Source organism: Triplophysa dalaica, chromosome 19 (assembly GCF_015846415.1).
Source record: "Triplophysa dalaica isolate WHDGS20190420 chromosome 19, ASM1584641v1, whole genome shotgun sequence".
Lineage (NCBI taxonomy): Eukaryota > Metazoa > Chordata > Actinopteri > Cypriniformes > Nemacheilidae > Triplophysa > Triplophysa dalaica.
In genome coordinates this window covers 19,951,067-20,063,266 of record NC_079560.1, presented here as the reverse complement: position 1 = coordinate 20,063,266, position 112,200 = coordinate 19,951,067, and the positions used below count along the sequence as shown (strand labels likewise).

The following is a 112,200-nucleotide window of genomic DNA, read 5'->3' as shown; positions in this document are numbered from 1 at the left end:
CTGTGGATACCGTGGAGTCATTCAGGTTCCTGGGCTCCACCATCTCTCAGGACCTGAAGTGGGAGTCCCACAAAGACTCCATTGTCATGAAGTTCAACCTACCACAGAAGCTACTGACCCAGTTCTACTGAGTGGTCATTGAATCTGTTCTGTGCACTTCAATAATTGTTGGGTATGGCTCGGCCACCAAATCAGACCTACGAAGACCACAACGCACGGTTCGTAGTGCTGAGAAGTTTATTGGTGCTCCTCTGGCCACACCTCAGGACCTGTACGATTCCAAAGTGATAAACAGGGCAAGAAAAATCATCATTGACTCCACACACCCAGCACACAAACTTTTTGAACTGTTTCCCTCGGGCTGGCGCTTTAGAGCACCAAACACCAGGATTTCCAGACACAGAAGCAGCTTCTTCCCCCAGACAATCTCCCTTCTTAACATATAACTGCTTCTTAAGAGCAATATTCCACTTCTCCTATAGTGTGCACTATAGTGCCGTATTATTTGTACATTTTATTTATACATGTATACAACACTACCTCTACTTACTACATTATCCATTTACACAAGTGTACATACAATCTGTTAATATTTATATTCTACTATATACCACCCTGTACAATGTCTCTTATATGTTATTAGCCCCCATTTTCTGTACAATAGTCTTTATTTTATATACAGTATGCATATTTTAGAATCTTTTAGAATGTAAATCTTATAACATTTGTATTGTCATTGTGTTGAATGTCTGAACTTGAAGCTTCCAACACCAAAGAAAATTCCTTGTGTGTGCAAGCACACTTGGCAATAAAGCTCTTCTGATTCTGATTAGCATCTGTTTATAATGGCCGCTATATAGGGCATGCATTGACGTCACTTTCCCACGTTTCCCACGTGTTTTAATCATGGATGAAATCGATGCAATTGAATTGCCACTGCTTTTACATGAAGTTGGTTATGATGACAATATATTTCACATAGGTCTGTTTCTCCACATATAAATCATTAAAACTACTTCAGTTACTTAAGAAAAAAGCTGACATTCTCGCCCAATGATCATTTAAGCTGTGTCGTCACAGCAAGTCGTTTCGCATCGTGCATTAATCAACGCAGTCGGGGTGAAGCAACTGCGCTCGCCTGCGGATTCGGCCAGGCCGCCTCGCCGTCGCGAGAGTTTTTTGTCACACGTCAGCATGACATCAGAGCAAGGCGGACGTAACTCGGACACATTTCTAACCGGCATGCATCTCGCGCCCATCACCGGTGATCGATTCTGAGCAGAGTTTGCCCATCTCGAACAAGCCCAATACTTCAGTCTTTCCTTCGTCATAGTGGGTTGTGTGAACATGCTGGCTCTAACGTAATGAGCTCGGTGAGAATCTGTGATGGACGTGTAACTCAGAATAGTGTGAAGCAGCATTTACTGTAAATCGATCCCCAAACCTGTGTAGCACATTTGTCATGTTGTTCAGTTAATTTTGTTGCATCTTTAATGCATTATGAATACATTGAGATGAAATGTGATTAGCCCATTATTTCAGTTTGCTGAAGTGGATTTTTGTTCGGGGGAATCTAATTTCTAGCCACGATGAATGAATTCAACATATGCATTTCTTAAATAGAGCTTTTTAATATAAAACAAAAAAATAAATGACAAGTAAACTAAACCTGTTGTTTTCATAATTGACTCATGAATAGTAGCGGTGTGGTGTCTTTTGCCGCATATTGTCTGCTTTCAGTGTGCAAAATTAAAAACATTAACGGCGCAATATAAAACAGCATCTGTTCGTGTTGAAACGCCATTAGCAGAATTTGTCAAATTAACGACCGTTACCGATCAGAGAAGCGCATTCAAGGACCAGACAACGAATTCTGTAGATTTGTGCTGCCATCTTGTGGTATTTTATTTCCATGAATTGCAGTTTTCTATGTTGGTTTGGTGCATTTCTCAAATCATCTTTGAAATGTGAAGAATAGTACGTTTCTCAATTTTTTTTACATCAATGAACATATCATTGCCCTCCAAATTGCCAAGTCCATGTGTCATAGTCCATGAACAAGTCAAAATGTTGTCAATATAACAAGAGTTAACTTGTAAGTATCAGTATTTTATGGATTACCTCAGGGATCGGTTAAGTAAATTATGGATTACCTCAGGGATCGGTTTTAGGACCCTTGCTATTCTCCATATACATGCTGCCCCTCGGCAACATTATTAGAAAACATGGAATTAGCTTCCACTGTTATGCAGATGATACTCAGCTATATATCTCATCAAGACCAGATGATTCCTTTAAGCTATCCAAACTGGCAGAGTGCATCGAGGACATAAAACATTGGATGACTAGTAATTTCCTCCTTTTAAACTCAAGCAAAACAGAAATATTACTTACAGCACCAAAATCAAGTAAACAGAATATCTCAGATTACAGCCTGCAAATTGAAAGCTGCACTGTTACTCCAACAAATACAGTTAAAGACCTAGGCGTTATATTAGACGGCAACCTGTCATTTAAAAATCACATCTCAAATATCACAAAAACAGCCTTCTTCCATCTTAGAAATGTTGCCAAATTACGAAATAGTTTATGTGTTGCAGACGCAGAAAAGCTTATTCATGCATTTGTGACCTCACGGCTTGACTATTGTAATGCTCTACTTAGTGGTTGTCCTGTATCATCGATAAACAAACTACAGTTAGTTCAGTTAGTGCAGCTGCCAGAGTTCTTACTAGGTCAAGAAAATACGATCACATAACCCCAGTTTTATCATCGCTTCACTGGCTACCCATTAAGTATCGTATTGATTTTAAAATTATTTTAATTACTTACAAAGCCCTGAACGGTTTAGCACCTACTTACTTAACCGAGCTTTTATCACGTTACAACCCATCACGCTCTCTAAGATCTCAAAATTTAGGACTTTTGACAACACCTAGAATAACAAAATCCACCAAAGGGGGACGAGCTTTCTCATACGTAGCACCTAAACTCTGGAATAGCCTTCCTGATACTATTCGAGGGTCAGACACACTCTCCCAATTTAAATCTAGATTAAAGACACATCTTTTCAGCCAAGCTTTTACTTAATGCATAGTTAATGAAAAGCAGCTACGCTAATTATTCTCTTTATTCTCTTTCCGCCTCTGCCTCGGGATGCCCATCCAGAGGTAGAAAGAAGTTCCACCATGTCCAGACGACTGACAGATGCCCATCCCCAATTTGAGATTACGCCAGCTACAGCAGCAGACTGACTGACCATCCCAGCTCCATCTAAGGCAATTCCACCACCAGCCAAGAGAAATATGACCATCGGACCATCCAAGCTCAGACCACTACATCCCCAACCAAGAGCAAAGACGGACTATTTGTCTTATTAATGCTGAAGATACAATATTTGGTATTAAATGCTAAACTAAAATCACATGTCACCAGTTTGAGTGCAGCTATGACACGTCAGAGGGGATCTGGCCCTCCCGGTTGAGCCTGGTTTCTCCCGAGGCTTTTTTTCTCCATTAATCAATCATTGGAGTTTGGGTTCCTAGCCGGGAGGACTGCATTTATTTATTTATTTATTTATTTATTTAATTAATTAGAAATTAGATATTATTTATTATAATGATCTTGCTCGTTGTATAAATACCATGCACTGTGCTGTGTTTTAACTTTTCTGTTTTTCCTGTTTGCCCCTGTAAAGCTGCTTTGAAACAATACACATTGTGAAAAGCGCTATATAAAAAAACTTGAATTGAATTGAATTGAAGAATTTTTTTTACAGCTCTTTTTGTTAGTTGAAATATTGTGATTTTGACTAATCAAAAGTTGTTTTGGGGAACGATCACCAACATAATTGTTGGTCGAGAGCTAACGAAGGCTAGACACACAATAAGAGAAGGTGATCTTTAGGGACTTACGAGTTGTCAGCTTTGGATTTGTGAGTGCCAAATAATAGGAAAAATCACCCACAGTCACAATACGATACACGTACAAATTGTTTTTGAATTGTGAAAAGATCGATGAATAATAATTAATCAAGCTTATTAATAAAACTAAAAACTCATTGAGTGGAATATGGGCGGTTCAATATCAAGACTGCTACCTGGTGAAACGGCAGTTGATTTTGCCAAGGATCAAGGGTTCGTATGTTAGAAATCTTACAGGTCACTCGGAACAAATGACATCGCAGATTGATACACCCTATCCGCTACAAGGCTCACTTACTGATGAGGGTATGGATTTGGCTAAGAGTATGGTGAAGGATAGAATTATGATTATATGAATAAAGCTTAATGCATATGGAAAGAAATAAAAAGGTCTGGGATCAGGGGCCTAAAAAGAAACAAATTGTTGCTTGTGGCTAACAAGAAGCAAAACTCAACCTGAAGACCTCCTCCATACTCTACACCTGTCCCTTGCCCACCACCGTCAATGAAGCCTTAATAACTTACAGAACCTAGTATGTATGTGAAAAAAGTTGAACAAATGCCTGGTCCTAAAAGTGACGCACAGAGCTCCTAACAAATCAAGCGAAATATGCAAAAGTTTGCCTTCACAGAATCAGAAAAATATGTGTCGAGGATCAGGGTACATGTCAGCATGCAACAAGATCCTTTAGACAGCATAAAGAAAAAGGTGGAATGACCAAATTAAATATAGCTTGCGAAGTGTCTAGTGTTACGAGTCATGATACCTTCTCACGCTGCCGTGTAAACCGTCTGTGCTTTTATTGTCATTCCTCTGGCCACAGAGCATCTGATTGCCCAGTTGGGACTTCTCAGAAACCCCAAGTTCAGCAGAAAAGCCCAGACGCTGGTCAGCAGGGAAACTAATTGGCCCACACAAGGAGGGGACTAGTGGTGGGCCATGTGTATTATCCCCTGGTAGTGAGGTCATTGATGTGGCATCTATTTATTCAGATTTTTGCAACAGCGTAGATGATGAGACAAAAGTGATTTTTCAAATTTCTTGAGGGCAAACTTCTGATCTCATTCTGGGAAGTAATGTCATTAAACATCTGATTCATGACGTTAAATTGTCAGGTGACTTCTGGGAGAAAGTGTCTGACATGGAGAGTAAAGATGCTAACCAAAAGGCACTACTTCAATTTTTGTGCAATGTGGAATCATAGAATGGAAAGGATCTACCTGAAAAAGTAGGATCTGTGAAACTGAAACATGCTGTCACTTTAGAGCCCATGACAGAACGTATAGTGTGGGGTAGACTTGTTAGTGACAAAACGCTACCTGTTGGCAGTACATTTCTTGCGGAGCCCACCACAGTGCGCACAGCTCCGAGAAATGTATTGGTAGGTAGGGTAGTTGTGTCATTATGGGGCGATGGCTGTACGGCAGTAAAAGTGATCAACCCCTCGAACAAACCTGTCTGTTTGAAACGCAACTGTAAGCTGGCAGATGTATATACGTGCATGGCTCTTGAGGATTTTGACATTGACTGCGTTAATATGTCAGTTGCTGAAAAAAATGTGTAATGGAGTTGTCACTGGAAGCCAGACGGACGACATTGATCAGTTCAACTTCGACAAGCAACTCTCCAAGGAACTTGATCTGACGAGCTCAACACTGTCTGGTCTAGGACTTCAGGATATTGTTGTTTTTTTCTAACTCGCTGGAGGCAGAAATTGGTTGAACTGTTGTTCAAGTTTGAGTCAATATTCTCGCGTCACGGACTAGATTGTGGTAGGGCGGAAGGCTTCGTTCATAGAATCTCCTTAAGTGACAAAAAGCCATTCAGACTTCCGTACAGAAGATTGGCACCGTCACATTTTGAGAATCTGCGTGAGGCCTTGAATGAGATGGAGGAGCGTGAAATAATCAGGAAAATCAATGACCGACTATGCATCACCCCTGGTGTTAGTCTGGAAAAGAAATGGTGATTTGAGGCTGTGCACAGACTTCCGCTGGCTGAACGCACGCACCGTCAAGGATGCACATCCCCTTCCACATCAAGCCGATGCTCTTTCCGCGCTGGGTGGTAAACGCATTCTTTTCCACATTGGATCTGACATCAGGCTATTATAACGTGGAGGTACACAAGGATGACAAGAGATTCACAGCTTTTACGACGCCCTTCGGTCTTTACGAATATAATCGCCTTCCTCAGGGGCTATGCAATAGCCCAGCAACATTCATGAGGATGATGATGAGCATATTTGGTGATCAAAACTTCATGAGTATGCTGTGCTATCTTGACGAGATCCTTGTTTTTGCTCCCGATGAGCAGCTGGCTTTGGAACGTCTTGAGATGGTTTTCCAGAGGCTTCAGACTCACAACCTCAAGTTGTCACCAAAGAAATGTCATTTCATGAAGCCCTCTGTTAAATTTCTTGGTCATATTGTGAGTAGTAAAGGCATAGCTACGGACCCAGACAAGGTACAAGCTATTGTAGATATCTCAGAAAAGGATCTGATGGAAGATGGCTCTGATGTACCTTCGCAAACCAAAATAAGGTTGTTCCTGGGCATGGTGGTCTTCTATCAGCAATACATTGAGGGCTGCTCTCGTGTTGGCAAGCCCCTATTTGTGTTGACTTCAGGCATGAAGAAACTGAGGTACAACAAAGGACGGAGACGTGTGACAGCAGGTAGAAGCCTAACTTTTGCAGATTGGACACAAGAGTGTAGGGACGCCTTTCACACCCTAAAGCAGACTCTAATTGAAAGGGTAGTTTTGGCTCACCCAGATTTCAGTAAACCTTTCCTGTTGTCTGTCGACGCTTCTAGTAATGGTCTTGGGGCCGTGTTGTCTCAGGTAGTGGATGGTGAAGATGTTGCGCACCCCATAGCCTTTGCCAGCAAGTCGTTAAACTATGCACAATCAAAATATCCAGCACACAGGTTAGAGTTTTTTGCGCTTAAATGGGCTGTTTGTGAAAAATGTTGTCACTGGCTGAGGTATCATCAGTTTTCAGTGTGGACAGACAACAACCCACTGACTTACATTCTTACTAAGGCCAAGTTAGATGCTTGCGAGCAAAGATGGGTTGCTAAGCTTGCACCGCTCAACTTTGACATCAAATACATCCCTGGGTCTAAAAACATTGTTGCTGATGCCCTCAGCTGTGAACTGTTTGTGCAGCCAAGCGTGTTTCACCGACTTACCAGGGTTCCTTATGGTGCTCTCCTGGAGAAATCTCAAGTTGTTAAAACAGAGCAGGTTCAAGATGTGTTCCGTTGGTCTTGTCACCCTTTTGAACAACAAATGCCTGACAAGACCTTTTCGGATTTGGGGATGAATCATTCTGTTTTATCTGACTAGTCTTGTATCTCTACGGAAGATGTATTTGCCGTCCTTGACAGTAGTCGGCAACAGGACATTCATGTTCAACCATATGCTTACCTGCTTCCACAGTTAATTGGGTCATTGGTACCATCTGAGTTGTTGAAAGATCCAGTGCTTTCAAGGCAGGAGCTTACAGAGTTACAACATGCTGATCCCCATCTGAGCAGAGTGCTTTACTTTGTGGACCGCAAACGCAGGCCTTCTAGAAGAGAGCTGAGCAAGGAATCACCTCATGTGCTTCGATTTCTGAGACACTGGAACAAGCTATCAGTGAGAAATGGTGTATTATATCATGTCTCCAAAGATGCGATCACTAAGCATAAGACTTTTCAGCTTGTTGTGCCTGCTGCCCTACGGGATACAGTGCTTAAGGGAGTGCATGATAAAGCAGGTCACGAGGGTCAGCACCGGACGCTCTACCTGACCAGACGTCGGTTTTACTGGCAAGGAATGGAGAAGGATGTGAAAGAGTACGTCCGATGCTGCAGAAGATGTGTTGTCAGCAAGTCACCATTGCCTGAGGCGAGAGCTCCGCTCGAGAGTATAAAAACATCAAGACCTCTTGAGTTGGTTTGCGTGAATTTTTGGTCTGCCGAAGACTCATCTAATAAGTCATTGGATGTTTTGGTCGTGACTGACCATTTTACCAAACTGGCACAGGCTTACCTTTGCCCTAACCAATCGGCAAAAGCAGTTGCAAAACAGTTGTGGGATAACTTTTTCGGCATTTATGGCTTCCCGGAAAGAGTTCATTCAGATCAGGGTGCGTTGTTTGAGAGCAGCCTAGTTTCTGAACTGCTTCAGTGTGCAGTTGTACAGAAGTCCCATACAACGGCATACCATCCAATGGGAAACGGAGCTGTTGAGAGATTTAACCGCACTTTGGGCAACATGATTCGTGCTTTACCACCTAAATCTAAACACAGATGGCCACAAATGTTGAAAACTCTCACTTTTTGTTATAATGCGACAATTCATGAGAATGCCAATTACCCACCATTCCAGTTGATGTTCTGTAGAACTCCCAGGTTGCCAGTTGATATGATGTTCGACTCTGTGCTACTTGATGACCAAGTGGTCGACTATGACCAGTATGTGCAGTCTTTCAGGGATGATCTTGAACAGGCTATGAAACTTGCTTAGTGTTCCGCTTCGAAACAACAGCAGACGCAAGCAAACCTCTACAACAGGAAGATTAAAGGTGCTCCAGTGTCCTTTGGAGACAGGTTATTGTTGGCCAATAAGGGTGAGCGAGGAAAGAGGAAAACTGCTGATTGATGGGAGGGACACATCTACATTGTTACAGGAATGAACAGTGATGTTCATACTATACGAATCAGAAATTTTGTTACGGGCATGGAAAAAGTTGTTCATAGAAATCTCATAATGCCAGTGAACTTCCTACCTATCCAGGATGCGGCTTCTGATGTCGCTACTTGTGTTGACACTGCTGTGAGTGAACTGAGCTCATCTGTGAGTGGCAATGATGACCTGAGTTTGGCTGTCAATGAACCAAGTGAGAGGACTATGGCATGGGTGTCGGAACTCCCAGCTTCTGATGGACTCGAGCTTTCAGTATCTGATCTGTTAGATGTAGTTGAATGTGATGTAGAGCCTTAGCAAGCAAGAGGTAAATGTAAACAAACCAAACTGTTTTGAAAGATCTTTATTTTGGGTAATTCTATCTGAGAAACAGACACATGAAAGGTGCACATTCCATGTTGGTCGTTTCTAGATTGGATAAATAATGTGTGTGTATTAATGTTTTGTGTTTCTTTGTCTTACCGGTACTGGGTGTTGACTAGTAGAAGGGTTCGCCATCAGGAAGCCGACTTTATGTCATCCTGGAGGGGCGGAGTTGGTCGTTAAGAATATTAGGACTAAACTTCATGGATGAATATATCTTTGATGAATTTAAGATTGTATAATGCATTGTTAACACTGAAGGTTATTCAAGATGTTGTATGAAAGCTTATGGACCCTCTCTAGCTTTATGAATGTTAGTTAAGTAACTAATGAGGAGTTACCACTGGCTAATTTGAAAATGGAAGGAGGAGTTAAAAACTATAAAAGAACAAAGAGTTGGGCTGAACAGGAGCGGTTGTGTATGTTGGACTAGTAGCCAACTTTTTGAGAGTTTTGTTATTGTTGTTTTTTTTTGTTTGTTTCTTGTGTACTTCTGTTTGTTGGAACATGATCCTAGTACTAACTTCTTGAAATTGAAACTCTAAGTAAAGACATTTCTCTTTAAAGAATGCTAGAGTCCTTGCCTACTTTCTTATTTACTGCCACAGCCTCGGCTACCTTATCAAAGAGGAAAACTGCTGATTGATGGGAGGGACACATCTACATTGTTACAGGAATGAACAGTGATGTTCATACTATCCGAATCAGAAATTTTGTTACGGGCGTGGAAAAAGTTGTTCATAGAAATCTCATAATGCCAGTGAACTTCCTACCTATCCAGGATGCGGCTTCTGATGTCGCTACTTGTGTTGACACTGCTGTGAGTGAACTGAGCTCATCTGTGAGTGGCAATGATGACCTGAGTTTGGCTGTCAATGAACCAAGTGAGAGGACTATGGCATGGGTGTCGGAACTCCTAGCTTCTGACGGACTCGACCTTTCAGTATCTGATCTGTTAGATGTAGTTGAACAACCCACTTCTTTGATTGCACTACGTCCTGAGAGTCTTAATGGCCAGACCTTCCAGTCTAACAGATCTTTGCCATGTGAATCTTGCTTTGATAAGAACGTTGATCAAGTTAAAGCAGATGATTGTTTTGACGCTTCAGTCACTGACCGCTTACCACAACATCCCAGCTCCATCTAAGGCAATACCACCACCAGCGAAGAGAAATATGACCATCAGACCATCCCAGCTCAGACCACTACATCCCCAACCAAGAGAAAAGACGGACTATTTGTCTTATTAATGCTGAAGTTACAATATTTGGTATTAAATGCTAAACTAAAATCACATGTCACCAGTTTGAGTGCAGCTATGACACGTCAGAGGGGATCTGGCCCTCCCGGTTGAGCCTGGTTTCTCCCGAGGTTTTTTTCTTCATTAATCAATCATTGGAGTTTGGGTTCCTCGCCACAGCAGGGCAGTGTTGGCCTGCTCACCGGGAGACTGCATTCATTCATTTATTTATTTAATTAGAAATTAGATATTTATTAGAATGATCTTACTCACCATGCACTGTGCTGTGTTTTAACTTTTCTGTTTTTCCTGTTTGCTCCTGTAAAGCTGCTTTGAAACAATACACATTGTGAAAAGCGCTATATAAATAAAATTGAATTGAAATTGAATTGAACCTTACTGCAAGTTAGGGGGGAGAAAAGAGCTGGTTATGCTGATGAAAGAACTAAGTGAGGGGGGGCCACCCAAAGCAAAAAGATATTTGGCCCATTTAGGTAAACAGTGCTGACTCCATACTTATCCCTACATGCACTAAGATCCAAACCTATTGACGAACAGGGCCGTGCACAGAACTTTTGTGCTAGAACTGAAAAAGCCTTTCAGCCCTAGAGGTCACATCTTAATGACAAATGAAATCAAACAAAGTAGTCTCAAAAGCTTTTATTAACTATTAATAACATGTTGTCTAACAGGTATGAAATATACAGATTTTTTCTAAGATTAACATTGGTGATTGGAGTCACAGCGGCAGGTTTAAGAATTGACGCTCTGCGCAGATCTGACGAGTTCCCCATTTGAAATTCTAAACAAAATGTGCTTTAAGGCATAATCTTGTGTGTTCAAGCACGAAAGAGAACGTTATACTGGTGTGCTGTCTGACACATTCTGAGATAAAGTGACGCATCCTTCAGCCCATGTGTACACCAGACAGACCGCTGTAGCGTTGTGCCGTGTCATGCAGCTGTTTTGATATCACATGAAAGCTGGTTTTCAGCCCTTTCCAAATCCATTTTTCACAGCATGAATATAAATTAACCATGCGAACATTCAATACAATTGATTCATAAATTAAGATTATCATCAATTATAAATTAAAAAGGAAATGTCTTAGATATATTCACTCTGTGTCTTTGTGTCAAACTCAAATGCAGTTAATGTTAATGTTACAGGGTTCTTGACCAGCAAATGTGTGCAAATGTGCATTTTGTCCGTCATCATTAAAACGGCGACATCACTGTTTTAATCAACAGGTTACAAGTTGTTGTAGCTATATGGGTGATGTTTTCCTGTTATAAAATACAATTGGCCAAATTCTAATTTATAAAATATGAAATGCTACTGTGTGAAAAAGCTATTAAGTGCAGGCAAATGCTTTCCTTCTCCAATCCCAAATGTCTCAGACCTCAAATACATAAAAATGAACATTTTAGACATAATGTTTCTAGCGTTAAGAAAACGTTGTACCTGTTCAAACAACAAGCTCTTTATTTTCTATAATCTTGCAAGATGTTTAGCTGCTGTGTGTGGAATTAAGTAACAGTTCAGTCAAGATAGAGGGGGGGATGGAGCCACAAGGTTTTACTGACAGAGCGTATCCCACAATATCTAGTCACAAGCTGTTTTTAACCTTTCATTGGCTGTGTAAAGAGTGACCATTTGAAAGTCAAAGTGACCTATTAGTCAGATATGGTGAACCACAACCGAAGTGTGACCTCTGCTTTTAACCCCACCAAAGTAGTGAACACACACACAGCAAGTGGTGAACACACGTACACCCAAAGCAGTGGGCAGCTATCACTCCAGCGCCCGGGAAGCAAGTAGGGGTAAGGTGCCTTGCTCAAGGGCACCTCAGTCGTTACACGCCGGCCCTGAAAATCCAACCGGCAACCTTCTGGTCACCAGTCCGACACGCCAACTGCTCTGCACAGGTTGAGCCCTATCTGTGCACAGGTTGGTCAGGGGCCCCTAGGATCCTCTTTGGGTGAGGCCCCCCTTAGGTGGCTTTTTAGGGGCCTTTCAAGCTCGCTTTTCAAGTTTAGTCAGAACGGGGCACAGTTTGCATGAAAAATCTGAAGGTGAATGAATAACAAAGTTATTGACATGGAAGACTAGGCTTGCAGATAGGAGGGGATTAGACGGATGAATCGCAGAACAAATCACTTGAGAGTCAGTCAAGAAGTAAGGTAAGAATAACTGCCTGTTATTACAAAAAAAATGTTTTTACACCTTCTACGTACATAAACTTGTTGCTGGACACTCCATAAACCAAAGCAGGACCTTAAAAATCCCTAGTTATGTACTCTTTAAAAATCATCCTAATAAGTGGTCTGTTTGTGAGCAGCAGAAAGCTCTGTATGCGAATATACAGTAAGAAGAAGTGTTGTTAATTCTGTGCTTCGTATAATAGGACTAACTGAATAAAAACATACATTTATTGACCAGTGTTCTGTGTACTATTGTGTCATACACATTTGTCATACACCAAACCAAACTATCGCGCTCGGATACACACATATTCAGAGAGCAAATACTAGTGTTTCCTCTACATTTCTGGTTGCTTTGAAACTGCTAACACCACGAGAGCGTAAGCTCCAGTTTTATACAAGTATACGCCAAATATGTACTGCCCTAAAAATGCCGTGTGGATATTTACTGAGACACAAACCACTGTGCGTTACAGTGCGTATAAAACGAAGCCATTTTTAAAACCAACCTGTATAATATGCGTTTCATTATTGAATAACTCCCTGAGATATTCCCGATCACATGATGAGCTAACTGCTGCAAAAGCTAAGGAAACCGCTGCATTTATTTCAACCGCAGCCGCCAATGCAAACTGCCAGTCCTCCTGCTGCTGCTTTCTCAGTCACTTTGTTCTTTTAACCTTTGTATTTTCTGTTGTACTTTCTTTCAGACATTTTCCCGCAGTACCGTCTGACAATAGCAGTGATGTAAAAGAAAATTATTGACATGATTTCACCAGCAGCTGATTGGACAGATGGACCAAAATGTCAATTTTTTTGTATTTCTTACTTTCTTATGGACCAATGAGGGTCTGTTTTTGTTTGCGCTGAAGTACATTTAAAATATGAAAACAGGTGCATTAATCCGCACCTGTCTGTGCACATGCCTGGATGCTTGTGAATAAAGTGACATTTGATGTGTTCAAACAAAGTTATTCTTTTTAGTTGACACAGTGATCTGTAAGAGGATCAGAGGTTATTATGGCATGACGTGTTGAGCACTTACTCCTGTAGAATGAGGGAAAAAAAACATTAACCCTTTCTCTCAACAAGTAGTGGTCTAGCTTTTGTTGAAACCAGTAACTTTGTATTGGCACCTAATGTATTATGGCTCCTGTATGAACTTTCGCTTATTGCTCCTAAACTCTTTGTAAGTCGCTTTGGATAAAAGCGTCTGCTAAATGTCTAAATGTAGTATGTAATAATTCATCTAGATAAGAATCATTTACATCAACACCTCACCTGATGTTAAAACGATGTATTTATATTAATACAGTATTTCATGTTCTTTAATGGTTCTTGAGAAAAATCCTGCAATCATGGTTCATGTTTTATGAATACAGGGGATTCAGACATACAACTCATCTGATGCACTGATGTTCATATATTATAGAGGAGAGATTATACACATTCATTCTGGGATTAAATAAATAATTGTATTTCTTTTATAATAAAATGACCACGAGTCAGAAGATAACCGTTTATTATTTGTTTATAAGTTTATTGTGAATTAGTACAAGAGTATGAAATAAACATAAATTAATAAATACTGAACAAGTATTGTCCATTGTTAGTTTATGTCGACTAATGTAGTTAACTAATGTTACAAACATTATCAATTCCAAATAATAAAAGATGAATAAATTAAAGATTATATTTTGTATTATTGCAAGTTTTTCACTTTGAAATGTCTATTGATGAAAGTTTACTGAAATAAATACTATGTTAGATTGTCAATTGTTCAATTGAAGTATATTATTTAAACTTAAACTTAAAGTAACACTATACCAAATCAATTTACAAGAAAAACATGACATGCAAAAAAAAAAAATGACGTTCAAGTTACAGTTTTTCTCTGTCGATTTGACACTTTTATCCAAATAAATGTTTTTGCTCTCAAAACAATTAACACAGCTTTCTAAACCCAAACCCAAACAGGTCATCTTAACTGCAAAAAAACCCACTGCAATCTTTCCTAGTAACGCGTTGATTAAAAATAAATATTAACATCAATTCTATTGGTGTGTTCTCTATTCTTTATAAAAACTGTAGAGGTAGAAATACATGTTAATCACAACGTTCTTAAACAGGGAGCTGTGTGTGTGTTATTAAGCGAGCGGTTAGTAGTTTGGGGTCAACTGAGAATATACCAAAAGCATTTGATGATATATGATGCATTACAGAGTTTGTTGTGTTTGGATAAATGGTACATACATTTTCGAGATTTGTGTAAAACCAGTAAAAAGAGCTATAGTTAGTTTGAACAAAACTCTCAAATCCTTTCATAATAGTTCATTGTACAGTGTTTTTGGAAAATTATTTGTTGATTTGTAATCAATATAAAGTGAACACAATCTGTTTAGGACAATAATAAAGTATTCAGATCATTGTCTCTCATCTGTTTCGAGAACAGTAACCTGAGTTAATGTGTCAAATCGATTGAGAAAGACTGTAAATGCGCACGTTTAATGTGAGATGTTTATGGACTATAAATTTCAAGAAGTAATGTCAGCAGTCTCCCAGTGAGCAAGCCAGAGGCGACTGTGGCAAGGAACCAAAACTCCAGTATAAATGTGTAATATTAAATGTTTAAGTATAAATAAATGTTTAAATGTGGAGGAAAAAAACCTTGGGAGAAACCAGACTCAACCAGGAGGGCCAGTTCTCCTCTGGCATATTAACATAACACTGCTGAACCACTGAGAGGATGAATACTGCTTGTATGCTGTGAGATTTGACGGAAGTAGTTTTTGAGCGGTGTCCCCCCTTACAGAAATGACCCATGGTGTGCAATACTTGCCATGATCTGAAACTCTCCCCTTGAGGACAAACAATCGCGGGGACACAATGATTTCGTTATCGTGTCGACCCTAATTGTCCTAAGAGCACAGTTGTGCCGCCGATGTGTGTGTGCTTTTAAGAGACCACTCATGAAGCAGGATGTGTTTTATCTGAATCCGTAGATGTGGATCCTCCTGCAGGGAAGCGTTAATAAACCTGCAGCATTCTGTGTTGAAAGATGGTTACTACTTCAATTCATTTGACTTTCATGTATTTCTATCTTTGTTGAGTTTTATATCACATAAATTAACAGATCTCACCTTTGGTCAGGTCATTTTTTCTACACTTTTTGTTCCTGATCTGCTTCCAGGTGTCTGTGTCAGGAACATTCCCGCACAACAACTTGTACGACATCAGGCCGAGTTTCCACACTGTCGTAGGGAACGCGTGATACCAGCCGCTTTCTATCAACTCTGGACACCAGTTATCCATTGTGCCTAAATGAAACAGATTTCATGGGATTTCTACGGTTGCATCAACACTAAAAGTGAGTCTAACACCATGTGAATGCTGACGTCTCAATATTAATGTTAAGAGATCATCTGAAATGATAAAACATACCAGAACATAAACTGTGACAGGGTTTTCCAAGCTGATCAGCAAAGCCAAAGTCAATGAGTTTGACATCAAATGTTTCGGTGTTTATCAGGAAGTTTTCCAGTTTGGTGTCCATGTGGAAAACTCCCTGTATGAAACATTCAATGAGAGCCTTGACCGCCTGCCGCATGATGATCCGAGCTAAGTTCTCTGGGATTTTTCCTCCTCTTGAATGAAGGTGAACAAATCCATGCAGGGAGACGGGTTCTCAAGGACCATGACATATTTGCTATAACGTTCCTCCCAGTCCAATTGCCAGATGATCTCAGGAACCTGTCCTTCACTGGTGAGGATATGAAAAGCGATCTCTCGGTGATGGAAGTTAGGATGACCGGGCTAAAAGAAACACAATATTATTATGATTAACTCTCTAAAAACTATGACGATGTTTTAAAATGAGCAACAGTTTACTTACAATGGAAATAAAATCAGGAGACAGAGCCCGGACAATTTTCACTGCCACCTGATCAACAAAAGAAAACATGATTTAGTCGAGTCACACAGAAATGATTCATTCTGAACAGAAATGTAACATTTAAAACACAGAGAGCATGTTAGTACTCTAAATAACAGACATAAGACACATTAAGAAGAAAAATCAAACCTTAAGGCCGTCGCTCACACGGGTCGCTTCATAGACGGATCCATATTCTCCTTTACTCAGCATTTGACCCGTCTTATACTGACAGGAGTTGATTTCTGTCAAAAGATAAATGTATTTGACATGAAATGACAAGAAATATCTGTGTGCGGTGACAGATTCTGTATCAAATGTGTGTATGTGTGTGTTGGGACTATAGAAGTAAACTCACCATAAATCACATTCCCGTCCTCATTCAGCTCTTCAGTTTGATTCGGGAGATTGTTGTGAATGTGATCTATAGAGGGAAAGGATTTTAAATCGAAGACTGTTGAAAGCAAATGATATTGATCCTGAAATACCAAACATTAGCATTAAGCATCAATCCTGTGGACAGTCAGCAATATATTAAAACAAACAAATTTCACTCAGATTCAGGATTTGTTCATTTCCCAGCACACATCTTCCTTTCAGTTAAACCTGACAGACATCATGTAACATTACTAATAATCCTACAGAACAGAAGTTTAACCGAAACAGAAAACAACAACATCCAGACTATTGTCAGAACTACAGTAACAAACAATTTTGACATAAATAACTCCTAGCAGATCATGAATTTACTTAACAACAATCAAGTTTGTGGTGAAAACAGCAGGTACTGAGTAACTGACTCTAAACTTTTAACCACTAGTGAACATATTCTCATAAGAACTTTTTGATATGATATACCTTCAGACTCTTCTCTCTCACTTTGAGCTCCTTTGGGACTTTTTCTGAGCAACCTCTTCCAAAACCTCTTCTTCTTTCCCTCATCTCTGTTTTCATCCACCTCTTGATGAATATCGGCCGCTGGTCAAGGTGAATGGTCGCGTGCATCAGCGGTTGATGGTGGAGGTGTATTTTGCTGGTTTGTGGGCTCTTCTCTCTCATCCTGAGCTGATTTGCAACCTTTCTTGCAAAACTTTCTCCAGAATCTCTTCTTTCCACCATCACTGTTGTCCCCCACATCTCCTTCAGTAGCGCGCGCTGGTGGAGGTGAATGATCTTTTGAATCAACGTCGGTACCGGTAGATTTTCGGTTAGCGTGTAGACAACACCGCCATCATCCTCTGCACCTTCAGCTTGAATGCATTTACAAACTTTCTGACCCATTTTGACTCTCAGAGAACAGCAGTGGTAAACCGTGAGCGCTTGAGCAGCAGAATGAGGAGAAATGCGCGGTATGATGCTTTAACTGGAGTCAGGTCATTGTGACGTAATAATAGGAACTCTGAATGTGACGCTTATCTGATTGTTAACCCGAGGCCTTGATCACGCAACGAGGTGAACAATGTCAAACAATGAGTTGCATAATAAATTTTGAGTTGTCAAAACCATACAAACCCAACCTGTTTTAGATCAGGTTCTGCTGTAGCACAACGCTCGGTATTAACATCCTCTGTCAACTCAGGTTTGATCCAGAGTTTGTGAGGCGTGTGCACCTGAAAGTCTCACACGTGCGGCAAACAGCCAATCACACGGAACATGGAAAGCATCATCAGTTTGCTTGACTTGAAGATGAAGAGATCGTTGTAAAATAATATCATGAATTGAAACATATTTACAAGGCAGGAATAAACACGGTACTTGAAAATGCTTTATATATTAAAGTTTGTTTTTATACGAATATAGTTATATTAATTATCAACTCCTATAATAATTATATGAACGTGTTTTAAAATCATACATATATTATACAATAAATGTAAATATACAATACGATACAAATAAACACTTAGCAAAAGATTTCCCCATTAAACTTTTTTAAATTTGGATCGAAAGATACGTGGGGAGTGGCTTAACTGTGTCAGATATACTTTCTCTGAGCTGATTGGTCCAGTTTTGGTTTGCGATCTCTGACCCACATTTAAACCTGGGGAGTATTCCAGAAAGTTGGTTAAGTGACGTACCCGGCTAAATTGAAGGCTTAGTTTGCTGATAACCTCAACTTTCGGTTCCAAAAGCGGAGATAACTTTTAGGGTATGCAAGTAACCATAGCAACTTGCTCTGAAGATAACCTGCACCGTTCATTTTAAGGAAATGTTACTAAGCTATAGGGGTTGTCTTCGCATGTGTGCTCTTTTGATGAGAGTCAAAAAAAACTTAGACTTTAAAAGTTTTTCAAACTGATTGTATTCTTTAAAAATGTCCTTCTGATCCTCAGCCTCCTCCTAAAGTTTAGTATTGAAAGGCCTTCCTCCAATTACAATTATCCTTTCAGGATAGGCTGTTTCCACCTCTTTTAACATTTTGAAAGGCATGGCCTTATAACAAACGAAGTCAAACCAAAAAATGAAAATGGATATATTTGAAATACATTCATCTAAAAGTGATATATTATTTGACACATTGGACATGTAACTGTGGAGATGACGTATCGTTCTCTACCTCTGTCACAGCAGACCTTAATCCTCCAATGAAAAATGAATTGTTATATTTAGTGTGAACTGATGTGTGAAACCGGTTCTTTTAAGATTATGACAGTCGTTGCAGTTTCTACAATTAAAGGAGTCTCTATTAATATGAGTAGGCCTACCTCAGCAACTGTTCAAAATAAAGCTGATTATTGCAAAGTCAGTTTTCACAAAAAGTCGTTTTTAAAGGAACAAATTATAGGTTCAATATCCAGCCTACACAATTACCAATGTAATTAAATACATACACATGGTAAATAATGCTTACAAACATCTCAACTAACCTTGAAAAAGATAGCCATGAAAAATACTTCTATATTAGCCAACATTTATCTAAACTATCTTTATATTTAAAAGCGTTTATAGTTTTAGAAACGTATACATTCATTAACACAATATTTATGTTTTTAACTTAGCACTTTATACACCGATCCAGATTTTAATCTTTTGAGCAAAAACCTAATAACGTTATTTCACGGTCAAAGCCTTTAAGCTTCCTAACTGTCTCCATGGTGACTCGTGAAATCTGTGATCCATTGACAATGTCTTCATGTTGTTCCTCTAAACGTTGGGAGGTTGAATAAACTAACTCTTCAAACGGATTTTGGAACCGACACACCTGAGTATGCAAGGTATGGGTTAGGGTTCAGGGATTAGCTGATGGTAAGGAACCTGTTTTCTGAAATACCCCCCCCCCCCCGCTCTGGAGCAGGTTGCCGTGTAGCCTCAGTTGGCGACGAAACCCGCTCAAAACCAATCCACCTTGAGCACGAAAACTCAGAGCATGTTCAAACTAAATGCAAATTTACCTGGGAATAAATCGAAACCGCCTTCATGATACAGGCCACAGGTCTAATCCGGTTAAGTTTCAGCGTCAGTGGGCACAAAGCACTCATTAACTCTTCTTTTAAATGAATATTTTTTTTAATTTGTCTGTATTGTTTGTACACTACATTCTACCTAGTAGATCAGCTTTCTCTTTATTATTTATTGGCAAGTATTCTCCATCTATCAAATGGGATTTTACATGATTTTCTTTTGCCTGTCATCATTTTAAAAATGGCGGATTACATACAGTTTCTGCCAATCTCATATAAATCTCTAGTGCCTATACAGTAGTATTGCATACGTCATTTCTTCAAAGAGTATTCTGTTTGATCTGATTTATAAAAGAGAGATGCAGCTGTATGATTATTTCTGGAAAAACACAAGCTGCTATGATACTAGTGGGGAGAAAGGGATGGATCTACAGCACGAGAAAGCAACACATCATCCCTTCCTGGTTTGTATAATATGCATGTTGCCAACAAAACACAGACGTATGACTTAGTGTGACCGGCATCTTTAAGCACTGGACCGCTCAATCGATTAGTTTCAAACCATCTCCAAATCCAGCATTCTGTACACTGTTTATATAACATCCATCAGTGAAATGTTGTGAACAAACAGACACACCAAAACTTCACTTTTGCAAGAGTAACGAGCAGCAGCTCAGCCCATCATGACATAGCCCAGATAATCTTGATGGTAAGCGGGTCTCGCTCTTCGGTTGACTCGTGGGCGGACTATTTCACAGTCTTGCCCTGCTTTTCCGGGAGAATAGCCAATAAAATGAACAGGATCCTTTGGACGACACAGGGATCTAGAATTATAAAAAAAACTTTCCCTAACAAGTTGGAGTGCACAGACTTACTACTTGATACGCCTAACTCGTTTTTTAACAAGTTGACCATGTTAAGCATGAGAAGACAGCACGTATATAACTGTAAAGAATTAAGAATGCATGACATAGCATGATACCCCATCTTTAAACATTGACCGAACGTCATTCAGGTCTATTTCTCTATGATCAGAAATGTCTCCATTCATTTTTCTTTGCTGACTATGTTACCGTAGCTTTCCTCCTATGATAATCAGATAATCTTTGCTCAAGTGCTTCCTTAGAACTCTAAATGCACAGTTTCTTTCTTTTATTGCATTTTTACATTCATCATTTCACCATGGAACCATTTTCTTGTTTCCATTCATAATGCTTTTTGGTACACAAGTAGTTTCAGCATTGATAGTTAAAAACGTCACAGCGTCTGCACAGCTATCAACATCTTTCTTCAATTGTTAAGGTTTCAATGGGTTCCATACAGCCTTCTATGAAATTTTCACATTCTGCTTTATGAAAACACAACCTCTCTATTATGTACCCTTCCTGCTTAAGTAAAAGTACACAAACCTTGCATCGAAAAAATTACTCCATTACAAGTTACAAGACACAAATTCCCAAAAACTTCAGTAAAAGTCTTGGAGTATCTGATTTGAACAGCACCAGAGTATTTCACTCATACTTAATGTAGGCTCAAAGCAGCACTGATCCTCAGTTGTTTACGCCTGCCCATGACCCCTCACAGACTCCGCCTTATGAACGCTTAGGTCCACCTTCAGCCATTTTCAGGCAAGAGCAGATGTAGTCACTAGCCAGCGACAACAATGTCTAAGAAACAACAAATGTGTGCTGTTGTTGGATGTAAAATGGAACATAAAAGTAGGCCGGGAGGAGAACTTTCCGACAAGCCCTGGTTCGTCCCGCTGCGACTTTGCGGGCCGGAGTTATAACGATCGAAAGTCCCTGGCGGGATGATGATGATGATGATGACTTAGCGTTCGGGAAGAATTGACAACTACCTGATACTGCACTCGTATTCACATAAACAAGCCATGTTGACCAGTTTAAATAAGTTAGGGGAAAATGTACAAGATTATAGTACCTTCAATAACCTGTATGTGAAAATATTAATTCTTCTGTAGCAAAAATAAACTGCTGCAAAAAAAAGATAGGGGCCTTGCAAAATGTAATGTGTAATGGCATTAGTCATTACAAATGTAGTAGAGTAAAGAATACATATACTTGTTCAAAAAGGCAGTCAAGTAGAGAGAAAAGGTTGCTAATATATTTAATACTCAGTAGAACTAAAGTACCCATACTTTACGCCACTGATAGTCCAAAATTAAATGAACTTAATGTAATGTCATGATCACTACCTGTATTGATGTCGTTTAAGAAAGTATAGCCTAAAATAACAAACAAAAGAGGCTAACTAAGGGTAAAGGATAACCTGGCTTACCTACAAAACAGACCAAAATAATATAAAGAAACATAGACTGACCTCACTCACAAACATCAGCAGGAGAAAAGTGTGGAGGGGGAGAAGGCTCTTTCTCCCTACTGCTTCCCAAAGAAAATGAAGAAAAGTAAAATAACCATCAGGTTTACAATACCTTTAAAGCCTCTCTTTTCTCAATGTGTTGTAAAGAGAAAAGTTCTCGGAGTCAGCAGCTAAAGATACCCCAGATTAGTTAAAGCCACCAAAGGTTACAACCACTGTTGCAAACTCTAAATAGAAAAACTATTTACTTAGACACCGAACCCTCATTCTGGATCAGAGGAGAAGTGTGTGTTTGCACAACCATCTCCACACTGCTTTAACTCTCACGCATGCTCTCACCAACGAGCTGCAGCTGTAGATAATTACCCTGTGAGCAGGTAGAGCGGAGAGTTCAACAACAGAGAGAAAGGAGAAAAAAAATCACAATAATACGTCAAAATATACGATGTAATAAATGCGTTTATTTCCGTCCGGCGGAAATAGTTTGATGCACAAGCTTGTTCCATGAAGGATTTGTATGTGATGGTTGGATGTTGAGAGCAGGTAATTAGTCAATTTATTAGGAAAGTGGATTGATATGCGTGGGTTCTTTTGATATAAAGGAATTTTAACTTTCTAATTTCAGCTCTGTGGTGCCTGATTATATTTATTTTCATGTGCATTTGGGTTATGTTTCGTTTCTTTATCGTTAATGCTCTTAACATTTGGACGTCCTTCTACATAGTCTCTTTTGTATAGTGCCACAAATAAATCTTTGTATGTTTTACTTGAACCTTTGCTGGTGGTATACGTTTACTGATGGTCTCCAGTAACACTCATATATACAGAGACAAAAAGTAAGATCTACGCATGATACTTTATTTCTTGTAACCACTGATCAAGTACCACTTCCATCATTAACACACAAGTTTTTTTTATCATCCATTCATTCTTCAATTACTTTTCCATTCTTATCTGTATGATCACTTCTCTTGTGTCATCAAGTTCTTACATGGATTTTAAAAAATGTACTAGTTTAATGTGTCCTCTAGGGCTACACATTTCTATAACTACACATTCATATTCGAGACCTTTATTCTCCTATATGCTCAGGTGAAAATAATACATCCTCCACCTTGCGATTCAATTCATTCACACCTGACATTGCTATATCCTGTCACTAACCATGAGGACATCAGGTATGATTTTTTCTTGACCTTTTGACCATCAGTATATTAATCAAACAGAGACAGTCCATCATAGTTATTTGGTTTAAGCTTTTCATGAATCATTTCAGCCTAAATATATTTTATCCCCAATACCTCTGTTGCATCCTCTACAAATGTCTTAGCTCTATCACTTTCCCTCTGTTGCTGCATTGGTTAATTCACAATTTTGTATATTTACTGAAACCACTTGTCACTCTAATTTGCTGAATTTTAAGGTTTAATATAAGTTTAACGGGTGAGTTATAAAAAACATCACCCTCCTCACAGTTGTCATGAAGTGTAAAATAAGATATCTAGACTAAAATACAATTTCGTACCAGGTTGTAAACGTGTGTTTTACTGCTGAAAAGTTGCTCCTTTAAACATGGAGCTCAATGAGATTCTGCTCTCTTTTGGAGCTAGCCTCTAGCGGCCAGTCGATGAATTGCAATTAAATTTTCTTCCATGTTGGTTTCACGAGAGAGACCGGAAGATTGCCCCTTGATTGCGTAGTGAATGTCACGCGCGAATGAAGTAAGCAAACTCAAAATGTTCAAGTGTCCAACTACGTGCGAATAGCGCGATTCATTGGCGCAAGTCGCGGCTGGTGTGAACGCTCTATTCCACAGGCTTCTATTTCAGATCAAACACTAAATGACAATAAACAGGATGACCGCTCAGAATGATGGACAGGGTAACTCAAGACTTTTCGATGGCCGTTATGTGTATTGGGTATACTGCTTACCGTGGTGATGAGATTTATAGCAGATTATCATCACTAAATGGCTGGTTGTCTGAGTGGTGCCTGCAGAATAATATAGATTTTATAAATAACTGGAAGAGTTTTGAGGGCAGACCTGACCTGTTGAAACGAGAGGGTCTCCATCCCTCCTGGGATGGGGTTTCCCTCCTCTCTAGAAATTTGGCACACAGTCTTAATAATGCTAAAATCTGACTACCTGGGGCCCAGGTCAGGAAGGAGACAGAATGGCTTAACCAACTGTCTGCTTGCCGTCTCGCGTTACAGAATACACAAAATATACAACATGTAATAATCCCTTCTTACAAACAACATAAAATAGAGACTGTGTCTGTCCCCCGGATTAGCAAACATAAGATATTGCGTAAACCTCTTGAAAGTAATTTAATAAACGTTAAACAAATCAAACATGAACAAAATACAGATAATCAACTGTTACGACTCGGATTGCTTAATATTAGATCTCTCTCAAATAAAGCACTTTTTGTTAACGATTTGATAACCGATCATAAAATAGACATGCTTTGTTTGACAGAAACATGGCTAAAGCCAGATGATTATATTACTCTAAATGAATCCGTTCCCCAAGATTATTACTATAAACACGAGCCTCGTCTAAAAGGTAGAGGGGGAGGTGTCGCTGCACTTTACAATAATTCTTTTATCACCTCTCAGAAGTCTAATTTTAAATACAATTCTTTTGAAGTCATGGTACTTCACGTATCGACACCTAATACTAAGGACAAAACATTTTTAAAATTTATTCTAGCTATTGTATATAGGCCTCCAGGGCACCACACAGATTTTATTAAAGATTTTGGTGGGTTCTTATCAGAACTAGTACTGGCCGCAGATAGAGTCTTGTCGTTGGTGACTTTAATATCCATGTAGACAATGATACAGATGCCTTGGGACTGGCTTTCAAAGACACTCTTAACTCCATGGGCGTTAGTCAACATGTGTCAGGACCCACTCACCTTCGTAATCATACTTTAGATTTAATACTTTCTTATGGTATAAATGTGGACGATGTTAAAATCGTTCAGCAGAGTGAAGACATTTCGGATCATTATCTGATATTTTGTTTGCTTCAATGGCCTACGGCTGCAAATCAAACTCCTTGTTACAAATATGGTAGAACGATTACTTCAACTACCAAAGATGCGTTTCTCGATAATCTGCCTGAATTGTCTCAAATATCTATCATGAGTAAAAACGTTGACGATTTTGACACTACTATTGAAAATTTTAACACTACGATCTCGGAAATATTAGACACAGTTGCTCCTCTGCGTTTAAAGAAAATTAAAAATATAAGGGCCCAACACCGTGGTATAATGAACACACTCGGACTCTAAAAAACAGCGTCCCGGAAAATGGAGCGCAACTTTAAGAAAACTAATTTAGAGGTATTTCGTATAGCATGGAAGGATAGTACTCGAAATTACAGGAATGCCATAAAAACGTCTAGATCCGCCTACTTTTCAACACTAATAGAGGAAAACCATCACAACCCTAGGTTTTTATTTAACACCGTGGCTAAATTAACAAAAAATAAGTCGTCATCAACGTCAGATTCTGATTATCAGCATAACAGTGATGAATTTATGAACTACTTCACGAGTAAAATCCAAGATATAAGAGAAAAAATTATAACAATGCAACCTGTAGTGAAATCCGCTGAACAAACTAACTACAGCACCCCTAAGGAGAAATTGCAATTTTTTTCTACAGTAGATCACGATGAACTGTCTAAAATCATTAGATCATCTAAATCAACAACATGCATGCTAGACCCTATACCTACAAAACTACTGAAAGAAATGCTCCCAGAAATTATAGATCCTCTTCTCAGTATTATTAACTCATCTCTGACATTAGGACATGTGCCTAAAGCATTTAAGGTGGCTGTTATAAGGCCTCTTTTAAAAGAAAAAAAACCTCGACCCTAAAGAACTAGGGAATTACAGGCCTATATCGAATTTACCTTTTATATCTATAGTTCTGGAAAAAGTAGTTTCAACTCAATTATGCTCCTTCCTCCAAAGGAATGACATTAATGATGAATTCCAGTCTGGATTTCGAGCATGTCACAGTACAGAGACTGCTTTGATCAGAGTTACAAATGATCTGCTTTTAGCGTCTGACCGTGGCTGTATTTCGTTATTGGTGCTGCTAGACCTCAGTGCTGCATTTGACACCATTGACCATAGCATACTTCTACATAGACTCGAAAATTGCGTTGGCATTAACGGAATATCATTGAAATGGTTTAAGTCTTATTTATCTGACCGTTTTCAATTTGTAGCAATAAACAATGAGGTGTCCCGCAAATCACAAGTCCAGTACGGTGTACCACAGGGCTCAGTCTTGGGACCCCTGCTCTTCGCATTATACATGCTACCTCTAGGAGATATAATAAAGCGACACGGAATTAGCTTTCACTGTTATGCTGATGATACTCAACTTTATATTTCCTCGATGCCTCATGAAACCCAGCAGTTTCATCGAATAAAGGATTACATAGCTGACTTAAAAATGTGGATGAGTAACAATTTTTTACTACTAAACTTGGACAAAACAGAAGTGTTACTTAATGGACCGAAAACTGCTATGTGTACTAACCAAGAATACTGCTTAACGATTGACGGATGCTCCATAAAATCCTCGTCATCAGCTAAGAATCTTGGTGTTGTATTCGACAGTACTCTGTCATTTGAAAGCCATGTCGCCAACACCTGTAAAATTGCATTTTTCCATTTTAAGAATATATCTAAATTACGTCATATGCTGTCACTGTCAGATGCAGAGAAATTAATTCATGCATTCATGACATCAAGACTAGATTACTGTAATGCACTTTTAGGTGGTTGCCCTGCAGGCCTATTACAAAAACTGCAACTGGTTCAAAACGCGGCAGCTCGAGTTCTTACACGTACAAAAAAGTATGAGCATATAACCCCGGTTCTGTCAACCTTGCACTGGTTACCTATAAAGCATCGCATTAACTTTAAGATCATGCTTATTACCTATAAAGCCCTACATGGTCTAGCTCCGCAGTATTTGAAAGAACTTCTATTGTATTACAGACCTCCACGTACATTACGCTCTCAGGCGTCCTGTCAGTTGGTAATACCTAGAATTTCAAAATCGAGTGCAGGTGGTAGATCCTTTTCTTATCTAGCGCCTAAACTTTGGAATATTCTTCCCTGCACGGTCCGGGAGGCAGACACACTCTGTCAGTTTAATCTAGACTAAAGACTCATCTTTTTAATCTTGCATACACTATACCTCCATAATATTAATCCTCAAAGGATTTAGGCTGCATTATTTAGATCAACCGGAACCAGGAACACATCCAACAACAAATGATGTACTTGTTGCATCAAAGAGTGCAGAACAGTACTCTACTCTCAGCCAGTCTTGTCTCTTTGTTCCAAGGTTACGGCAGGATGCAGTTCATGCCCAGACCTGATGGCAGAGCTGAGAATGGGAAGCGGTGACCTGAAAAGAGCTAAGAGGATAGAGCTGGATAAAGGACGCGACAACTTTTTTTTTCCTACAACATTTAAAATGCTATTAGATTGTTAATGATAATCTTAAATCCTTAATTTTTATATTTTATTAAGCCTTGTTGTGCAAGCACTGTTGAGCTTGTGCAGAGGCAGCAGCTTTTGCCAGAGGGGGAACTGGAATCCCCTGGTTGGGCCTGGGTTCCCCTGAGGTTTTTTTTCTCGATGGGAGTTTTGGGTTCCTCACCACCGTTTGCATATTGTTTTGCACTATCTGGCTGGCCGGGGGGGGCTGCTTTCGAATTCATACTTGTATTAAATGTGTCTCATGTACAGCTGCTTTGTAACAATGAAAATTGTAAAAAGCCCTATATAAACAAAGTTGAGTTGAGTTGCGTTATAAATAGAGTGGTAAACGACAACCAGGAGCTAGTGTAATCAGTGCCAGGTATGAGGGCTCATGGGAAATGTGGTCCAAATCCTAGTCAATATTTTGGGGATGGCTCCCTCTGGTGGCGATTAGAAAGAAGAGCTGGAGCCTCACTCCTGGCAGGAATAAAAGTATATAAAAGGAGAAAAGAAATAGGCCACTTAAGAAAAAAACGGCAGCATATCAGATATCAGCAAACTCCAGTATTTTGCATCACGGCACCTCAGAGAAACAGCACATATGGAGAAAAATATTTGTGATGTGCCATCATGATCTAATGTTTCTTTCTTAATGTTCCATGTATTAGATGGTAGCTTTCATCTGTTTAATCCAGCATTTACAGCCTAAAGAAACTTCCCCCTAGGATTTAAAACCATCACGGGCTGAGCCTAAAACATTAGGTTCTAATGTAGGGAATTTGGATTAGGTTGTAAGGGGTATTAATTTCATGGAAAATATGCTTTGCATGAACTTTTTTTATGCAATATGGTTTATTAGCAAACACAAAATAGTCACATAAATTTAAATGTATTCTTCTCAAGGAAATTATGCAATATACTATCAAACACAAAATAATCATATATAAGTCTATACATCTGACCCATTGTTTATCTTTGTCTAGCTACTTATGTCACACAGACCACTGACCTCACATGTGTGACAGGCAACATCTGTGCATTATCCTCGTAAAAATAATGCATATCAAATTGTTTTTTTTTTGCTATCTTTGAATTGATTTGATAATAATTTGCCTTGCGTGTAATTGCTTTTATAATATGTCTGTCTAAGCGGCAAAAGCATCCGTTCCGGCCCCGTACGTTAGCGGCCCACCAGAAATACGCCTGGTACGCCAGATGGCCAGTCCGCCCCTGCTGATGGACTCATGATTCTCATCTCTTGATGACTAGTCACGACCTGATACCAGACCTGCAGCTTAATGTCACAGCAGTATTCATCCTCTTTCTCTCTCTCTCTTTGGCTCCACTTTTGCTTTCTTGTCACCGTCACAACTAATTAGGTCTAACATCTAACATTAGGTCTAAGGTTTTCATACATCATAAACATCTTAATGATGCACACACCGTGTCACATCTGTCATGTGTATTTTAATTTTTTTGTTTTTATTTTTCTTGTTTGGTAATGACAAAAAGTTGATCTTATTAACTGTTAAATAATAGTTTATATGTTACAATCAAATCATAAATAATGCTGTGACAGTACCTGTGAAAAACTCATGGTCTGAACTCACCCGAAGTCTTTAAGGACGAACTAGCGCTGCCCTGTATAGAGTAGAGAAGTGATGAAGTGAGTTAGTTTACTCATTCAAAGATTAATCATGCAAGTATGTTACATACACGGTTCAAAGAAATGGACTACAGTTTATGTGAGATGTCTTTAAGGTTCAACTGAATGCACAGAATCCCACCAATCGAGGAAAACATTGCAGTGCTGTATGTGCTCGGATGCTTCAGCTCTTCTCTTCAAAGAGACATGAGCCAATAGCGTTACAGAGCCTTTTCATTGGTTGAATGTACTGAATGAATACGCCCTTTACTAAAAGAGTCAATTGAGTTAATATGAGATCGAAGGAACTGGTAAATATTGTTCATGACCTATATCCTCTGTGTTGCGACAATGCATGTCCAATTAGGTCATATCAAAGACTTGGTTTAATTTAATTTGAACTGTTTTAAATGTTGACATTTATTAGGCTGTGTGTTAATAAACTTTATTTAAATATAATTAATGAACCAACTGGTTTTCTTTTGGCTTCAGTCATTGTGGGGATACTCTCAAAGCTCTCGAAGCTTTTGCTATCTCACCCGAATGCTATCTTTGCTATCCTTTACAGTCGAGTCTGAACTCACCCGAAGACTTTTACAGTCGAGTCTGAACTCACCAGAAGGCTTTTACAGTCGAGTCTGAACTCACCCGAAGGCTTTTAGAGTCGAGTCTGAACTCACCCGAAGACTTTTACAGTCGAGTCTGAACTCACCAGAAGGCTTTTACAGTCGAGTCTGAACTCACCCGAAGGCTTTTAGAGTCGAGTCTGAACTCACCCGAAGCCTTTTACAGTCGAGTCTGAACTCACCCGAAGACTTTACAGTCGAGTCTGAACTCACCCGAAGACTTTTACAGTCGAGTCTGAACTCACCCGAAGACTTTACAGTCGAGTCTGAACTCACCCGAAGACTTTTACAGTCGAGTCTGAACTCACCCGAAGACTTTACAGTCGAGTCTGAACTCACCCGAAGACTTTACAGTCGAGTCTGAACTCACCCGAAGACTTTACAGTCGAGTCTGAACTCACCCGAAGACTTTACAGTCGAGTCTGAACTCACCCGAAGACTTTACAGTCGAGTCTGAACTCACCCGAAGACTTTACAGTCGAGTCTGAACTCACCCGAAGGCTTTTACAGTCGAGTCTGAACTCACCCGAAGGCTTTTACAGTCGAGTCTGAACTCACCCGAAGACTTTACAGTCGAGTCTGAACTCACCCGAAGGGTTATACAGTCGAGTCTGAACTCACCCGAAGGCTTTTACAGTCGAGTCTGAACTCACCCGAAGGGTTTTACAGTCGAGTCTGAACTCACCCGAAGACTTTACAGTCGAGTCTGAACTCACCCGAAGACTTTTACAGTCGAGTCTGAACTCACCCGAAGACTTTACAGTCGAGTCTGAACTCACCCGAAGACTTTTACAGTCGAGTCTGAACTCACCCGAAGACTTTACAGTCGAGTCTGAACTCACCCGAAGACTTTACAGTCGAGTCTGAACTCACCCGAAGACTTTACAGTCGAGTCTGAACTCACCCGAAGACTTTACAGTCGAGTCTGAACTCACCCGAAGACTTTACAGTCGAGTCTGAACTCACCCGAAGACTTTACAGTCGAGTCTGAACTCACCCGAAGACTTTACAGTCGAGTCTGAACTCACCCGAAGGCTTTTACAGTCGAGTCTGAACTCACCCGAAGGCTTTTACAGTCGAGTCTGAACTCACCCGAAGACTTTACAGTCGAGTCTGAACTCACCCGAAGGGTTATACAGTCGAGTCTGAACTCACCCGAAGGCTTTTACAGTCGAGTCTGAACTCACCCGAAGGCTTTTACAGTCGAGTCTGAACTCACCCGAAGGCTTTTACAGTCGAGTCTGAACTCACCCGAAGGGTTTTACAGTCGAGTCTGAACTCACCCGAAGGGTTTTACAGTCGAGTCTGAACTCACCCGAAGGCTTTTACAGTCGAGTCTGAACTCACCCGAAGGGTTTTACAGTCGAGTCTGAACTCACCCGAAGGGTTTTACAGTCGAGTCTGAACTCACCCGAAGGCTTAAAGGGGACATTTCATGAAAAACAGACTTTTTTCCATGTTGAAAAGCTAAAATCGGGTCTCTTATGCATCTGCCAACTCAGAAAACGTAAAAAAAGACAAATCATTAACTTTTTTTATGTGAGCCTATCTCTGCAAGCCTTTGAGAAAACTAGCACTTCAGAAATCCCACTCTTACTGACGAAAGTAGTCGTTTTTATTATAATATTTCCGCCCCTTGTTCGATGTGTCCACCCATTGCGCCACAACAATTGTTGTTTTCACATGTGTTAAGTTCCAACACAATTGCAAAAGTAGCAAAGCTTACGAACTGTTGTGTTGTTGGCTGCACTCAACAATGTTCCCAGCCTTAGGAGAGACGAGAGAGTGATGGATTTCCCAGCGGGCACCTCGATGTCAATTTGACGTCAAATTTCAGACAAGATTTGATCAAGATGGTGCACCACATCATTTCAAATTCAAATCATACATTAAATTCTTCAAGGTTTTTAATGAGGTGAAAATATGAGGTTTATCCCATACTGAAATTGGTTAATGTAAGTATAGCCCAATATGTTTGACATTGAAATGACGTCAAATCAACGTTGCATTATAGGCATTCATTTGATGTTGTATTGACATCATATTGACATCAATGTAAATCCAGTTGAAATAGCATTTTTCTTCTAACTGGCCCCTCAAAATGCATCTATTTGTCACATCTTTTGAAGCAGTTGTTGGATTTGTACATGAAAGTGGACTGCTGTAACTTCTGTGGTAAAAAACACTTTTTTTAAAAGTATGTAAATACTCATGCTGAAATAAAAGGAAACAGTGATTGTTAAATTTTACAAGAAAATATACTGATTTGCCAATAATACATTCAGATGTAATTACAATTTAAAATATTAAAAACAAAAGCAGCATTTTTGCTGTAACCCCACATAAAGTATTATGTTTCCTTATTTTGGTTATTTATAGTGATATTATATTACTGTAAAATTAGAAAAACATTGCTGTAATTGAAAATACTCATAAAATTGTAATACCTTATAATGTATGTACCATTTTTACAGTATTACAACTTCATGTTCATTTTAGTCAAAAAACTCTTATAACTTTTTTATTATTTTTTATAAATTTTTATTTTTCCTTAATTTTTATTAATAATCATTAATTAATCATTAATTTTATTATGAAAAATGTTGGGCCTACAATGCCCATTCATTCTCTGTAGTTTTAATGCCCATTTATTATCTGTCTTATGTATTTCTTAATACCACCTGTAGACGGCGCCATGGCCTATTTCACATTTCCGGGTTTCTCAGCAGCTGAAGTTAGTGAATGGACTACAACAATTAATTTATTTTTTGTGTGAAATTTGATGCAAATGTAGTATAACATATTATTTTATACATACACGTAAAAATATAAAATTTATAAAAATATTTGGAGGATTTACTACGTTGACCGTTGAAACGTACGTCATCACGTCTTGCGTAGAGGCCAGTGTTTGCTATGCGGTCGAAGCATTGGAGAAGGTTGTCGCTTTTTATCAGGTGAGTAATAAACATCTCATGAAATAAAAAATACGATATATATTGGGTAACTTTGAAAACCTAGAAGATTGTGTTTTGATGAAATATATGACTTGGCGATATATTAGAATCTGGTGAGTTGAAATATCCCGCCAGAAGTACCGTGAAGATTTCTGAGGTAATGTTAATGTGCGATCCATTAAGCGTGTAACGTTGAGTTAACGATTTAGAAATGTCAGTGAGTAATGTTAGTTTTGCAATTAATATTCGGATAAAATAAAAATGCCCTCATTTGAATCTCTTTACCGATGCTATGCGACAAAGCGAAACATACCCATAATTATAATTCATAATTTGATACACACTGATGAAGTGTTCTAAAATGTCCTGGTAGAAGGTCCACTGTGTCAAGCAGGACCAGCCCACACTACTAAAGGTACCAAAAGCTGGTTCAATGACAATTTGTGTTACTGTGCTCAAAGGAAAACTTCTCAGCTGTTCTGGTCACTTAGTTGTATTGTTCAACAATCTTAACAATCATTGAATACTGATATGGTTGTCTTTTTTTTCAGAATTCTTACAAACAAATTGATGTCAACAATGAATATGGATGGCTCAGGAATGAAGAAGGCCTTTGGAAAACACGGCTATGTCGTGTTATAATAGGTACTACATTACTTTTCTTGTATGATTAGAGGATGTAGTGTCTATCAACATATGCTACATTTTAAGTAAATTAAACATGTAATGCTTAAATTACAATCTTATCTTAGTAAACTGACACATTTAAAACATTTAACAACTCTTAAATATTTGCAAGTAGTGCACATTTCTAAATTTAACAGATACTTATTTAAACCTGGGAACATCTTAGTGTTAATAAACATTTAAGAGCAGCAACTTGCATTAACTTCTATGTACAAGTGATGGTTGCTGAAAAATGTTAGGTATATTTTAATGTCTTAAAAGGTGTGCTAATTGTGGTTTCATCTTCATTTAGGTGCACTACAGCAGTCCAAACCTTCATTATCAGAGGCTGAAATAAAAAAATACAGCTAAAAAATCTCCGGTCTGCTCCCGATAGATGTGGGGGTATGGGACGACAAAAGGGGAAATCGGCGATTGATGTGTGTTCAGATTCTGAATAAGTAGGCCTTAAGCCAATTGTTTATCAAAATTATTTTTGTTCATTTGGGATATGATCTGGGAAAACCCATCACATGGTGAAATAAAAAATACTGGTTTTAGTATCATATGAAAGCTATTAAGCCCTTTCCAAAACTGTTTTTATTTAATTTACAAATTGTTTTTATGGAGTGGGTGGTCTAGTGGGTTAAACCACTGAACTGGTAAATCAAAAGGTTGCTGGTTCTGTCCTAGTAGCCACCACCACTGTGTCCTTGAGCAAGACACTTTACTCCCCGTTGCTCCAGGGGGATTGTCCCTGTAATAAGTGCACTGTAAGTCGCTTTGGATAAAAGCGTCTGCTAAATAACTACACGTAAATGTAAATGTTTTTAACAAATGGAAAGGGCTTGAGAGCTTTCATATGATATCAAAACCTGTAATATGTACAATTTTGTCATGTGATGGCTTTTTCCAGATCACTTAATATTTATATATCAATTTAAATGTTAATATTTAATTAAAAAGTAATTCAAGGAGGATTTTATATTTATTAGTGGTTTAAGAACATTTTAAATTTCTGGAATTGTAGCTGATTGTATTTAATAAAACATGTCTTACATTAAGTACTGTTGTTTCATTATTTATTGGTCTAGAATAGGACATCAATTTGTTAAAAAATGTAAAAGAAATTGCTAATCAAATTAACGTCAAAACTTGATGTCAATTTGATGTCAAATTTTGACATCGATTTGATTTGCATTTTTGACCAATTCTTTGATGCCGATGTTTGACGTCAATTTGATGTCTATTTAACATCAATTGCCCACTGGGTTATTTAGTTTTCAATGGAGATCATCCACACTGAACGAGTCAAATCTGCAAATAAAGACATTGTAAGTACAGGTATGTTTTAAGTAAAACCCCAGGGACCTGCGGTAACTGAAAAAATGTCACTGTGACACGTTTGTCCGTCCACTATTAGAAAGCAGTGTGTGTGGCTTGTAAACATGCGACAGGATTGTTCTGTGTAACGTTAATTTGATTTAGAGAAATAGAGATGCATTTGTCTAGAGTATCATCACTTCAGAAAACTGTGTGTATGGTTTGTAAACACGTGACGCGGTTCTCTCTCCCAACAGGGACTGGAGGGGCATCGAGAATGGCCCTGGGGGAAACAGGTGTGCTTATCGAATACAATGTGTTTGGTGTTCAAAGATGAGACCTTGTTTCTCGTTCGCTTTATGTGACCATACTTTATTGTTTTGTCGCTGGAAGCACAGGCTCACACAGCACGTTTTCTGCTGAAAAGGGGGTGGAGACTAGCAGCTCTCTTGCATTTAAAGAGACACACACACCAAAACAGCTCGTTTCTCCTCACACTCTGGTGTTTTATTTACCTAAAACTTCACAAACACAATCTGGGGACACCAGAGACTTATTTAATATCTAGTGAAACCATTCGAAAAATCTCTCCTTTAAGAGACGAGTCTGAACTCACCCGAAGACTTTACGGATGAGTCTGAACTCACCGATGTATGATTTCTTCCATAGACCCTTATCATGCAACATTCTGTAGACTTTAAACCTGGCAGATATGTTTAGTTTTCTCCACATATTTGCTTCTAAATATTTGCTTCCAATCTATGTCCCGTCTCACTTATCGCATACAACAACTTTCGCTTGAAACTGATGCAAAGTTTGACTTCAATGAATTTTGTCAGCACGTAGGAACATATCAGTTTGTTGATATCCTATAGGCTAATATATAAAAAAAAAGGAAAAATATGATTTTAGTTGGTCTTTAAAAAGAGTATTTCAGCAGATGTATGGGTGAGTGAAAGCCACAGTTTGTGATGATCACCGGTTGTTCTTTGTTGATGCTATGGTGGTTTTTCTATTATAGTATTGAGTTTTCTTATATAAAATGATACATTTAGTTAGTTATAGGTTTCATGTATTTTTATGAAATAATATTGGGCATGGGCCTCATGTATAAGTTTGAGCACTTGAAAACCTGCATGAACAACAAACATCTTATCTTAACTGCACGTACACCACACATCATTTTTAATAAGGAAGTTTGGTTTGTCGCATAGAGTCAAGGACGCTGGGTATCTCTTAACAATAAGCTCATTTTTAAAACTAATGGTATGAGTTTGAACACTTGAACATCTGCACACACACCAAATATCTTTTAACACTAAGACGAACTCCCCACACACTTTTTAGAGAAGTTTAATTAAATCGCATACAACCAAGGACACTGGGTAGCTGATTATTGCTAAACAATGAGCTCATTTTTAATAAAAACAACGTTAAATCATGTATCGTCCGAAACCCACGGAAAAGTGTCAAGATAAAGAGGCAATTGTTTTTGAGAGGCGCTCGCTACCATTAAATCTTAATATGATAGGCTGGAACTACGAGCAGAGGGACAGGCTAATGAAAAAGTGATGTCATATGAAACCTGATTGGAAGAAGATGATGTCATGCACACATGATTGGTTTAAACTGTGATAACAATTTGAGAACAATGTATAAAAGATGGAGTCAGATGTGTATTGTTTGGATCATTTCAGATGAACTCTGAATATCCCACTTTGCTTGCCTGGGCAAATAAGTTTTAACTCTTGGCACCTGAAAACCTTGTCTCTGAGATTTCTTTCTGCAATGGAAGGCCAATTCGCCACAACAATGCTGGCGGCTTTGTCAGCAAAATCAGTGTGAAGGCACTTGTGTCAAATAAAATATGTTGCATGTTTTTATCTGTGTGCAAAAATTACATACCGGCCAAAACAAAAGGAAATTTGTGCAAAATATAGTGAGGACAATTTCTGATTATGAAAATTTAATCCATAGCAACATCACTGGAAATATTTGGTTCATTAGAGTTCATTTAAGAAATGTGTGATGTTCAGTAATAATAAGCAAATACAACAGCTGGAAGTAAGCTTTAGTTGGTTTTTATAGCTTATTCCGACTATTGAAAAAATGCTAAAATTATTGTTTCTATATGATTGTATAAACGATTTTATTAATAACGTTTCATTATTGAAGAAGCATGTGCCTATTTTAAACCAAATAATCATTGACTTGCCTACTGCAGTGGTCGTACTGATGAAAGAGAACCCGTCCATCGATGAATTTAGAAACCAATCAGAACCAAAGAACATATCCAGATGACCAATCGGAACGGAGTATCGACGGTGAAAGCTGTGAGCGTCCAATCACCGATGAGCCGGTAGTCGGTTTTTGACGGGAGGAAGGTTGAAGTGAAAACAACTGTGGCTCAGGCAGGGTGGGACTCTGAAGGCCGCCGTCTTTACAGGTCCTCCTAAGATTTTCCTATTTAATCATTCAAGATTCCTGGCCACATGTACGTCTCTAAGTAAATAGTGGGAAAAGTTTGGATATTTCTGGAAAGCTGGGTGAGATTAGTTCATAAATTCGTGTTAAAATCGAGTCAAAAAAATCTGCCACAGAAATGGACGAAAAGGCGTTTACGAAGGAGCTGGATCAATGGATCGAACAGCTGAATGAATGCAAACAACTGTCAGAAAACCAAGTCAAGTCCCTATGCGAAAAGGTATTTATATATATTTACACACACTAATACAGACATCACGAAACACAAGTAATGTGATGAAAACGAAAACGTTTCACGTTATTTCATTCCTCCGTTAGCCGCGTTAGCTAACATGACAAGATGGCGGACGGGAACGTCCAACGAACTCCGCACACAGAAACAGCCGATAATGTCCTTCTTTACATATAAACACTTCAACAGCTTTAAATTCGAAATAGGTAAATCGCATTAAATCCAATGTGGTGAATTTTTCTGTACTGTTAATTGTTTCTTTATTGGAACCCGCTCTGAATCAAAGTTATTCATATAATATGGGTTCTGAAAGAACTCTTGCTCTATTCATCTACGTCCGTGTTTTCGGGTTTAGGTTTCTGTATAGTTTATTTGGGTTTAAAGAGCGAGTTTTTTTAAATATAGCTGGTTCCTGATCACTGAGTCTTAAAATGGCGCCGGTGTACCAGGCCATCATGTCATCATCATCATGACTATAGAAGAGCAGATGTGTGTGTCTCTTCTGCTCAACTTATCTCACAGTCAACATTTAACTACACCTCTGAAGAAATGCATATTGCAGTTCTACTTTAGTCGTGGAGAGACTAGTGCTGAAACCAACACGGACGCTGTGGTTTACCTTGTTGTCGTACTACAAACACATTTTTTATATTGTTGCGATTTTTTGTTCTCCGCAAGTCACTAGTTTGGGTGCAAGTCAGTATTTCAGGTTAAAGCGGTTATCATTTGTTAGATGACCACGCTATCCCGTTGCACACATGACGTCACTGCCGTGATGATGGCGAAAGAGAGCAATTTAGTGAAAACATTTTATTTACCCCTGGGGCAGGTTGCATAAACTGCTTAGACTAGCTTTACAAGTTAGTCTTTCAATTTTTTTTTCTTCAAATCTGGTCATAACTTGTTTAAATCAATCACATAAAAATGTAGAAGATCGAATTTAAATCTAAAATTTAAGAATTATTTGTCCTAACTATTTGCTAGTCAGTGAGACCAGTCTTAACGTGACAGCTATGTTTATGTAACTGGCCCCTGAGATCAAGCTTAGTCATCAATATTTTGGTTGGTGTTTGGAGAAGAGAGATGCCTAAATAAGTTTCTTTCTTGATAAAACGCCAGCACATACATAACAATATTAGCTTGGAGGCTAAAAGCCCCAAAACTCCAATAAAAACTGCTGACCTTAATCTTCATTAAGATGTCATGCTGCAGGTTTATATTTATTTAAATACTCATGTTACTCTTAGAATTCAGTTGAATTCGGATACAAATATATTTCCCATTTTCAAGTAAAAAGTGTTGCTTAATTATATATATATAATATATATATATATCTATATCTGATTGGTTTTCTGCTATCATTCGTTGGAAAATCTCTACAATTCGAAGGAACTGATTTAAATTCAGACCTGGGTATCAGCGAGGGTCTGGGTTTTTATTTAATTTATATATGGTTCATAAAGGAGTAATATTGCTTTTGGCTGTAAAGCGCTTCTACTTTACTATAGAAAAACATGTTTTTTGTTCAGATTATATGGGTCAGTCTGCAGTCTGCTTTGTCATCCTCTCATTTGTCACTGCTGCTGTAATGAAGCTCAGATGGGGTTTATACTATTGTGTTTTCCTTTCAAAAACGCATAACTTTTGCTACTGTAAAACCCGCCGTTTACATTTGACCCCTGAAAACGGAGACTTTTGGAATTGCTACAGATCCTGCGTTATTTTGAAAACTCCGGGGTTGCGTTTCTGTGTAAAAGGACAAAAATGGAGACTTAAGAACACACAGGAGTGGTTGCCCACAGTCTCTTACTGATTGGGTCTTATGTTCGCTAAACCTCTGTCCTATGAGCCATTACTAGGGCTGGGAATGTCTAGGCACGTCATGAGTCGATTAAGATTCAAGAGGGCTGCGATGTGATGATAAAACTAGAATATTCTTATCTCAAAATTGAAAATCGAATACCAACCCAACAAACGAATATCAGAATTATGGAATATTGTGGGCCAGCCCTACAATTCATTTACATTTAGGCATTTGGCAAGCGCTTTTATCCAAAGCGACTTGCATTGCTTTTATCCTATACACATTTTACATAGGTATTTGCAATCCCCTGGGATCGAATCCAAACCCTTGCATTGTTAACGCAATGCTCTTATCACTGAGCTACAGGAAAGCTGTAGCTCATCAATTCACACGAAGACATCCTTGGTTTTCCTCTCCCTGTTCTTTTTGTACTGGTCGGTCTGTGACTAGTAACCAACAACGAATTTGTATGTATACGCATACAACTGTTAACATCTGAATGGTCACGAGACATATTTTCGGTAGTTCAGTGTAAACAGAGATCTTTTTTCTGAAACTCATGTAGAAACTGCATTATGGGTATCGTTTTTGTTTTAAAACGCTGTTTTCTTACAACAACCGGCTGGCTGATGTAAACAGCACCTCAGTCTCTCGGGTACTGATGCAGAAGTGTGGCTTCCACATGGTCTACTCTTTACAAAGTACTCTTGATGCTTAACAAGCAAGCAAGAAAATGTCAAATCCGTTTTACTTCATCGAAATACACCCTTATTGTTCCTTTTTCCTACAAAGTCTTCTCATGAAATGAGTTCAATCAGATTTAATCCTACAACTGCACAGACAGGTGTGTAATGATGGAAACGTGGTCACGTTGAAGCATTTTCATTTATGTATGTAAATTTGTTCTTGTTCTTGTGAATGTCAAATGTGTTTATCTGCACATAAGGATGTCAAAAGGTCAGCATCTTTTCAGGGAGCTGCTTTTTGTGTGGCAGATGTGTTGGCATTTTGGATTCTGGCATACTGTGAGAATTACCATGCACGGTTATGTCACTGTGCACACTTACTGTACTATACAGTAAAATTAATTTTACTGGAAGTGTTTTAGCGCCCTTTTACAATTCTTCCTGTAGGCAATAAAGTAAAACTACAGCATGCATACTACGGATTCCACAATTCTCATTGTTTGGTACGACCTTCACGGTTCAATACGTGTATCTGAATTGTGGTTTTGCGTTTAAATAATTTCTGTGCGTTTTATGACAGACTGGCTTTGTCCATGTTTGTCTGTACGTTTGCGCACTGAGATAGATAAACGCCTCCCCACAAGTTAATATCTATTAACAATGTGCAACAGTATGGGACACTTGCGATGCTGATGACAAATTTCACAGGAGTCGTGCGGTGAACCGAGGCAGCCTGCAGCATGAGAAGCAATAATCGGTTTATGCTGACGAACAGATACGGGCTGGCCATCAGAAGCACCAGAACCTACCGGCTTTATTGTATGCCCAGTCGACCAAAGTAATAAATGTTTATGATCCGTTTTACACTGCATACGATTGCAGCATGTCCGCGTGGCAGAAAGAGCGTCTACAGCGGCGTGCCAAAGTCCTTTTAACGGAAGTCGTGCCAGTTGGGGCCCTTCGGGCAGCTATTTGCATCATAGGAGAACAACAGGCCGATATTTCTAAAGTCGCTGAATTAAATAGCATATTTCTGATCAATAATTAAACCTGACATGAACTGTCTCCTTAATTTGATAAAAAAATCTGTTTAAATTGTGCTTATATCATCTTTTTCAAGCGGCTACATTTCTTCCCATGCAGTGGTGCATCTTGTTCATTTCTATAATCTTTGGCCTTGCTCAACGAGAGATAGTGTTAAATGCACACAGCGTGTCTGTCTGTTTACTACCATTACAGCAATCGCAAGTTTGCATTGTTATTTTAAATGCACTGATGCGCTAAACCTCTTCAATAAGCTTATTTTACTGGCATGTTGATGAATGGTAAGCAAAAAACTGCTCGGAGTAAATCTTTAATGTATCTTTATTTTATATTTCAAAGTAAATTTTTCCTTAAAGTACATAAAAAAGTCAAGTAAAATAAAGAGAACTGCATAAAATATTTTTTTTTCTCAACTTTTTACTGTTTAAATTTTTAGCCCGAACCAGACCTGAAACCGAATTGTGTTTAACAGCAACCTTTGTTTAAATATGCTGCATTTTATGATTGCTTGCGATGATAATTTACAAATAGCCCCCTCAGCAGTGAAAAAAAGAAGAAATAGCGCCGTCCTCTTCTGATTAAAAGTTAGCAGAGCTGCACTGAAGTTGCTCTCGCTGCTAAAGTTACTTGCAGGGATGCTGAGGATTAGGGGTGGGCGATCTAGGAAAACATTTAAATCACTATTTTTTCTAGATAGGTCACGATTCACGAGTTTATCTCGATTCTTCTTCAAGTTGGTTTTAAGACTATTATGCAAATTAAAGGGGCTACAATACAGCCAAACTATATCCCCATATAAAATTATACTCTTTACCATTTATATTTTGAAGAATATTTTAATAAATAATGCAAGTGCAAGACCATAAATCAGCTGTTAGGAAAAAACTTTACATTTTGAATTTTGTTTTGCATCTTGTTGCAGCACTCGGAGTAAAGCTGTGGAAATTCACGGCTGGGTATTTCGTAACGTGGATCTACGACTTTGAGCAGTCTTTTAAAGCCCTCATTTTCCACTGTCTTTATGGGAATCATGTAGGGCTGCAACAACGAATCGATAAAATCGATGAAAATCGATTACTAAAAAAGTTGTCAACGAATTTCATTATCGATTCATTGTGTCGCGCGACCCGAAGACGTTTGATTATTTAAAAAAAAAAAATGTGAGCACAGAGCGGAGTGAACACACTCGGTCTCTCTCGCACACTGATGCTGGCAGAGTTCGGCGCCTCATAGACAGGGCGGAGCTAAAATAAATGAGCGGAGGAAAGATACATGACGGAGGCAGAGAAATCCGCGCGACCCAAGTCATCCAAGGTGCGGGAGCATTTCACACTAAATAAACAAAAGGTGTGTTAACTACAAAATATGCAAAAGCGACATGGCATGGCGGCACCACGGCAATGATCCAGCACCTGAAACGCAAACATGTTGGAGTCTTTAATGCGGAGTTCAATAGCAGGTTAAGTCACTACAGAATCCTACTTTTGTTCCGTTTTGAAGTGAGGAACTTAATTAGGGCTGCACGATATTGGAAAAAAAATGTACATTGCGATATTTTTTTTTCTGCAATGTATATTGCGATGTGTAGAAATACAGAACTGTTCATCAGATGTCTTGAATTTCTCCAAAAATAAATATGCCTGGGATGGCAACTTGAGAAAAATTAGTGCGTGATGGTATAACATAAGGCTTGTCAAGTGACCGGATCATGTTTGCAAAACCCGGGTTGGTCACCGTGTTAATTGGTACCATGTCTTTCGCCAGGTGAAATGTTATCGCATCCGTGATCTCTTTATGCGCTTGGAACCCTTCGCATAAGGTGTAACACTGGCAAACGCATCCAAAATAGTTTTCTGCTTTGGACGGCAATCAGATCTGGCTTTGCACTCGTCATACAGAGCTCTGTGGTGCCGACTTAAATGATCAAACAAATTAGTTGTGTTTCCGTGTGTTGTGGCAACTACTGCACGTCACTCCCGACAAAGTACCTGTTTTTGGTCAACATCATCCTTTCTGTAGCCAAAATATTTCCAAATAATTGACGATGCGCTTCTTTTTGCGACCAAGTCTTCCATTTCGGTGCTTTTCTCCGTTCCTCGCTCATTTTGGCATGCGCACACATGCAGAGGCTGCGTGTCAAAAATGTGAAGCAACAACATGTGCTTTGTAAAAAAAAAGCACCCATAAATCAGAATTCATTACTTTATATCAGACAAATATAGAAAAAAAAACTTTCCCTGCATCGCACCTCGTGCGATGTGACAATTGCGCATGCGTACATCGCGATATCGATGCTAAAACGATATATCGTGCAGCCTTAAACTTAATGTCCCTGGTGCTGGTGTTTACTCGTTATCCAGCTTGACAAGTTAGCGTTAGCTGGTTAATAACAGAAGTAAAGCATGGGTGGTATAGTTACTTTGCACTTTGCATTTGCAAGAATAAAGACACGTTTTTATTCACTCGCCTTTTTTGGACCATTCATTTATCAATCTGTTGTCATGTATAGCTACACTGCAAAACTTACTTAGTAATTTTGTCTAATTTCCAGTCCAAATATCTAAAAAATCTTAAATCAAGATTACTAGACAAGAAAATTAAGTGATGCTTAAAACTTCTGTTTGAAATTATATCTCATTAAGATTATTTTTCGTACCCCATTGGCAGATAATTGTGCTTGTTTTAAGCAAACAATCACTTAATTTGAGGTGTTTTTTCAGAAAACAAGACATTTTCATATGTCTAGTACATGTTTCTTGTTTCTTGATTTAAGATTTTTTTTTATATTTGGACTGACAACAGGACAAAACTACTAAGTTAGAAAAGCAATTTTGCAGTGTATATTCTGTGCTTTGTCCCATATAGGTTATTATTGACAAATATATTTGTGTGTGTTGTACTTTTTAATTTAATTTTAAAGTTCTTTCATAGCATACTTGGTCATCTTAAACTGTGTTTAAATGTGGTGTATAAATGAAGCTTGCACTTACTACAATGATGGTAATGATTTAATGAATAAGCTTCAAGTGAATTTGAGAGAGAGTTTGTGTGTTTGTCAGTGTGAGAGTTTGTGAGTGTGTGCATCTGCAAAAGTGTGTGTGTCTGCTTGTGTGTGCATCTGCGAGTGTGTGGGTCTGCAGTGTAGTGTAGAGAACAAGTTCTTACATTCAAACAAATCCTGTTAAATTTTCTGATTTGTATTGTTCTTTATTTTTTGTAAATTATTTATTGTTCTGGCAGCTCAGGTGGCACTTTTATTTAAAAAAAGTCTATATATTTGGCAGATGTAAAGCATACATGTGTATGTTTTTTGTGTTAGTCCATTTTTATTTTATTTGATTATTATAACAGCTCAGGGATGTTCAAGGAGCAACATGTGTGTGCACTTTCGAAAGATTTTAGTTCTGTTTTTGAATAAAAAAGAATCATGTCTTTGGCCAGGTAAAATGCGACCATGTCAGTAACATCTTTGCAGCGCTTGCTCGTCCTGTCATACGGAGTTTCTTTCTCAAATCCTTCTTTCGTTAAAGTCGTTTGTTTAAGCCTTGTAGTTTCCGGATGCTTTGTTGTACCTGATTTACTCGTGTGGGATCCCTTTATAATTTGACTGTCGGAATACTCTTTCGGGTGCTTTCTTTTGAGGTGGTTAAAAAGTTTCGTTGTGTTGCCATCCGACATGCGAATCTTATCATTGCCACATTTGCAAATAACTGTTGTTTGGGCCGTGTCAGTTGGGTAAAACTCAAACCATTTCAATATTACTAAAGTAGATTTATTTTTAGGGACCAACTCCCTCCGCGTCACTTAACTACATTTTGTTACACTGTACTTGTATATGTGTAATGACAATAAAGTTGAATCTTATCATCTAATCTTACTGAATTCAGAAGCAACGTGTACGAGCTTGTTAACATGGTGCAATCTATCGCAAGGATGATGACGAATTCAATAGAACAGCAATGGATATAACATGTCTTGCACTATATAGTACGATGTAACGAAAGTGGAAAAGTGGATCGTGCAGTCATTTTAATCGTTCGCGATCAAATATCGTCATATAGCACACCCCTACTGAGGATACTACGAGCCTGTCTTGACAGTAATACTAATGACAAGGTCATAATTCTTTCAGAGTGCAGCTTTCCCTGCATCATTTGGAACTGTAATACGTTTTCCATAGCTAATATTTTGCTTTATCCCACTCATCTTACCATCAGCTGCTGTGTGGTGACAAGGAGGATAAGAGCGGGAGAATGTGTGCAGAACAGTTAATGTGAAAAGTGTGTTTTCTTGGGGTTTTTTTTGTGGTACCAAAGCACCAAAAACGCAAGCAAACGCCACGACACACAAACTTGTTTGTATATAACCTTTTTAAATTTATAAACCCGACCCAATCACGAGGCTATTTATTAAACACGAAGCCGTCCAGAAGGGCTTGGGTTGCAGACCTCTAATGCGCACTCGCCAGATAAAAGTGAGAATGTAAACAAAAGCGACAAGGATAATTAACTCATCTGGTATATTTGTGATATTAATAGGGTTTACTAGAGAAGATTTTTTTTTATATTGCCTATGGAAAAGAGAGAGAAAAGATTGTAAGAGCCGAATAAAAAGAACCCAACAAAACCGCTTTACGAGACAGAAATAGCCCAGTTGTTTAAAGATAAAGGCAGATAAAAATACTTTTTACTGCGTCTCCACATGGATGTGGAACTTAGTTTGAAGTTGTTTTATCGAAACTGCATTTTGGGAGCCTAAAACTGCAGTTTTTTTTTTTAAACCGGGTACCAGGGTGGATACATCTGAAAACGCCACCCTTGCATTTTCCTGTGTAGAGTCGATCGGTATATTTCATGAAACAATGATGTCATCACCCCTGCGCTTTATGCTAGGGATGGGCATTTAACGCAAAAATAATATTCTAAGATCGATGAGAACAATTCGAAAAAATTATTTGAAATTCGCACCCCTCCCCCACATGGACGCATTTACAGTATTACACACACACACAAAGGGAGAGAGAACATTTACGCTTTAAATCCATATGACGGCACACTGCTTTATGTATTATGGAATAGGCAATCTTACATCAAGCCATACATTAAAATAACGTGCTAAAACATTAATATATTAACAACCGAATGACGGCACTTATTAACAGTACGTCGATCAGAATCAACCGCTCCTAATGCTAGGACATTTCCTTGTAAAAGATGAGCATGCACATTTATACCAACTAAAAAACAGTGTGATTGATCAGGAAAATATATTAATATTCTAATGATTTTTCCCAAAATTTTGGTTGAGATTGAGCAAAACGTATATAGGACCTTTTTTGTTAAGTTTTTCTTTCAAGTTGTTTTCCTCATAAGCAGGATCATAAGGAACGTGTAAGAGGAAAGATTTACACACAACAGGATAATTAAAATGATTTCTTATTAAAAAATGTAAGTTCATGTTATATGGCTCTTAAAAATATAATTTGGCGTCTGCTTTTCCCCCTTATGGGTGCCAATGGCTCCTTATCTGATTTTCTTGTATGGAGCTCTGTGTATGCAGATATATCTTGAGACGACGCCTTGAAAAGGAACAAAAAATATATCAGATAAGGAAGGCTCTGGCTTTTGAGTGGATGAGGCCGAAAAGACATTTCAAAATTTCAAAGTCAATGATATTGTTTGAATTCATAAATCCGAATGGATTTATGTGTTTGCCAATAATGTTTGTTTTTATGACTTTTTTCATGTCTTTCAATGTAAAATGGCCATGATTTGTGTAAGTAAACCAAGAACAAAAAAGATATTTTATTGAACCTCTCTTTAGTAATGTAACTCTAAGTCGAGATAATACTGTTATATTGAGAATCAAAGCTTCAGTGATACATCATCTGTCTGAAAGCGATTCATTAAATGTTGTGCAATTGGCATGCACAGTTGTTATTTCCATGCTTGTTCTGTGTTTACCTCGTCCCCATATCACTGGAGATATAAATATATTTGTCCCGGGGTAAGCTCATGAAACAAAGTGCACAGTACTTAATCCTTATAGTGTTTCCAAATTAAGCATTTCTGCTGGACATTGTTGATATGGTTTCTTTTAGAGGAATATTTTTCATACAGTTGACAGCATCATGTTTGTTTTTTCTCCCAGGCTAAAGAAATCCTGACCAAGGAGTCTAATGTCCAGGAGGTGAGATGTCCGGTCACTGTCTGTGGAGATGTGCACGGTCAGTTTCATGACCTCATGGAGCTCTTTAGAATCGGCGGAAAGTCACCTGACACAAACTACCTGTTCATGGGAGATTATGTGGACCGAGGCTACTATTCTGTGGAGACGGTCACTCTGCTCGTCGCTCTTAAGGTAAACATCTGTGTGTTTTGCTGGACTGCTCAAAAGGTAATAGCCTAGTTTTATAGACAGCTGTTTTTGTGCCAACCAATGAATTTCTTACATTGCTGAAATAAAGTTTTTTTTAAAGTATTTTTTAAATGAAGGACTTTGGCTGAATAATAATAAGAGCTCAGAATGAGTTGAGATCATAGAACCGCATATGGAGGTTGTGGAGAGATTTGAGAGGTCTATGCCGCTCATTTGAGTTGTTTTATGTCCCCTTTGAAGAACTACTGGAGGTTTTCACATAAAGTCATCCCCAGACTACTACACAAGAGTGTACCCTTCACCAGTATTTACATCTGAACAGAGCTGTGCGATATAGCTAAAAAATGTGTCATCGTTAGAATGTTTCATATAATTCGACATCGATAATTATTTGTACATTTGAACTCTATTAAGACCAGTAAATGAGGTTTGAATTTTACCACTGTATTTTCCCCATTTAACTGTATTACTGTTAAGTGTTATAATAAGTCCATTTATTACCAAAACAGAGACAGCTACCGGTTATTAGGTTAGGTTAGGTTACTGTCACTTTAAGATGCTAAAACACATCCAGTATTTACACTGCAGTCGTTCATAAGTCAGAAGAAACATCTGTGAGTCAAAATGCTTGAGTTTAAACAGGCACTACCTCAAAATGCATCCAAATAATACACTTTGGTGATGATGAATAACTGTAATCTCTGTGATATAGATATAAGCTGTTTAATACAAGTTGTTAATGTGTGTCACGCTGCCTGGACTCGCCCTCGCTGTAATGGAATGAGTATAAAAGTGAACCCTTATTGAGTGTGAGAGTTTTGATTTCACCTCGAGTACTGCATTGCTTGACAAAGAGGGATCAAAAAAACACACAGTGTTGCTATCAAAGTGAACATTCTTTGCATTCGACATTAACAGTCAATGCTCTAACTGAAGGACCTAAAGTTTAGTGACATCAACAATTTGATTTGATTTATTTGGATTTTAGTTTTTGTCATTTGGTGAGCAACTTTTTGATGCAAACATTGTTTATGCGTTTAAATTGCAGGTAAGGTACCGTGAACGCATAACAATTCTTCGTGGGAACCACGAGAGCAGACAGATCACACAAGTCTACGGCTTTTATGACGAGTGCCTACGGAAATACGGCAACGCAAATGTTTGGAAATACTTCACAGACCTCTTTGATTACCTTCCACTTACTGCTTTGGTGGATGGACAGGTAGGTTCATGACGATCGATGCCTTTAAAATGAAAATGACCCCTTTAAACCGTTGGAGAACCTGAATCCTGTGTCGTTTGTTCTGCAGATATTCTGTCTTCACGGAGGATTGTCACCGTCCATAGACACTCTTGATCACATCAGAGCACTGGACCGTTTACAGGAGGTTCCTCATGAGGTATGTGTCCCCTCACACCATCCCAAGTCACGTTTGAAGTTTGATGTGTGCGGTACAGTTTTGAGTAATGCGGCCGTGTCTTTCTTCAGGGGCCCATGTGTGATTTATTGTGGTCAGATCCAGATGATCGTGGAGGTTGGGGCATTTCTCCCAGAGGTGCAGGCTACACCTTTGGACAGGACATATCCGAGACGTTTAACCACGCAAACGGCCTTACTCTGGTGTCTAGAGCTCACCAGCTAGTGATGGAGGTGTGATGGCTTTCTTGTTTTTGCATGCAGTGTGAAAAGGTGCCCATGACCCAAATGTCTTTGATTTGACTGTCTCGTAGGGTTACAACTGGTGTCACGATCGCAATGTGGTAACAATTTTCAGCGCACCCAACTACTGCTATCGCTGTGGTAATCAGGCCGCTATTATGGAGCTGGATGACACCCTGAAGTACTCCTTGTAAGTGCATGAGAGAGCCTTATAGTATAGGATTGCCACAGCCGTGACAAATGAACGTGACCTGATTTTGTGTCTGTGTGATTGCAGCCTTCAGTTTGACCCCGCCCCTCGCAGAGGAGAGCCGCACGTCACCCGCCGTACCCCCGACTACTTCCTGTGAACCTTTCCGCGCTGCACAGTATTGCCATGATATCATAATCTTCATTCAGTTTAAAATAAGAGGAGAGGAATGGGCAACAGTATAAAAAGATGTTAAAGTGAAAAATGTCTGTGGACCAAAAGGTGTGTGCCATAACCAAACCGATGCAGAAGCCTCTATCTGACAGCACGACCCTGACATATTCTGTCCCATCTTGCTTCATTCCTCCAGTCCTTATATGGATGCCTGTGAAATCGGATGTTCTCCATCTGCCCTGTATGTGTCTTTTCTTTCTGTGTCCATTTGCACTTTCTTTTCCTCATTAAATGAAAGTTGATGCAGTCGGATGTCACATTCACACCATGTACTGTCCTGTTTTTTTTTCTTTTCTGTTATTTTCACTTGTTCTTCATGTGGTATGGGAGGAATGAGATTAGAAGCTTTTATATCCCAATAACCAGTGTCTTCTGGAGGATTATCTTTCCTACAGCGATGAAAACCTGTTAAACAAATGCCAACCGAGTCAAGTGTGACAGACAGAAATGACATGCTACCATCATAGGAATGCTGGCATAACGTCTTATGATGGTTGATGGTCTGTTGCAAGGGTACCAGTTCAAAAATAAAGATGAAAGTTGCTCCTTTCTTCTGTCTTGTGTTTTAAGTGAATCCACTTGTCTGTAATCTGCCGTAATCCCCTCCTCTTTGGCATTTGACACGGAAGAAGAATGAAAACGGCAGAGACTTTGTGGGACTCCTTTCAGATAGATCAGTTATTTTATAATTGATGCCATATACACGTGAATACAATGAGAAACACAGCCAGGTATTCCAACAATAATAGGAGATGTAACGTCATATTAAAGCGGCCCCATGTCGCTGTCATTAAATGTAACTTGATGGTTAAAGTGTGGTTCATCGAATGTTCACTGGTGTGGATCATTTATGACTGTGGTCTAGACGATTTCTCAACTAATAAATAACGTTATTTATATGAATAACACCCTAATTAAAATTGCTAAAGTCCGTTCGTCGCGTGACATCATAGGACTGTTTCGAGTCTGACATCATCACGCAACCGTGTTTTTTTGGCAAGGTTAACAATCGTTGGTAGTTTAGATGGTTAGAGTTCGATAAGACTAAAGACACCAAGGATTCAGTGAGAGGGGTTTGATGTCACGCGGCGACCGGACTGCTGAGCGCCGCATGAAGTATTTTAAAGTTTTGCTTAATATTACATATAGGAATTTATAGTCTGTTTAATATTTCAACTGTGTTTCTCTATCTCTTGTCTTAAATGATTTGCTTATAGTCCATATGTTTTCTGCCCAGCTACAACGAAAATTGCAAAAAGCGCTATATAAATAAAGTTGACTTGACCTTGTCAAAACCATCAAGCCACGCCCACGGATCTGACTCGAAACATCATACGTCGACGTGTGGTCTGCGCAGCGCTGCAGGAAGTCGAGCTCAGCAGAAGACGTGAGCACGCTGCACAGATGAAATCGTGTAGTTCTGTGTTCTTTTCATTGACGGCAGTATCATAGTAACACAAATATTAAAACCATTACAGTAGTCATATTACCATGACATATAATGATTTAGTTATTTTATATAACTCACATAAATGTATTATAATTTATTGAATACATTTTATAGTATTAATAATAAAATTGATTTTATTTCTTATTTGCTTAACAATTCAATATGATTTAGCGGTAATCGACATTTTTACATACTGTGTATTTCTTACAGATGTTGTATGTTGATGGTTCTTTTCAATTAAATAAACTAGTGAACTATTTGCTAGTCTTCAGATTAGTGACGCGCACGCACACAGTGCACGAGCACGCACGCAGTGATCATAGTGAATCTCATTTAGGCCTGTTGACGTTCGGTTTATCGTCGCGTTTACGGTCACAGTCACGGTAAGAACGGCATTTAATATTTCTCATGAATGCGTTGGGTTGATCCATGTTTAATGTTGTGATGTGTGTTTGATATTGTGACGTTTTAATCGTGTGTTTGTGACGTGAGACGTTTAATACACAGCGGTTGCCATGTGAGGCCTTTAGCCGTACTGCTAACATTAGCTTAGCCCCACAAACTGCTTCTGTTTGTTATCATATCTTATTATGTTTTAAATTATCTGTACAGTTATGATTAACTATATTAATAATTATTTCAGTAGTCTTTTTTACTTTTCTATGTACAAATAGTGGTGCAACGTGTTGGATTTCAGCTGATATAAATGATTTATGACATTTCATACAATTCTTCCGTCGAGTACATTCACACGTTCAGTTTGTTTTAATGTGATGATGTCATTCTTTCTGTAGATGCCGACTATTAAACTGCAGAGCTCTGATGGGGAGATGTTTGAGGTGGATGTTGAAATCGCAAAGCAGTCTGTCACTATTAAAACCATGCTTGAAGGTAACACGAGCTGTTACGTGTGTGAGGTTGTGTTTTTATGACGCTTCTGGTGATGTTGATGTGTTTAACACGAGTGTCTTACCATCAGATTTAGGGATGGATGATGAAGGAGATGATGATCCAGTTCCTCTGCCCAATGTTAACGCAGCAATCCTCAAAAAGGTCAAACATCAACATTTAAACACATCATCTTTCAGTTTATAGTCTGAGTTGTACAACGTGTGAATATGAGCTTTAGAGTAGGGATGCTCCGATCCACCTTTTTTGCTTCCGATTCCGATACCTGAGATTCAGTATTTGCCGATACTGAGTGCCGATCCGATACTAAGGTAACATTTTTAAAGTGCACAATTACTTAATAAACTGTGTGCAAGGCATCAGGCTCGATTTAACATTAATTTCCTGACCCCGTTAAACAAAATAACTAGTGGTGGGCATAGATTTTTTTTTTAATCTAGATTAAAATGGCTCATTTGAATTCTGCCGAAGGCATTCAGAATATGTGTGCTACCCAAATAATGACTAAAAGTAAGTCTTTGAGAACGGGTTTCTCAAGCCAGGTGGCGCATTAGACCAGGGGCTCATCTCCTGTTTCCAAAATGCATCACAAACTGCTTGAGAAAGCTGTTCTACTATGATAATTGGTGATGAAAATAAAATTATGTTCAATAAGATGAATTTGTGTTTACTTCCGCATTAGCTAAGGGATGATTTGCGTTTAGGTGGTACTTGAGACTGGAAGAGCTCCTACAGTACATTTATATTTAGTCATTTAGCAGACGCTTTTATCCAAAGCGATTTACAAAGAGTGAGGGAGCAACAAGCGATATGTCATACAGGAGCCATAATACATTAGATCTCAATACAAAGTTACTGGTTTCAACTAAAGCTAGACCACTACCTGTTGAGAGAAAGTGTTTTTTTTAAACCAATTCTGCATTGCACAAGGTGAAAACAACCTTAGTCTTGTCGATGTTTCTATTGGGAAGCTTCTTAAAAATTAATATTCCCTGAATCAAACCCGGCGGCTTCATAGCTGCATCCTTGTTAGCACGTGATGCGGTAATTTCACAGTAACGTTATGTTGTGTTCAGACCAAACGCGAATGGCGTGTCAAGCGCGAGTGATTTATATGTTAATGCAAAGAGCCAATAGACCTACTTGCTGCGCGAATTAAGCCCTGGTTATGAGATGATGAGGCGGCGAGAATGTAGCCCTGGTTATGAGATGATGAGGCGGCTTCTGCTTCCGCGAATGACGCGAATGACGCGAATCACGCGAGTTGAAAAATCTCGTTCTCGCTCCGTACAGTGCAGTTAAGCTGGTATACATCTGCGCTAAAATATCAAGGTGAAAGTCATCATAGCTTGCGTAGTATAGACCCAGCTCCCAACCCAACTTTGAGAATAGATTAACGGCGACATTTTTTTTATCGCGCTATAAGAGTCTCACTGCGTTAACGCCGTTAACGGCCCACCACTAAAAATAACAAACAAATGTTTCACAAATTTATTGAATTATTTATTAAACCAGCAAAATAAAACTAAATGTTCACTATCTTAAACTTGAAATTCAAAATTAAAGTGCAAATTAAGCAGCTGAATAAAACAACAACTTCACTAGCTTGATAAACGGGTCTAAATAAATGGAAACAAAATCTCTTAATAACTGTTATGTGCAAATAGAATTTAAAAATCAATGCACAATAAACAATAAAGCAGCTGAAATTGAGCAAAAAAGCAATAGATTTACTGCTTTAGATATTCAAACAGGAATCAGCTCTTTTTAATGCTTTGGTTCTTACCACTGAGCTACAGGAAAGCTTAACTAAGCTAAAGTTTAGTGGAAATCAAATTTAACATCCAACACAGAAAGATAAATAAAACACTAGCTTCCCTAGCTTGGTAAAACTGCACATGTAAAAATAAACAGAAAGATACATAATAGTTTTGTCGGTGCAAATAGAAATTCAAAGTCAAATTATCCCCAAAACTCACCGCATTGCCTCCTTTTTTTTTTTTCGTATACTTGTTTGCAGACTTTTTGGTACAGTTCAGGTCTCAGATAAATATTTAAGCTTCACCGTGTCGTACAGCGGCTCCAGGTGGTCTGAAGCCATTGTTCGCTATGAAGGACAGCGGTTGCAAATCCATAACAGTGAAATTCTGTATGCTTTCAGTGATTTTCACTGCTTTCACACTACCAGATGCACATTTCTGAATTCTTTCCGTTGTCTCCTCAAAAGTTAGCTGCTTCGTACCGTCTCGTTTTAGTTTCTTCAGCTTATTGAACTCGACGTGTTTTTTGGGATGACATCTCTGTAAATGCTTGATTAAATTAGTAGTATTATAATGAACAGCTTTATCACCACCTCTCGGAACATTTACTTGGCATGTATTGCAAACAGCGGTGTAACTTGTTGGCATAGCTGTTCTGAAATAAATCTAAATAGCAGATATTTTGGCTCGCTCCATGCTGTTCGCTGCTCAATGTAAGCTATGTTCGCTTGTTCACGTGCACTACGTACAGAGCACGTTGCTAGCGTATGACGTAACACGCTTCGCAAAGCACAGCCACGAGAGAGTTTAAGCGCCGGTGTCTCCAGGAACTTTTACATCGCCTAGCAGAAGTTGTATGTCAGGTAGATCGGGTATCGGTGCAATTTGTCACCGATACCCGATCTAGAATTTTATTCAGTATTGATGCCGATTTCGGATACAAATATCGGATCGGAGCATCCCTACTTTAGAGGGTGGGTTAAAAAATGGATTTGTAAAAAATAACGGCCCCAAATCAGCAAAAATAAGTTGTCTAGATAATTTTAGTTGTAAACCTGGCTAAGAGTTCTTAAAATGATCTTCGTTTTTGTGTCGGTCACTTTGGCAAAGAAGATTCTGTGATTCTCCACTGGTTGAACTGTAATTTCTCTTTAAGTTGTGATGTGTTTGATATGCTGACAGGTCATTCAGTGGTGCACCCATCATAAAGATGACCCTCCTCCCCCTGAAGATGATGAAAATAAAGAGAAGAGAACAGATGACATCCCAGTGTGGGACCAGGAGTTCCTCAAAGTAGACCAGGGCACCCTCTTTGAACTTATTCTGGTGAGTAACGCTCACAACACTGTCACACAATCACTTTGACCGCTGGAACACTACTTCATCACTTTAGAAGGAAGAAGTTACAGTAGTTTGACTAATCCTGTTTAATTCTGATCCTTCAGGCCCATCCCTTTGTCTTGGATTAGGTGTAAAAAGGTTTAGTAAACTCGCTTGAAATGCATCTGATGTGAAGATACTCATCCCAATATGCCCGTTATTGAAGTACATTTATTGATCTTCTTCTTAAGATCTTAATGCGTCATGTCACTTTGCCACAAAGTTTTTAGTGCTTCACCACGGGTAGCAACACGAGTGTTGGTCATCTTTCATGAAATCAAAGGCGAGCAGCAGCGCTGCTTCATTTGCAGTGTTTGTAATGGCCTCATCAAGCGCGCGTGTCCGTGTCCTCACTTTCATCTCTTCTTCTTTTGTTTAGGCTGCAAATTATTTGGACATCAAAGGTTTGCTAGATGTTACTTGCAAGACAGTTGCAAACATGATCAAAGGCAAAACCCCAGAGGAGATCAGAAAGACTTTCAATATCAAAAATGATTTCACAGAGGAAGAGGAAGCCCAGGTAAAGCTAGCGCTCGTTCTTCCGTCTCACTGCTACATGTTTCAGGTCACGTGCTTGATCATGCCTTTGTGTGTTTGCTGCAGGTACGCAAGGAGAACCAGTGGTGTGAAGAGAAATGAAGGCCGACATCCTAACACTATGGATTGTTCAAAACAAACAAACAAAATGGATAAAAATTGCACTGCGCTGTTCATATTTGTTAAGATTCAACACAAATAAACATAGTCACATACTTGTTTTGCTGGCATGACCATTTTCATGGCTTGTTTGGTGCAAAAGCTCTTTCTTTCTATTTGTATTTTCTTTCTTCTCTGGAATGAGTGAACCTTTATTCTTGTAGATACATACTCCTTTTGTGACCACTGTAATCCATTGTGTATTTTATCTTGCTGTTTTTTTGCTATCAGGATGTTGTCAGCAGAGTGAACAGTAGATTTCTTTGTCATTTTTGGAAATGAGCTTTCCTTGAGGGAAATTTTATAAACCGCCTTATTTGTGTTGATGATGGGCGAGTATTGGAAATGTCAAGAGCGCCGAGACGTTTGAGAGTTGTCTAGTGAACTGGAAGTGCTTGTGTATTCTGTCACGTAATTTCCTCTGCTTCAGTATATGGGACTGAAAGCTCAGCTCGTAAAACGCCAATTAGAATTATTAATCTTTTAATTCCAAATCAAATAAAGCAGGATTCTTGTGGGATTTGTCAGTTTTCTGAATTTCTACAGCTTGTTTGTTTTGTTGTTCAGGATTATTGTCTCCTTATGTGAACCGTCAATATATACATTAGGGCTGTGTATTGGTAAGTGCCTCCCAATATAATACATATCACAATAGTTGGGTCACGATAAGATATATTGCTATGTATTTTGATACGGTACACATTTGCGATATATTGCAGTACTTTCAATAGAAAATGTAAAAAGTAGATCTAGAAATAAAACATGATGTGCACCGCCGGGGGTTTTCTATAAGGAGAAGTCTAAAAACACCTCTTACCTCTGCAGAGTGGCCATGATGTGGGATGCATGGACCTTTAGATCAGATGTTTGGGTTCCTCAATTAGCTCAATTGGCTGTTGTGATGCATTTCATTTAAAACAATGAACATAGGCATTACAAACTCCTGGTTCACCCGTGCAGTAAATGTGCTGGTGTCACATCCGTGAAAGCACAATAAATGTCATTGTTACTTTTTGAAATGAACTTTTTGTCTAACGCACTGCAGTGGACAAATGACTTGGTGGGTCATAATTTGCGAAGCTTACAAACAGCATTTACTTTATATAACTCATTACTCCATGACTTAATTTTAAAAGCAAACCTTGCTTTCACTTACTTTTGTCCTTATGTATATGGCATTATTTGAAAAATGTATCAATAGTAGAGGGGTTCACATGTATATATATTTTTTGCACACCCCAATATACACTCACAGAAGCACATGTACGGTTGTGCAGCTTACTCGTGACTCCAGCACAATAGTCGACCTTTAATCATCATAAAAGAAAACAAAGTGTACTGCACATGTGCTTAGAAAGTGGTCTCCTGATATACTTATTTTTTGTCTGAAATATCAAAAGTTGATACCCCTTCTGTTTCATCTGTGGTTAATCAAGACCTTGTTCATTGCAAAGTTGGAAGATTCATACTGTACGCATTTAATAATATTCTGCTCCAAACATATGTTTTGAAAGTGCAGCTGCTGAAATAAGTCCATAGTCACAAAAAATTCAATTACGATCAGAACTTGGGCCCTGATCCTTGAAAAAACTCTATTGAAAAGATTTTTAAAAATATTTTAATAAACTAAATGATTATCACATGAAAAGCAAAAAGATGAGATGGAGTGGCATATGTTCGTGAACACTGAAGATGTTACGTCGCTGCTGCCGCTGTTTGAAAAAAGACCTGAGAGAATTGTGAATGATTTCTGGATAAACATGGTTTCATACAGCACTGTTTGAATGTGTGACAGGCACGGCACACTAAAACACATCTACACAACAAAAGCTATCAAATGGCACTTGTATGAATAGCAAAGGAATGTATTTCTTTTCTTTTACAAAAAACATATAAAAGTTGTTTATTGGTGGCTTTTTGTATCTATAAAAGATGACCTTTTACAACACTTATGAGAACTGACAATGACTACATTGATGTAGAGACATGACGATTATCCTCCTCACAGTCCAGTGATGTCATCCCAATCAGCAACAGTCTCATACACGTTTTCAGAAAATCAAGAACAAACTAGATTCATATCTCTGCATCGTGATAAGAATGTACAAACTACTAGATTGGTTTTTATGAAGTTTCACCTGGGCGCACTCTTCGAAAATCAAGTTTTAAATGTCAGATGTGTCACCCACAGATGGCTTTCATTTTTACTGTCGACATGCTGAAGGATGGAGAGTTTTTTCGAGACGTGATGGAAGCATGCGTCTGGATGTCATTCATTGTGACTGATGTCTGGTGTTTTCTGTTTTAACTCTGTTGAGGTCGAGTGAGAGTCTGGCTGGGTGGGAGGGGCGGCTGACTGGGGAGGCGGGGCAAGAGGAGGAGCAGTGTGGGGGAGAGGCGGCTGAAGGGGGCGAGTCTATAGCGCTTCCAACGGAAGAATGGGGGCTGGCGCAGAGTCCTCTTTGAAGGTATCGAATGCACTTCTTTTTCCTCCTAGGAACAGTCAAGAGAGTTATCTGTGAATAAAGCGTGGATGTGAAACGTCACAAATGTGTTTACAACAACGACAGAAAATCAAGAGAGCAACACACAAGAAGCAAAATCAACCCAGACAGGTGATCAGTGGCGCTGTCATCCTGAAGGGGATTCATTTTGCGGCAATGACGGGCTCACTGTACATTAAAGCACTTATTGTAGCACAACTTGACAAATAAATACATTCACAGATACCTTACATTCATTTTAGCTGAACTGGCCTCGGATGGAAAGTTACAGAGAAATGGCTGATATGTTTGACGTCTTGGTTGGTCTGACTGACTGCGTGTCTGTTTTGAACTTGTCAGAAAAGAACTGCTTGAGGACTGTTCACATATGTTCATGTTTTACTGAGGAAAGAAAGGTTTGAATTGACCTGGGGGGGGAGTAAATGACGCTGTTTTTAGGTGAATTATAGTTTGGTGAACACTCATAACATTTCTCTGAATAGCACTGTGGACATTCTAGTCTTGACATTTCTGTTAACCTGGGGTTTATGAGATGGTTTTGTATGCTTATTCAAGTCAAGTGCAAAAGTGATAGCACATGTATTATCTTGAAACCGCAATGCTACCAAACCGCAGTGCCAAACCTATCAGGACGGCCTGGAAATAAAGAGTTGCCCGCTGGGATCCTCAACTCTCACTTCTAAACCAACACAAAGTCTCTCAGCCGCATCAAAGTGTTCCTCTGAGACGAGCGGCGGTAAATGTCAGAGTTTACGTTGGAATGACGCTTGAGCGACCGCAGTGCGTAAGAGAGAGACAGAGAGAGAGATGTGTAGGTGTGGATGGCATCAGTTAGCAGGGCTTTACACAGAGGGTTCTGGAAATTACTGCTGCTTTGTTCTATGTGGAGTGAGAGCTGTGTGATGGGGATGATGTTTCCAAAGTCCAGAGAAATCTTACCGTTTACTCATCCTCACATTAGTTCTGATAGTCAAATGATGCTAAGTAAAATATAAGGGTAGGTTGTCTGCTGTTTGGGTTATGCACCAATTACCAGACAGTTTGTTTTCATATTAGATAGGGAAATGTCTTGTGCCTTTAAAAGCTAAGCTCTGTTGTATTATTTGCATTTATTAAATGGCACTCTGGAATACTTAGTTGTGATTTGTCAATCAATTCTGATCAATTCTAAATCTGGTAAAAGTGTGTCTTCAACAGATTTAGATGTTACATTACTGCAGAGTATTTCTTCTATAATAAAATTGAGATTATTAAACCCTGAGATCAAGTCATCTAATGACATCAAAAACTAGATGGCCAAGAACTTTCTTATGCTAAACTCTAACAAGACAGAGGTATTAATTATTACATCAAATGCCATAAAAAAGTAAAGCGGCACATTTCTTTTGATGGTTGTTCAGTTGTGTCGTCGTCGTCCACATTTAAGAACCTGGATGTGTTGCTAGATAGCAATCTGTCGTTTGACAGTCATATCTCAAATGTGTGTCGTACAGCATTCTTCCATCATAGAAACATCTCTTAACTGCGGCCAATGCTTTCTGCTTTAGACGCTGAGAAACTCATTCATGCATTTATGACCTCACAAATAGATTTTTGTTATTCATTGTTGGGGGATCTCCTGCAGCATTTCTAAATAAACTCCAACTGCTACAAAATGCAGCAGCCAGAGTACTCACTAAATCAAATCAATTTGACCATATAAGACCAATTCTGCCTTGATGCCCGATGACTCCTGAGATAGGCACAGGCTCCCCGTGACCCGAGGTAGTTCGGATAAGCGGTAGAAAATGGAATGGAATGGAAGCCCAATTCTGTCATCATTGCAGAATTATGTTCTGAATAGTCTTCAAAATCCCGCTAATAACTTAATAAGCATTGAATGATCTAACGTCCCAGTATCCCTGTGAACTACTGTCAGGATACAATCCATCGGGCACACTGCCGTCGCAAAACTCTGGTCTGTTAATAGTTCCCAGAATATCAAAATCTTCTAAAGGTGGTCGATCTATTTTGTATTTGGCTCCCTAAATCTGAAATAGCCTCACCAGTGATGTTCAGGATTCAGACACACTAAATCGGTCTAAAACTAGATAAAAACTAGACTCTTTTTTAATGGATATAAAAAGTATTTAAAAAAACAATCTACCTAAATAAAAAATATACTTTGGTTGAAAAATTATTCAAGAGTGCTGTGTAATAAATGCAAATAATACAATGGAGGTAAAACTTTAAAAGCAGAAGACGTTTCCCAATCCCATATGAAAACAAGCTGTGTGGTGATCGGTGCATAACAGCAGACAACAGCTGCACTCATCCCACAGCACACATCAAACTACATGCTCATTCACAGCACAATGCGTTTTATACACATAAGTTAGGTCATTAGAGGGATAGTTCACAAAAAAAGAAAATTCTGTCACCAATGTCTCACTCTCTAGTTGTTCCAGGCCTGTATGAATGTCTTTGTTTGGTCGAACACAGAGATAGATATTTTGACGAACACTTGTCACTTAACAATTCTTGGCCATCATTGAGCACCATAGTAGGAAAAACTACAAATGGAAGTCAAATTTACTGTCCTACATTCTTCATGATATCTTCTTTTGTGTTCAACAGAACAAAACAATTATCAAGTCATTTTTCCGACTATGCGAGTCGATTGGGTCCAAGATCTGTTTGGTCATAAGCATTCTTTCAAACATTTTCTCTGTGTTTATCAGCATAAGGAACAGCATAAGAATGAGTAAATGATGACAGAATTTAGATTTTTAGGTGAACAGTCCCTTTAACTTGAGTTAAGTAAAACTGAAGGGTTGATTGACAGCACTGACATCACATGACATGTATGAGTTGTGCTGGCTGACTGTGAAACACAATGAGCAGTTTTAACACTGTAAAGGAAACACAGTGAATGAGATTTGGAAGCACTCATGTTCATGCAGAGTGACAGATTCATGCAGCGCAGAGCACAGACATACAGACAGACGTGGTACACACCTGCAGGGGCCGCACCAGTCCGTCTGTTGGTTGAGGCCAAAGCGAGCGCGGCATTTCTTTGGCGAGCCGGGGTCTGAGCGAAATGTGGCATGCGTGCACAAGGAGAAAAAGAGAAAGAAGCAGGGGCAGAACGAGAGAAACAGCATGAGGTCAGAGAGTTAAAGCCATCCATAGATGAAGAGAAATCAAGCCAGAGCACCTGATAAAGCAGACAGTGATGCATCATGGGAAATCAAATCTGTCAGAGATTCAGTTTAAAATCTCCCAATCAACATTACCATACATAACAGGCCTAAAAACACCAATATCATATTTGCATGTAGAAACCTGACATGAACTGAAACTCAAATGTGAAAAATCAACGTGTCAGAAATAATTGAATTAATGAATTATATTTCATCATTATTGTTTATTGATATGTTCATTTTATGGGAGGTTATCATAATGTATTTTATTTAAAATGTTCAGCCTTTTTATATTCTTGGTAATATAAGGAGGCTATTGTTGTTTTAAACGTGTTAATGTCATGTGTTGTCATCGTTTCTTCAAGAAATTCAACAGGATGCAGGTTTTTTGGTTAACAACAAAGAAAATAATGAAGGAGAGAAATAATAGAGTGATATAAGACTTATTATATGAAAGAACGTGTACCTGTGCTGGAGTCATGTTGTTTGTCCCGTTTCCTCCTCTTCTTTTTACCCTGTGAGTATGACATCACGTTTAGTATTGATGTTAATATGTTCACATTGGTTTTTGCTCTAAACAGGACTTTGTTCCAATATTACTGTAAACCAAACAGCCTTGGCAACCAATGAGGTTTGATTATGACATTGGTGGGGACATAAAATTGGTCCGCGGAGCCGCATTGTTTACTTGAGTTATTTAAACAATATAATATTTGAACATGCTTTCTATAGTTTTCTACACTGTTCTTCATAGTTGTCACTCTCATTGCTACACGGTCTACTGCAAGATCGATTCCTCAGAAAATACAATTAGCGTACATATTTAAGCCTACATTCTTAAAACTACTGTATGTATGACTGAGGGCCCTATCGTACACACCGCGCAATCGGGCGCAAGGGTTTTTGCTAGTTTGCTATTTCTCTTTTTCCCGTCCTACGCCGCGTTGTTTAAATAGCAAATGCATTTGCACTCATTTGTGCGCCCCTGGAGGTCGCGCTTGGTGCGTTGCTATTTTGAGGAACTGAACATAGACTGCGCCATAGACCAACTCAAACCTGCTCTAAAGTCTAAAGTCAATGGCACAATATTTTTTTTATTTATTTGTTTAAGGGAGTGCGTTAGGAATATGCGCCTATAGGCGGGTGCACAGCGCTCGTACATTCTGCTTATAACACACAGAGGGATGCGCAGAAGCACACAATAATGGCAAATATTACAAATAAATGGATTACAATGTAAAAGATTTGTATTGTGTACATAACGATAGAAATCGGGCTTGTCCTGTAGATGGTCTGCTCGCGTGTTTGACCTCATGCACAAGCAGACGCGTTTCCTTTCTGGAGAAGTGTCTGCTCTTCCAAATTAATAGCGAATCCGCCGAATAGCAAATAAATGTCTCTTAAAGGGAATGAGAGATGAGACCCTGATTGGTTTATGGCATGTTTGGCCCAAAAAAACAGGCATTATTCATTAAGAGAATCAGGACAACCCGTTTAGACCATGCGTCTGCGCGCTGACCTGTTTCCCATCGTTAAACTAGCAAAAGTGGATTTAGACACGTTCTGAGTGTACTTGTGCCCTGCACTTTAGACCATGCGCTTAGATCGTGAAAATAGGGCCCTGAGTGTTTGATAGACCTCTATAACAGTGCAACCTTATTATAATGCACAACAAATAACATATAATCATGTTTTAAAAGCCTAATCACCTGTGGCCCTGCCTCTGCCTCTCCACCTGGGCTACAGTTTGGCAAAGCTGCTCCTGCCACCTGATAAAATGACACAATTGGTGGTGCATGGCATCTGAACAATTCAAAGCTCTCATTTTAAACACACACTGAGAAACTCTACTGTAGATAGTCAACCCAACATTTGTCACAGTACTCAATTTCACAACTAGCATACTACTACAGTGTCAAGAAAAAGTATGTGAACCTTTTTGGAATTTCATGGTTTTCTGAATAAATTTGTCCTAAAATGTGATCTGATCTTCATCTAAGTCAAGGGTATTGACAAATGAAATGTGTCTAAAATAATAACACAACATTATTTTGATCTTTCATGTCTTTACTGAGAACAACCAAAAAACCTCATAGTACTTGTGGAAAAAGTATGTGAACTCTTGAGTTGATGACCTCAAAAAAGCTAATTGGAGTCAGGTTTTAGCACAGCTGGAGCCTCTTTATGATAATAAGTTTGGAGGTGTGGACTACAGATACTTTGACTGATAAAGAAGAACACGCGTGTGTGAACCATGCCTTGCCAAAAAGAGCTTTCAGAGCATCGACGATCAAGAATAGTTGATTTACATAAAGCTGGCAAGGGTTACAAAGTTATTTCAAAGACTTTAGAAATTCACCAGTCTACAGTTAGGTACACAATCTACAAATGGAGACACTTTAGGACTGTTGCTACTAGAGTTGAGCCGGATACTCGGCTGAAACGAGTATCCTGTACGGATAAAGCACTTTTGCCGAGTACGAGTATTATACGAGTAATACGAGTCAATATCTGTGCTCGGATTGAATAAAAATCCTCATTGGGTGGCTGACTGTGTCTGCGTTCTGTGATAGGCTAGTCACAGCGCCCCTCCCCTACACACATACAGATGTATTGTGTTGCTGAATGTGTTCGCAGCTCTCCGTCTCTCGCTCAGGTTCGCGGGTCTTTTCCGTTAACGTTTAGGGTTTCTTCAGCTTCAGGTTTGTTTTTTATTTCGGTTTGTGGTACTTACTTATTAACCAGTAGAGTTTGGTAAATGTGGGGTTTGTTCAGACGTGGTGCTTGGTAGAATGTCTTTTTTAAACCGTCAGCTGGCTCTAACCAGTTTTTAATTAAAAGTTAAAAAAATAAAGTTATGTTGAGATGAAAACTCTTGTTCATTTTTTCTTCATAATGGCAACCGCATGTGTTGTACTCATTGTTGCAAAACTTATTCTGTATATAGTTTGTTTGTCATCGTGATCAAAACCATTGATCTGAAGCTCAATGCTGATGGTGTCATGTAAATATTTTTCTAATCAGCATTAAATATAACAATTTCGGATCAACCCATATCAATTGCATGCTCAAAATAACATACCGGTTAAAGCCCCGCCCATCTCAAGACATCCCGACCAAATTTCCAGGTTAAATCCTGCCCATTTCCTGGTTAGGCCCCGCCCAGTCCGAGTACAGATACGGATACAGATAATTCATATGGTTAACAGATACAGATACAGATAATGCTGTACTCGCTCATCCCTAGTTGCTACTCTACCAAGAAGTGGGCGCCCAGTCAAAATGACACCAAGACCACAACAAAGACTCAACCCCGAATGATAGCCAAACATTTGAAGGCATCATTGGAACTCGCTAACATCTCTGTTCATGAGTCTACAATACCTAAAACGCTGAACAAGCAGGGTTGCCACTGCTTACTAAAAAGAACAAAACCAAAAAAAGGACAACGACCCAAAACACCGGAGCAAGTCCAGAACAGAATGGCTTCAGAGTAATAAAATCCCCCTTTTGGAGTAGTCAAGTCAGAGCCCAGACCTCAACCCAATAGAGATGCTATGGATTGACTTGAAGAGGGCCATACACATGAGACGTCCAAAGAATATGACAGAGCTAAAGCAGTTCTGCCAGGAAGAATGGGCTAAAATTCCTCCTCAACGACGTGCAGGTCTGATCCACAGCTACAGAAAGCGCCTGGTTGAGGTTATTGCTGCCAAGGGGGGTCAACCAGTTATTCATTCTAAGTGTTCACTTACTTTTTCCACTGCCATTTTGAATTTTGAATGAGTGTGTTCAGTAAAGACATGAAAGATCAGATTTTTTGTGTTATGTTTTTAGACCCATTATGTTTGTCAATACCCTTGACTGAGATGAAGTTTAGATCACATTTTATGACAAATTTATTCAGAAAACCATGATATTCCAAAAGGTTCACATACATTTTCTTGCCACTGTATGTAATCGTTTGACCTCGTCTGTGACCCTGCCTCTCCACAACATTCTGTCACCTGACCTGACAAAATAACGCATTCATGCATTCCATATGAAAACATTAATGGCCTTGACAATGATTGTTTACTGTAATTATGACAAATGCCAAAAACAAAACCCATTAAGAAAACGCTGAAGTGGCTAACTTTGGTTTGTTATACATTTATATCATGTTTATGTTGTCTTAAAGCATAACCCTCACACAGCAGAACTAATCACTAACAGCTTGACAGAAACATCATTTGGATCATAACTTGGAAAAAGCGCTTTTGAAAAATAAGCATTTTTAGCTAATAAAGGCATATGAAACAGTGGATTGTCATGATAATCAACTATTTGTATCCTCATAGATGTACACAAGTAAACATCTCAGTGTTCCTGAATTAATGTGACCCAACATGTCCTGTATTTTATAAACTGTTGGTAAGAATGTTTTCTGACCAGTAGCCTGCATAATAATGCTCATCGCGCTTTGTTGACACAGACACAGCTTTGCCTTCGCCTATCTGAATCAGCTGTAGTTTTACCTTAGTGAGAGAAGGCAAAGCCAACGACAAAGGATTTTGTCTAGAAGCGATACAGCTACGTTCACCTGGGCATGCGCACTTCAATAGCGCATCATTATTATTATTATTATTATTATTATTTTTTATTATTATTGTGAGGTTAGGTTTAGGGTTTTGGTAAGTGTAGGCGTTAGCTAATATCATTTATTGTAATCATATGGCAAGATTTTGTATCACTTCAGGCAGTAGCTGTTTCCCTTCAAGCAAAAACCATCATAAGGCGACATCGGTTTGAGAGGCGGGACTCAAGAAAGGCAAAGCCAATCCTATTAGCGACGTGAGGTACGGAGGCAGGACTCATTGCAGAGAATAAAACTCAACCATTTGTGTACCACAATCTGTTTCTACAGAACCTAGTTGTAAAAGAATTTTAATTTCTATGATATGATTCCTAGATAAATAAATGTAAATTTAAAATAATTATTAAGTAAAAAACTCAAGACACAGACATAGATCAGAGGTTATTTATATGTGTAGATTATAATTTTGGCTGCCAAAAAATAGGCAGAAATAAAAGCCAAAATATCGGGCGCCTAAGTTGTTATCAAAGAATGATCGTGTAAATGCACCATGACAAAGGCTAAAACTAATAAATATAAGAAAAGCTCAAACCAGCGGACAGAAAATGACCATGATGAATCTCTGTGTGATTTCTTTAGTGTCGGAGATCACACATGCACTCATAGTCGTGTGTTTTAAAGCCGGTCAGCTTAAATGCAACAGACTTCACATTTGGATACTAATGATCAGCAGAACGTTCTGTCAGTAACTGATGTTGTAGCTCATGTGGAATATCTGGCATGTGCTGATATCACTGAAGCTCGTTTTTAGTATTGTTTTAAATGTTCTTTTGATTTTTTGTGGTTTTAGTGTGTGTAATTTAATAAAATTTTATAAAAACTATTTAAAAACGTTTTCAAAGTCATTTCATTTTTTCGGCTAAAGGACAATGTGAGTTTTTGGTATCATACATTTTGGTGCATCACTAGAAAAAATAAATCATCAGCGTCTTCAGATGTTGGACATCAGCATAGTAGTGACTAATGTCTATACAAATGGACAATATTAGAGAAAATATAACAGCCAGGCAACAAGAGGGGACACAAACCGATCAGGAACAGTTTGTGTTATGGGAGCTAAAACAACAAGTTTAAGCTCCCCTAAGGAGCAATTGCAATTCCTCTACATTAGGTCAGGATGAATTGTCTAAAATCATTAGATCATCTAAATCAACAACATGCATACTAGATACCATACCTACTAGTTTATTAAAAGAGATACTCCCAGAAATTATAGATCCACGGTTTCGTATTATTAATTCATCTCTGTCATTAGGACATGTGCCTAAAGCATATAAGGTGGCTGCTATTAGGGCCCTGGTCAAAACACTTCAACTTGACCCTAGGTACTTAGCTAACTATAGACCTATATCAAATATACCATTCATTTCTAAAGTATTTGAAAAGGTTGTTTCTTCACAGCTATGTTCCTTCCTCTAAAGAAATGACATCTGTGAAGGATTCCAGTCAGGATTTAGAGCACATCAGAGTAACAAATGATTTGCAATTAACATCTGATCATGGCTCCATTTCATTACTTGTGCTGTAAGATCTTAGTGCCGCATTTGACACCATTGACCACAGCATACGTTAAAGTAGACTTGAAAATTATGTTGCCGTTTAATGTGAATAACATTAAAATGGTTTCGTTCATACGTATCTAACCGTTTTCAATTTGTATCAATAAACAATGAGGCGTCATGCAAATCACTAGTCCAGTACGGTGTACCACAGGACTCAGTGTTAGGGCCTCTTCTCTTCGCAATGAAAACGCAACCTCAGGAGGTATTATTAAGAGACACAGAGTTAGTTTTCACTGCTATGCTGATGATACTCAACTCTACATTTCCTCGAGGCCTCACGAAACACAGCAGTTCACCAGCATAACAGAATGCATGGTCGATATAAAAAACTGAATGAGTAACATGTTTTTATTGTTGAACTTGGACAAAAACTCACGCTAGTTCAAAACGCAGCAGCTAGAGTTCTTATATGAACCAAAACGTATGAGTATATTAGCCCAGTCCTGTCAACATTGCACTGGTTACCTATTAAGCAAAGCATCAACTTTAAAATCTTACTGATTACCTATAAAGCCCTACATGGCTTAGCTCCTCAGTACCTGAGATAGGTTCACTTGTATTACAGTCCTGCACGTTCACTATGCTCTCAGGGCTCTGGTCAGTTGGTTATACCTTGAATTTCAAAAACAAGTGCAGGTGGTAGATCCTTTTCCTATCTAGTGCCAAAACTTTGGAACAGTCTTTCTAGTACTGTACTGGAGGCAGACACACTCTGACATCTGCTAAGTTAAACTTTTTTGTATTTATTAATATCACTTTAAATGTAACATTCTGCGTTAAAACTTATTTACTAATTTATAGTATGTATGTGTTACCTGTCTTTCTATTTCCTTAATCTTGTATGTGTGCTTCTCTGTAGTAACACTGCTGTGTGTTTTGTGTTCTGTGCGTGTGTGTTTTGTGTGTATGTACATCTGTGTTTTTTGTGTGAGTGTTTGTGGTGTCTGTGTTTCATGCATGTGTGCCGTTTGAGCATGAGCGTATGTGGTTGCATGTGTTGGTGTGTGTCATATATATATATTTGTTGTGTGGTATGTGAAATGGGAGTGCATTTATTCACTCTGCTCTCATACTTTCCTTTTATAAATGTAATGTTTACCTTTAAGTCAATGTTTCATGTACAGTTGCTTCGTAAAAATGGTCAAATGCATAATATAAATAAATTTGAGTTGAAAGATGATGACCACAAATAAAATGTTCTGGATATCGTAAAATTTAACACTGATGATGACATGATGGTGGAAATGTTTCACTTTTGGGTGCATTTATATATCGATGTGCAAATATTTTGATTGTTTATCTGATATTTAGCTTTGGGTTTGAGGGATGTGTGTGCCTTTTTAGAAATGTTTATTTTACATTTACCAATGCCAGCAAAATCGTAATGTATATATATGAAGATATGATAAGTGTTAAAAGTCCAGTTTATTCAGTAAATGTTTTTAAGGAGTGTTAGTGTGTGTCACAGGTGTCTTCCACCCACTGCTTTCCCAAATACACGACGTGTGTGTGTGTTGCTGTTAATATCTCTTGCGTGGGTTGTAACCGTGTTTCCTGTTGACATGTCGTGACGATTCTGAATGTAGGTGAAATTTCTTCGACATGTTTTTCTCATCTCTGTGCCATACACACGAGACACATCAATGTAGACTTGCTTTATCTGGATAAGGCCTTTCTTCAAGCTACATTCATCTGTAGATTTAACACAGCTCTTACGTAGTTGTCTCGGGCAGACCAGCTGGGATAGAGCTGCATGTGGAGCTGTCGCTCTTTCCGGGCCAGTTCGTAGTATTTAGCCTGTTCCTCACGGGTCAGAGCGTGCCACTGTTACGCACAACACAACACAACACAACAAAACATAACACAACACAATGAGTGAATGACAGCTCTCCATCAGTCGTGAAATGCCATGAAAAATCATCTATTCGCTATTCAAGCTACCGAATTGACATGCTGCTGTTGTGTGTAAATGCAGACGACAGAGAGTGAAATGGTTTGGACTGACCCGTCGGCCGAGGATCTGGTTGATAGCGGCGCTTTCCTTCAGCGTGCACTCAGCGATGACTTTAGCCCTCATCTCTTTCATGTACAGCATGAAGGCGTTCAGCGGTTTCTTTATTACTGTCTTTTTGGGCTCCTTCTCGCGCTTTCCTTCTGGATGAGGTTTTCTGAAAATACAAACATCACATAACTACTCAATCCTCAATCAAGAAGGTTGTTCATTTAATAATCAATCCAATACAATCGTTAAATGAAAATATCATCCATCAGATTTCATTCTCCTGAGTAACTTTATTCTCCGTTTTCTGTGTGGCTGCTTTGCAAGACTATAGAAAAGTGAATTTGAATGGCGTGACTTTCCTCCAATCTGGGGCCGGTTGCATAAACTGCTTAGACTGGTCTTACAAGTTAGTCACCTCATTTTTTTTCTTCAAGACTGGTCATAAGTTTTTCAAGTCATGTACATAAAAAGGTAGATTGGTCGTATTGAATTATGAAAAGCAAGACTTGCTTCTGTCGTATTATAAAGGTCTGAAAGTTGGAGTTGTGTACCCTCGGTCATCTGCTCAATCATTCTAGAACACTGATTCCACAAGTGACTGATACATTGTTATCACAATGTCATGTCCAACATCAAATCCTAGCAATGACCTTTGTTGTGCTTTCTCATTGACACATTTCTCTAACTTTAATACAACAATTCAGATATTGAAGAAATCTTTTTGTGATTTTAGTGTTATATGAGACAAACTCACAGATACATGCTCCTCTCGTAATGGTCATGCTCCTGTTTGCCTGAAGGGGGCACTATGGCTGGGTGTGGGATGCCTGTGGGGTGCATGCCCGACTGAAGCATCAGCGAATGAGAAAACCTGCACACACACACACACACAGTTATTCAAAGTCAACACATGTTAAATAAAATGTGAGGGCATTGTGAATCCAGAACATGAGTGAAGCTGTGGTGTAGTGCTGCTGCTGGTGTTTCAGTGTGTGTTCTTGTGTGGTGTGAGCAGCAGGGGGCGCTGCAGAGCTGAAGCACGCCAAACACAGAGCCATAATAAACTTACACATCATCTTAAAAACAAGCCTTCATGACAAATCTGGTGAAATGCTCTTAGCAGCAATAATCCTTAAAGCTCAACACGCTCGTATTGTCCAGAAATGAGCATTATTACTGTTTATCACTTCCAGGAGCTGAACAGAAAGCCGTCAAGACTCAAGCTGGAGATTGGGTTTTGTGTTCTTCACATGAGAAGAACCAAACAAAGATGTGCGTCGTCTGTTCACGTTCATTTCCACAGCTTGGATGTATTACTCCTCGTAAGCGTATTAACATCATTTCTTGGTTTAATTCGGGTTTTGAGTAACAAAGGAAGGATTTGATCATGGAACTGATGTCTGATGGGAAAACCACAGCGATGTGCAGAGAGAACCAAATCCAGAGCCGAGAGAGATGACCAGAGCTTCAGCATCATCAGACGTGACACAACTCATCTACACCAGTTTCAAACAACCCACAATGATAAAGGAACACAGATTTTCAAATAAATGTCATCTTCTGATATGGGATTTCAAAGCTCTGAAGCATTCAAGTAATCCATCTGTCTTGTGTTCGTGGTTTGAGCTTCCTTAAGGATGGATTGGGTTTTAATGAAGTGAAGAAAGAGATCCAAGCACTACACATAAATATGACATCACATTAGTAACTTAGACTTTCCTTGTTCTCACAGGCCAGAGACATAAGCTGAAAATATGAAGACATTTATCAAGCCACTGGAGTGGTTTGTTTGGGCTTTTTATAATCACATAAGTCATATGTTGAGAATATGATCACTAACATCAGCGTTTGACCGCATTGAATATAGATTGTTTTGCTGTAAAAGCAGAAAGAACAGTAGCGGGTTGTGGCACTGGCAGGAACAGGAAGTGACATCAGCTGCGACAGACACACGGCAGAAGCGCTGGGCGGAGCATCCGCACACACACTCACTCTGACACACACACGCACGCAGGTACGCACGTGTAAGGCAATGCAGTCAGCCGGTGACACTCTGATACTCTACCTGGGGTAAGATGAGCCGGGCTGGAGGCTGGAGGGGAAAGACTGCCGGAAACCACAGGAGGGAAGAGGATAGACGGGCTGATTGGACCTGTGGGTCCAGCGTGAGAATGAACGAGGAGGGGAAGACGGTTAAACGTATGATCAAACCTCCGGTCACCCCACAGACGTCAGGAACTAAAGGCTTTCTCAATGAATGACCCCAGGGGCCTCATTTATAAAACATGAAAAATACACCATAACGTTCATATTTATAAAAAAAGGTCTTTTATGTGGAAAAGTGTACAGCCCCACGTCAGGTTCTGATCAGACGAACGTGCTTTCGCTCGTTGAGTGCTGCAGGTTTTTGGAAATATAAGTCATTCTTGCCGCTGGTTTAAGATTTGGACGTTGAGAGGTGCTCTTTCATATATCGACAGCATTATTTAGACATCATTAAAGGTGGAGATCTGGAACTGTTCACCTGCGAGCAATTTCACCATCATTTGTTTGCTGTACTATCATTTCTACTAACGGTGCTGACACCGTTTGCTGTACTAACATTTCTTAAAGTGCGTATGTGTGGTTGACAGAACTAAGGAACATACGCACTTTAAGAAATGTTAGTAAAATCCAATTTAGGACACTTTCTACACAACATTTGATAAATGAGGCCACTGATCCCGAGCCCCCCGACATCATTCGCATTCTGTGCCGGCTTCATATGCTCAGATGATTGTAAACGTTAGCAGATGAAAAGAGCTGATCTCTCCTCCAGCATCACACACAATACAATCACAGCTTGTGCTTAAATATTCTCCGTAATGATTGTAATATTTCTTGAATGCTAAGGTAATACAAAAGTCTGTTCTTCTGAACGACACAAGTCCTCATGTACACTTCTGTGAAAACACACAACTTACACACAAAGACATGACGAGAGAGCTCTGGAAAGAATGAAACACTATTACTCTAGAAAAGGTCATTCTGATGAACTCCAGACGCGAGTTCTTCGGGTGTGTTTAGTGTGAGGTGTTTTTAATGAAAGTGTTGTGCTGTTGAAGTGCATCAGTAAAGGACCTGAAGCTCTTACCAGTTCATGGGTGGAGTGATCTGACCCTGAGGCAGCGAGTAAAAGCCGGAGATCTCCTGTGATTGATGTCTCTGAACACCTGCAGGACAAAGAGAGACACATGATGACCCGACCCGTTATTATCCCAATGAGAACCTGCCATTACACAGCTCATCTGTGAAGCCCGCAGACGCTCGCCGTTCCCGCGCTCTCGTCGCTCTGATTTTATCCTGCAGGACACCATAACTGTTCACAAACTGATCAGGGCCATCCCGTGAAGACAATGCCGTCTGACTGTCAAAACCTTCAAATGTGTTTTAACAGCGATAACCCTGTTCACGGTTGAGATCATCTCAATAGTTTCTGTAATATCAGAGGAATTACTCTTAAAAGGTTAAGTTTTCTAAAAAAAGTGATGTTTTCTTGCTGTTTCATAGCTCAGGACATGTGACGGTAAGTACTCTTCTCTCAGATGTTAATGATGATGATCAGAAGTAGGACAGCTGTAGAACTGTATAGAATGAGTCATGTTTAAGTTCATATAAAGTTGACTTGTGAATGTAGATGTGGCAGATGGACTCTTCTATAGTCTAAGCAGGATATCAGTTTCTGGTTTCATTTCTAAAGCCACTTAACATAAGGTGACTGGGAAAACCACATTTCCGTCAAAATGTCCTCGATGATGTAATAAACACAAACTGCTGTCTTATTCCACGGATTAATCTCACCTTCCCGCATGAGTCTATTAAGACGGACTATTTTAAGGCTTACATACCTGAACATCGACCAAGGAAAACCAAATGATTCAATATTTTTTATTCACAGATATCAGGCATCATGATCTCAAAATTGGTTTTGTTGCCTTGAGCAGTTTCCTTATAATGGACTTCTATGGAGGAGAAAACACATAACTTTTCTTTATCAGTGGAATAGCGGCTCGCTCTCTTGAAAACAGCTTGTGTTTATTACAAGTACATTCTGACTGAAATCAAACCGGAAACTGACGTCCCGACTTCTGATAACATCAAAAGTGCATCACTACGAGTGTGTCCATTTGAAATGAGTTTGAGGTCCTGTCAAATATCTGGAGAGGAAACCAATGAGATCTCACAGATGTCTGGGTGATCTTCTGAGGGACTGGTGTTATAGCACAGAATCATGTGTGGAAATAGTTAATAGAATCGTGTTGTGTGACACTTTAACATGAAAGAGTTCTCTCTGTGTTTTTCCAGAGGAAGTCATTTGTCAACAGCGAGCGGCGCCTGAAGCCGTGTGTGTGTGTGTGTGTGTGCTGAAGAATGCCACTCAATGACTATCATTTACATTTGCTCAGGGCCTTCAATAAATCCTCTGTTGGTATGTGATGGAGTAAAGTTGCTCGACCTGTGAACATCAGCTTCATTCCCGACAGTGCACAACACATTCGACGATAACTATCATGGCAATACAAGCACAGAAAATGTATTTTTAATTTTTTCTAATCTGGAAAAACACTTCCCTGATACATAATGACTGGACAATATTTGTTTTGTATTCCAGAAATGAGAAATGGAGTAGGGCAATTTATTTTTTGGGTAAAACATGACCTGTTTTTGTCATTTGCTTAAGAATGATAAAAAAGGCTTTTGCATAAACTATATTTTTTTACATATTGTGATTACAGATTGCAGAACCCAGATAAAAAAGATTCTTAAAAAATATACACTTTTAAGCATTAACTATTAGGGTTCATTTGAAAAAACAGATACCGTTTTTAAAAATGTGAAAAAGGTTACATGAATCAAACTGCAGTTGAGGTATTTTGATGAAATAATAATAAATAAAATAAAAACAGCCCACTAGCACAACACAATAAAATAAAAACACGATTTTTGAAAATGTTTAAAGCAGTGCTTTCTGCAAATAAACTCTCGATTTTATGTTAAAGAGCAGCTTTAAAATATAAGACATTACACCGCATGCTCGCCTCTATGAAGCCTATGAAAGTGAAACTGATGCGAGGCTGAGATGACTGGACCACAAACTCAGAAAAAAACACAATCACTATATCAAACAAAGTACAGTAAAAAAAACAACATGTACAGTGTCACAGGTTCAAACTTTCATGTACATTTTATAAAGTGAAGTGTTGAGATCCTCATGTGAGTCAGGTCAATACTCACACACACACAGAACACATGTCCATCTCTTACACACCAACACATGTGACAAGAGTAGACAACCAAATCAAATCTGTGGAGACGAGTTATGTACATGGCCCGACAGAAGTGTTAATAAACAATAAACAAATAGAACGGGAGGAGGAGACATACCTGCAAAAGGAAAGAAGTGAGGGGAATGAAGTTTGGAGAAAGTTGTACCTGTTTTCTGACTGATGTCAGTGGGGATGTGAGTCGGGCTGGGACTGAAGTGATCGTAGGGCAGAAGAGAAGTCAGAGGATGCATTCCCTGCTGAACCACCGACACCTTGTTGGACTGAAACACACACACACACACACACACACACACACGTACACGCGTCAGTTCAAATGTCTGAAAGCACGTCAGATGTTGAATCCATTGGCTGAGAGAATCAATGGCTGGATCAATACGCCTTTGATGATGAAGGCCAGCAGCAGAACAGCTTGTTTGCTTTCATGTTTCTGTTTACAAATGACTTTCAATAACTCATGTGAAATCCACTTTTCTAATGCTAACAGCGTGTTGTTTGACATGAGATGTCACGCCAGTTGCGCGGTTGGAAGCAGCCGCATTTCTTGGCCAAACTTCTGGCTGTTGTTCCTTCATATGGGCTTCTTTTCATCTGAACAGAGTTTACTGGAGAATCCGACAGATGATGTGTGGACACAACACTTGATTCTCTTTCATAATGAACAAAAGATGGAGATCATGAAACACCTCTTCTGGACACCTCAATTTCACAATAAACACTGGATCTGGATCAATCCCGAAATCACACCCTCAAATCTATGAAAATCATCCGCATTTGATTTGTTTATCATTCCTTAAGTTCAATTCACTACAACAAATACATCCATGATACATAAAAATGTTTTTAAGAATTGTGCAAACTGAAAATAACTAGGAAAAAAACAAGCAGCAAGTGAAAGACAGTTTGATATGAGAACACAGGGTGTGTGTTAGAACTGGCTATCAATTCCGATGTTCCGATTCCATTCGGTTCTCGGTCCGAGTCATTGATTATAGATTTAATACAAATCCTACACTCCAAAAATACATTTGTTGAATTTACTTGAAAAAATGCTGCATCAAGTAGTTCCCCGCAACAATATTAAGTAATTTTAACAAATAACACTTTATTTTTAATAATTCAAGTAATGTTGACAAGACTTTTTTGAGTAAATCCAAACCATTCTGATTGTACCAGTAATTTTAAGTTAATAAACTCAATATTTATCCTACTCGGTGGTACTTTTTGTTGTCATACATAAATGATATACAGACTTACTGCATGCAAGTCAAAACACAATGAACAAATCAGATGTGAGGCATCTCAGTACTGGCATTAGCACACTTAAAGCGCATTTAATGATGCAATAGACATCATGGGCGCGCATGAACCTCTCACAGCCTCACTCTTCAAAACAATGGCAACCCTAAAACTAAAAAATACAACAAACCTTAAAGATAAATGAACATTAAGCGAAAACAAGTCTTTTTTCTTAACTGAAAAACACTTACAATTTCAAGATTTACTGCGTAAATGCAGTTTTACTGGAAGTGAAAATCCCCCTCAACCAGTCATGTTGAATTAACTTGTTTATATGAAGTAACAATTGCATTCTACTCAACACTTGTTAAGTAAAGCTGACAGATCTAAATTTTTTGTATAAATAACTTGGTAAACTTATGTTAATTCAGTTACTTGCATTCTTTATGTACTGTGAACAAGGATGGGTTAAGTAAAACTTACAGCAGCGACAGTTAATTTTTTTGAGTGTATAGATATTTCTAAAAAAGATCAGAAGACATCAGATAAAAATGGTGAATTAAAAAATAAAGCCACAAACCTGTATATTAAACTTTAAACACACTTGGGTATATTGAAACAAGACAGATGCAAACCTTGATCAAACAGGATCAGGTTATTTTACATTTAACAAAAACAATGTCACAAAATTTGCAGTAAAGGGAGGCTGCAATCATATGAACCGCTGCCTTTTATGTGAAGGTGATGTTAAATTCAACAAAACACCGCATTCGTCATGTTAATGAAGCTATGAATGAACGATATGCTTCCTGTTGTAACATCCACCAGTTGAAAAAATAAAACATGTTACAAATAGTGGATAGTAGTAGCTGTTATATTAATGTCCAGTGCTTGCGGAAGTATTAAAGAAAAGCAAATCTCTTCACGGCTTTTGAGAATCGATATCGAATCGACCGCATTTTAAAAAACGATTAATGGATCTTTCAACATTTTTTGTCCAGCCCTATTTGTAATGGAGACGGATGTATTTGCATATGCTTGTTTCCTGTAATCCTGTGTTTGTTTGAACAGGAATGAGTTGGTGTGATGAGCGGTGGAGGACACAAACACTTTAGTGTCTAATGTATTCACAGCTTTTAAACATGTAAGTGCTTTATTGAAGAGGAAATTAAAGGTGCTTTCAGAAGAGGAGGGCTTTGAGTGGTACGTCTTTAATCTCCGTCTGAACACTGATGTGATGTGTGCCGTGTGTGCGTCTCAATGACACGTTTGATGTCATCACATTGAATTCAATCAGCTCTTTGTCTCCTCTGATAATACTTCCAGCACATCTGTTTATTAGCGCTGTTTGCTAAAGCTCCTTTAACCCGAGTTTTAAACTTCACATAGAAATATCACATCATACATTTATTCAGTTAACAACACAAGACGTATGCGTCAGCTGAACCCCGTGATTTTGAACACCTTTTTCAAGTTATGGAAGCAAATGTTATATAGGCCTACAGTGGTGGACATCAGAGCATGTTTTAAGCAAAATAACTAATGGCTTGATAAACCTACAGAGAAAAAGGAACCCGACCACTACATCATAGACATTACATTACATTTTTCATTTGGCAGATGCTTTTATCCGAAGCGACTTACAAGTTGGAGAGCATATGAACAGACTTCTTAACTTGGAACAACAGGCATCCATCCCAAATACCCTAACAACACCCGAGCAAAAAAACATAAACATGTGACTCTATAATAACACAGTCAATTCACTGGTTTCTCTACAGCCTCTGAAAGAATAAAGAAAATCACGCCAAAACTATAAAAGTATACTATAAAAGTATAAATAAAGGTCAAAATTTGGCCAAAAAGTACGATGAGATCAGACACACAATCAGTTCAAATAAACTCATTGAAATAAATTCAATCAAATGACTTCAAATCTGTTTAGATGTAACGAAACACTGTGATCTGATGCATTCAGACATTTTTTTTCAAATCTGTGCAAGAACACAGCGTCTTTCTTTCGTCGAGTTCATGCTTTATCTTGACATTTGACAATTATGCCTTTGGCAGACACTTTTATCCAAAGCTAGATACATTTGTTACTAAGTATTTGCAATCCCTGGGATCGAACCCATGACCTTGGCGTCGCTAGCGTCATGCTCTTACCACTGAGCCACAGGAAAGCTTAAGAAGTTTTCAGATGTGGAATGGAAAGAAAATGTTCAAATCCTTCATGTTTTGCTCTATATAATGTCATGAAAGAACACAAGAACGCTGCAGAAAGACAGAATTAAGACACAAGTTCATCTGAATACATTGGAAAACGTTAGAAAAGGAAAGAAAGTATAATTTCAGGACAAGCAGATAAATGAAAGGATAGAAGTGTTTGTTATGAGGCAACTGTGGACGCATGACGTTTCAGGTAAGTTTCCTTTGATCCAGAATGTGCGGAGAGTCACGAAGAGCGCGTGTTTGTGCTTCAGACGTAACTTTACTGTAACTGAGAAAAAAACTGTTTCCTGTCTGAGTGAAAGTGAGATAAGCAAAATTTCCACAGTGGTCTCAAAAGGCTGTGTATCTATTCCTGTTGCTTGCGTGGGTTTATTAGAATCGAGGTCAATTTCATTTAGATTCCTCTTGAAACACAGCAAACGAGTCTAAAATGAATATGAGACAAGAATGTGGACCCGACCCGCTCCCAAATGTTCCGCATGACACCGCGTCTCACCGTGGCACAATGCCACAATCTGGAAATAATTGTGCATGTGTAAGACAGGAAAATGACTGCCACTTAGCTGGAGGTTTGAGGAACTTCAAAGGAAATGCAGACATAACAACAGAGGCATGTTTAAACAGAGCCCACCTCACCGACACACATGTGCTTTCAGTGCATTACACCTGTCATACATGAACAAAGCCACTGCACCCTTCATTACAGGCCAATGTAGAGAAAAATCTTAAAGGAACAGTCAAGACAAGTCAACTTTTCAAATCCTCAACATTATTGCTGTCCTTCTGAAATCTCAGCTGTCTAAATGAGCTGTTTTTCAGAAATGGAAAAAACACTGTATTTTTTTAATGGAATAAATACTGTTTTGACAAAGTCAACAGGCACTTCTTTAAATATCTTTTGTAAAATAGCGTAGATTTGTCACGTCTTCCCCCCCCCCAAAAAAATACACTGTACAAAAATCCTGTAAAAAAACTCAACATATGGCACCATACTAAGGTACTCATATAAAGGACATTTCGGTATTCATTTTCTACAGTTGTTTTAGCTGTACTTGAAATGTTCCACTCCCTTGCATTGTGTTTTAGCAATAACGGACATGTTGGTAAAAAAACAAGTACAGCCAGAAAATTACCTTATTTTACAGTGTGTCAGCTTGAGCACCAGTAAAATACTGTAAAATAACATGTTTTCTCAAGTAAAATAACATGTTTTTTTGAAAATGTCAAGGTTTTTCTATAAACTGACACATTTTTTCCAGTATTTCAAAAATATTTAAAACAGTAAAATAAAATGTTTTACAGTGTAGATAATTAGCAAACCCAGTAAATAATATAAAAATCACAAAATATGGAGACATGAGGTTTCGAAAGGACAGCAGTGATGTGATTCTTTCTTCAGTGAAACACAAAGAAGATTGACATTTAGTCATTTAGCAGACGCTTTAATCCAAAGTCACTTACAGATGAGGTAAACAATGGAAGCAATTGGAAAAACATAAGACAACAAAAAGCATAAGTGCAATAAAACTGCTCACAAAGACTACTACAGTATACAGAGCAAAGTTAGTTGTTTTTTATATAGAAAGAGTAGAAAAGAGATAGAGATTTTCAGTCCATCTAAAATCTGCTGATCTTGTAGCAGCGGGCAGATCATTCCACAAATGAGATAGTTAGAGTAATGTCTCAGCGGTTCTGTGCTCATACGATTGGAGGTCAAAGAGGTTCAATGTTGTTCGGTTACCAACACTCTTTAAAATATCATCGTTTGTGTTCTTAAGACACGACATGAAGGCAAATAAATGATGACAGATTTTTCATTTTTGTCTGAACTTTAACATTAACTGTAGGCTTGAGCGTCCTGTGTTACACATGCTCCAGCGAGTTGTGCTCTGGCTCTTTTTCTCTCACTGTCAGAAGACGGTCTTCTGTGAATGTTTTGGAAAGTTTGGATTGTTTTCATGGACAAAGTGTGTTTTTGTTGACTAAAACAAAGCACCGTAACACCAATTGAAACAAATTGACACTAAGACAACATTTCACCCAGTGTAACAACTAAGACTTCAAGTGTACAACGATAATGAAATGAAAATAATATAAATAATTCCATTCATCAAAATGATATTATGGCATGAGAGCAGTAGCTTTGAGTTTGTAGCAGAGACGTGTCAAAATATAATGAATTAAAGTCACATTTTTCCAAAGGATTAAGCCCAAACCAAAATTGTAGTTTGAGATTTGATCTCAAGCATCTTCAGCTCAAGTCCTTTCCTTTCCTTCGATCCCAGGGGATAGCACATACCTAAGTATATATGTACAGGATAATCCAATATAAGTCGCTTTGGATAAAAGCGTCTGCCAAATGCATAAATGTAAATGTAAGTGTTTATTTTCATGCATGGTCATTCGGTTATGAAAGGGGAACTATATCACTGACTCAAAGTAAATAAACAATTGATCAGAAAGACAAACAAAAGCTTCTTCATCACACGAGTTGTACTCTTAAACTGCTCTCTAGAACAACAACTGTAGACTTTGATGGACTTGTTTACCGTCACAAGAAGATATAAAGAAAAATAATTCACACGATCCTGAAAACATCTATGGGACGCGTCACAGCACAATGAACGTTTGAATAAGTAAATAGGTTTTCTTTAAAAAGAACAGTGTTGTTATTGTTATGGAAACGTGTCTTGTCTTGATGTCATGATGATAAAAACAGACTTCTATGAGTCACCATAAACATCACAAGCACTTTAAAACCAGACAAAACATTTGACGGACATTTGTGTCATTACACAGACTGAAAATCAAGAGGAAAACATGTGGAGACGATTCTGGACGCAGGCGCAGAAGTGAAGAGCCAGTCAAACTGAAAGCGGTGTTTTTGAGACGCTCCGTACCCGAGGGAAACACCCCTCGCCCAAGCAGAACGAAAAAAAACCACGCTAGACTCTATATTACTTGGAAATGCAGAAAAAACATAGATTTGGCCGAATTTACGCACAGACGTGCCAAATATGCTGGCGACAAAAGTGATGATTGAATTAGTCTAAGGGTTTTTCTCAAGGTGCTTTTGAGCAGGTTTTGTTTGAAGATCAAGTATATTATGGTCTGTTCAAGTGAGAGGTTTGTCTATGTTAAACTCCAGCTTCAAGTCTTGACTTCACAGCAATCTTTCTTTTTATCTATTAAGTAGATTTCATTTGCAGCTTGGTATTCAACACTTTTATGAAATATCTCAAAATGTGTATAACAGATGTGATGGTGAATCCATGTGTGTTCTAAGCATGATATACACCAGCACTGAATCAACTTTCTGTCTTTCTCACCATGTAAAAGTATTCCTTCTCAAAGTGCACAAAACACAAATCCCGCTGTAGCAGACAGATGTCAGAAGGAGAGGCAACGTACACACACATCGCCCTCCCGGAGCCGCTGATGATGATGAAAATAACAGCATCACACACTCAACACAGATGAAAGACAACACACACTGTAAGTCAATGAGTGATGCCCCTGGGAAACTGTGTGTGTGTGTCTGTGCGTTAGTGTGTCATTGAGGCGCTCTTTACTAATGGCCACAACATCAAAGGCTGGAGTCAGAAGAAGGATGGTGAAGTGTGACATTAAGACACTGAGAGCACCGTTAAACTGTTTCCATACTAGTGGTCATTTCGTAAACTAAAATAATGACGAAAAATATTTGTCAACCACTATTTTCCCAGGACGAAGACGAGATGATGACGAGACAAAAAGTAAGGCCATTAAACACAGCTGAGCCTTTTTCAGCACGCAATATTGTTGACGAAAAATTATGAGACGGAAGCCCAATTTATGGTTTGCGTCAGACCTATGTCGTAGCCTACGCAATAGCCTACTCAGAGCCACGTACCCTACGGCGTAGCCTGACGTGCACCTCTCCAAAAATGTAACAGCGCGTCCCGACGCGGAGCGCAAGTGCTGTGATTGGTCTGTTTGAACCCCTCCCTACGTGTAAAAAAACTCTGCAATAGCGTCATGTTTACTCAAACACATTTAAGAATGAATTATCTAAGTAAATGATTTGTTCTTCTGTATTTAACATCTCCAATCTGCCACTATCACTGCTAATGCTTCTCAAAGGAGCTGCTTCTTCTTCGCCTCTTGTCTTGGTTACACAAGCAACACGTGTGTGGACACTGTCGACGAGGACAATGATGCAGAAGTATGAATGAAAACTGACACGTAGTCCACAGTGTAGAGGCTATGGCGTAGGTCTGACGCAGAAGTAAAAATTTGGGCTTAAAATGTAGTTATAAAAATAAAAACTTTAGTCTTTGTCGAAAAAAATACGAGATCAATTTTACATATTTTTGTGCGAGCCTCTGCTGTACGGGCATTCATGTTTGCGGTCTCCAGATAACAGGAGTTTAGATCCCCCAAACAATGATGAAAGGTTAAAAAAGTATACGTTTTCAGTTTTCCGCCAATGCTCTCACTGTGGAGGCACCAGTGAGGAAGCATCTCAACTAAATAAAAAAGTGCTTAGCAATCTCCAGCCGGTCTGCGTTCTCTTTGGCCAGTATCACAAAGCCGGTATCAGTTTTTCCCCAGGTAAGTTCATGTTTAGTTTGAGCATACTTCCAAGTATTTAGGCTCAAGAAGGTGAATTAGAGGGGAAGTCTCTTGCTGTGTTTATTTGTATTTTATATTTGCATTATTGATTATAATTTAAAACACGTTCATTTAATTATATATAGTTGATAATTAATATTAAACATAGCATTTAAATGACTATAACTATATTCTTATAAAAACAAACTTCAATATATAAAGCATTTTAAAGTAATAAAGTGATAAATACTTACTTTATGTAATCATACATAAATCATTTAAATTCAGTGGATTCTGTACTGATATAGTCAGTAGCTGGTTTCTGAAACTTTCACTGCAGCCGTGTTTATTCATGTGTTTCAATTCATGACATTTTCTCATAATGATCTCGTCAACTTCAACAGTAAAGCAAATTACGCTCATACTCGCAAGAAGTCAATCAAACTGATGATGCTTTCCATGTTCCGTGTGATTGGCTGTTTGCCGCACGTGTGAGACTTTCAGGTGCACACGCCTCACAAACTCTGGATCAAACCTGAGTTGACAGAGGATGTCAATACCGAGCGTTGTGCTACAGCAGAACCTGATCTAAAACAGGTTGGGTTTGTATGGTTTTGTCAACTCAAAATTGACTCTGCAACTCAGAGTGTGTTCATCTCGCTTCGTGATACAGGCCACTGAGCGGCTCGAGCCGTGTTAGTCTTCACTACATTGTTTGTTTGCGATTGTCGTCGCTGAATAAAGACCTCGTGAATCTTTGAGTTCGTTCGTTACATTCCGATGGTTCTCCTTCACGGTCAGTGGCGTTGTTTCTGGGGAGTTGTCAATATTTTGCAGAAGACGCTAGTAATTTGCGGGAGAACTAAAGGGAGAGGTTGGATGTCTATGAACAGGCCCATGCACGTATCAAACCTCTGTGGAAAACACTTCTTAGATGAAGTTGAATAATTTATGCACATGATTTGACATTCTATTGATTTGTGCTTCTTGGTTTAAGAGATACATATAAAGACATTAAAAACAAATTTCTCAATCGACAACAATCACTGTGATTTATAATTATTAGCAAAATACACATTTTTATCATTTTTACCATTATACAGCATGACGAAAATGTGATAACATTTGTATAGACTAAAACGAGACGAAAATCCATAGATATTTAGTCGACTAAACAAAAACAGGATAAGGAAGACTAAATAACATAAAAACTAAAAGGTGTATTCATTGTGGGACTAAAAACAAGAATATAAAAATAGCAGACAAAATGAACACAAATCCATACAGACCTTCCTGTCCGAAATATACCAAAACAACAGTTCAGCTAAATCTATTTCAATGCCTAAGATGCTACTTAATCATTTAAGAATAATGTTGAAAAAACCTTTAGACGAAGCGTAGCATCAGTTGTGGCAGGTCACGTGAGTCAAGCTTGTTTCAGGCGCAGCTAATCAATGTCCTCTGCTCCTTATCACCTGCTCAATCGTGCCGCACTCGAACCCACCTCCATCCCCATCTCCACCATATCTGCCTGTATCTTTCAGATCATTTGAACTGAATCCTGTCACCCATCATGAACTGTTCATCGGCTCACTACCGCTCTGACAAACAGAGAGTTTGCCCGGAACTTTCTCTCCACCGACATTAAATATTGCTTTTGTTTAAATATTTGACGATAGAAATATGCTTTAATCCCTCTTAAATGCATAAAATCACCTCACTGAGAAACGCCTGAAAATCAAGATGCTTGTACTGTCCTTTAAATGTCTGGTGTGTTTAGTTTTTTGAATAGTAACAGGATTGGGTTCACTGTAGAAATGTCAGAGCTTTTCACCTCAACATTTTCTATCGTCATTTTGCAACTTCAAATGAGCTCAGTTCAGATTCTATAAACACGTGACAACATCTCATAGGCGTTTCTTAAACTGAAGATTTTACATGCAACCAGTAACTAAACCTGGTGTAAAAATGATATTATTCATGTTCACATGAAGTTTCAGACCCACACACACACACACTGCTCTTTGAGTGCTTCAGAGATAAACAGCCACTGATACCAGCTCATGATAGATGTCTTTCCATGTCAAACAGGGACAGGAGCAAACATTTCAAAACATGTTTCAAGACGAGGAGTGAGAAGACTTCTGCTGTGTGGGGGAATGAATCTCTTTCATGTGGTATAATTTATTCTCTCTGATTAATTCACTTTAGTGCACTGGATGAAGTGGAACAGAGAGGAGCTGCAGCGCTTTCACTGCATGACACCCGCTGGGTCGGGCCCACAAAACAGCACTGACGTTACCATGGTTACTGCAGCCTGTGCGGTCCGACTGCCCTCCAATCTGTGCTTGATGATGACACACACGCAGACATCTCTGATCTCAGGTCAGCAACGCTTCATTCATTCAGAGAGTTTGTGTTATAAAGTTTAGAGTCTTTACAGTGAGATTCCTGTATTGGAGGCCAGAAAATAAATCACGAAAACGCTGCCACCAATGACTAAAGAAAGTCTGTTTTTATCTCTATATCATTATCTCATCACTTAATTGCATATACAGCCGTGGAAAATATTAAAGTGATAGTTCACCCAATAATGAAAGTTCTGACATCATTTACTCACCCTGTTGTCATGTCAAACCTTTATGTCCTTTTTTTTCCACAGACGCAAAAGAAGATATTTGGAAGAACGTTGGTGAATGAACAGCGCCGGCACACTTTCACTTAGATTGTATGGTCACAAAACCAATTCAAGTGAATGGGGGCTAGTAAACAACATTCTTCTAAATATCTTCTCTTGTGTTCTGTGAAACAAAGAATCTCATTTGAAATGAAATGACAAGAGGGTAAATGGGTTACTTTTCATTTTGGGTGAAGTATCCCTTTAAGAGACCATTCCAAAGTTTCATTTCAAATCAGCATTTCTATGTATTGTGTTCATTCCAGTTATGTTGAATTTGAACAAAATCAAACCTCAGGAGTGACATGATGTTTTATTTGGAATTTGGGAGAAATATTGTTAATAATTCATTGACTAAAACAAAAAATATAATTTTACCTAAACACATACCTAGTCTCTGAAATGGACTCTTCTTTATTTTTTCCGCAGTTCTCTATAAAAATATATATATGACACATAAACAGACGCAGTGTTTATTCTGTCTGGAGAGCAGCTCCTCACAAACTCTTTCTATCCACTTTTGATGTTAATTCTCATAGCCGAGATCTCAAATATCACAGCATTGTTGTCTAAAATGCGGCTACATATATCAATAACATTAAACCAGAGACAAACAGCTTTGTCTTGTGGCTTCTCTATGAAGAAAATGTTTCTGAATGCTTTCCATATTTCCTGACCCAACACCCACTGGAGAATGAGCACACGTTCTTTGATTTACACTGCAGACGCATTATGAGAAGAACAACAAGTTCAACTGACACACACAACATTCAATATAAATAACAGACCCCTCAAAAGTTATTTTGATGATAGATATCTGTTTAAGTAACATGATAAATGTAATGATTGTAAGTGATATTCGCAAATATTGGAAGAGGACAAACTGGTCAAAATAATGAAAAAAGATGCACTGCTTGCAGATGTTGAAAACTGAAAATATGTTGTTTTCATCATGTTTAAACAACACAATCCTAATGTTTTTACTCGTATTCTATGAATCTATGATGGAATAAGGCTGATGTTTCACAACATTCACGCATCTTTCTTTGCATTCCCTGAATCTTTCACATTGCCGTTAGATGACTTTACATCATTTCTGAGGGTTAATTTTGTTGAAATTCAACACACGCTGGACTGTCATGGACACAATACATGCAGAAAGGATGATGTCATCTCTTCAGCAGCTGTATGTGACTCTGACATATTGAGCATCTAAGTTTGATTTCAAGAAAGATATTTCACTATGATTTAAATCTTTGACATGGCATTACTCAGTCAAGATTAAAACAATTAAGATTATATTTTGATATAACGTAGGATGATTTTGTTTGGAAAACAGTAAACAGTATATCATAAAAAAATGACTTTAGCTGGATTATCACAGTTAAGGTCACATCTCTTATGATATACACAAACACAAACCCATTGCGACAAATTAGACGTTAAAAAATAAAGAAATATCAGAGAAGTGGGAAGAGGAAATTAGGTCATGGGAACTTTCATCTGTGACATCACTTTCTGTTACATCAAAGAAGCTGCTAGACCTTCTACATCCTGAAACTGGTTATCATAGTCATCACGGTCTCTGTCCCAGACGTCAAACAAGTGGAACACGGCTCACGTATGCTAAAGTCACATTAGCAGAATGTGACGTCTTATTGAATCCTTCATAGCTCTCGTGATAAATACACAATGTTATTTTGTGTATTGAATATACACGCACCTAAAGGATTATTAGGAACACATGTTCAATTTCTCATTAATGCAATTTTGATGGTGGTGTAATGGTGTGGGGGATGTTTTCTTGGCACACTTTAGGCCCCTTAGTGCCAATTGGGCATCGTTTAAATGCCACGGCCTACCTGAGCATTGTTTCTGACCATGTCCATCCCCTTATGACCACCATGTACTCATCCTCTGATGGCTACTTCCAGCAGGATAATGCACCACGTCACAAAGCTCTGATCATTTCAAATTGGTTTCTTGAACATGACAATGAGTTCACTGTACTAAAATGGCCCCCACAGTCACCAGATCTCAACCCAATAGAGCATCTTTGGGATGTGGTGGAACGGGAGCTTCGTTCATCCCACAAATCTCCATCAACTGCAAGATGCTATCCTATCAATATGGACCAACATTTCTAAAGAATACTTTCAGCACCTTGTTAAATCAATGCCACGTAGAATTAAGGCAGTTCTGAAGGAGAAAGGGCGTCAAACACAGTATTAGTATGGTGTTCCTAATAATCCTTTAGGTGAGTGTATATATACTTATATAAGTGTATATTTGTACAAATGTTGTGAGGGAGTTTGGCTAGACCTGCCCCCAACAGTCAACTAACATTTCCTAAGGGCCCCACTTGAAGGTCAACTTAATTATTTTTTTATGTAGCGCCAGATCACAAAGAGAAGTCATTTAAGGTTAACTCTTCTTTATAACATGTTGTAGTGGAGTAGGTGAGGCGAGACCGTGGTTCAAGACCGGTGAGTAATTGTTAATGAGCGCCAGCTGTGCGCACACCGGTCTCGAATCACGTAGGAGATCGGGAGCATATAAGAGAACCAGCGACCGGACCATCGAGGAGAGAGGACCGGGCCCGAACATGTTTATGTTTGTATTTATGTTCGCCGGCCTTCAACCGTGAGGGGCGGCCGGCTGTCTTTTTACTTTTGATTATGTTTGATTAAATGTTTAAATGTTTGCCGGGTCCCGTCTTCTTCCTTCCCTACTTTGAATTGCTCTACACATGTCTACACCTTGCTCTATTAAATAAACTAAATAGCATTATGTTTTCATACAGCTCATCCTTCGTTCCATCCGCACTGCGAGACATAATGAACCATTCAAAACAAGACTATTTCTGTAGTTTAAATTGAGCAGCGCGTCTTAATAACTGAACTGAGCACATCATGCGCACTCAGGAACATTTATGTTGGTTATATTTTGCAGCTATATTGTAATATCTTTATTTATCGCCAAACCCGCTTCTTTTTCACCCTTTCCGCTCCGCGAGCGCTGCTTCTCCCGCCAAAGACGCGTCGCACATAAAGACCAGCAGACATCAAAAGCAGGTAAATAAAGGGATACTTTAACTGTAACACTTAAATGAACGATAATGCAGCAGTAATAAAGTATTTTTAGCTGATTACTGTATAGGTTTGTGATAGATTATAACCATAACGTCTTGTATCTACATGTAGCATTAATAATATTAACAGCATTAATAATATTAACAGCATTAATAATCAGCATGTTAAGAGCATTTTATAATGAATCATGTTTTAATCAGAAAGATTATTTAGAGTCAGTTCTAGTATAGTTCTAGGCTACTTGTTAGTAACTTTGCAAGTACTTCTGCTCATGATAAATTCATTTCTGATGTTAAATTTGTAGTCAGTTGTTATTTTAAATGTAAAAATAGACAACTAGGACTTCGCTTCAGCACCAGAGCCTACAACACATTTTCTAAGTTACCAGGCCTTCTACGTTTCATACAAACTGTGGGTTTATCAGAATATCAAATAAATGGCCTGATAAAACATTAGATTGATTGATTAAATATATATATATATATTTGAAGTATTGTTAGGACATCCGCCGCAAAGAAAATATAGAGGCCGCTTTAGGAAATAAAGTTGATAAAAGGATCAATTATTAAGAATAAATAATTGTATTAATTTAACACTGGATTCAAGTCAATAATAAATAAAAATGATCAAATGAGCCAACCTTTGAAAAACCGAATGCAGCACAATAATTGTTTTGTTTATTTTTATGTTCATAATCTTTGAATGCCAAAACTAAAGTTAAAAATGCATCAGAATTCATTGTGAAGTTCAATATTGTGGTGAGATGTGGATGAAATGAAGGGGTGTAGAGAGGGTTGAAGGCTCAATGTCATGTGTTTCTGAAGAGGATGAGTTTGATTAAAGGAGCTCTCTGAAGATCTGCTCCTGACCATTATAACACCTTCACTTTCAAATTCAGCCATTATTCTCCCTCACATCAATTAAAGCCTCATCCGATTGGCTGTGTGCTCTTTAATCTCTCGTCATGTTTTTATCGACTGGAGTATTGATTTGATGTCCAGGCTTTCATCTGCCAGAGCTCTCAGAATGTGAGTTTATTTAACCCTTTCATGTTCAGGAGCAGATACACGCTGCACACACACACACACACTAGGGCTGCAACAACGAATCGATAAAATCAATAAAAATCGATTACTAAAAAAGTTGTCAACGAATTTGATAATCGATTCGTTGTGTCGCGCGACGCGGAGACGTTTGATTATTAAAAAAAACTTTATTTGAGTGCGGAGCAGAGCGGAGCGGAGTGGAAACACTCGGTCTCTCTCGCGCACTGATGCTAGCAGAGTTTGGCGCGTTATAGACGGGGCGGATCAAAAATAAAAAAAACGAGGAAGATACATGGCGGAGGCAGAGAAATCCATGTGACCCAACTCATCCAAGGTGCGGGAGCATTTCAAACTAAATAAACAGAAAAGGTGCATGAACTGCAAAATATGCAAAAGCGACATGACACGGGAGCACCACGGCAATGATCCAGCACCTGAAACGCAAACAAGTTTGAGTCTTTGATGAGGAGTTCAACAGCAGGTTAAGTCACTACAGAATCCTACTTTTGTTCCGTTTTGAAGTGTAGAACGTGATGTCCCTGGTGCTGGTGTTTACTCGTTATCCAGATTGACAAGCATCACAAGTTAGCATTAGCTGGTTAATAACAGTATAATCAGGGGTGGTGTAGTTACTTTGCATTTTGCATATCAAGACTAAAAACACGTTTTTATTCACTCGCCTTTTTTGGACCATTCATTTATCAATCTGTTGTCATGTATAGCTACACTGCAAGACTTCCTTAGTAATTTTGTCTAATTTCCAGTCCAAATATCTAAAAAATCTTAAATCAAGATTACTAGACAAGAAAATTAAGTGATGCTTAAAACTTCTGTTTGAAATTATATCTCATTAAGATTATTTTTGTACCCCATTGGCAGATAATTTTTCTTGCTTTAAGCAAACAATCACTTAATTTGAGGTGTTTTTTCAGAAAACAAGACATAATTTCTTATGCTTTTTCATTTATAACAGCTCAGGGATGTTCAAGGAGAAACATGTTTGTGCAGTTTCTAAAGATTTTAGTTCTGTTTTTGAATAAAGGGTTGGAAATGAATGCTTTTCTTGGTTTTTGTTTTTATCCGATTCATCGATTAATCGAAAAAATAATTTATAGATTAATCGATTATTAAAATAATCGTTAGTTGCAGCCCTAACACACACACACACACACACACACACACACAAAAAGCGAATATAACAGATGAGCTCATGATAGATTACAGAAGATTAGTACAGAGTCCGCAGCTACATCCAAAAAGGACCGGTCAGAACGTGTCTCCCTCATGAAGGGGGAATTTATTGTGAATAAATCACATGCTTATTTAAACATCTATGTTTTTAGTGAAAAAAAAACACCTTTGGATTAAAGCATCATCCAATCATGACGTAATTACACGAGAATGTTGATGATGAACCGGCTCTTTACACCAGCCGCCTGGACTCACACCATCTGATGAATTACACCTGCCATTATCAATATAAAAACACTGATCTCTAGTTTTCTTTACATGAATAGTGTCAGAAGAACAGTGAATCTGAGGACTGAAACCAGCCAGTTAATATAAACATCTGGTCTATAGGACGCAGTCTTATCTGTTTTTTTTCTCCTTTAACGCTGCTCTGAAACAATGCAACACTGTAAAAAGTGTCATATAGATAATCCTGAATTGAAATAAACTTCTTTCTGAATGCGGCCAGGCCACATCAGTGAGGGAGGTCTCCAGCAAATCCATCATTTGGACAAATAACACAGCAAGTCACCTCACCATATCATTTTCTTTGACACCCTTTGACAAAAGTTTAAACAGAGCCCCTATGGACTAAATTAAATGTGACCCTGGATTCCATCCCACTCGTGACATTGTGTCCTGTTTGCCCTGTGATCAACTGTATTGTTTGATGTTGATTTGTACCGGGCCTGGCTGTGCATCCCATGATCACAGAGACTCCCACACTTCCAGCAGTGTAGTCCCGGTGCAACTCCCTGCCAGTAAACTCCCCCCCGCCCCCGTCTCTCTCTCATGCATGCGACCGCAGCAGAGCTCGCGTGCTCTACCACGGTGTGTTTTATTAATGGCCAACAGCAACATGAGAAACATAAACACAAACACTTTGAAGCGGTACTTCAGACTTGAATCAAAATTTCCCCATGTTTTACTCCCCCTCAAGGCATCCTGAGTGAATGTGACTTTCTTCTTGAAGAATAATGCAGTCGGAGTTATAATAATACCTATCCTTTTACTTCCAAGCGGTAGAATGGGAGTGAACGGGTGTCGATTTTTGAAGCTCCAAAAAGTGCATCTATCAATCAAAGAACACGACACGGCTCCGTCGTCTTAACAAAGGTCTTCTGAAGCCAATCCATGCGTTTGTTTAAGAGAAATATCCATATCGAAAGGCCTATTAACATTAATGTCTAACATCCGATACTATACCCGTGAATGTTACTCTAAAGCTTCAAAAAGGACTAACTATCATGAAATCAACATAAAAGTTGTCATGCACTGTATTCAATGTCATGTATTTCGATAGCTTTATGTGATGAATAAACCAATAAAGCATAAATAAAAAAACTATGACCTCCGCTGGTGCGGTCATCTGTCAATCTCCATCCAGCATGCGTGTTTCCGGGAACAGTCAGGACATTACTCGTTCCAATTTTCTTCAATATTCTTCATTATCACTGGATAATAGAGATTCAAGCACTAGAAGCGGTCAAGCACTGGAAGCGGTTATGTGTCATTCATACACAATAACCTTTTTTTTTACTATGATTTAAACACATAACATATCTCTTCTCTTTGTGTTATAACTGTTTCGAACTTGGGAAGCAAAGATCCCTGCGACATCAGGATCACACTAGGACACATCATTATGTGTCCAATGCACTTGAATACATTTATTTATGGACTGTAGTGGAGTAAGTATGATGTGCTTCATACTGCAGGGAAGTATTTTTTGTCCAAAGTGATTAAGTACAGATATATTAAAATGTACTAGTAAACATGCTTCAGAACTATCCACCTTTGGCAATAAAAGATAAAAATATGCAACTCTACTTTGATCAAGAAAAACAGTGCTAGTATCAGATCGGATCAGTATCTGCCGCTATGCAGAATTCAGGTATCGGAATCGGATCGGGAAGGAAAAAGTAGTACCGGTGCATCCCTAAGTGAAACATGGGGAAATTTTGATTTAAGCCTGAATTACTTCCTTTAAAGTGTTTGTATTTATTTCTCTCATGTTGCTGTTGGCCATTAATAAAACACACAATCAAATCATTATTGCTGTAAGAGATCACAAATGCAGTCTTTCTAAAGTTTCCACCTCGCAGGAGTGCTTTGTTTTTCAGGTGAGTAGAAGAGTCTCGTGTCATTTTCCATGGTAAACCACAACATCTTACCACACACAACTGTACTCAAACAACCAAACAAACACAAAGATGTTCAGAAGCACACACACGCCCTCTACATGCCCAAAAACTCCAGCAGATGAAGACGACAGACCCTCAGACCACGTAAACAGATCAACAATAAAAAAAACATAAGAAAGGCTAAATAAAAAACACAAATTCAAGGAACACATCATGTCATCAGTAATTTATATCTGTGAAGAGATGAAACCCATGTTTCATAAAACAACAGTGAACAAATGTTTATTGCTTTTTTTTGTGTTGTGTTTGGCAGTTATATCCAGTTGTAGTGTTGTGAAGTGTGTGAATGCGAAGCGGTTGAGAAACAGACAGAAGTCAAGTCTTTGGTTTTCTTGGCGGGGGTTATGAAGCGCTCTTCTCAATCCTCCGGCTGTGAAACAGTTAAAGAAGAAAGCGGTGTGCCTCTGACTGTTTAGAGTCGTTCACAGTAAGATGCACCAGGTGCTCGCGTGGTTACCAGCCTCTGTGTTTACTGCTGACTCCCTTCCGCAAGAAGACAACTTCACACACTGTTTACTCTCCACCTCATCAGATAACACACTCACACACACACAGCAGCGTTTGCATTGTAGTAAAGGTGCAGTTGCACAAATACACACACAGATAACCACAGCACAGCTCACCTTCACTCCACAGAGAGAGAGAGAGCTGATATCACTGAACACAGGATGTAGGATGTATGTCAGCAGCGTCCACACACACACACACACACACACACACACACAAACACTCACGGTACCCCTGCAAACAAGTGTCAAAGAATCACACACTTTTATTCTGATAGATCACAAATAACTCAGACAGCCGCTCTGAACGCACAAATGGGGCTTCCCCGCAAAATGTACCCTGAAAACGTATCAGACCAGGGAGTTCTTACAAGAAAGAGAGGCCGGCGAGTTACTTTCATGTTTGTCATTAAAACAGCCTGCTTTTCCAGCGGTTTCTCTCCGCTCGGATCCAAGAAGACCTTGTTCTCAATCCCATAGGCGCAGTGCTATTTTTAGGAGTTAAATGCTTTCCAGTTGGCTCCACGCGATGCTGAGGGAACAGAAACCACATCGAAAGCCACGTTCCATAACATCTGAAAGAGAGCAGGCGGCGGATCTGGGATGTCCCTACTTTAAAACCATGGCTCTGTGGTAAAGCCCCGATCCTTCTCCTACAACACGTCTCATTACCAACTGCACTTCACATCCTGCAGCACGCATGCTGAAAATACATTTTGACATTTTCTAATAAAAATACAAGAGGTGCTCCACCTTCCACAACACATGTCACAATGCTAGGGTGTTCTGGGTGGTTGCTAGGGTGTTCTGGTTGGTTGCTAGGGTGTTCAGAGTGGTTCCTATGGTGTTCTAGGTCATGCTAGGGTGTTCTGGGTTGTTGCAAAGGTGTTCTGGGCGGTTGCTAGGGTGTTCTGGGTGGTTGTTAGGGTGTTAAGAGTGGTTCCTATAGTGTTCTAGGTTGTTGCTAGGGTGTTCTGAGTGGTTCCTATGGTGATCTAGGTGGTTGCTAGGGTGTTCTGGGTGGCGGCTTGTGGGTTCTGGGTTGTTGCAAAGGTGTTCTGGGCGGTTGCTAGGGTGTTCTCGGTGGTGGCTTGTGTGTTCTGGATTGTTGCAAAGGTGTTTTGGGCGATTGCTAGGGTGTTCTGGATGGTTGCTAGGGTGTTCTAGGTGGTTGCTAGGGTGTTCTGTGTGGTTGCTAGGGTGTTCTAGATGGTTGCTAGGTGATTTCTCCCCCCCGCACTTCTTAAGGAGACCTCAGAGAACGTGTGGCTGAAGTGTGATTGGTCAGTGTTGATGTCAGGAGAGGCTATAGGGTGATGCTCTCAAGTGGGTGTACAGCAAAAAACAGTGTTTGAAAAGGTTTTAGTCTGTCACGGGTGTTGAAGCTTCACTCACTGATTTGTTTAACGATGGCTTTCACGTCTTTCTCTGTCATCCACGCAAACAAATACTGATGTCACACATATGATTACCGTAAAGGAGCGGCTTTCGTCCCAAAACATACACACACACTAAACACAGAGCACATTCTGTTATTCGCTTCGTGTTTAATTCAACTCTAAAATCGTATGGTTTCATGTCTTCAATAAACATGTCTTTTACTGTTAAATATTTCCTCTTCAGCACTTTATAATCTGCTTCTATCTTTCAGAAAGAGATCTACTGCTACTAAAATAAAACAATAGTTAACATCATTCCCAACACCAAATGATTTATTCAATGACACAAGATGTTGAAAATCTTTTACGTCATAAAATCTCACACCCTTGCAGATGTGTCGTGTGTCTTCAATGAGAGAGATACAGCATGAAGTGTGTGCTGCTTTAGTTGTCAGCGGTGGGGTCAGCCAACGCCCCCAGCACCCCGAATTAGTGTCGGGCCAGACCTACTGGAGCCTCGCCGGCCACACGGGGCGGCACACATGGGTGTGATCACAGCGGCTTGATCCCGCTCGCATCTGATACCCATCTACCAGCTGGCACAACCCAACAACACACAAACAAACATGAGACGTCCTGAAATCTGCACTTGAACTTCAAAAAACTTTCAATCTTTATTTGAGCCCAAATTCATCTTGTCGGAAGTGAGGTCACAATAAAACTCTAGAATCAAAATGCGAAACGGAAGTCACACACAAACACAAAAAAGTCGGGGAACCATTCAAATAGAAATCGACATGTTTTCACCAGCGAAAGAAAGGAGACTTTCATATTTTATAAGAGGGTTTGTTGAGGTGTTCTAAATGGTTGTGAGAAGGTTTTTGTGATGTTCTATTACAGGAAAGGTGGTGATCTTCATTCTGTGTAAATCTATGAGATATTTTTACATTGGTGAACTGTAAGGCAGGGTGAAGTTTTTTTCAGTAATTCAGGACAGAACACAGATCAGATGATTCATGTGTGTAACGCTCAGCTTAAGAGTTTGATGATATCTGGTGATGTCAGGCACTCATCATTTCAAAGCAAACCTGTAGCTGATGCTGTTCGAAAGTTTTGGACTTTAGATGAGAAACATCCCATGAGAACACAAGAGTGATCAGCGTCATTAAAGAGCGCGTCCTCCCCCTCCAGACTGTGTTCTCTCATCACCCAGACGCCTGCCAAATGGCCGACGGAGGAGGGGGAGGTGAGAGAAACACACCTGGGTGAGAACGATCCATCGGGACCCACCTCTCACAAACATGAAGCGCTATTTCAAGAATGTTTTTTTTCTGTCAGAAAGAATGAAATGATAAATGCGTCACAGTCTGACATCGATGACTGTCAGAAAGTGATAGTTACCTTGAGGTAGGGGATTTTCTTTCAGTTTGACTGTCATTTGTGAAGACTGATTCATTAAGAGAGAGTCTTTTGATGACAAGACGTACAGTAGCACAAACACAAGAGGAATATGTGCTGGGCATCCGTCTGGAGCTGAAACTAAAGATTTACTGTGATTAAAAGAAGAGAAAGCGTCCTCAACTTGGAGTCGAGCCTTCAAATAAATCTGACTAGATTTTTGATTCATGTGGGTTCCTGATCGGGGCTTGTCTTTACCTCCTTCATCATCTTGTTTAGATTTGCTCCACTTATGAGAATCAGATCATTTTGATGGAGATGAAGATTATAAGGAAATGAATCATTTCAATTTCACAATATTTCTCAAACACTTTCTCGACTGTGTCAACACTTATTTTCACAATTTCTGTTAATTTAATTGGGCTTTTTTAAAGCAGCAGTGTCGTTATTCTTCAACATGTCTGCTTTTTTAAAAAAAAAACATAATTTAAAAAAATGTAGAGGGACAGTTCACCCAAAAATGAAAATTCTGTCATCATTTATTCACCGCAGATTGTTCCAAACCTTTACAAATGTCTTTGTTTTGCTAGACACAAAGGAAGATATTTGTAAGGATGTCAGTAACCGAACAGATCTCATCCCCATTTACTTCCACAGTAGCAAAAATAAACACTATTGGAGTCAATAGGGGAGGATATCTGTTTGGTTACTGACATTCTTCCAAATATCTTCCTAGAAGAGAACAAAGAAATTTGTAAAGGTTCGTTGAGTAAATCATAACAAAATTAAATTTTTGGGTGAACTGTCCCTTTATGATCTCCAGCACACATTTATAAACAAGCTTGATTCATTGACTGTTCAACGGGATGACACATCCCACACGCTCCACAGACAAACTGCACTTCTACGACATTGCCTGCGGAAAGCTCTCACGAGATGAAGTCTTATACACGTCTGAAGAATTTGTCAGACGGCGACTTCATAATCATGCAGGGACATGTTAAATCACCGGCCGAACATCTGCTTAACTCTCACAGCGGAACACACACACCAATAATTACAGCTATAAACACCTGAGGGCATCACACACACACACACATACATACATCTTCACTTCATCACTTCACAGATATTTCCATCTTCATACATACATCATACTTCAAAGACTCATACAAATTCTCTTATCAACATTTGTGTTTGAATCTGCCAGTGTTAGACCATCATCCCACGGCGCTGGGTTCATCCAGTCTGAGCGAGGTTTACACTTGTTTTAATGCCATGAAGACCACTCGAAACATTGTCTGTCCAATTTGAAAACTAACAACAATGTATTATTCCAGCGCTTCTTTTGTTGTGTTACAATTAAAGAATGGGCTAAAGAGGTTTTCTTCTGAAAGCGGATGGAATCCAGCGTCTGTGAGTTATCTGTGTTATTCAGAGGCTCCTCTTAATGTCTTATGACACAAAGCCAATAGTCTTCTATTGTTAACATAAAGACACAAACCCTGATGGACTTCAGCTCATGATCCATGACAACAAGAGACATCCTCCACAGCGCATTTCACTGTGGCTGACATAATAAAAACAACTAATCCTTTGCTAATCCAGAACACAATTGTTGGATTCAGAGGACAAATAATATCTCTCGCTGTATGTTTCTTTTACAATTCAGACGGGATGATCAATCTCTTCCAGTAACATCTCTGCACATTCACTCTTCTGCTTTTGCACTTGACAATTCTGTCGTAACTTATTTCCAAAACATCAAATGGTTAATATGATATTCTGTGATTCATCACGGCTGTAGGTAAGATTTACACACTTCAGAATAAATCTACATTTATATTTCTCTTGATTAAAGAGGAAAGAGCATTTCAAGAGAAGAAATATTGGTAACACTTTAGTTTTTCGGACCACTATTACTGTTAACAAGCTGCTTATTAGCATGCATATTATTTGAATATTGGCTGTTTATTAGAACGTGACCATAATTATTCTACATCCCTAATTCTATCCAATAACTAACCCTAAAAACTATCACACTAACTATTTAAAAGCATTAAATAAGGAGTTGTTTGACAAAATGGTTTGTTCATTGCGAGAATTGGACCTTAGACTAAAGTGTGACCGAAACATTCTTTCAAGTAACGTTTGAGCAAATAAGAACTAATGTACAACACAACATGCTAAAGACACAACTCACAATACAAGCCATCGAGAATTCTCTGTTATAAATGTGTTATAACTGTATTTAAAGTACACCTGATCAAACCACAATATTTTGCAGCTAGACCCACAGAATGAGATTGAAGAAACAAAATTATTCTTCAGCTGGGAAATATGAAAACTTCAAGAAAGATTTTCAGCCACACGACGGCAATAAAACTAAAATCGGATAATGATGTCATCCTCTTAAAAAAACTATCTGTTCAAAATGACACAGAGATATCACACGGCTGAACTGAATTTTTTGTAAACTCCACACTAACATGCACACATGCTCACAGAAGAACACACAATGTCAAGTGTTAGATATGACCTCATATGACAAAGAACACAAACTAAACATGCCAAAACAGCTTTCTAAATATGTGTGCACATCGCTGATGCTAAACTTTGACAGATATAACAAAGTTTAACGTTGAAATGAAAGTAAGGCATGTGGCACACGGGACAAACTCAACACACCATCAACAAGATTCTCAGAGCTTCATTTGAAGTGAAAGACTTACAGACGGTGAGACGGGTCCGTTGGGCAGATACGACTCAGGTAACATCAGAAACGGGTATCCGGAATACGCCGGCTTGTACATTCCACCATCTTGATGTTTTGCCACTTGAGGTGAGAGACAGAAAGACATAACTTTCAATTATTTTGAACTTGACTTAAAAACCCCAATGAACTGGCCACTGTACGCCGCCACTGAACAACATGTAAGTGACTCACGCAAACTAAACATCTGTGTTATTTGTAAGGGATCAATCACACATCCTTTATAAAGCAGAAACACATCAACAGATCATGCTTGACATGTAGAAGTCACATCAACAGAGTATTTTAATGAAGTTAAAGTTCAGGTTTTCCCCAAGGAAACTCCATCACGTCAGAGCGGTTACACTTTTATCAGTCGGCACAAAAAACACACACTAAATGTTTAAATCAGGAGCAGCAAAAACAAAGAAAACGGCCATCATTGCGTGTTTTTCAGGTCATTTGGAGCTCAAGCCCTCACATCAAGCTACTCGAACTGAAGTTTAAAACATTTTTCTTTCTTGTTCTTGATAAATATTGAACTGATGAAGGTTTTGTCTCATTTTGTAAACTTCCAATTCCTCTCTTGTGTACGAAAACACACTAAGGAGTTAAACATGAGAACAAAACACAAATCTCATTGTCTTTATTAATCTTTCATAACAAAAACTATTGAAGAAAATCAACAATGTCCAGTGTAGTTACACCAACACAGACACGCACTCAAACACACACTTACCTTCATCCAGATGTTGTCGTTTATCAGTGTAAACTCTGTGATCTTCTGTGTGTCCTCTTCTGATCACCTGAAATGCACACAAACACACACTCTGTGTTTCTGGTGGGTTTCATGGGGCAGTGTTGGAGTAGTGTGTGTGTGTGTGTGTGTGTGTGTGTGTGTGTGTTGAGGTCTTACAGCAGCAGCAGGGCTGGAGTTGATCTCGGACTCGTTCACCAGAGATGATTTGAGATCGGCCAGGTCGCTCGTGAACGCGTTCTCCTCGCGGATCTTCTCCTCGTGATCTCCCTCATCTTTAAACGCGATCATCTCATCATTCGCCCCGAGATCATCCCCCCCACCGCCGTTCAGCTGCGGCATGTCTTACTCCAGATCACCACAACTAACCTGACTAATAAACTTCACTTGATAAACTTTACTAACTCACTTCAATGATGTTCTCCGGTGAAGATCTTCAGTAGATCAGACGCGCGAGAGAGTGAAAGAACTTCTGCTGTGACGCGCCGCGCGAGCTGAATGTAACACAGACTCGCGCTTTACAAGAGCGAAGATCAAAGAGAACGTCGCGTGATTGACAGCTCTACTGAAAAGAGGGGGCGCGCTCTTAAAGAGACACGACACCAAAATCTACACACGATGGAAAGCATCGTTCGTTTGTGTTGTACTCAACTACACGCGCTAAAACTCAAACTGCAAGACAAGCAGAAATCCGTCTACCGACTGTCTCTAATGATGTTATATTCGTGAATTAAAGAGCATTTCTTCAGGTTTCACGAAGCTCAAACATACTGAAAAACATTTCTTTAATAGCATAACAAGCATTTGTATATACGCATTTGCAGAAATAATACAAAACAACACATGTAAACAAAAACAACAACAAAAGAAATTAAATACATTTAAAGAGTAATTAACAATATTCTTTCTGGATTTAATAAAAAAAACTCAATGATCCAGATCTCTGTGTGGAGCGTAGATAGAAAAATATATTTTTATACAATATTCTAAATATTAATGATAAATATAATTAAGCTTGTTTGAGAGAATATATACTGTATTCTTATAATGAAGAAATAAATTAGATAGTACCTAATATATAATTATGTTACATCATACTATAATACTTTTATTATGTAAGCAGCCTAATTATGAATATCATATATTTTTATTCAAACAATAGTGCTTTACTTTGTTAAATAAAGTACAAAACGGTTTGTGATAACAAGTGACCACTTTTGTGTGCATAAGTTACATTTTAATGTTTTTCATGTTTTAGTTTGTAATTAAATTGAATTAATATAAATAAATAATTATGCATTGCTGTGCCATCATATTTGAGTAAGTTTACTGTCATGAACTACAGCTGGGAATGAGAATTAAATACAAACAGAAAAGTGACTAGTATTTGCATATGGCTGCATATTTATACAATATCATTCATGCATATTAATAAATGGATTAAAAATGAGCTGTTTAATGCATGCAAATCTAAATTATAAATGAAACCTTGTTTATTTGCCTTGAATAAATATAGACAGCTGCTTTTCAGGGAGCAAGTTTTTTCTGATGATTTCTCAATGTTATTTAATCATTTTGCCATAAAGAGTGAACATTTGCATGCCTCTAGATTTATATATTTTTCTGCTCTAGTTTTTACTCTTTATTAGAAGTATTTTATTTTAAGTTGAATGAGTGAGATTTATAGTCTGCTGTCGGTTTGAGGTGCAGTATCTCCACTGGGTGTTTTTTTCCTGTACTGTAATTTGATCTTTAGCATTTCTGTGTTGTATGACTTAAAATGTCAGCATGTAAATTTACCAGAGGCAGCAAACCCAAACGTAAAACATTAAAAAGCCAACAACACAGAGCTACCCCTAAAAGCGAGGTTTTATACGAAAGTGTCTGTTTTGGTCAAAAAGATAAATCTGTTGTCTTTTGTTAGGATATCCCTCACTAGAAAATTTGCTTGCTCTCAGAAATATTTGTAAACACTGAGAAGTATATGAATGTTGATGTTTCAAAAACATTCTGAAATCACTTGCAAATCTTTGACACAATAATATTTCAGATGATATGAGGATGAGGTAAAACTTGAACTCTTGATACCTGAATAGCTATCATTGAATTATTATTGTTTTGGCCAAACTTTGTCAAATCCATCAACTGAAACAAAACAAAGAAGAGGAGTGAATAAAACAGTATCAGAATCAGGCTGGAGGACTGAAAGCACATTGAAATGATGAACTGTGTTCCTGCACACAAGCTTTGATGGTTTCCGGAATAAATTGCAGTTCTTAAAAATTATACACTGTGCTTCCTAAATAATCTGCAGGCACATTTAAGTAGCAAAGTAATTAAATCACATCCTTTAACTGAGGTCAAGCCACATCCAAAGAAACACATGTTAACTCAAGCCACTTGTGTGTGTTTTTATTGGCCGCACCCTTGAAACACAAGCGTGTCTGTTCTGTGCTCGCTCTTGGTGCTCTTACTATGGTCAAAGCTTCCCTAACAAAACTGGAAACTATATATAGTCGATTCTTTTTATTTCTCTGGATTTCAATTGAAAATCAAAAATTTGGCACTGCTTCAGTGTGATGTCTGAGCATTAACAATGAAATAAACTTTCAGCATGAATTCATTACTGATCCAATACACAATCTGTTTCATGCAGAGAAATATTTGAAAAACATTTTTATGACTGTATGGATCGGATTTAGTAAACTGTTGTATATATTCACATTTACGTTTAGTCATTTAGCAGACGCTTTAATCCAAAGCGATTTACAGAGAGTTCAGGGAGCAATAATACAATAGGTTTTAGTTTCAACAAATGCCAGACCAATACCTGTAAAGAGAAAGCATTTGGCATTCACATGTTTTATATAAAAACTTTTCTGTCTGTTTTTATTAATGTATTGCCGTGAATGATCAAGGATCCCGCTAAACAAATAAAATATGACTATTAATGTACATGCACACTAGGTCCTCTCACATGGCTTAGTTATAGCATTAAATTGAATGACTTAAAGTATTAATAATAATAATAATAATAATAAAAGTAATATCTTATCTTATCTGTGGAAGTATAAAAAACATCTTCAACTGTGTTTGTTTGGTCATATCAAGAAAGAAATAGCTCCCTCAATAGACAAATGTTTCTGTAAATCATTTATGTATGTCCAGTGCGCACATATTAATGAATGTCATGAATGTTGTTGCGCTTCATTCATGAGCTGATAGAGCAGCATCAGTGTGAGCGTATGTGAGCTGTATGTGGGGTTAGTCTGCCCTCCCGAGATCACACGAGGTGAAACCTGTTGTTGTAATCTCTCTCTCTCTCTCTCTCTCTCTCTCTCTCTCTCTCTCTCTCTCGCTCTGACAGGAAACAAAGACGCTTGTTAATGCCTGAGCCTTTGATCTGAAACACAGCCATTTAAACCTGTGTGTGTACTAAACACGCACACACCACTCTTGAGTCACACACCAATATACCGCACTGAAATACACATGCATCTGCACACACACCCTCACTTTTACTCTTGTGCATAACATTAATGAAAAAGCAGAATCTCTCTGCCTGTAAACCAATGCGAGACTTCTATTTTAAGACACGCAAGATTCAATCGACACACGCATGCAGAACCGTGCTGCAGAGCTGCAGCTTACCTCAGTGGAAACTTCAGTTTATAAATGTTTCTTTGAGTGTGTGTGCTTTTTCCTCCTCGTTATCTAACTTCTTCAAATTCTGTTGCTCTGACAAAAACACACGTTCTTATCCGAACATATAGATAGTTTTCATCACTGCTCATAATGTGATGCTATGAAAGATAAGGTGTGCTTTTTTTCAACGCCTCATAAATAACAATAAAACGTGTGAGAATGCACCAGAATATTAGTCTTTGGATGTGAAAGTGACATGAATAACTGAAGCCAGTGAATTACTGATCTCCCTGAACATCTGACATTTTAAAACATTTAACATAATGAAATCCTCATTTCTAAACTCGCTTTCATTTGCTCTGGGCTGAGCTCCTTGATACTCAACCTTGCAGAAAGCTATAAAAGACACTAGTTTAGTCTAATGTGAAGCTAATTTTATTCAACATCAACATCTCTCTACCAATAACTTTCAATCTTGTACAGAAATGTACATAAGAGCTCATGAAAGAAAAGCTTTAGGTCTTGAATAACTGTGTGTGTGTATATAAGAATAAGAAGGAGCTTTATTGCCAAGTATGAGCTTAGTGCAGAAGAAAGTGTACATATGGTGCAAACATAGTGAAAATATACATTAAGAAATTAGAAATTAAATAAAAACAATACTGCACTGTATGCAAAGAGTGAAAAAAATATAGACAAAAAACAACATAATTTCACATGAGTTTCAAACCTAAGTGGGAAGCGGTGCTTTTAAGATTAAAGGACATTTTGGCAACAATTTGCAATAGGTTGTGCATTTGTTAACACTGAGTTAATGCATTGGCTAACATGAATGACTTCTCAAACATTTTTTTAAACTTATTTCGTATTAATTTCAGCATTTATTAATACATTTTTTAAATCAAATCTGTAAACATTAATTAATGCACCATTGAATATCATGAATAACTGTATTGACATTAACTGATATTAACAAAGATGAATAAATGCTGAAAACGATAAAAAAAAATTATGCTGACTTGATGCTGCTTATTTTTTTAATCAAATGCATTTTTTGTAACTCGATGTAATTCACAGAAGTTTTTAATAATAATATAATGGAAGAGAATAAAAGAGCTACTTTCTGCTGATCTCTCCATTTTTTAAAACACAGGGAAAGAGAAACACAAATGTCCTTCATTTTGATACTTTATTTGTTTATTCATTTATCACCTGTTACACAAGTTTTAACACCATCTGTAAAGGTTTAAGGTTCGGCTTATCATGAGTCAGAGAAGTTTTTGAGTTGCTCTGTTGTTGTTTTTTTCCCAATTAAAGGGATACTTGACCCAAGAAATGGAAATTCTGTTATGAATCAATCAACTATTCCAAATCCGTATGAGGTTCTTTGATCTGTTAATCACAGAGAAAGATATTTGGAAGAATGTTAGCAACTTAGAGTTCTGGGACATCATTGACTACCATAGTAATAAAACATTAAAATGGTAGTCAAAGGAAAATCTGAAGTCTGTTTCTAGTACATCAGTTAGTGACTGTACGCACACGTGTACTCACAATCCTTCATTTCTGCATCTGTCATGTCATGAATGTTTAAGTGAGTGATAAGTCCTAATAAATAAATCAAGTAATACATAAAGAAGAGCAACATTAAGATTGTTTATTTTCTTGCACTTATGTATTGTTATTGAAAGAAATGTTTTTGCTTAGTCTTTTTTAACATGAACCATCATTAAAGAACAGAACTGTTAAGATTCTCAACACATTATTGCTCTGCTGTTATTCCTGTGACCTTCATGTCTTACGCATGTAGATTGAAAGTTTTTCTTTGAGAAAGCACACATGTGATTCTCCCAGGACACGCTCATCTCTCAGTGTTTATACTGTGGGATTTGGAGCAGGATTTGATTCCATGCATTAATTGTGCGCGTGGTGTGTTTTTCCTCTGGTTGGAGGAGATTTGTGGTGTGTTTGTAGTGGTGAGAGAGTTGAGCTGATGTGGCCGATGTTTCCAGAGCACAGGGACACTGATGTGGCATTGGACAGGATGTTGATTCTTATGATGGATAACTGCTTCAGTCTTTCACTGTGAACACATCAACCGCACATGTGTGTGTGTTATCCGCTCAGATTTTGACTTAGACTGAGCGTTCTCCAACCCATATTTCATGACTATTCATACAAAGAAGGAACTGGTTTTAATTTTAAGACTTCCATTTTTCAGCTAGCTTTCTTTCTCTCATCACACAGTATAGAGGAAAATATTTGTGATTTATGGTTTGTTTGTAATTTGTAAGTAATAATTATGTTTAGGTCCTATAAAACAAAAAGGATTAACAAACAATATGAGTGCACAAACACGTTTGAAGCCCCCCCCCCTCTATCCCCAATTTCTACCCAAGAAAACCTTCTGATGCCTGTAAACTATCATCACTATAAAAATAATCATACACCAAGACATATCCTGAAATCTTAGATGGTTTAGCTTATTGTAATGTTTAGTTTTATTTTAAAGATCCAGTGTGTCATTTTTTGGAGGATCTATTGACAGAAATGCAATATAATACATAACTTTGTCTTCAGAGGTGTGTTAAGACCTTACGTAGCGAAGCGTTATGTTTTATTACCTTAGAATGAGCTATTTCTATCTACATACACCGTGGGTCCCTTACATTGTGCATCACAAATCAAAGGCAACTCTATTGATTGTTCATGGAAACAAATTTCCCCCTTTTTTCGTGTCAGTCAGCACGACCACACAGACCGTGTGTGTGTATATACATTTATATATTTATAACCTGACATCACATATTTTAGGTGGTGGCTAACCAACACCTAACCTCACCCCAAACCCTAAAATCACAGCCTCAAAGGCTAATTTTGCTAAAATTTCTTGTTTCTCTCTTCATTGCAAAGCAATGAAAAATGTCTACCTTAACCCCGCCCCTAAACTTAACGTCACAGGGGAAAGGTCAAGTCAATACACAACATACCAATGAGATCGAAGGAAACAGGAATTCACATGAATGAGCCACCTGGTAAAAAAAAGTCTGAATTCCCATCAGATTGTGTTGATATACACTCACCTAAAGGATTGTTAGGAACACATGTTCAATTTCTCATTATTGCATTTATGGTGGTGTAATGATGTGGGAGATGTTTTCTTGGCACACTTTAGGCCCCTTAGTGCCAATTGGGCATCGTTTAAATGCCACGGCCTACCTGAGCATTGTTTCTGACCATGTCCATCCCTTATGACCACCATGTACTCATCCTCTGATGGCTACTTCCAGCAGGATAATGCACCAAGTCACAAAGCTCAGATCATTTCAAATAGGTTTCTTGAACATGACAATGAGTTCAGTGTACTAAAATGGCCCCCACAGTCACCAGATCTCAACCCAATAGAGCATCTTTGGGATGTGGTGGAACGGGAGCTTTGTGCATCCCACAAATCTCCATCAACTGCAAGATGCTATCCTATCAATATGGACCAACATTTCTAAAGAATGCTTTCAGCACCTTGTTAAATCAATGCACGTAGAATTAAGGCAGTTCTGAAGGAGAAAGGGCGTCAAACACAGTATTAGTATGGTGTTTCTAATAATCCTTTAGGTGAGTGTACATATGAAATACACTGCGTATTACAATACATTAGATTGAAAGTCGTGTTGGGCAAAATCACTCTTACGTGTTCATTTTCCGGCATTGAAATTTTTACATCATCTGAAAGCTGGATAAATAACCTTTCTATATTAGTTAGGATCAGACAATATTTAGCCACTATAAAACTATTTAAAACTCTGGAACCAGAGGGTGTAAAAAATCAAGACACTTAGAAAATCGCCTATCAAGTTGTCCAAATGAAGTCCTTTATCAGCAATCTTCAAAATATCTTCTTTTGTGTTCTGAAGAAAGTCACGCAGGTTTGACATGACATGAGGATGAAGAAATGATGATAGAATTTTGGTTTTGATGCTCCTATCCTGCAGAGGTCAGCTCCAACTCAAATCAAACACACATTATCACCAATCACCTTCTCCATTGACACGCATGCAGAGAATTCTGGGACATCGAAGGCAGTGAAGGATGCATCTATTGCACTTTCAAAAACCGGATGAAGGTATTTTTAGGAGACAGGAAGAAAAGTTTTGGTTTTATGGAAGTGTCTTGATGCCTTGGAGAGCAGCCTCTTAAGACAGAGTGTTCATTCAGATGCAGTCGAGTGATTGTGAAGAGCTGGATGTGCTGATTCACGTGTGTTTGATTAGATCTTTGGAGATAAACTCTGCAGGACCGGGGACCTGTCTTCATCTTCGCACAACCTCCTCTCATTTCAATCGTTTTTTGGTCTCCACCAGCTTGTTTTCCCATGTCAACAAATCAAACTACGAGCAGTGAAATGTAAATGTACAAACAAGTGTGGAAAAACAAATCAACACATTCCTTCCCACCATTAATCTTCAGCTTTGGATCAATGCTGGGAAGAAACGTTCATCTCCATTTCCACATTATTTACAGCCATCACACCCTCTGAATGCCCGTCACCGCCGGCTCTCCGCGCTGCTCTGCTTGGCACTGATTATAGAGACGCCATAAAGATGGCGACACATGGTTCGCCGCAGAGACTTTCGTTTTTCTCAAGAATCTTTTGATTTGTATAACACAACTCTGGAGTAGAAGCAATCCAATAAGAGTGAAAAAGTCATTGCATGAAATGAATGGCATCTTAAATAATGTCAGTTCTCTCTGCTCTTCTGAACTGCTCTATTCATTCTTGTACCACAATGTTTTGTTTATACTGTTTGTTAAAGCATTCATTACAATTACCATTGTTCATAATAAACAAATCTCTTATTGTAAAACCATTCTGGTTGTGTCATGAATAGAATGATGCCTGAAGTGATGGTGCTCATCCTGGAGAGGTGTATGATACAAACATTTTTGCACTTGTATGTGTTTATATGTGACTCTTTCTTCAGTGGAACACAAAACAAGATATTTTGAGAAATGTCTACAATGGTTTTGTGTGCGTACAATGGAAGTCAACGTTACATAAAATTGGACTTTTAGAGCTTTGACTATAACAGTGCAATAAGAAAATCAACTGACAATTATTTATTTACAGATTTATACTAAAGCATGAATATCTACACTACAATATCCTAGGCACTTAGTGGATGGGTTCTTAGCACATTGGCTGGAAAACACTCTAGCAACCACTTAGAAAAAAGCCGCCGGCCAAAATTTAATGAGAATAGTCTCTGATTTCACTTATAGTTGTGGAAAATGTGCTGTATTCTTTTTTGACCTGCACGCATGCCCTATATGAGTGAGTTGTGTTAAACTCAGTGCATGATGATATGCAAGTGGAAAAAGTTGATGCTATTGTGACGGGTGAGAGTTGAGTGGGTGTTGAAGACCTCCACACATAATTTTGCTGCATGACAGTTACATGGCAGTGAACGTTTCCTGCACGCATGTGACGCTCTTGAGCAATCTCTACACCTCAGACAGCAAAGACATAAACTTAAGCACAGATACGATGTGTGATTAGAAAACTTGTAGAAAACAGATGACACAATAAACATCCGATTGAGTAAATGTCACAAGCAGAAGTTGACAGAGAATTCTCTAGACTTCAAAAATAACACGTGTGCGCAATAGAGTCATTAAAAAAAAAAAATCTGAGACTTATAAAAAGTAAAAATGTGGTGCACAGATTGAAATGTTCATCTAAATCGTAAACCATGAAATGTCCTGGAGGTGAATGGCAGGTGAATAAACAGAGATAATATGTTAATGACACAAGTTTTACACTGAGTGTCAAGCTTTATGAAAGTGCTGTAGAGATGACACGCTAATCACACACACAAACAATTCCTAAAAATAGAAAATCTTATAAAATCCCATCTGAATGATTACACAACCAGGCACAAGAGGCTATGTGTTATTTAGATTGTTGGCATGATTGTTATGTTTTGTTATGCACAAAACATGGGCACATGACATTTTTCGCAATATAGCGATTTTATAACAGTTACTACACAATAAAACTGCTTTTAAATAAAATGATTTTAGGGTTGTCAAGTAATAACCCAAAAAAAACAGCCTGATCTCATTATTTATATGTATTTATGTAACGTTTACAAGGCAAGCACAAAACGTCTATTTTTACATGAGCCAATGAGCGTTCGTTTTCCAGCCGGAAGTCCTGTCGTAAAGCTTGTTCATGGAGCCGAGGCGACAACTTTTCAATTTGTAACGAGCTCGTCAGCGTGTTGCTCAGGATGTGAATGTTGTTGCTCAGGTGTAGCTCAGGATGGAGATGAAAATCGCCGAATGAAAGCTTGGATTTGGTTCTGTTCCTCACAGTCGAACATATTCTGAAGTTATGGATTACATCTGACGAATAAAATTCATTCCTTTTGTAATTGTTTTGCGATTCTGGAGTATTTTATGCTTATATTCCGTCACAGCATGTTGGGAAAAATGTGTTTGTGTCCCATGACAAACAAAGCAAATATTACATGATAAGTATGGTTTAACGATGGCCGAAATGTTATTCATTTTAAGAGTTTAAAGCCCCACTTCGGTGCCTCGGAATGCGCAGTATTATTTCATGTGCTCTCGTTCAACTGAAAAATGTAAAAGCGCGAGACATGCCGCGATTGCGAAATACATAAGGACTCATTTGTAAGACTGTGAAGTTGCTCATATGTAAATAATTTACGTTTTATATGTCGTCCATACATCAGTATTTTGCGTTTTTGCAAACGTAAGTAAATATATGTTTTGTAGAACCATATTTGCAAAATGCATACGAATTCTCATGAGATCACGTTGAAAAAAGGGGGGGAAATCAAGGCTTGTGTGTTTTTACAATTTCTCAGGGCAGTAAATAACTTTCAAGTCAAATTACGTTTATAAGCCGAAGAGACGTTTTTATACTCAACGTAGCTCAATAGTCATTTGTAATCTATATATATTTTTTTTTTATTCAGAAAATTGGAGCTCCTTATGGCAAAAACATCGACAAAAACTTCAGGGAGGCCAATGCGGCTTTAAGGTATGATGAACTTTGACGTCACATCAACAACCATAAAATAAATGGCTACAATGGGTAAACATATTCAATTAAGAGGAACAAATGTCATGTTCACCATATCAATGCCAGCCCAAAAGGAAATAAAGGCATAGTTAACCAAAAATTTAACATTTGTCACGAGTTACTCATAAAATGTATTTCTACTCATTAAAATGTATTTGTTTGGTTGAGAAACACAGAAAAAGATATTTAGACGAATGCTTGAAACAATTCTTGGACCACATTTACTCACATAGTATAAAAATGACTTGATAATTGTTTTGTTCTGTTGAGCACAAAAGAAGATATTTTGAAGAATGTAGAACAGCAAACAGTTCTAGGTCACTTTTGACTACCATTGTAGTTTTCCTTACAAAAATCAATTTGGTTACAAGCATTCTTCCAACTATCTTTCTCTGTGTTTATCAGAACAAAGACATTTATCCAGATTTGGAACATCCCCAAGGTGAGTAAATAATAACAGATATTTTTTGGGGGTGAACAATTCCTTTCATAATTATTTAACAGGATGGCTAATTTGCATGAAATTGTAAAGCATTAAATTAACGATGAAAAGCCAAACTTTACCATCACTGGCGTGAAAACCAATCGTAGAGACATGAATAAAAATAGAAGAATTCTTATGAATGGCCTTCCAAGTTTTCAGCACAGCTGTAATGGTATATTGACAACTAACACTTCAATAATAAGGTTTTAAATAATATGTTTTTCTTTATAATAGACTCTTTCTCTTTTATATTAGAAACTTGTTGAGTTATTGGGTAAGTGTTTCATCAATCATGTCAAGTCTCCACAAACAGACGGTGTGTGTCTTCAGTTCTTTGATAATCTTCTTTTTTGCTAGAAACAAAAGACAAAAGAAAGTGTGCGGTGATTGACTTCACTTTCGTGTTTGTTTGAGGAGAAAATGAAGAGAGCTCTGACCACAAATGCTGACATTTGTTACCTTTCAGTGTTTACTGAAGACAGGAAGCATGCAGTTCTTTTTCCTTTGAATGTCAACATCTTGAGTAATGTGTCTTCATGAGCTGTGGATGCCACTGATGGAAAACCACTATCTGTCTCTTCCTCTCGCACATTCCACGAAAAGGCTGATTTTGATTTGAAAGCTTGTGTTTCTTGGGTTATTTACACCTGATCTGTTTATAGATGTGTAACATCTCTAATACTTTATCAATTTGCACTTTTGTGTTTAAATGACTTTTTATCACACTGCTATTTGCCAGTCTGAGTACATCTTTTACAGTTTATTTGATTCAACAAACATAGTGAAAAGCACACAAAACATTCTTGAATAATTCTTTACAGACAACAAATACAATACAGTAGACATTTACTGTTAAAAATATAGATCCCAGATGCATTACAGGAAAACCAATTCA

The 112,200-nt window shown here is 38.5% G+C and overlaps 3 protein-coding genes and 1 long non-coding RNA gene across 9 annotated transcripts; 3 read left to right on the top strand and 1 right to left on the bottom strand.

The window, feature by feature from the left end:
* The first annotated feature begins 32,544 nt into the window (after positions 1-32,544).
* Positions 32,545-34,587, top strand: LOC130408003 (uncharacterized). The gene is made up of 3 exons (XR_008904715.1): positions 32,545-32,857; positions 33,409-33,502; positions 33,837-34,587. It is a non-coding gene; the product is annotated as an uncharacterized LOC130408003 (long non-coding RNA).
* Positions 34,588-37,226: 2,639 nt separating this feature from the next.
* On the top strand, positions 37,227-49,826 carry ppp2cab (protein phosphatase 2 catalytic subunit alpha b). Its single transcript, XM_056731957.1, has 7 exons — positions 37,227-37,550; positions 47,247-47,456; positions 48,523-48,696; positions 48,785-48,874; positions 48,964-49,125; positions 49,206-49,324; positions 49,412-49,826. The coding sequence occupies exons 1-7, from the start codon at positions 37,449-37,451 to the stop codon at positions 49,482-49,484; spliced, it is 930 nt and encodes a 309-aa protein (XP_056587935.1). The 5' UTR covers positions 37,227-37,448; the 3' UTR covers positions 49,485-49,826.
* A 1,432-nt stretch (positions 49,827-51,258) lies between these two features.
* skp1 (S-phase kinase-associated protein 1) lies at positions 51,259-55,812 on the top strand. Its single transcript, XM_056731958.1, has 6 exons — positions 51,259-51,391; positions 51,803-51,899; positions 51,988-52,061; positions 54,860-55,003; positions 55,437-55,577; positions 55,661-55,812. The coding sequence occupies exons 2-6, from the start codon at positions 51,803-51,805 to the stop codon at positions 55,694-55,696; spliced, it is 492 nt and encodes a 163-aa protein (XP_056587936.1). The 5' UTR covers positions 51,259-51,391; the 3' UTR covers positions 55,697-55,812.
* Positions 55,813-56,412: 600 nt separating this feature from the next.
* tcf7 (transcription factor 7) lies at positions 56,413-100,578 on the bottom strand. 6 transcript variants are annotated; one of them, XM_056731952.1, is made up of 12 exons: positions 100,228-100,578; positions 100,051-100,117; positions 99,292-99,395; positions 75,112-75,226; positions 72,773-72,851; positions 71,705-71,791; positions 70,394-70,510; positions 69,643-69,805; positions 69,354-69,461; positions 63,149-63,208; positions 61,906-61,954; positions 56,413-58,269 (listed from the first exon to the last, which is right to left on the bottom strand). In XM_056731952.1, exons 1-12 carry the CDS (start codon positions 100,408-100,410, stop codon positions 58,247-58,249), a joined length of 1,155 nt encoding a protein of 384 aa, XP_056587930.1. In that variant the 5' UTR covers positions 100,411-100,578; the 3' UTR covers positions 56,413-58,246. The 6 variants fall into 6 exon arrangements, with proteins under 6 accessions (XP_056587930.1, XP_056587929.1, XP_056587933.1 ...); XM_056731951.1 differs by having other exon boundaries at positions 56,413-58,246; XM_056731955.1 differs by lacking the exon at positions 63,149-63,208.
* Between the last annotated feature and the right edge of the window lie 11,622 nt (positions 100,579-112,200).

Excerpts from the sequence above, each read along its gene's own strand:
- tcf7 (XM_056731951.1), bottom strand. The coding sequence starts at position 100,410 with ATGCCGCAGCTGAACGGCGGTGGGGGGGATGATCTCGGGGCGAATGAT. Across the intron at positions 69,806-70,393 it reads TACGAGAGGAGCATGTATCT|AAAACCTCATCCAGAAGGAA; the intron begins GTGAGTTTGTCT and ends TTGTATTTTCAG. Across the intron at positions 69,462-69,642 it reads ACCAGATCCTCGGCCGACGG|TGGCACGCTCTGACCCGTGA; the intron begins GTCAGTCCAAAC and ends TGTGCGTAACAG.
- ppp2cab (XM_056731957.1), top strand. The coding sequence starts at position 37,449 with ATGGACGAAAAGGCGTTTACGAAGGAGCTGGATCAATGGATCGAACAG. Across the intron at positions 37,551-47,246 it reads TCAAGTCCCTATGCGAAAAG|GCTAAAGAAATCCTGACCAA; the intron begins GTATTTATATAT and ends TTTTTCTCCCAG. Across the intron at positions 47,457-48,522 it reads CTCTGCTCGTCGCTCTTAAG|GTAAGGTACCGTGAACGCAT; the intron begins GTAAACATCTGT and ends TTTAAATTGCAG.
- skp1 (XM_056731958.1), top strand. The coding sequence starts at position 51,803 with ATGCCGACTATTAAACTGCAGAGCTCTGATGGGGAGATGTTTGAGGTG. Across the intron at positions 55,004-55,436 it reads CCCTCTTTGAACTTATTCTG|GCTGCAAATTATTTGGACAT; the intron begins GTGAGTAACGCT and ends TCTTTTGTTTAG. Across the intron at positions 55,578-55,660 it reads CAGAGGAAGAGGAAGCCCAG|GTACGCAAGGAGAACCAGTG; the intron begins GTAAAGCTAGCG and ends TGTTTGCTGCAG.